Here is a 118,376-nt window from a genome sequence, read left to right as displayed (position 1 = left end):
TTAAAGAAATAACTTAAAGATGAAATAAAGTAATCTATCTATTGACATTATGTTCCCTCAGCTTCAAGTTTTTATTTGTTGATTCCTGATCAGTCTGGCAACATTTGCACCCAGTAACCTTGTTAATCAACGATTTATTACAGGACTTTGTGAATAAGAAAAGAAAAAAGATTTTACAAATTCTTTGTTTATAGAGATTTACAAGCTTTCCGATTGGCCTGTTTTAGCTGTTTTTGGCTCCGCAGGATTTTTTTGTTATTTTTTCTCAGCTTTTAGTCATCAGTCATGTAATTAATGAGATGGTTTACTACTGCCATTTGCCCGGATTACTTTTTGTTTCGTAATGGTGACGATTATTGATAATTTACACTTCTTTAGTCCCATGGTTGGTGTGGTTGGTGACGTGACAAACAATCCTATTCTAAAATTCAATTGAATTTCGGCTTGCTCGGGCCTTAAAGTTGAAGTCACAGAAAACGAACCGCAGCGCACTAGTTTCAACTGGTCGCTATGCGATATTAAACTAAAAAGTAAAAATCGCTGGAAGACCACTTTCACCCTGCATGCTTTGCGGCCGTTTCCTTCTTGTTTTGATTATATGTTCGGCATATAATCAGTGATCGCTTCGAATTCAGCAATCTTCTCCTAACACGAGAATGTGTCTTTGCGTCCTTGAGTCAAAATAATAATTCAGTAGTTCGAGTATCTGGAGTATTCAAGAAAGCGTCATTATCTGTGCCGGCTAAGAGTTCAATTTCATGTATGAAATATTCATCAGAGCGCAATACAAACAGGACGGATTTAAATGGTAGGATCCCTATTTTTTGCCAGCCTATATATCACATCATTTATTTCGAGAGATGTTCATCTTTGCATTCCATCAAAGTCTCCTGAAGTACTTCACGCCAGTAAGACACAGGAATATGGCTGCACGGGGGGACTCCCATATTATACTGAGCGGGGATGTAAGGACCAATCTGACCGTGGCTCAACGACAGGCACTGGTGGCGTGCTGACTACTGAGTTACAGATTTACGCTCGCAACTTTGCTGTCTATGTTATAAACCAAGTTTATTCCAATAAAAAACTTGTTTATTTTACTATTATTCTCTTATTTACTCAAACACAGATGAAATCATTTGAATGAGACGTTTGGTAAACATACCAATTGATCTTTATAGTGCCTTGTTTATAGTGCACAGAGTTTTTTGCTCAGTATACTTGACTGAGAGCAGATTTGTTCTTCTACATCGATCATCTATCTACAAACATTTGATCAAAACATGTACCGGCCTAACATGTTTCAGCAAGTTCAGCAGGATCAAGGTCATGCTTTGCTTTCATGAGCTTAAGAAGCTATAAAGGTCCGGTTATAAGCCTTATACAACTTCGTAAGGGGTTTTGTGTGGGCTTATAAGCAGAGGGTCTCATATCCGGGAGGACCGTTCCAGCGGAATAAAAAAAGGTGAAACGAGCCACGGGAGTGTTGATCGAAATACGTTTTTAAGTTAAAAACGCACAATAAAGCAACATGTAGCCCTGTTCAGTACTGTCATGCGGCAGAGGGGGGCTTATAATAGGGAAGTATTTTTTGTTTCCTGGTAGATGGGCCCATAACGGGGGGGGGGGGGGGGAATTAAATGGTATATCTCATCTTTGTAAATTTTCTATCCAATGTAAGCGTTCATGAGCACACAAAATTAGCAAAGTTCACGGATCACAAACTGAACGTCTGGTTCCTCAGTCATCAGCACCTGCAGTATTTGGACTGTTGAAATATTTCAGGAAATGATTGATCAAATTATCCATATCATCAGCATGCGGACTTCTGAAAGTGTAAGTACTGGAACGACTTGTGTTTACCACTAAAACAGCGTCCAAATACATTCCTTTCCTAAAAAACAAACAAAGTAAGAACGTAATGTGAGCTACCCCAGCAATAAGCAGATTATATAACTTTTTGACAAGGTACAAATCTTTAACAAATGATGAATCATTCTCTTGCCTGTGTAATTCTATTTACTCATTTTTTAATATTACTGTTAATATTATTATAATTATTTTATTTCATTTGTATTCCTTAAAAGTAAGTTACTTGTTGTGTTATTAAAACTGAAATCTTCAGGTGGAAGATAAAGTTAATAAAGTTATCAGTTAATGAACCAGAATAAATAGACTAGCTCGCTACAAGTTTCCCTGTAGCTAAGTGGTTAGAGCATCCGTCCGATGTGCGGATGTTACATGGGTTCAATTCCCGCCTGGGACTCAAATTTCTTCATCCTCTCTTGCTATGTCTCATCATACTAGGGTCCCATGCGTGTTACAACAAAAAATTACATCTTTCCAGCTTTCCTAGCTTAGTTTATGGTAACCAGCATGACAGACACCCTAGAGAGCATAGGCGTACGGGCAATTTTTTGCCAGGGGGGGCGGTGAGACATTTGCCCAAAAAAATCGCAAGTTGCCCAAATTTTTACGAAGCAGTCAAGAAGAAATAAGGGTCATACGATGAACTAACATAGGCTTTCAAATGAAGTGAAAAATTGTTACATAATAATCTATCGTATGAGCTCATAAAATACGTTAAAATAAATAGCTGTCTGACTCTCTACCATTTCGACGGCCGAAGATGTCAGCAATACGATCCATGCCACTGTTGACTACAAATTTGGAATATGCCTTTTTAATGCTAATAAGTGCGATGACAAGTAATAATTTAGGCCAAGTAAAAAAACAAATGTTTCTCTTTCGGATTTCTATAAAAGAGAGAACAAGCGGGCTCATTTTTTGTTATTTTTTTATTATTATTATTATTTTGTTGCATTCCGTACCTGTGTTGTTCGAATATCGATGTTTCATCCTCCATTGTCAAATTCTTAGGCCAGAAAATAAATCCTGCAAGGTAATTGACCTATCCAGTACGGACCTAGCGTAACACGGGTTTAATGTTTTTTGTTATTTCCAACTTTTCCAAAAACAAATAATAAAAAAAGAGAGGCGGCCCCAAAAAATGAAGCGGGTGGGGACAAAAACAGTTGTTTTGTTTTTTTACTTGGCCATACTGAAACGTTGTCGTCCCATCAGGTGCTGCGGAGGTAAGTTTTCAATCTGCGCAACGCACTGAATGATCGTTCTGCAGAACACGATGTAGCAGGTTTCACTGCATGGATATGAACCACGTAAGGAAACTCTGAAAACTTATCAAATAGATCATTCCCTTGCATTGTCTCCAGCATTTCTGAAACAGTTATGTAGCCTAATCCACGTACACAACGAAAACTCGCGCACATTTTTTGCTCGGCTTCCAGAATCTCGCCGTCGATTTTGTAAAATTTAGCAACACGGAGAAGCTTTTTTTATTAGGTGTTTAACTGTGACAGATATTTGCAGTACAGTGCCCAACAGTAAAAAAAAAACTACAAATATGTATATCAACAAATGGTCCCTTTCACTACTAACCAGAAACTCATCAGGTGCTAAGCAACCAATGTCTCATGTGAATTTAGTTAACTGGCTTTAACACGCCGTCTTCAGGTTAAAATAGAAAATATCTATCTCTTCGAAAAAAACTTCTTAAAAAACGGCTTTGCCCAAATTTTCCCTTGCTGCCCAAAAAACCTGAGTCGCCCAAAATTTGGGGGGGCTGCAGCCCCCCCTGCCCCCCCGGCCCGTACGCCTATGCTAGAGAGCGTTAAAGGCAAAGAGACGAACAAAAGAACGAACGAACAAACGAACAAACAAGCAAAGAAGTCAAATAAACAAGCAAAGGGGTAAAATAAGTAATCTGGCCGTTTACGAGTTTGAATTTACTTTTGTCTGCCGTTCAAAACAACTCCTGGTACAAAATCGTTCACATGGAAATGAATTGGCTTTGCAGTAAGTTTGTTGGTCCATGTGAGCGGGGATCACATAACCTTCAAATGAAAAGTTTTGTGCCAGGCATCGTTTTGAAACAGAGTCAAATGGCAACTCGGGTTTGGCCTGCTGAAGGGGTGGGGGTGGGGGGGGGGACTAATAGAGAGGACAGCGTATTTTGATAACACTTAACCACAGGGATTAAAATGTAAAATTCTCATTACTATCATAAAAAGAGTTAAACTCGGGTGAAACGAGGATGAGAGTTAATGACAGCTGACTCTTATGAGAGTTTTCGTCAACTCTCATCGACTATCATCAACTGGGGCCAAACGAGAACGAGAGTCCATCAAACTCTTATCGACTCTCATGAAAAATTTGAGCACGTTCAAAGTCGATGAGAGCGCATGAGAGTCGATGAAAGTGCATGAGAGTTAGAGTTTGAACTCTCATAAACTCTCATCCACGTTTGGCCCGGGCTTTAAGGCCGTGGCAAACGATAACAAATTATGTCTGCAACAAATGTTGTGCGCACGGGCAAACATGGAAACATTTGTGCCCGCAACAATATGTCCTCGTTTGCTGCCACCTTTAGGGGTGTTATGCGGTTATAGAGAGAGAAAGAACATGGAGAGGCGATTAATGGCGTTTAGATTTGCAAATGAGGAACACAAAAGAAGTAAACAAACCTTAAGCTGGAAGCTTTCTTTATTTGAGAATATGCCAGACCGAGCAAAGGAGGAGCGTCAAGATTTCCAGATGAAAAAACCATCAGTCCTTGTGAATTGAAGGCCAGTCTGACAGCAGCCTTAGGAAGCTTTGGCCCTGAGGAAACATATCCGTCGAAAATCCTTGAGAATTCTTTTAACCAGTTAGTTGCTGCATAGCGCACAATGTCTTGTTTCACCACTTGACTATGAGATCTTTCCTGAACACGGGAGCTCTGCAGACAAAGGAAAACTTGTCAGATTGTTTAGCTTTTTTGTGGCAGCGTAATTAAATGCTACAGATGCCTTTCTCTGGCCATCGTCTGAAAATAAATTGCCGCCAAACTCTCAAAAACTCACTTAAACATACAAACAAACATTACTTTCTACTTTGAGGCAGGTATCTTAATATTTCGTTTGGTACACGAGCAGGAAAAGATGGAGGTAAGGTAGAGTAGTTCAGGCTTTCCGTTTTTTGTGTTCTTTGCTTTCTTTTTCTATCACTATTTTGTGTTTTTGGCCTTTCTAGTCACGCGTTTGAAATTTTACCGCTTCAACGTTGAGAAAAGTGGACAAAACTGGTAGGGAAGGTCAAATTTTTCTTCTATTTTGAAAGTACATCTCTGGTCCAATTCATCCCAACGTGCTCATTTGGGGAAACTTTTTAAGACGTTTTCGTTCTTTATTAGCTGATTATGAAAATAAACTTCTGTTGTGAAACTTAAAAGTGATGATTTCACCGCTTTTCACGGGTTAGCAGACAGTGAATTAAAAAATCAGCTGTTTAAGAACTAGGGCAGCTCAGCATGATATATAACAACTGCAGTTTTTAGAATCAGCTTTTGTAGTTGTCATAAAGTTACCGGAATATTCGTGGCATCTTATACTACCTTTTTTAAACAAGTTTTTAATATCCTCCAGACTAAAAAAAACTAAAACGAAACTTACCGCATTAAAAGAAGCCTTGACGTTTTTTACCAGTTCGTCCTCTGCAATGGAAGTTAGCACAAATGGCGGAAAAGAATCTTGAATAACTCTGCGGAGCATGTTTTCTTTTATCTCCTGGCCATACTCAATGTAGTACCGTTTGGCTACGATATTAATCATCTCCTGATGCTGTATACAAAAAAGGCGATCGAACAAAAACAAAAAAATAAAACAAAAACAAAATAAATAAATAAATAAATGTAACAAAACAAAACAAAAGTATGTTTTATTGTACCTACATTTCTTACATTTTGCCGATAAAATATATTTTAAAAAATGAGGTTAAAAATACGGTGGTTTCAAAGGGACATAGATTTCCCCTCTCCTTTTTTTTCACTTGCGACTTAGCTGCTACTTACTTGCGACTTAGCTGCGAGTTACTTGCGAATTACTTCGACTTACTTGCGACTTAGCTGCCCGGTTACCAAGCTAAGCCATGTGAGTCTAAGGCCAGGCTTTCACTCTTAAAGCAAACGTACGAGCGGAAAAAATAAACCATACGCGCAGTAAATCAGAGAAATAACTAGTTAATAAAGTAATTTTCTCTATCTAGACATTTTGAAGACCAATTTATGTTTAAAAAGATCACCAGACTTGTTAAATTGATCGCAAACCAAACTTAAAGACAGCAATAAAAATAGTACTGAGCTTTTTTTACGATTAATAATGCGATCTCTGGTACAGTAAGCTCAAGATTAAAGTAATATTTGATTATTTCATCGCGTATTCGTGCATTGTCTCCTATTGCAGGGGAGTAAGTCGGAATCACTGCTGCCAACGTAGAGCACATTAAAATGAAAGTAAAAATAGTGAGAAACTATACATTTTAATATTTTAAAGTTCTTCCTCCTGAGAGTCCATGTTGTTTCTCGGCAATGTAGCCTGGACCTGTCGAATCAGATGGCTTAGCTGGGTAACCGGGCAGCTAACTCGCAAGTAAGTCGCAAGTAACTCGCAAGTAACTCGCAAGTAAGTCGCAAGTAAGTCGCAAGTAAGTCGCAAGTCGCAGCTAAGTCGCAAGTAAGTAGCAGCTAAGTCGCAAGTGAAAAAAAAAAAAAGGAGAAGGAAAATCGATGTCCCTTTGAAACCACCGTAGAAACCACCGTATAAAAAGCTGTTAAAATGCCACTAAACGTTTTCTGTCTATTTGATCATCCAAAATAACTGATTTCTTAAACTTGTTGATTTCTCAGAACACAATATTTTTGCGGTAAGCGCTTGATCGGATGATTTGCAAAAAACACTAGGAATCCTCACTTTCAGTAGGAAGAGTGAAATAAATATCAAGACTGTCAGGGGAGGTGTAAGCAAATCTCTGGCTCGCCTCGTACCTCACAGATATATTCCTCGACGCGGATTCCTCCCAAAATCTGATGGTAGATTAAGTCAATGGCCACATTATCACTGCTGAGATTGTCTGTGGGCGCAAACAAATCTTTACGGAAGAACAAGTGCCAGTCGTTAGGATCGCTTAGCTTTTTCGAGCATGCGTACTGCTCAGCTAAAGAGACAGCATCCAAGACACTTTCCTTTCCACAACCCCAGTTGGAAACCTACAGGAAAAACAAACATTCAACATACGGTGATAATCTGGCCACATAACAGTGGTTGAAACATACAGAAAATCAACACACATGTCCCGATTGCCTTGTGGACTACCATCAGGAGGCAATCTTCGTAGAATTTTCGCGGGAAGTTCGAAGGCAACTGTGGGGTTGAACATTACTTTTATTGCTTAGATTTAATTGTATTAAAATGGAAGTGAGCTCAGAATCAAATTCTTCTTTTTACTTCAGGAGAAACGTAATTGAGCTTATGGCTGCTATGGGTTGTATTGATCATTAGAGAGATCGCGAAAGAGCGGTGAAAATCGTGTTCATAGACTAAATAATAAACTTTAACATCTGTCATAGATATTGAAGTGATTAACGTTTTATGCACATTAACAACCTCTACCAATTAAATAAAAAACCTTGGCTATATTTAATTTTAAATATTAATCTACCTGATTAAGAGCTTCGATGAAAATGGAAAATCCAAAGATATCCCTTAGTCCCAGTTTGTTTTTAATTAACTGGCACAGTTCAGCACAGGTTACTGCGGGATCCACTTCAAATGTCTTGGTTGTACCGTCCATGAATATGACTGGCAGGTTGAGCGATGATTGCGTTTTGACGGCCTGTCAATCAAATAATCAGAGAAAAAGTAACTGATGTATGTAATCAATAATCAATCGATAAGCTGGAACAGCAAAAAGAAATTCAATAGTCAAAATACATGATAATAATGACTGAAAAGAAAAAATGTGGTATAAAACGTTACTTGAAAAGTTTAATTCTTTTTCAACTCGTTTTGAAATGGGGGAACTGAAGTGGAAGGCGCGGAATTGGGATAAGTGTTGAATTTAAACTATAAATTTGTGGACGTACATCAAAATACACGTAGTGGAAGCTTATTCGAAAAACATTTTTTTTTGTACAATATTAAACATTTTCGCTTGTAGAATTTTGAAATGTTAAGCTAAAAAAACAATTGAAACTTAGAAAACGCCGAACGTTTCTCACTTCAACTCATCTCCAGGGTGAGGCCTGAAGATCATATTTGCAATCGTAAAGAACCGTATGAATGAATGACGGTATTTATATAGCGCATTTCCATATGCTCAATGCGCTTTACAACACTTTGCGGGGGACTTATGACAGACTGCAATTAAGCAGTTTACAACGAATGAGGATTTATTTTTACAGATGCCCCCAATGTAATTTCGGAACAAGACCAGGCCACAACACCGGGAACTCCCTGCCCTACTCTTTGCGATAAGTGTGTGGGTTCTTTAACGTCCCCTGCTGTCTATAACCGTGAAGATGCAAGAGACGGGACCTACGGTTTATCGTCCTTATCCGAGAAGTATCTTACCGTTTAGCACTAAACTGGTTGTACACTAAATACGTGATTAAAATCGCGATAAACAAAATTTGACCAAGGAAAAGTAAATGCGAAGAACTTTTCTTGACCAAATAACTACGCCCTGGATGGAAGTATTAAGGCGAATTATTGTAGCACCGACATATACAAAAAAATTGAACTTGCTTGCCTCTATCTCAATAGTTGTAGGAGGCTGTCTTCTGCAACCCACTTGAAGAGTTCTTTGAAGAATCTTGCTGCAATAATCTCCGAATTCACCAGGACCCACCTTTAGAAAATTCCTGACGTAATTCAGTAGCTGAAAAAGGCAAACACATGGACTGGGATCAGTGTTAGCTTGCAACACACACAAAACAAATTGTTATCATGAAGAAAATAAACGAAATATAATACACAGTAATGTATTACCTGATCTGATGGTGGGAAAACACCAACACAGAGAGCCAATAGGATCCAACCACGCGCGTAACTTGTTTGAGAACTGTTGTTAACAAGTTGACGGCAAATTTGGCAATATATTTCATCCCTGTTTTTTCATAAAAATGAAGAAAATGATTTTTAGTAGAGATTAGCCATAAATGACATAATTTAAAGATCAGTGACCCAGCTGAAGTGGTAGAGAATTTTTTCTTTTTAAAAATACGCTTATTCAATCGAATGAACAATACACGTCAGTGATGATAATTATAAAATGATTAAAAGATACCCTGAATAGTTACAATTCGAGACAAACGTCATTGGGACACTGGAAAAGCGCCCAGTGACAAATCCTTTCGAGTCCAGTGAGAAGCAATTGTTCAGTACTCCTAACCCCTCCCCCCCCCCCAAAAAAAAAAAATTATGTTGGTATATTGTTGCACAATGGGGGAATTAAGACTATCCTCATTTTTCGTCAAAACTGACGTCCCAAGACTTTTGTCGCGGAATGTAGCTTTCGTTTGATCGAATATTAAAGGATTCCATCTGTGAGTCAAGGATTACTCGACTAGCTAAGGAGAGGGTTAATCTATGCAGGCAAGGTTTAACCGAAACAAACATACAAAAAAATAAATAAACAAACAAGCAGTAACAATAACAAGAAAACGACCATTAAGCGGTCTTAAAAATGTGAGATATATTTATACAATAAAATATCCTCGCCTTAGTGCCGGTCTACGTATCCCAAAAGAGGTGATAAACTGCACTTTCTCGACGTTTGTTGTGGGACGATTCATAATGACCAGCGGTGGAACATCGTGTGACGTCAGAGATATATCCTGGGCCTGATAAAACATCAATACTTATCAGTATTAATAAACTATGTCACAACAACAACAACATAAGCCGAGAAATAAAAAATGACGCTCACTGTAAAACAAAACAAAACGACTATATACAGAGTAAGATAAATTGCTGCTTGGCTTTTACTGATTCTAAATTGATTCTAAAAGGTGTTTTTCGAACCGTTGGTTTGGAAGGGCAGTGGCCATAAGGTCAGCGCAATAGACTCCGGATCGACCGGCCATGGTTCGTCCTCTGGCAGTATAGGGTTAATGTGTTGCGTTCTCTGGGAAAACGCTTTTATCTCACAATGTCTTACTCCTTTTAAGAAGGTACAGGCGATCTGCAAGGGAACCTGACCTGACGAAATGTTGCTGGCTAGCATGTGATGGACTAACATCCCATCCAGGCGTAGTGGTTATACTCCAAGTCGCCCACTGGTATGGAAACTGAGATAAACTCTGGCAGCAGTGTGGCGCCTGTAGCCCGAGTGCAAGTTTAGCTTGAGCTTATCAGTTGCTCATTTTGTTTGGTACACACATGCCGTAGAAGCTTTTTTTCTCTTGCCCGGAGGCCATCTTTTCGTGCTCTAGACGTTTTGAGCGAATGGGTTTCTATTAGAGAGGGGGTCTTGTTTCAAGCAATAAATCGATAAGCTGGGGGAACTATTCAAGGGGAGAGAGAGAGCTTTTACGGTATGTAAGATTCTTTTTAAGAAACCAGTTAAGAGCTACAGATGCACTTTATACTTCACTTCTTACCTTTTCAGTGACAACTTTTCTCTTGAACGTAGTGCCTGATGTATAAGCTTTGTTGCTCGGCCTTGTAATCTCTGTTATTTCTGAAATCTTTTAACATGAGTGCAAAATGATTTCTTGTGTAGAGGCATTATATCATTAGTTGTTTAACCACTGGGGTGTGACTTTTCGACAAAACTTTTTGAAAACAAACATTCATTCCGATGACAATTTTTAAGTTCCCCAAACTTTCCATGGTGTCCTGGAACAAACGCTGCTTGCCATAGCAAAACTGACGATATCTTAATTAACTATTTTGCGCAAAGTTGATTTTCTCAAAACCTTTCCAGAACTTTTAACCTATTTTCTTATTGTTATTATGTCGAACAGTGGGTAAAGATGATATTCGATAAAACGAGCAAGGCTAATCCAGGTGGAATTGTGCGTGGACCACAATTTGTGAAATATCTTCATTTAACAGATGCTGTAACTGTCACTTTACTCTCACGATTGAAGCCAGAGAGGTCTAAAAGTACAGTAAATCTCGTTTATAAAGCTATTCTCTTTAAGCAAATGAAAGACCATCACAGTAATGTACTCAACTTAGGCAGTTGAGAAAAGCAAGCCTGTAAAAAAAATTCAGGCTTGAACGGGAATCGAACCCATGATCTCTGCGATACTAGTGCAGCGCTCTTACCAACTTAACTAACTGAGCTATCAAGCCAACTGGGAGGTGGTCACTTGTGAGTTCGTAATATACCCGTGGATGGAGAAGTAGTACAAATAGTGCAAATAGTACAAATATATGAATTTCATATATTCATTTCAAAGCTATTTTCGTTCCCAGATATCTCATTTCTCAGGACTTGCTTTGCCTGTCACTTTTCTGACCAGCAAACACGTGACCTGATGACTTCGCCGACAAGAGATCTAGAAACAAATATTTATAAAGCATGTAATCTTAAATACCTCATTATCTTCCTCGTCGAGTTTTGGCTCTGGCATGTCCCTCATGAACCGCAGTATAGCGACAGAAATTGCACAGGCCGCCTTAAGAGAAAAACGGAACAAATCAGTAGAGCATGGAATGTTATTCGAAAATACTAAAATTGCAGCCAGGTTTCGCGAGAAAAATATTTTAACCAGGTTTAAAACTGGTTTCAGAAAAAGTAAACAAACAAAATGCATTTCGTTCGAGAAGCTTCGTTCTTCATCGATCGATGTGTGATAAAGTGAAGAATATAACGGAATACGAAAACGTTAATCTGTAGACCTACAGTTTCTAAGACCGAAAGAGGGAAATACAATGCAAAAATCATGACATAGACAGGTCAACGCCAGCGCCTTACTTTCATTGATCAGATGTAAGTGGTGAGTGGGCATGCTGGGAAGCGCCCGGCGTTTTTATAAATTTGGATGAACAGACAGTTAAAATGTCGACACCGCTAACCATGATTTTATCCAACAGGGCCCAGTTGTTCAAAGGGTGGATAACGCTATCCAACGGATAAATCGCTATCCAGTGGATGTGGGTAGGGGCCCCCCCCGGGGGCGGGGGGAGGTAGTGGAACCGCGATGTTTATTCGTTTTATAGGCGCGAACGGCACCCATGATGTAGGTACATAGAGTCAGTTCACAGATATGGAGAATGTGCCTCTGGTTCGTGCCTGCCTACGTGATTGTCTTTATGTCAGCCTAAAATGCAACAGAACATTTCTGCCCGTGTACGTCTACCGCGGCATTTCCGGTTGAACTGGTTGGAGAAACTGATTATTTTTTGGTGGACAGAAGTAAAACTAGTATTTTACATGGACAGGAAAAAACCCAACAACAACTTCAGGCAGTCTACCACAATCAACCACTACTTTTTTCACTTTCCTTTATTAAACAGCTGTTTAAAAAAGCTTAAAGGATATTTTCGCAATTTTTGGCTAAAACAGAAGGTGACATCAGGCTACAAGAGCTATATTCCCGCTTTTTTCATTCTCGACGCAAGACTGACTTGTAAAATAAACAAAGCGGAGGTCTGGGGAAGAGAATGCGCTATTTTTACCTTCCACGCATGCTCAACAGTACACACACAGCTGTACTAAGTATTACAGACTCATAATAAGCGTTGGTTGGTTTCCCGAATACATGGTGTGAAAATATTTGATCTGTCGATCGTGTATTCAGATAATTATTAATTAACTGAATTGTAATTTTTATTCTTCTTGTGTAAATATGACATTGGACTAATCTTTGAAACTTCCCACTTGACTTGTTTGAAAATAATCCCGGTTATTTTATTTAGTTGAGCTAAATCGAAGTTTTGAAGAAAAATTTTCTGGAATGAACCATTAAAACGAAAGAATTCCAAACGCTTTACAGAACAATGATCAAGTTAGAGATGCTAAATTTATTCAGGAATTAACGTTTCTGACTACAATGACAAGATTTGCTTCAATGATCATGTTGACGTGAGCAAGGTCAGGGTTTTCAACTTTTTTAGTTTATAAGATTGTATGGTGCAAGTAAGTGGTTTAATTTTACTGCCAGGAGTATGAACCATGATTAAAGAAACTATAAAAAACTCATCCCTACTTTACCTTTCGATCTTCAACTTTGTCGCTACTCAGTAGTGAAGACATCAGTGGCACCCTTGTGAACTGGAAATGTTCTCCATTTTGAAAATTACTTTTAGCAAAACTGGAGAAGTCAAAGCTGGACAAATTATCAGGCTCTTGGATGTTCTGCTTAATACAAAAAAATAAAGCGAGAAAAATGAAGACAATTTTAAAATTGACGTCATTTGCATTAGCTTCTTAACAGCAATTTACAAAATCGTTCATTCATAGCAAATTAAGTCGATTGTAAACATTACGATACGAAATATACGTTCCACATTAAAACTAACTGTTTTATATATTCGTACCTTTCCGTTAAGTTCCATTCTGCTTGTAAACGGATCTGTTGTTACTGTTTTAGACAAAGGGAAGTGACAACGTTTCAAGTAGTAAATGCTATACGAAAAACGTAATTTAATTAAATGTTCGACCCTTTTAAATAAGTTTAAAGCACACCAAATAGGTATTGATCCAGATATCGTTTTCGCTAGCAGCTGACATGTTGTTTCAGTGTGAAATGACAACATTCGTTTGAAAACATTTTTTTTGTATAAAGAACAGTTATTATGCCACATGATTTAGCAACAGAATTTGTACCGTGGTTTCTTCCGTTTGAGTTTCTGGAATCGATCAAAGACCACTTAGTCCACTGTAGTAGTTGAACAGTTCTCAACAAAATCCATTGGTCTTTTTTAAATCAATAAAACGGTTTAGGAAAATGCCAAGTCGATTTAAATTTACACACAGTCAGTGCCATTGTGAGTGGCAACTGTGATGATGAATACTAAAAGTTCCGTAATGTCTGTATATTAACACGATTGCTTACCTGTACGGGATGAAGTTATTACATGAACCACAGCCACAGTTTGGACTGGGTAAGCTTTAACTGATCACTGCGTACAGCAGTGACCTAGACGTGCCAGTACAAGCTATCTGTATACTTAGAGCTTGTTTGTAGTTCACGAAAGCTGACCACGATATGTTTGCTTCAGTGCTTCAGCAATCATGCAGAACAGAAAATTCCAGAATTTCAATGTTAATTAGCTCTATGAAAGATGCTTAATACACCACGTCATTTGAAGGAATAAAAAAGAATGACGCACTGAATGTGTGCTTTCAAGAATTAATAACTAAGAAAATCTGGTATTGTGAGTTCATAACACGGAAATTTCATAGGTAGGATTAAAAGGGAAGAACACAGAATTTAATGTCCCCCTTACAACAAGTGAACACCCCAGCAGACAAGCTCCCACCCCACCCCCTGTCAAAGTGAAAGAATCTAAAATACTTGCCGTTCCGGCACAACGCTTCCATGGTATGAGTGCATTTTGAATTATTCCCTTCATATTCAAGTATCTTACGAATTACCTCCATCATTCACGTAGCCTGACTGATAAATATTACGTCTCTTCCAAGATCGGTGAGGAAAGGCATTTCTACATTGAGCTTTAACGCAGAAAATCGTCGCAAATTCTATCTAATACAAAGTGTGTAACTTTGTTGTAAACCACAGAATTTAACAATCCCTGGGGTATTGTCATGTAAGACTCTTTATCCGGTCCAATACGAGGAAAATATTGGACTGGTATCATATGACTCTGACTGGCTAAGTTTAGTTACTGGCCAAAAAAAATCTCAAAACTGACACCTCAGTCCTGTACTGAATAAAATGAAACGTGTGATATTTCTGAAATAAAAGATCTCATCAAGACTAATTTGAAGTGGAATTCGTATATTTTTGGCCTATTCTTCAATCAATAATGCCAATTTTTAAGTTCGATTGGAGGATTTTTTATAATTAGTTTCGGAGGAATTTCCTATATTTGTTTTATGTCAATATTGTGTCAACATTGTCACTGTTTGGATTTATTGATACCGGCGGCATGTGTTGAGACTGCGACTAGAAATGTTTAGGAAATAATAGATTTTCTTTTTTTATACAAAGACTTGTAACATTCACAAACTCAATTATACTCCTCAGTTTTCAAAGAAGCACAAAGTACATCCCGGCAGGAAAATGGACTGTCAGCCTCCTTTTTCGCGAAAGCCAGAACATTGTTGGAAATAATGAAACGTTGCGTGATGGTTATATTATTCAAATTGCAATTAAAGTGTTTATTACCTTGCTACATGTGTAAAGATATTACAAAACAGGTATGTTTACCTTTCAGCCTCTACTAACCAATAACGGAGAGACTAATGCAATTTAAATGGTGTTATGTGTTTAATTTACTCTTAATCGTTAACCAACTTATCGGCTTCCTTAGTTGTGAAAGTGATTTAAACTTGATTTAAACGTTTTCGATGGCAGTCTTAAAACTGTGGCAGTTGTGTCTGTTATTGGTTTTTACAAGCAGTCAACATCTATCAATTCAGGACTCAGGTAAGTGACGTTAAGTGCCTTTTGACAGCACTCAAGAGGTTTATTTATGTAGTTTAATTCATCCATTCAGTTGAGTTGCCTTTATCCTAGATGTCTAAGCGCACACTGCTCTCCACTGTCCTAAATCAAAGTTATTTATTTTTGTTACTTTAATCTCAGTGATAATAAAGAACAAGTACAACCGAGGTAGAAAGGCACTTTTTACTTAGCGCTTTCTTAAAAGTCGAGTATATAAAAACAAATCTTACACTGTTTTACTATCCGAAGACCATGGTAAATACAATTCTTAACCAAAGAGGCGTTTCCTTGTGTTGAACCGTTAGCTATATATATATACATGGCGACATTTTGCTGTGATTAAATAGACGTCGGTATAAAACACTTAGTAGGTTGCGTCTAAGTTTAGTGTTTACTAGTGCATCTTACATTACCTGCTCAAACCTGCCGTCAAAACAAATAAGATCAAGAACAAAACCATTTTCACATTTATCTCTGGTTTTAAGCTGTTTTTAGAAGTTTCGTTTTTATATTAATGTTAATTTTTTTTTACGTCTATATTTTAAAGGGGATATGTCTCTATGATATAAGCTATTAGGTTTGGTAATGTATAAAACTTATTTCAAATTGAATGAAACCGCCAAAGTAATAGTTTATATCAAGGTAGAAAAAAAGCAAAACAGGTAAAAGTAAACTAAAAATATAATTATCATTCGAATGAGGTCCTTGTTCGTTGGTTATTTTGGGGCCGGTATTGCAAGAGTTTATTCGGGTGGGCGGAGAGGGCAATTCACTAGTTTGGTGGGAAGTTTTATAAAAAAAGGGGAAGAAATTAAAATTAAATCGCTTATCATTCATAACCAATCTCGAATCACTTATTTCATGTTTTTTCTGTTCGAGAAACAAATCATGTCTTTCAAAATCATACTGTAAGAAGTTTTAAATTTCCCTTGTTTGATTACTTCAGTTCCTGAGGAGGTAGTGGAAATGTCTGCTGAGCCAGCGGCACCAGCTATAAAAGGTAACTATCCAATCATTTCCCAAATTGGACAGCACAATTGTGCATGTTGTTTCCTACCTGGCATACAGAATCTTTCAGTTTGCTTGATCTTCTCGTACAATATGTGATTAATACTTACGTACTCTTGATGTTTTGAAAGGGTTTTAGAATTACATAGACTGTCCACAGCCCTCTATTTTTTCGTGTTTTTTCGATCGATGAGCGCGCGGTGAGAACGGCGAGAGAACTGGACGCCAGCACAAAACGGAAGAAGCAAGGGGGTGGGGGGCGAGGAGCGAAAAAAATTGAGGGGCTGTAGACATCTTTGGAAATATTGAATTTCCCGTTTCTCCAGAAACGGAAAATTCCCATTGGTTTAGAGGCGGCAAAAGTGTCATCGCCATAACAACGGCCGATCATGATTGCTTTTAGGCGGCGTCTTGCGGTTTGCTCGAGTTGTCATCATTGTTGACATGCTGTGATTTGTGATGAATCGATAATTGGAACGCTCGTTAGAGAAATTTCCAAACGTTTCGTCGCGCAAAGACGAGCAGAAAGAGGCTGTTCGCCACCTTTGTTCGAAGGACGTAGTTGGAATTTTACCGACTGGCTTCGGAAAAGCCTTATCTACCAGCTGTACTGATGCTACGGGAAACAACTGCAAGAAGATGGGAATGTTAGCTAATGTTGTTGTTCTTGTTGTTTCGCCGCTAAAAAGCATAGGCATAGCTTTTGCGGCATAACTTTTGGCGAATCACTTGGCCGGCATAACGTTTGCCTCGCCGAGGACGTGTGAGGCGAACGTGACATTCTTTTGAATCGCTCGTCACGATCAACTTGCCTTGTTGTTGGAGATTCTACGCGCTAGAGATTTCTTTATAAATTCGACATTGCTTGCTGCAAGTCTAGCTTAGCTTTATATGCACAAGATGAACAACGCAGTACTTGAACAAAATTCGTCTTCTTGTACTTCAATTCCCAAGTTTTGCCGTAAAACACCTTTGCGTTTTGGCTCGACAAATAAATTATCCGTAGAGATGTACGATGTCTTGCCGAAGTTCCCCGAGTGAATCGCGAATGAGCACCCGCGTATTCAGCAAAAATCGGAGGGACCGTTGATTTCGGCTTTCTGCCTCTTTTTGCAGGTTTTTGGGGGGTTTAGAAGTCATCTCAGACGACATCCTCAAACCGAAATAAAAACTCACGCGTTGTTAGTTTTGTAAACTGTTGCTTAGTCAATTAAAAGACTTAACCGCTCAAATTAATTGGTCCGATTTAATTGAAAGGTCAAGAGGCGAAGTTGTAAATTACAAGGCGATGACAAGGGGAGGAGTCTAATACTTCCACTTTTATTCAAAGATGTCTACAGCCTCTCTATTTTTCTTTTGCTCGCTTCGCTCGCTTGCAGGTTTTTGGGGGGTTTAGAAGTCATCTCAGACGACATCCTCAACACCGAAATAAAAACTCACGCGTTGTTAGTTTTGTAAACTGTTGCTTAGTCAATTAAACAAGCACTTAACCGCTCAAATTTAATTGGTCCGATTTAATTGAAAGGTCAAGAGGCGAAGTTGTAAATTACAAGGCGATGACAAGGGGAGGAGTCTAATACTTCCACTTTTATTCAAAGATGTCTACAGCCTCTCTATTTTTCTTTTGCTCGCTTCGCTCGCTTCCCACCCCCTCCCTCCGCACGCTCGCGCTTCGCGCTCGCTTCCTTTTGCTTCTTTGCGTTGAAAAATCGAGAGGCTGTAGACAGTCTAAGAATTACACGATCCTTTTCACTCGTACCTATTAATCACGAAGTGTAGTCGAGGTCGTGACAGCCTAATACGAATCTGTGGTAAAAAATTGCCGAAAACTTAAAGAAAGTTTTTTCTGAGGCCTTATGCTCTTGTCTTGCAGGATGCCCCACCCCACTTGACGTTATCACGGCGTTGGATGCATCAGGCAGTGTGCTTAAAGAAAACTGGGAAAAAAGTGTGGATTTTGCTGCACAGTTGGCTAATCAATTAATTGCCTTGAACACAGACAGTCGAATGGGAGTTATTGACTTCAGTGCAGTTGCTAACGAGGCTATTCCACCATCAAATGATCAAACGTTTCTAAAACAAGAGTTGGGAAACCTCAAAAATAGTTATCAGAATGGAATTACAAGAACAGAGCTTGCCCTGAAAAAAGCCTCGGAAATATTCCTCCGAATCAATCGAGCTTCGGCGAAGAAACTGCTTATAATAGTAACTGATGGTCGAACAACACCACTGAACAACATGCAAGGCGTGGAATTGTTACAAGAACCCGTGGAAAACCTGAAAAAAGAAGGAGTGCATGTTATGGCTGTTGGGGTGGGCGATTTGATCAACAACGACGAGTTGAATTTCATGGCCACAGATCCCAATAACGAGAACGTTTTTCACATTGATGATTATGATAAACTCGTAAATATAGTTGATACAATAAGCAAGGCTGTTTGTACTACCAAAGGTACATAATATATAAAACATGTCCTCAAAACTGGGATTGAGGTGATCCTGCTACTCCTAAATTGACTAAATGGCCGTTTACAGACGGTCGTTTAGAGACGGACAAATCGACTTAGACGTACAAATCGTCTTAGTGTGAAAACGGGACGGACACCGTCGATTTGGGACGTACAAGTCGTCTAAATTTGGCCGTCTGGGAAGACCGTCAGACAACTTGTCCGTCTAGATGATTTGTCCCTCCTCTAGTGTCAAAACGGCAAATAATGATTTAGAACTACAGGAATCAAAACCAATAGTAGAAAGCAAAAAACAACGATTAAACGGGGCTCAGAAATAATCTTTAAACACAATAGAAATGAAACTAAGATTTCTTTATTTTATGAATATTTTGTCGTCATTTTGAAGTTTGCAGCCTGACCTAAAAGACAAATCCGTGGCGTGACCTAAATAGATAAGATCGCATAAAGTAGCGTGACTAAACATGAAAAAATTATCTAAAATGGCGCGACTGCTTCACCTAGAATAGTGTGACTATGAAGTGATATCTCCCACATGGGATGATCAATCAAGACACTTCACTTCACTTCTGATTGACGTTGTTTTTCGTTTCAGCACCTCAGTCTCCAACGCTTTCAATTGCTCCTCCTCCAGAACCTGATAACCCAAGTAAGTTAACTGACGCTATATAACGTGAGTATGCATATCTATAAAAGAAACTCTACAGTAATTGGTCGGTATCTAGTTATTGACATGGGGAGCCTGAACGTAACCTTTCCAAGAAACAACGGATGACTTGGAACGAACCTATTGGGGAAACTTACATATTTTACTTTAATATAACAGAAGGTCAAGCTACTATTAGTTCCTTGTCGCGTAGAAAGTGGCCTTACCGCATGTACTTATCATTGGTTTGACTGAAACAAGTGAAATATAGAATGGAATATTAAGGCAGCCGCAGACCGTCTGAATGGTCGCAAGTGGACAGAATTGAAACAGATTTCAAAAAGTACTGACGAATCTGCTTACCTTTATAGTTTTCTGCTGGCGTACAAGTTATCTTTGTCAGGAGCCCTGACTATATGACTTACTTGACTTATGGCCATAACCCTAGGTGGGTATAGGGCCGGTGACTTTATATGACTTAAGAACTATTGCTATCAACACTGAAATGCCGCAAAGATATTTCCTTCCCCCCTCCTCCCCCCCAAAAAAATGACATCAAGAGAGACTGTCGTTTTTTTTGTTGACCTTTCTGTAATATTCACAACAGCTTGTGCGGCGGTGTACACCAAAGTTGGATGTTTAAAGGATGACTTGCGTTCTCCACGCCCTCTCCCTGAGTTACTCTTCACTGATAGAGATCCATCAGTAAAGAAGTACAGTAACATCTCAATCGGCTGGCAAAACTGGAATTCTTACATGAGTGACCTCGTCTGCCGCTGTGCCAAGGAAGCAAAAGTTCGCAATTTTGCCTATTTCAGCATTCAGTTCTACGGTAAGTAAGTGACAAGTATCATACGTCATATCATTTGCCACTGCACGGAACTTATAGTCAATCCCGAAAAATAAAGATGGAATTCATTCAATTACTTTAAATCGTACCAACGCTTTCTAACTTTAAACTACACTGTATTGCAACAGGGCCACTAAACAGGCAGAAATTGTTCACAACCGCCACTTGCCTCTTTTAGAAGCTCCCTATAATTTGTCGAACAACGAGGTAGTTTTAAATGCTCTCGCGCATGTAATACGTGCCCGCACGACACTGTCAATATTTTAGATCCAGACCCTTCAATAATTTCAATCAAACTTTACCGATCGTTTCCACGACGAGCGCATCTACCAATCGACAATCGCTAAGAAGAATCAAAGATCGCTTTCTGTTAATAATAGGACAAGGACACCCTAAACCTGTCTTTAAATATTTTAATTTTCGCGCGGCCATTCTTCAGAAAACACGGTTGTTTGCGGTCTTAATATAAAACAAGGCAAAATTGAGAGTCGCAAAATTTCAGAGGAGAAATTTATCTTTCAAATCGGGCCCCACAGCTGTTCGCTTTTTATTTACTGTTTCAGTTAACTACTCATGAATATTCTGTCGATTCTTCTTGCAATAAAGGTACTCCCTAATCAGTCAGAAAAAACACACATGACTCACAGCACTCTACTGTAAAATACTACACTGAAGGGCTAACACTGCAAACGTCAGTTTCAAATTCAACACCGCGTCTAATTCACCTTAATCGACTTCTAGTTGTTAAAACATCAACCATTTAAATCATGGAGTGTAAAAGTCCTATCACTACTCTACTATTTTAAGCAAATGGATAACAGTCATAACAGTCTAAGAATGCGTAGTGAAACGTTTGCGGTATTTTCTTTTACTCTCAAGGCGAGTGTTGGTCTGGACCGAAAGCGGGAGAGACGTACAACAGAGCTGGACATGTAAACACGTGCGTAACACGTGATTATCAGGAGTGTGACGCTTCAGATTCCAGGGAATGTGTTGGCGAGAAGGCAACTAACTTTGTGTATGAAGTCGACTTGGCAGGTAGTTTATAATATCGTGCCATCAGTTAGTTTTGAGACAACCCACTGGTATCGGCCAGACTGGTCAAATCTCTCATTCCAAACAAGTAAAGGTGTCATGAAACCATTTCAGATGATAGCGCTCTTAAGTGGTGGTGTCGCGGAAGGATGAGCCGCTCCAACTTATTTCTAGGGCTTAGTGCGACACTTTTCAAAACTGTGTACATTCCAGCTTGAAATACAATGAGGTAACTGATAATTTGGCTGGACAAATACATCTTTTTGGTAACATTAACTGGTGATATATTATGACAATTCCAGATAGTGGTACATTTTAGATGCATTTCAAACAGCACAATACTAAGACAGACACAGTTGTAGGAAGACACTCTCAAAATACACAATCAATCTTAGCCTGTCAATGCATTTTAATTAAAATTTCTTATTTTTTCCAGTGGCTGAGCCCACGTGTAATGTGAAGTATCAGAAACTCGGATGTTTTAAAGACACAGCGAAGAAACCTCGACTTTTAGAGAAACTCATCTTAACAGATCGGGATCCAAAATCCCGGGTATTCAGTAATGTCAGTGTCGACTGGGGGAACTGGGACTCGTATATGCCGAGCCTAGCATGCAGATGTGCAAAGAAGGCTGCGGAAAACAAATATACTTACTTTGGATTACAGCATTACGGTACGTATACATTCACACTAAGAAATATTGGGTTCGTGTAAGTTCGTCCGAGCGTTCTATTCATTTAATTTAACGAATAAATTATACTCACTCGTGTGTTTTGTTCCTATATAGAGTTTGTTTTTTTAATTTTCTAAGTTGATTTGCAGATTTTGAAATTGCACAAAATATAGTTTATGGAGACAGACTTTCTCTCGATCGCCTCGGTGGCCATTTTGTTGACCAAAGTGGCGTGTATGCTTTGGAGTCAAATTAAATATTACAGGAGAGACGTAATTTCAGTTTGTAGAAACGACGTTGATCAAAAAGCTGTTATATATTTTAGATCGTATGGACGATGGATTATTTTTTTAATAGCTTTTTTTGAATTCACTAATTTTATAGGCGAATGTTGGTCAGGCCCAGATGCTGGCGAAACATACGACAAACTTGGACCTGCTGCAGAAAGGCGCTGTGTGACCAGCGGTTATCGGCCGTGTCCAAAAGATCCAAAAGCTACAGAAAAAGAGTGTGTCGGCAAAAACAATGTGAACTATGTATATGCCATAGAAAAGAATAAGGGTAATAACTGCAGATAATCGATCCTGTTCAGTACCCTGCCCCCGGGGCCGCCGGAGGTCCGGCGGCGGCGCGCCGGCGGCGTCGCTCCTCGCGTGTGCCCTGGTTTTCGCGCGTGCCCCACTGCCTGCTCGCAGGCTACTGTTTAGTAGGCATTCTACATGGATTACTTGACGTTATAAAGTACAAAAATGTTATAAGACGCAAAGATCCACCTCCAGTTGGAAGACCCCCAAATATAGATTATCAACTTTTTGAGCCCGAATAGCTATTTATTTCGTAATGGTATTATTAGGAGTGTTTCATATCGATACTCAGGGACTCCATTTCATCCACTAACCGTATAGACGTATCCATTATCTGTTCTTATTTTTTAAAGTGTTTAAGATAAAAAGTTCCTTTCAAATGTACAACCTTACCCTTTGAGTATGCAAAGATCCCTCCAATAAAATGTCCTTGCATGTGTATATTTGAGCGTTAGCCGGGCCTTTGTCGAAGGAAGTGTATTAGGCTGGAAATGGTGGGTTGATCAAGTTGAGGTACTTTGTCAGAGATCTTCAAACAAGGACCAAAGAAAATAAAGTATTATATCACATTCTCTCGGTAGGACTAAATATTAAAGGAGCTGTGTCCCGATATTTTAATTCATTTTTCTGATTAGTTATAAATTGATGGAAACCTCCAAATAACAGTTTTCTAACAGTACTAAAACCCTGAAAAAAACAAGGATGGTTTCAAGTGACAACGATTAAGACAGAATACGAATGACAAACTTGAAAAAAGTTGCCATTTTTTTCAAGTTGTGCTAACCGTGACATAGCTCCTTTAAATAAATAGCTTGTGGAATAGGCTCACCAATGTGTAACTTGATTAGTGACTTCAAGCATAGCTACTAACTATGCTTGAAGTTATGCGAATGTCAACAAATGAAACTCAATATAATGACAGGTGTTGTATTGGATTATTTTGTAGATGCTAGTTGCTCCGTCCCGTTCACACCTGTTGGTTGCTTCAATGATAATCAACAAAAGCATGGCCGTCCACTTCCTGAGCTGCTTATCACGGACCGTGATATGAACAGCGTCAAGTACAGCGGGATTAAAGTCAATTGGGGAGAATGGGACACGTACATGAATGACATAATCTGCCGCTGCGCTAAGAAAGCTAAGGAAATGAAATACTCGCACTTCGGTATTCAGAATTATGGTAAGTGTATTGACGCAGTGGACTAATATTTCCTCGCCCATCTTATGTTTACTCAAAATATAACCTAATTGACACTTTAACCGACCTTGTATAAGTAAACCTTTAGGTATTACAAGCCTGTGAGCGCTTGCCACGCAAGCTACTATATTACGGATAGTTCACTTGCGCCCAGCGAAAACAGAACCGTGATATAATCTTAACCTCTATTAACTCTTATTTTTACTTGTTCCGTATTTCTTCTGCAGGTGAATGTTGGTCAGGACCCGAGGCAGGTGGTACTTTCAGCAGCGACGGGCCGTCAAAGCCAGAAGAATGCGCGGGACGCGGGTTCAAAACGTGTGATATACTGTCACACGAGATTTGTACTGGAAAAGAAAAGACTAATTTCGTTTACTCTGTATAATAATATCGGCTACCTGAATGGTAAAAATGAATGATATAAAATGTTAAAATAAAATGTTAAGTCTAATCTAAACTTCCCTAGCTTCTTGAGTAGCAAAAACTTGACGGAAGGACAAGACAATTCTGGCGAACAAACTAGCTTAGGTATTAATTTACAAAATTGTAGATCTGCTGTTTGACGAGAAAGTGGAATAATACAAAGGCTTTTCTGTCAAGTCAAGAGGCAACATGAGCAGAGCCGTTTTGACGTTGGCTTGGTAAGACTCAGTCTCCAGGGGTCTTCTCTGTCTCCTCGTTTCCCCTGACAATTTTTTTCAGTCTCGCCGTTTCCACTTTCCATTGCCCCTACGCACTATTCCTGGCCTGGTCTCCGAGAATGAATTTCACTTTGTCACCTCATTACTGATTTGAACGTAAAAGAAAATAAAACTCATTTGAAACTTTATCCCCCCCCGTCCCCCCCTCCAGCCCCTCCCCCCCCCCCGAAAAGGCCGTCTTCAGAAGTGTCGAGTCCGCTGGTTTTAGCAAGCCCGAAACCCGCCCCCGGTAAGAAGTAAAATTCTGTTGTGAATTTGTTTGTTTCAGCAATTAAGTATAATTCTTAGAAGAAATTTCTTTTATGAGCGTTATTATTCATCTTTTGAGAAGTAAGATTCAAATGACGTAGGAAATTTGAATTCTTTCTTAAATGTTGGCGCATACCGAGGCCTGCGAGGCACTTCCCTGGTAGGGACTAGTGTGAAATATGGTTAGAGTTTGGATCACGCCTGAAGTAGAGAAGGGAAATATGGTGCAACACACCACCACCTAAAGTTTTAACACATCACCACCTAAAGTTTTAAAAGATAGCTAACAGACCATGTCAACCCAAGAACACATTAAACATCTTCTGCTCTGTACATGATAATGTTATTAAATGGTATAACATGATTCATTATTATTAGAAATCAAGAGAATAGAAAAGATACTACAGGAAGAAACTGAAAAATCGTAAAAATCACACGGATAGAAAATAGTTTGGTGTCTATGTGACAAGTTGCATCAGATAATTTTACATTCTTGTCAGCAGAATATTGCATTACCACAAGACATTGTGTGAGAGTTTTTCTTATTCTTTGACCAGCGACATAGTTAAAACAAAATTAATATGAAACCTCATGCAATCTGTAACTTACGACATCTATACTTCATAACATTATTACTTTCTTCGTTGTCAGAGGAGTTGTCTCAGTTCCACAAAGTCAACCGCCACTTGGTCACATGCAGGTGTTGAGATTGTTGATGTCCAAACTTGCCAAGAAACCTTTTAAATCATGTTAGCGTAAAATCGAGACAATGGTTATTTATCAGCGACGCTAAATGGAAAGAAAATCACGCATTTAACTATCCGTTAACCTTCATTACTACTGGACACCCTAAAATTCCCTTTACTAGGGAGAAGGAAGTTAACCACGTCCCGTCCTTTCTTGATGCTCTCATAGACAACGGAACTCCACCCTTTCCCGTTACCTCCACTTACCGGAAAAACCCCTTCACAGGTGTACTCATCAATTATTTGACAATGGAAAACGCTGATTAACTCGCAAATGGAACTCGCTCAAAGGTTTATCCCAATGTCGTGAATGGACTCGCTAATGAAACTCGGATCCCTTATGAGACTCGCTAGTGGAAACTAATGGAACACACCTTATGGCCTGCATCCAGTGGCGTCAAAATTAAGTTGACACATAGCCGTCATTGAAACGTAATGGGCTGACATTCCCTAATACGTTGCTTTAACTCCATGCCAATGCTAGTGATGTCTTCCACTTAAGCGAAAGTTAATGTTCCATTAGAAGTGCTAATTATTTTTTTTCTGCAACTTGTCTCGCAAAAATAAGTGTTTTCACGAACAACTTAATTAAAGCTCACCTTCCCTTAGAGAAAATGTTTTTTTTTTTTTTTTTTTTTTTCGCTTTCAGTTTTCAGTCACTTTTAGTTTACTTCAGTTTTACCTTATATAAGAAGGTATGAAGAATGAAATGAGTTCCCCCAATGCAGCAATTCTTGCATTTTTAGCACAAGCAATAGAACCTCAATAACTACAACTGTGGAGAAATCTGTTGATATAAAAACAGTGGGCATATCCCGTGATCATAGAGAATTTCTTTTCCTGACCCTAACGTAAGCTACCCTAGCTTTAACCCTAATCTCGAATCTGAACAGAACTCAGACGGAATTCACAGATCGTGCAGTTTTTAACATGTTTACGCGAAAATTACTGGAAATTACTGTCTTTGTGGCCTTTTAAATCTAAAATCTAAGCTACCGGTATACGTAACAGTACTTTAAGGTCCTTTAAATAAGATTTGAACAACATTCGCCGTTTGTTTTGAAGCAAACCAAAATTCCTTAAAACACCATAGGATGGTTATGCCCAATGATTTAAATTTTTCATCAAAGCGAAAACAAACAAAACATTTATAATTTTGTTCCACATTTTGAGCGATTTTCTGACTCGATTAGTTCTTGTGAACGGATCTGTTTCTATAGTGGTTCAGTAATATATATACTTTGTCGTTTGCTAGAGAGTGATCAAAGATAATTCTACCGATAATATAAAGTGTACAAAAATGCTTCTGACCTATTGTGGAAAGGGCGCACACATCAACTATGTTTTTTTTTATTTTCTTTCAATGAAGTTCGAGTTTTTTATTTTAGGAAACCATCTGGCCTTATTTGTTAGCAAAGACAGGACTGAAAATAGTAACATACTAAATTGAATTGGCTTATCAGAAGGGCCGTTGTTTGATATCTATGATGTCTAGCTTCCGTGACTGTGAGCAACCAATGTTTACCTAATATGAAAGTTATTTACCAGTTAGCCAACTGTTACATGACATTTTTCGGCTTGTCTTTCAGATTCACTTTTCACTAGATGAAACTAGTTCATCGCGAATATGAATGCTTACTTTTATCTGGCGTCAATGATTGTATTTTCGTCAATATCAGGAAGAAGTGGCAATGAATTCTTCAAAGGTATGTTTGGAAGGTAGCAAGCAGACAGTTCAATAGCAAGCACATGTAGACTGAACCCGTTGCCCTGTGAGAAATTGCTGTAGTTGATGGTGCTTATAATAAAATAGACTCTCTATCTAAAGAAAATAGGCAGTTGCCACAAGCGATGCTATTTAGCTTGCTTACATTAATTCAGGCTATCCGATTTTACGCGGCGCTAAGGTAGTTTTTATATGTAAGTTAATATTGCAGTATTATAGTGGCATGAATATACGCTTATAAAAATATTTGATAATGTGGCATATTGAGAAACAAATGAGGCCCTGCCAGTATTCCGCGCCCTTTCGCGACACGCCCCTTTGACTTCCTCGGCAGGCATTCCTTCATTGTCCGCGCGACATGGGCGCGCGGGGACATTCCGCGCGACAGGCCCCCGGCAGGGCCTCACAAAGTATAGGAGAGACTATAAGAGGAACTCAAGAATTACTCGAAAAACAGTTCTTGAAGATAGTTGAATATGCATGGTCCATGGTCTTGTCAGCAGAATGTCTCACTAGAAACCAGTAGACGAGAAAGTTAATTCCTTTATTCTACGAGGTAAAAATACGAAAAAAGCAGAAGAATTCTTAACCACCGTTATATCTTCATAGATAGCAGGGAGCATTTCTACACTTCTAAAACTCCTTTATTTCTTCGTTGTCAGAGCAGTTACCTTAGTTCAACAAAGTCAACAGCCAATTACTCTCATGCAGGTGCTGAGATTGTTGATGTTCAAACTTGCCAAGAAACCTTTCAAATCAATTAGCGTAAAATCGAGACAATGATAATTTATCAGACTTATCAGCGACGCTTAATGAAAAGAAAATTTCGTATTCAACTATCTCTTAAACAAAAGCTTCATTTTGCCAGAAGACCACAGATATGACAATAGACCAGATAATGGATATGCCCGCATTTCGAGAAGGACCTAAAAGGGGCCTGGTAAATACGACGTTTAGTAATGTTGAATGTTGTAAACAAAGCAAACAGAAGACATATCTAGATCATGTATTTCTGATTTCAGTGATATTCGTGCTCATAATCGGCAAACCCACACGATTTCTGGTAGAAGATTCACCGGGACCATCATATTAGACAAACTTGTAATACTCCTGTGTTTAAGCCATTTTCTACATATCCATGCTAAGTTAAATAACACACTAACAGAAATCATAACAAACATTTTTAATTGTAGACAATGAGTTAAATCGCACAAAGTTACTAATCTGATATGTTTCACATTTCCCTTTCTGTTGATGTGGATTTCAGTGAACTCGATATGGAACTTGAGGGAACTCGGCTGAAGACCATCTAATGGAGTTCTTTACTGAGACTTGCTAATGAAGCAAGCTTGCTAATGGACCCACTTATGACTCAAGTTCCCTAACGGGCCTTACTAATTAATTTAATTATCACGGGTAATGATCTCATATTGACCTGCTCCAGTGGGGCCATTCTTCCATTGGTAAAACATATTCTAAGTTTTTGTGGACTTTCTCCCATTAAAAAATAGTCAATAATGTTTCGTGCAATTACAAATTGCACACAAATTGCACGAACAATTTGAACGTTTTTAAAAGTTCTCGTTGCGCCACTGATATGCAAGGAGTAAACTTGATTTCGACTTCTTTGTGTTCAGCTATCGATTGAAAATTGATCCGTAGCCAGGATAAGACATATTAAAAGATGTTTTAAAAACGTTCTTTGGCTAAAAAGTTATAAAGAATCGAGCTTTCAGCTGTCGGGCTAAAACTATTTTATCTTTTCAGCTATCGAGTTACAAGTTCTAAAAGAAACAAAATTGCACGGTTGAGACCTTATGGTGCTTGTAACGCTTGAGATATCAATTTTCAGACCGCGAATGTGGAGCTTGACATCTCCGCCGCTCGTACGGTTCTTGTAATTCCATTCCCTATTTCAAACAAAAGTCTTCAAAAAGGTTGTCAAATGCTAATAAAAACCTTTGGCTAGTGGCAACGGTACGGCGATCTTTAATGTAAGATTGCCCGCAAAGCATGTTGGGCAAATACTTGTATACCTACTAGCTGGAAATGTTTAAGGCGGTTGAACACAGTTTTTAATACCTGTGATTCATTTAACGTTTTTCTTAACTGTTTATCCCTGGGTCCCAAAAATTGGCAAGACGTAAGTAGTTTGATAGTTTAGTTGACGTGTGTGTCGTTGTCATGGTAACATAACTGGATATAAACATGCCTGTAAAATTGGTTATTTATTTGCCTAAAACTTAGTCGTGAGATTTCCTTCATCATTTGCCTGGAAGCCTGAACAAACTTGTAACCATGATCGCTTGTTAGTACTATTTCAAAAAATATTTTATTTTTGGGATTTATAGCTATCTTTTGCTGGAGGATAACTGGATTATTTACAATCTGTTTATTCTGAGATGTTTAGCAATAATCCACTTACCTGTTCCCAGAAGTATCTTTCTGCCAAATTTCATGAATTTCTAATGCGTGGTTCTTGAGAAATATGCGCATTTTCGAAGAAGCCACTGAAGCATTCAATCTTTTGACCAACTAAGCATGCTGTGCATTTAACTGGGTTCTCGCGGTAACGACAAAAAAACACCAAAAATTGCTGGATACTTTGCATCTTGACTTTTTCTGACATACCATTCTAACAAAAGAATAAAACACTCGACACAGTGCAATTTTCAACCGTTTAAGATACCGTATTTACTCGAATAAGCGCCGCAGCGCTTATTAAATTTTTCGCTTCAGTGCGGCGCTTTTCGGGGCGGCGCTATTTAAAACTGGACGCCACAAAAGATATAATCTTTTACACTATTTGAAAATAGCATATTTTGATTATCAGTCTTCGTCTCTTGATGTTGATAGAAGTAGCCTAGCTGTCCGGCAAAGTCGCGGCCTTCACAACAGTTTTAAAGCAATGTATTGTAAGAAAGTTGGATAGAAAAACGAGAGTAATAGACGAGTGGTAAACAATCACCTTGAACGTAAAACATCGCTTTTGATAAAAAGAAATGTCCAAGTTTGTTTTAAAGTTGCTTTGTAGTGCTGTTTTTAATTTAACGACTTCCTAATCACCACGCATCGGGACTGCGGCGCTTATTACTTTTTTGTCCCAAATGCGGCGCTTATTCGAGGGCGGCGCTTATTCGGGGGCGGCGCTTATCCGAGTAAATACGGTAGGCAGGAAGTTTCTCCCGGTAGAGAAAGGTTCTTAGACGTGACGTTCACCAAGTAAACCACCAGCTAGAGATGTAAAAGGAACCAAAGAAATTTCTTTTGGTTTGGGTATATTCCTGTTCATTAGAATAGTTTTGACGTGATACTAACTGTCAGCTGACAAAACGCTATCCATTTGTGGGTTTTATGCAAAATCAGTCCTGAAGTTATCGGTATGTTCTTTTTGCCCAAGTACAGGAGAAAGCCCATAAAGGATGGTTACGTAATCATATTCATGTACTTGTGGAGATCAGAAAACAGTAGATTCCGCCCATAAATAATACGAGGAAAAACCAGAAGCTTCCAAACTGCGGTCCCAAGTGTTTATCACTGAGTGACATTTGGGAGTTTTATTTATTTTCCACATGTCGTTACAATTGACACGAATACAAAAAGTTTTCAATACAAAATTCTCAATCGGATACTGTACACCAACAAATCTCTATACAAAATGAAAATAGTCAGCTCTCCTCTTTGTACTTTCTGTCACACGTCTGAGGAATCTCTCGAGCTTCCTTTTTGTTATTGCAAACATAGCATAGCCTTTTGGAAGTCCGTTGTTTTTTTCTACAATCCATAGACATAAATATTGATTTTTTAAATGATTACGATATCATTTTCGGCCTAGCTCAAAAGAATCTCAATTGGACCCTTCTAAATCATATTATTGTTATTGGTAAACAGGTCATTTACTCTAACCGGCTCAAGAATATTCTACCCCTTTTGCCTCAAGTTATCATGAAAATAACATACATTGAATCAATTGAGCGATCCATTGCCCTAAAAAATAACAAACAAAAAACTCACGTTAAAAAGTGGAAGCCAATTATCAACTCTCTGTAATATAATGTATAAGATTATTAAGTTTTTTGGAGATTAGGTGTTTAACATGTACCGTAACTACTTTTGTAACGTATAACGTAAGTAATGTAGTATGTTTGTGTAATATAATATAATGTACTGTGTAATGTAATGTATGTAGGGTTATAAAAATGTAATGTACTGTAAAAGTCTTCAACCATTTTTTTGGGGTTTTTTCCCTTTCGTTTTTTTTTTTGAGATCAATTTTTAAAAAGTGTGTGGGAAAAATTTTTCCCCCCCCCCGGGAAAAAAAAATTATAAAAATAAAAAAAACAAAGAGAAAACAAAAAACGCGCCCTAGTGTTTACCCAGCACGCTTCAAAGTGCAGATCAACATCGACCAATCAGCTAAACGGAAACAAATTTTTTTTCCTGAAGCGTGCCATTTTTTTTAGATGAAACTCAATCATTGAACACAGAGCATTCCCAAACATCTATTAAAACCTGAGGAATTAATTTTCTAAGAACATGTTAACAATTATTACGGAATTGTTAAAGTTTCGTTAATATTTTAACCTCAATTTTTCTTTCACAGAAACATTTTTACCTGAAGAAGGTTATAGTAAATTCCAAAACGTCCTGGATCATTGTTTTAAATGCCAGCGTAGTCTTCAAAGCCCATTTTGTATTTTATATTTTCATAGAAAGGACATCAATTAATCCTGCACAACCCATGGCGACTTTTCCATGGCCACAATCAGCGTGGACCTCACTGCCGAAATCTGTTCCTGTAGCCGCTCCTCAACCCGCACCAGGACAAGCACAAGTAGCCGCATCCCAACCCGGACCAGAATCCGCATCCCAACCCGCACCAGTAGCTGCACCTCAACCCGCACCAGTAGCCCCAAACACAAACCCACAGGACAAGCACCAGTAGCGCATCCCAACCCACACCAGAATCCGGACATCAAACCGCACCAGGACAAGCACCAGTACCCGCACCTCGACCTGCTGCTCAATGCCCGATTCCTGGATGCAGATTTCCTTCTGTTTGTATCCAAGCCGCAGTATACGCAACTTGCGTTGCACCTACGTCATCATCCCCAAGCAATACGTGCTCTACTCCAGGCTCTTGTCTTACAACATTGACCAAGACAGCAACTGATACATCAACTTTGATGTTAACTAGGACTAAGACAGAAACAAGTACAGCGGTTGCGACTCTTACAAATACTGAAACAACAACAAAAACCAACACAGCACTGACCACCCAAACACAAACAGAGACAGATGTAATTACCACCACATCCACTCTAACCACCACAAATACTAAAGTTGCCACCAGCACTCATCATACCACAAAAACAAGCACGGCTGTCTTGACAAGTCACGTGCCAGTAACCAGCACTACTACCTTAACTACTACAAGTACTGGGGTAGTGAATACAACGAATACTCATACTTTAACTAGTACTCAGTTTGCCACAGAAACGTTAACTAAAACACTAACTACTATAGCTACAGATACACTGACGCAGACACACAATGCTACGAATGTTATCACTGCTACAACAACCTCTACAGCTACAGCCACAAGTACCGCTACTTTGACGGCAACAAGTACAGCAAGAACAACAGAAACCATGACAGCCACCAGCACAGCGGTTTTGACACAAACCTTAACTAACACTCACAATCAAACAATAACCCAAACTAAAACACTCACAGCAACGTCGACCAGTGTGGTAACCACGTGTAGCGCTAACTGCCCGACAGTGTGTAAGTTTGTGTACTAAATGCTCTTGAATTTTTATTGGAGTTTGAGTAAAGTCCCTACTGATCTTTCTGCATGTAGATTAATATCAAATTATCTCTTCTTTAACTCAATTAAAAAGCTGCTTGATCAGTCCGTTACTATAGATTTTGTCGGCATTACTGAAAATAGGTCTTGCCTCTCGTGTAGAGAGTATAAACTGCTTCTGCAATCAAGTCAAATGTTCCCATGTTTGTAAAGCAACATGTACACAACTCCATAATGCCTACACCATTAGACAATGTTAAGTTTTTGATATCCATCCAAGTTTTACATTAATCTGTAAAAAGCAGGTTTACCTTCAAGTCGAAATCTACCATCTTGAAAACTTCTCAGGCGCCATGCATATGCATGAAAAGAAAGGCTATGGAGGCTGCTGAGGCGAGAAGACGAAAAACAATCGCCGTCTGAAACTGATTGTTAACACGGCAATGTTGCTGTAGTGTACAGGGGTTCAAATACGTGTCCGAGCAATTGCAAAAACAGACGCAGAACCGGAGCGAAATGAGCACATTGAATTCAACGTGGCGAATCTTGACAATTTCTCACCTACTGCGTATGCGTAACATACAGTCGAAGCTCTCGTAAGCGGACACCCTCGGACGCGGTGTCCGTACTGGAGCTGGCCGCTTCGAGATGGTTCTCATAGCGGCCACTAGAGGTGTAGGGATTGGCCGCTTCAGGGCTGCCGTGTGTGGTGTTTCAGTAGGGACGTGGGACGCCCACTGATTGTCTGTCTGTTCAGTGCGTGGCGATGTGAGGTGCGTCAGAGGTTGTTTGGATCTGTGTCCGCTTCGGGGCTCCGGTCTCTCGTTTCTCGTCCGCCGCTTCGGGGTCGCCGGGTGGTGTTGGGGTTGGGGTTTCCCGGCGCCGTGTGGCTGTCCGCCGGGTGTCCGTTGGGCCGACATGAATATTAGGTAGGTAAGTAGGTAGGTAGGTAGGTAGGTAGGTAGGTAGGTAGGTAGGAAGGTAGGTAGAGGGTAAGTAGGTAGGTAAGTAGGTAGGTAGGAAGGTAGGTAGGTAGGTAGGTAGGTAGGAAGGTAGGTAGGTAAGTAGGTAGGTAGGTAGGTAGGTAGGTAGGTAGGTGGGTGGGTAGGTAGGTAGGTAGGTAGGTAGGTAGGTAGGTAGGTAATAAGTAATTAGGCAGGAGGTAGGTAGGTAAGTAGGCATGTGTGGCAAGCTGAAAACTTTGTCTGGGTTGTTCAGGTACGGACACAACATTCCAGCTGGCCGAGTATTCTGTTATACTTACTATTCATTTTATTTTGCAGCCGTCACTCCAACACCGAAACCGCCTACAAAACCACCACCCCACGTAAGATAAAAACTCTATTTATACTGAACATACCTTTAACATTTAACACCTTATTCATAAATGGCGGATCGCGTGGAAAAGTTTAGACCGAGTACATGAAAGCGAGGCGAGTGCAGCTCCGCTTCGACGAAAACAAAAAAACAAAGCAAAGTATGGGGAATGGAAGCAATGCTTTCGGATTCTTCCATACTTACTGTTAACGAAAAAAGGCCTAAGAAACTTGTCAACGATGTTTTGCATATTTTTCTGTACATTATCACCCTAAGGAAATACTGTACATCTCAACTACGTGCCCTCTATGTTAGAGCTCGAACTATGCATGGGCTAGAAATGCACTCGATCTTTTGTTACAATGTATTTCGGATTTATCTTCATATATGTTCACTTTTTAAAAGCAATTTGCTATATAGAGTCAATAAAATTATGTTTACTGCAATTCCTAACCAATTTATATTGTACCTCTATTAAGCGGCCACTTTTCGAAGTCCCGAGGATGGCCGCTTAATAGAGGTCAGACTGTAGTTTTATCATTGCCACATCCCCTTTTAAGTCAGGGTTTAAAATGTCAAGAAGATCGTTCCACTCGGTAACGTAACTTACTCACGATCATTTGCACAATAATCGAGTTCATTTTTTTTTATCCCTCTTTTCTTCTTTACAGTGTGTAAACAAGGCTTGGATATTGCTGTAATCATTGACGCATCGGAGAGCGTAGAAAAAGAAAATTTTATAATTTGCAAAAAGTTTGTAGCCAGCTTGACCAAGGAGTTTGACGTATCAAAGACGGGCACTCATTTTGGTGTAATAGTATTTAGCGACGATGCAAAACTTCCAATCAGCTTTAAAAACGCCCAGTATTACGACGCCGGAAAGCTTAGAAAAAAAATTATGAGCCTTAATTACATCAACAAACATACAAGAACAGACAAGGCTCTGGAGAAGGCTAGCAGTGAGCTGTTCTCTGATGAAGGAGGGGACCGGACTGACAAACCTAATGTTCTTATTGTTATAACTGATGGTAACACTCACCAAGACAGCAAGCCATACCCAACAGTTTTAGCGCCATTTACGGCAAGTATCTCTTTTTAATTAAACAATTTTTTTTTGTTTAGTCATTCAATTTTATCTTTTTTCTTTGCTTGTCTACATGTATAATTGTTATATAAGTAATGTAACGATTGCAAACCCTTAAGTGATATTTTTAAGTGCTACTGGTTAATTAGTAGAAATGTGGTTATATCAGGGGGGGGGGGGGACTTCCTTTGTTACACGACTCAAAAAGTAATCAAAGCGGTGCCGGGCAACCGAGACTGCGCAGTAGCTATCGAATGAACGTACACAAAGCACAATAGCTATTTGCATTTTGATTGTTCCTTTGAAGTCTTCCGGACATCATCAAAACAACAAACAGTGATAACGGTGACCAGTTTGGCAAAAGTAAGGCTTGTTAATTATACTAATTAAAAATAACTCAAATGGTTCTGAAATTATTTCCCACGTTTTGTTGTTAAATTTAACCCCAGGGGGTTACTCAGGCTTGTTAATGACGGGGATGATCGAAGGATTTTTTGGGGTTTGAAATTTTCGATTCCGGGATTTTTTTGGGTTGGAAAATTTGGCAAGTATTTTTTGGGGTGACTTGATTTAGATAGGGGATTTTTTAAGGTATTAAAAACGAACTAAAGTGCCTTGGTGCAGCCTTGGCGTTTTTATGATATGATGAATAAACAAAACGAGCGTTATTTGTGTTATGTTATTGCCCCTTCTGGCAATTTAGGGGAAATTTGACAAGGGATTTTTTGGGGGTTATTTTTGGTCCAGGGATTTTTTTGGGTAATGTTGGAAGACTTAGGGATTTTTTTGGGTCCTGAGTTTTGCCTCCATTCGATCACCCCCGTCATTTACAAGCCCGAGTACCCCCCCTGGGAATTTAATCATGACAAATTGTTTCGCTTGTTATTCCACGCCGCCAAAACATTCTCAGTGACGTGAGACATTAGGTGAGAAATCTGGCTGAGAATGCCAAAAACATCTCAGCGGCGTAAAACATCAGACGCAAACACCGCGACAATTCGCATTTCACAAGTACGCAGTCATTGATATTTAAATCTTCTGAGAAAACAAAACTTTGGTTTGACGTCTTTCTTAGCAACGGCTTGATTGACATAGACTCGCACCGTTTCCAGGCACTGCTATGTATTCAAAGAAAAGTACCGACTTTCTTCCCCCCCCCCCCCGGGTTATATAGATAACGATTCTACAAAAGAATCCAGTTAATGATTAAAAACGTAAATCTTGGCACTGCATTCAACTCTCGCCTTAGTTGAAACGATGCCGCATTTATTTCCATGCAATTAATGTTAGCAAATATGGTCTTTCTAAGGGATCCTTTTTTTTTCAACAGAACAAAGTTCAGATATTGGCTGTCGGTGTTGGAAAGCACATCAATCTACCAGCTCTAAGAACCATTGCCATGAATAACAGTCACGTCTTCAACGTTACAAAATACAGCGATCTTATGTCCATTCTTGATCGTCTGATCAGTCAATCTTGCTTTCGAGGTAAGTGTACAATAAAAAATATATATACAATAAATAAATAGGAATTAATAGTGGCTAGTCATCTACTGTTTCCAGATCGAATTTGAATATAGGAAATCAGTGTTGGTTTTCGTGTTATCATTTATTTATGGCAAAATTAAAAACAACGATCAAGCAATAGTGCCAACAGACAAAGTTATCTATTTAGTTTGCCCCAAATTAAAACATGGAAGGGACGAAGATGCTCGTTTTGGGGTATAATTAAACTGCAGTAGATTTTATTATCACTTTCGGTGTTTAGAACAGAGCACAAATGTATTCTGATTTTTCACATTCAGCCTTCTTTAAAAAAAGGAAAAAAGTATAAGCGCAACAAGAACAAATAATATTGTTTTTTTTGTGTGTGTTTATGTTTATGCTCATCATGCTTATGACATAAGCATACTGTATAAAAATATGAGTGTATTCGTACTTCCTATATGGGCTGATGCTTATGCTTGTGCTTGAAATTATATCCAGTAAAAACGAGTCTTGAGGGATCAAATAAAGTTCTAGCCACGCTCAGATTGATCTCCTTCAGGCCAATTTTAAAAAAGTACACTGTAACTATAAGTATGTATAAATAGTAATTTTGATAAAAAGTATAAAAAGGAACAGGAAAAAAAAAAGAAAGAAAAAGAACAGTTCCAGTTAGTTATTAAACCAAAATTAATTAATTCCTTTAAAACATTTCCTTTCTAACATTTGGAATGACAGCTGAATTTTACATTCGTTGATTCATTTTATCGTCGTCGTTTCGTTTCTTTTTGTATGAAGGTCTTATTTCAACTAAGAAAACAACGAAAATACAAAACGATCTTCATATAGACGCAGTCACAGTATATATGACTTTCTGTCACCTCACTCTCAACAGGGTATCAAGTAAAAACATCCTCACTTAGAACCAAAACAGCCCAGCTGACACAGAAAGAGGTTGGCGGTAAGCGTAAACCTGGATATAGTTTCTATTAAATCTACCTAGCTGCCATTATCGGCTGTCCAAGTGTTAGACATTATTAATATTGGACGAGGTTCAGTAAGACAAAGAGGCAAGCGTGGCCGAGTGGTTTAGGCGCTGGTGTTGTAATCCGGTGGTCGCCGGTTCAAGACCTGCCCTGGCCACTAGCTGGATTTGTTTCTCGGTTGTCCCGAGTTCAAATCCTCGACCACGCTTTGTATATAGCCAGCTGGTCTGCCTCCTGCCAGTTGGGATTTTTAACATTGTTAAATTTATTTAAAATTATTTGTTTCCTCTGTTTCAGTGGCATGCCTATAAACTAGCTATCTCGTTGAGATATGAAGCTAAGTGCATGACCACTATAAACATACGTATTTTTTTTTTCGTCAGTGGGCGAGGCACAAAATTGATCTGCGAGACAATGACAAACACGATATTTTGTGATACAATAAAAACCCGCGAGTAAGAACCTGACATCAGAAGAACCTGTTAGGCTAAAGATTGCAAAAAGATACCATTTTATAAGAACCTATTTAGTCTCAAATTTGGAAACAGGTTCTTATTTTCTAAAATTGATAAAAAAAAGGTTTACTTTTGGAAGATAACCTTGAACAAAGTATTACTGTGCATGTATATCATGTCATATTCTTAATGATTAGTGCTTCATTTTTACATAAGAACCAAATGTGGTATGCAAATTTTATACAAGGAATAGGCCGAATACCACTAAAATCTCTATAACAATATTGAATTTTTTCATCAGAAATTAAGAAACGATAAAGAACCTAATTAGCCTAAATTTGTGTTAATAACCCTTCATGTAAGAACCTGTTTAGGCTAACCTGAAAAATAATAGGTTCTTACTGGCGGGTTTTTACTGTAAACGAGTTCAATTATTGCTTTACCATTCGATCACTGAGCCTCAAATCGCTCTGCGACAACCCTGAAAACGAACTGTCAACTTTAGCAGAGGTGGACACAGCCATGCATGAGCAAAATATTATTTGTAGTAGAATCATTGTCAACTTCGTACCCTGAGTCTTTGTTCCCCTTGACCGGCGGTCTGGAAGCGAGCGAACCTGGAAAAGTTCTGAATATCGCATTCCCAGTTTTCAAAAACACGATTCAACGAACTTCTTGGTGTTTTATTTCCAACCATTTATATTGTTTTCAAAACCAATCAAAATCGATTCTACAACGGAACTTTCTTTCAAACGCTCGAGTCGCTCGTTTCGTGGGCCATTCTAAAAAAAAAAAAACAACAGAATGGCAACAATTAATAAAACAAAACTGTATAATATTGTTTACGCCAATTATTATAAGAAGTCGAAAAACGTATGAAAATAGTTAACTGGTTTTGATTAGTTGTTTGCGTTCAACAACAACAACAACAACAAGCTTTATTTGCATGACTGTAAATTTGTTACAATATTGCAAAAGCGTAAACTTATTTAGTAATAATAATAATAAAAATAATAAAAAAATAATATATAGTAAAAAACAAAAATGATTCATATAAAATTAATTACATTGATAGTATTTTGTTACGTAAATCAAAACAAGATGATATAAATTTAATCAATTGCATGGTCACAAAACGATCGGGAGAATTCAAGTCAGGCACTGGTAGTTGGCTGACATTTAAGATGATAGGCTGTATTGTCTTGTAAAAGTTATCTCTTATTGTTGCATATTTGGAACAATAAAAGAGAAAATGAATTTCATCTTCGGTTTTATTACAATCACAGACCGGGTAGAGCCTAATATGTCTGGGCGTATTGTTATATCTGCCTAGTTCGATCATTAACTTATGATTGCTAATTCGAATTTAGCTAATGTTCTCCTACCAGAAACTCTCCTAGTTAACTCTAGATAATTGGAGGTAGCATATTCGTTCTTAAAAATCTTAAATTCTAGTTTTTGAGATGCTGTAGAGTATGCTGCAAACGAAATATATTTCTGTTTCATTAACTGCAGAAAATTGTCACTTTTCGGTGTCTACTAATCAGGATTAAATTACCAAATAAAATATTCGGATATCTTCACAATTAAGTAAAAACTATTTTTACCACGGTGTGAAGTTCTAATGAAATTAAAAAAGACTGTCTAACAAAAGAATCCGGTTGCTTTTCTTGGAGATATATCAAATATTGAGGATTCTTTGATTAATGGTGATAAGGAGAGAAATCCTCAGCTCTAATGCAACATTAGAAGCCTTATTACTACTTCAAGATACGTTTACAAAACTGTAGTGTGTTCTTTCAATTTTACCCCCAGGCTAATAATTTTACATAACCACCCCAAATTTCACTATTATAGAGCAGAATTGGAGATATCATTGCATCAAAGATTTTACAGGCAAGAGAAGGTTTCAATCTACTAAAATTTGTGTGTCGTCTCAAACTAAAAAGTGCATGAAGTCCTTTCTCTTTAAGTTGATCAAGTGAGATTTTAAAATTTCCTGTAGAAGATATTTTGGTTCCTAAATAAGTGTAATCTTGTACAAATCAATTTTTGATTTCCTATGTAAAATACATGTTCAGTACATTTTTTCGCACGTTTTTGAAAAACCATTATCTTGGTTTTTTTGGGATTTACGCTCAACATCCACGTGTTGCAGTATGTGTCTAATGTGTTAAGACAGTTTTGCAAACCTGTTTTGGAACGTGATAAAATAATTAAATCGTCGGCATATAGTAGAGCGTTTAATTTTGTACCGTTTGGTAGGACAAAAGGATCAGAAGAATATTTTCAAATGAGAACGGTTTTTTCTGTCTATCCTGCGAGACACACATTACCTTTTCTATAATCTTTACCCCAATCGAAAGAGAAGATTTCTGTCTAGTTAAGTTATCAGCTGTGATTCTTTCGTTTTGATGATCTCAATTCAGTGATTTTTTTTTGCAGAGAGCTGTCCCGTCCATTTTATCAAGAAAGGTTGTTTTAATGATTTACAAAGTCCAAGACCCTTACCGAAATTGATTTTCAGCGATCTCGATAAAAACAGTGCTAAGTTCAGCGGAGTTCCCGTGGACTGGGGAAGATGGAATACTTACTTGGATGATGTGGTTTGTCGATGTGCTCAGGTTTCAAAGGCAAAAGGATTTAAATACTTTGGAATAGAAAACTTTGGTGAGTATACATCTCCAAGTACCGCTCAAAATAGGAAAATAGAAAGGAGTGTACTGGGGGTCCTGTGGTTCGTGGATGGAAGAGTTCAATATTTGTAGGGAGTAATACATAAGTGTGAATTGTATCTCCATAGTATTTGCTAGACATTCTGAATAAGTTATTTCGGACCTCACAACTACAAAAACTAACAAACCTTGACTTATTAGCAATGAGAGTAAATTTTGACTTTGAAACAATTTTTTTTTTTAATTTTAGCTCTTTTTCCCCATTTTTGAGGTCTTGGTGTGACTTTGTATAATAATAACGTCACCTTACAGCCCATTTTCAGTGATCGGATGAGTTAATACGGTCAAAGTTTTTGGCCGACTTGTGGCTGGATTAATGTGGCCAAACTGCATCATTTTTTTTTGGTTCACAGCGGAATGTTGGTCGGGACAAAACGCAGATAAAACATACAGCAAAGACGGCTCGTCTGAATTCTGTATCACTAAAGAATTCTCTCAGTGTGATTCAGAAGATAGAAATGTTTGTTGTGGAAACAAAACAACTACGTTTATCTATAGTATCCAAGAGACCTCTGAGGCCAAGCAAGGTGATTATTACTTTTTATAGTCTGAGAAATAATCGACAACAACTGCCATGCTGGCATCCAAGGAAGTACAACAACAAGGTAACCGGGCCTGCGGAATCCCAGCATGCAATAGGCATAGTGCCCAGTCCTAACTGTACGATTCTATATTATTTCAACTTACTTTTAAATTATTTCTCTTCCCCAATACACTTAACAAAACGCCATTTATTAGATGGGATTTACGCGGAAACTGATGGTATATGTTTTCAGGAAGCTCAAAATGATTGAAAGTCATTGTGCGTTGATTGGTTGACACTATCACCCTGTGACAGTTCAAATGAATGCCTAGGTTGATAAACATGATGCTATCATCGTTAATACATAAATAATAAATAAAAAAGTATTGATGCGAAATATACTTTAATACCAGCGGAGGCTTGCTACACACAGTTTAAGGAAGTGGGATGTTTTGCGGACAAGCAAATCTCTCCCCGCCCGGTACCAGAACTCATCTTTACTGACATGAACACGAGTTCACCCAAATACAGCGGCAGACAGGCGCACTTAGGGGAACTGGACACCTACCTTAGTGATGTACTTTGCAGATGTGCCGAACATGTTCAGGAACTTGATTACGATTATTTTGGACTACAAAATCACGGTAGGACTTTTACAATGCGCACTCAAATCTTCAGCAACTAAAAGAAAAATTTGAAAAATCTTTGACCAAGCAGGACCACGTGAACAAACAAAAGGAAATTAAACCAGGATCTTTGAGAAAAACACGATAACCTGCGAACACATGCTTTTGGAACTTCAAGCACTTCATTTTTGACAGATTTTGAGTCTCATTACACCAGCATAATGTTAAACAGTTTGAACTGATATAGGAGTGCATTTAATTGTCATTCTCCAACACTGAAAGGGGAACGAGGGGAAGGAAGTTGTTATTTTAAGAACTTGTATATGTTTAAACTAAATTTGATGAGGGTTGTAGCTTTGCGCCTCAAAATTTACAGCATGAAACTCATCCACACGAGTGTTGTTTGCGTCTTCAATTGAATAAATAGAAGAAAAGTGTCTTTAGACTTTCTTGTTCGTCGTTTATGAACGGCGTGTCAAATCTTTAAGGTGAGTGCTACTCGGGTTCAGATGTGGGGCAGACCTACAGCAAAGATGGATCATCTGAACAGTGCATCACCAGAGACTTCCAAAAGTGCCCTGCAGTAAAGCCTGGCAGTAAAGAAGCTCAGCAAGACTGTGTTGGAATTGAAGGCTCAAACTATGTTTACCGTGTTACTGGATAAATGTAAGCACTAAGGCACTTCTGTAGTTCTCGTTCATTAATTACTCTTGAGATTTAAATCTCTTTCTTAGTGTGACCCTGAATGTCTAATTTTTAACAAAATTCTGCACGTCTTTTGGTCATGTAGATATTTATAAACGTGAAAGGTGATTAACTAAAAGAGGCATTATTTGTGCACATTGTTTCCCGCCCATTTATTGTGAACACATCGAGAACATTGTTGTGCTTGTCAGAGATAACTTGTTTTTCAATATTATTCAGTGACAATTTCCATGTCGATAAATTGAATTATCATTTTAAACCAATGACGATTGTTTCCGAAAAAAACTGTATTTTTTGGGGGCCCCGAAAGAAAATTTGATGGAAAAAAAAAAAAAAAAAAAAAAAAAAAAAAAAAAAAAAAAAAAAACAAAAAAAAAAACCAAGAAAAAGAACTGTACGCTTTTCGCATAACTGAATGCGAAAGCAGCGTGGCCGAGTAGGGTGCTGGTGTTGGCCGGAGGTCTCGCGTTCAACCCCTCCACACTGCCACTAGCTGAATTTGCTCTCGGGCGTCCCGAGTTCAAATCTTTGGTCGCGCTTTGTATATAGCCAACTGGTCTGCCTCCTGTTAAATGTTTGTATCCTCTGTTTCAGTGGCATGTCTGTAAACTAGCTATCTCGAAGCTAAGTGCATGATGACAATAAAACAATATTTCAGTACATTTTTTCAATTTATTCTTTCCTGTCTATGTTGTGCTGTACAAATATTGATAAGGAATCGGAGAAAAAAAAAAAAAATTTTTAATACTTTTTTCTTTACATATCATAATTTTGGTGTCAGCCGACTCCTCTGATAAATGCCAACAAAGAAACAGAGCTAAGACTTGTCATGTCGCTTATAGTCTGACAGTCACTGGAACTCGTACCGGCATTCGTTTAAGTCCTATAGACAGAGCGGTTGTCTCCGGTTTACAGTTTATAGTTTATAGTTTATAGTTTATTTTTTGTTTTTGTTTTTTCGTTTGCAGATAACTCTGTCTACGGGATTCAGAAGCAAGTGATTATATAAAATCGCATCAGTGTTTATCCACGACAGGCCGTCAACGCTGGAAACTGTGAAGCGTAAAAGAATTGTTAATTCCCTGTGTAGTTTCACACTTTGATGTGTTACCTAGAAACAACTTAGCTAGAAAATACAAAGTGGAGCAGTATTTTACCGCATGTTTCAGATTCCAGCTAAAACACCTAACTACTCGCAAGTAACTATCATTTGTCAGAAAATCGAAATAAAATAATTTTACTTTGCCTGGCGATAATCTTTCTCCGCGTTCATCCAAGTATGCATGACTGAGTTGAGCCCACCGCTATTTTCTCGAATAATAATTTCTCGGGTGATTTACTGCCGTGTTATGTGAGCAACACGATTTTGAAACTGATGAAATCGGGGAGAAGTTGATTCAAGCAGCTGATAGCATGTACTGAGCAGAGACTAACTAAACAACAGTCTCTATAGCAGAGACTAACTATCGAGGGAAAAAGTCAAACGCATGGATTTTCAGTGAAAACCTGTAACAAAAATAAAACATGCGTTTTAGTAAGCTTCTTATCTAGAATAAAATGTTATTTTATTTTATTTATCTTATTTTGTTTATTAGCTTTATTTAACTGAAGTATAAGAGCGGTTATTAGAAGATTTGCCTTTAGAAGGAGTGATCGTTGGAGCGAGAACGTACCGGTAAAGCTGAGTAACTAATAAACTAGATTTAACTGCCTGTCGGCTAAACAATCTTGAGGACTGAAACACGTTAATACTATCAACAACTCTCTATTCCTACCAAAAAAAAAACAGTGAAAAATAGAGCGTTAATCTGACAATTAAAACCAGGGAAACAATTAAGAGCGATTCTATGTTAAGGTAACACCTCTATAGTGCTATGACAATAAGCAAGGCGATGAATAAGGGACCGGCTACGACCTGTTTTCTGGTAGTACATTATCTTGGCTCATTGAACAAAACACCTCAATACCATCGTTAATACTGCTTTATTCAACCTTCATTCTAAAATGAAAAATAAAATTATCTATAAATTTTGCTTCGAAACTGTATGGAAATTTCTCTTTCAGAGATAGGATGAATTTCTCTTACTGTTCAGAGCTCTAACTGTAATTTTTTGGAAGATCTTTCCACCATATTCCAATTAGCCTCTTCTTTAATTTTAAAAACCATTCAAAACGTTCTGATCCTAAAAAGTAAACATAAACATCGCAAACAATTAATTGCATGAGCTTTTCAGAAAGTCCGTGGAAATCCTGGCTGTCTTTGATTACCTCCCGCGTGCAAACAATGTTTACGTCATATGACAGTTATTTATCAGCGAGTTTTTTAATGAAAAAACATTTGTCAATATCCACCTTTTTGTACATATTTACGTTTCTCTAGACTAAACTTTAGCACATGGTGGAAATGCATGTTTACTTGTATTTGGTAGCGATAGTTATATTTTCTCCGCGGATATCAGGAGAGAGTGAAAAGGCTTTCGCTGAAGGTAAGTTTAAAGGCTTGGAAGCAGAACTTTCAGTACCGGGTACAAGTAGACAACTCCTTGACCTGTTGATTCAATATGATAAAGATACAAATTCTGTTACACGATATGAAATTTGGCAGCAAATTTGCAACCTAGTTATCTTTCGCTAGTAGTGTCTACCGTATTGGGTTAAGGCAAGTAAACTGTCACTGATATACACTGCATGGAAATTTTTAAATTGTGCAATTCGATTATTTCGAGTCCTGTGTTTGTAACAATGTGGTATATAAGCTATCCACAATTATCATATCCTGGGAATTAAAGCAATCGGAGAGGAAACGTGTACCAGTGTTACAAGAAATTCGCGAATCCGTTTAGCATCACTTTGCTAGAAGTTAGTTGAATAATCTGGGGTAACTTGTAATAAAATGTTTGACAAGCCAGGTTGTTCCTTGGTGTATAACCGAGTGGGAACGTATCACTACAAATACTAGGGTCAAACTATTTCTCTTCAGATTACAGTATGGATAAAAAAACAGAGAAATTTACCAGAGACTACCTTTATGTAGATTACGCTGAATGTCGATTTATTTTCAAATGACTTTACTTTCTTCGCCCAAAGACAGATTGTTTTTCCGTAAAAATAACGGCTGATTGAATTATTTTATTGTTATCATTCGCATGAATTGATATCGACACCTGCTGAAATCGAGATAAAAACAAACATCTTACTGCAGTCAACTCCACATTTGCGGACACCCCGTTATAAAGGACCGGGAAGTCCCGGCGAATACGGAATTTCTAAAAAATAACTTCCACTATTACGAACTTTCACTATTGCGGTCACCAAATTGTGGACCAGAAGGTGTCTGTTCTAGTGAGAGTTAACTGTACCTCTTAATAAGCTACAGCGAAGACCACACATTAGATACCAGTTGACGGTGAAATTAATTTACTAACATTGCTCTTGTTGTGCCGGGAAGCGTGCAATCGAGCTTTCAGTTATCAATAACATTTCCCCGTAAGACCGAGACATGGTGAGGGCAAGGTCTACAACAGAGGAGATTCGCAAGTAGATGTAACTGTTCTAGCATGCGTCCCTCAAATTTGATACAAATAATGTTTGAAACGAACAGTCAGCTAAAAAATCTAATAAAATTCGACTCAGCTGTATCCAGGGATTTTTTATCTTGAGGGGATGGCGGGGAAAAATGAGCAGTTTATACTTGTATTCAGTAAACAGTGTTGAAGATGTTTTGGTGCTTAAATCCTCTAACCGCCTCCCCCTCCCACCCGCGGTCACATATTATGTACTATTGCTATTCGGCTTCAACCCAGGAAAAAGAGATGACGATGTAGGTAAGTCCATGTTTACAATACTGCAGCTTTTGGTGCTAAATGTGCTTCACCTCGCCAGTTAGAACCACAACAAATATCAGTGAATAGTCATATGCGATCACTCTGTGGTTAGAAATTTCTTTGTGCTCTAAACCATTAATTTAACTTTAAGCGGAGGAGGATCCGTAGATTCAACATTGTCGTTTCGAATGCATTTATCTCGTCACAGAGCCCCAAACAGAAATAGAATATCAGCCAATCGGAGAAGTCAAACCGAATGAGTCCAATGAGTCGTCAGTGGTAGAGGTATCCACACAACCACTCCCGGCCGAGCCACAACATCCTCAAGTTGTCAATCCGGAACAAGCTGTAATACGTCCATCACAAAGTACTGCACCTGCATCAGTCACTGCTCAACTTCCTCAAGTACAGCCGGTCAGCGGCAAGGTAACAGGAAATGAGACTGAGCCTCTTCCACCTCCGCTTGTTGAGCCAGGTTAGTCTTGTTTTAAGTAAAACACATCTGCAGCAAGGGGGGGGGGGGGGTGAGGTGTCTCTAAGATAAATGTTGGTTCAATCATCACTGCCAGTATGACGTCACGCTTAGTAATATTGAAGATGGCGGGCAAAGAGTCAATCGAGAAACGAGTTAAGAATGTGGTATTTTCCTCCGTTATCTTCCTTCGTTTACTCGAGTCGATGATGCAGAGTTGTTTGCAAATGCAACCGTCTCTATTCTGGTATTTTTTTGGTGGATCAGACGTTATATTCATTTTTTTTAAATCAACTAAAACACGCTTTAAAAGGGTAGAATGTTCGAGGAAATATGTCACTAGGTCGAGCTTTCGAGGGTCACTGCACAGCGAATTTAAATTTTATTGTAACAGAAATAGCAGGTTTGGCACATGATATACGGTTCTACATTTACGTGGAGTATCAGACTTTTCAGCATTCCCTAAAGGTGAAAATCGGAGCAATCAAGAAGAAAAAGGCGCTGCACGGGTAATTTCTAGTTGGTCAACCATCCAAGTATCAATCCAAGTAATAATCCCGCCCTGCCTGGCGGGATTGATACTTGGATGGAGGTCAGATGGAGTCGCGCTTTCATTGGGTGTTATAGAAAAACAACACAAAATAGCTTTATTTTAGTAGCATTTTAAGGTCCGGTATAATCGGTAATCTTTTCCACTTGTCTTCAGTTGCAATATTGTTTACATTGAAAGATGTCAACTATTGCGGTTACCAATTTGAACTCATGTCTATTTCGCACAACACTTTCTTTTCTCGCTCATACCACTATGAAAGCGCTTCTTCAATTCAAACTGGCCGAAGTTAAGGCCTGACGGGCGGGTTAACACTTGGATGGGTGACCGATTCGGAAAACCCTGTATTGTAGTATAAACAATGTATTAAAGAGCCAACACGGCAAGGAAAGCCTCAAAATACAACAGAACTGCACAGATACCAACAAGAGTACATTATAATAAGCCAATGAAAACAAATAAAAAAGATATGATAAAATAATTTCTACATATTTGAAGTTTGGCTTACTCAAGCAACAAGAACGACACAGAGATTAAATGTTAATAATCAAGAAGTAAAACCTCATATAATAAAGCCGATTTGAGAAAAATGTTTTGGTGAAAATGTGGATGTTTTTTATGGACTTCGCTTGTCCCGAAAGCAAAATGGCGGTCCCGCCTTCTGTCCCGTTCAAAAAAAAAAATTAACCAAATTACAGGATTACGGGGGCAAAAAACAAGAAACATATCATACACACAGATAGTAAAGACATCAAACCGTAAACACTGGGATGGAATTAGCGAACAATAGCGATATAAGCACTAAACACAAGCCTCTTATGGACCTCTGTTGTGGCGTATTCACGATTAATCCCGCTCATCTGACCAAGCCGAGGGAAACGCTCCCTCGCTGCCATGTGAGGTGATGATAAGTATGAGTAGTCACGAATAAACAACTGGAAACAATACAGTCACCCCCCCCCCCCCCCCGTATCTTACCGAAAACATGTGCCAGTCTCACCCGACGACCGCCCGTCTGTAACTGGTAGATAGTCAGGTCAGGATAGTACACTAAGAATCAATCTCAAGTTGTTCTCAATAAGCAACATTTCTCACTGAATTTGTGGAACGTTTTTAGCTAATTTAACTTTGCTATCGTTAAGAATTGACAAATAGAAAAGCTTCTTGATAGAATTGATGAAGTAATTTAAGGCAAACAATGTTAGCAGACGTGTAATTAACGCAAGGCTAGGACGGTGGGAAAGGTTGCACTGGGCAACTCAGGTTAGCTCATTTGGTTAGGCCTCCGCCTTCAACGCGGAAGGTCGGGGGCGGCGCACGGTAGCTCGAGTTCCAACAAAACCAACAACTAGGTTTTACAAAACCTTTCAGTTAAGATCGTACTGAGTGTGAATTAAGAAATTTTCAACGTAAAAAGGGCGAGGAACCCACGACATTCTTTGGAAAGAGTAGGACAAGTCATGGAGTCCCCGGTGTCGTGGTCTGGTTTCCACGGATTGGGTGGTTGTGGGGAATTTTTACAAGCTCAGGCTGATCTCACTCTCATAAATGTATGTTAATTAAGTGCTCTTCGACCTAGCCTGTGTACCTGGCGTTCCAGCCACACAAGCTGTCCTGCTCGACCTAATGGGTTCGTAAAGAACTTAAAAGACCAAAACAAATCAAACACATTTATGACAAGTATTTCATGTTATATCCCACAGAGCCACCTGTTATACAACCAGCACCAGCCCCAGTCCCTTCGACGTCAGGTTCATCAACGTCCGGAGCCTCCGGTAAGATAGACAAGATAGTTACTTCAGACCACACTACAATCGAAGAAAAAATTAAAAGGGCCGAAAGGTGCATCCAGTGTTTTTTTTTAACATTTCTCGAGTTTTCTGAAATAACCCGAGCAATTTCAACATTTCCGGTCACCCTTCGGCAAACACACGTCCACGTCTTATCCCCGTTTATTTGTTTCGCAGACAACTTGTTAACCAAACGCAAGGGAGAATATCTGCCCGAGCTCTCGACAGTACGGACTGAGCGGCACGAAGGCCGTACGAGCTCTTCAACAGTACAGACCGAGCGCCACGAGGTCCGTACGAGCTCTCGACAGTACGGACCGAGCGCCACGAGGTCCGTACGAGCTCTCGACAGTACGGTCCAAGCGCCACGAAGCCCGTACGAGCTCTCGACAGTACGGACCGAGCGCCACGAGGTCCGTACGAGCTCTCGACAGTACGGTCCAAGCGCCACGAAGCCCGTACGAGCTCTCGACAGTACGGACCGAGCGCCACGAGGTCCGTACGAGCTCTCGACAGTAGGTCCGAGCGCCACGAGGTCCGTACGAGCTCTCGACAGTACGGACCGAGCGCCACGAGGTCCGTACGAGCTCTTCAACAGTACAGACCGAGCGCCACGAGGTCCGTACGAGCTCTCGACAGTACGGACCGAGCGCCACGAGGTCCGTACGAGCTCTCGACAGTACGGACCGAGCGCCACGAGGCCCGTAAAAAAGACCGAGGGCCGATATTCTCCCAGTATGATCCCGAGCAACGTTGGTTAATAGAAGATTTATTACACAAGAGGAAATGACAGCCCGTAGTTTTATATTGTAATTTTTTTTGATTTTTCAACGTATTTCAATATTGTACTTTTAGATTTTTAAGTGAGGGTCACAAGTTTATAAGTGAATGTTGTGTTAAATAAAGACTTTCTTTTCTTCTTGGACCGGCCACGGGATCATTTGGGACGGATATTTTCTTATTTGTGTTTATGTCCAAAATCGCAATAAAATAAGACGGGGCTATTTTGGAATGTCCAGGCATATTTATCGAACGCTTGGGCAACAAAGGATATCTAACGATGAAACGATGTAGCATAATTATACTAAATAGGAAATATGGTTCAACGGCGAGGAATCGAGGCGCAGTTTCCCTCTCACAGGGCAGACATGATAACCTCTACACTGCAAAAGAACCTACAGTGATAGCGGGTGAAACAGACAGACGTTTTATTTATTACATCACTGAAAATACGAAGTCAGTCGATGATAAGTAAAATCCCCCCCGTGCAAATTACCTCGTGATCTTAGCCATGTCTTAAGTAAATAGATTGTTGATTTTACATAGTTCCTATGTGAAAATATGCTGATTAACTTAGATTACTAAGTATCATAGGCGGGATATTTTATATGGTATAAAGAACTGTCACTCGTTTTAATCATATCTGTATTTCAAAGAAAAGCGCGATAATAAGCCGCAGTATTGCAGATTAGATTGGTCAGATTAGCGGGATTGTACTGTCATAATAGATTGGAGAACTTCCAAAAATATGCCTTTAGTGAAGTTAAATGAAGACAGCAGTCCATTTATCTTTATTTTGTCTATCTTGAAACAGAGTGTCACAAAGTAATGGATGTAGGTATACTTATGGACTCCTCATATGGCATCTCACCGTCGCTTTGGGAAGAAGAGAAATCAATAGTGGTGACGCTAATGGATAAGTTAGACATAAACTCACTCGGAACACACATGAGTGTGATGACATTTAATACTGCAGTAGACTTGCCAATTCCATTCAATGGGTACAAGGACAATGTGGAGTTGAAAAGGAAAATAGCAGGATTGCCTTATCACTCTGGGTGGTCTCGGATAGACCTCGGACTGACTGCAGTCAAAAACCAGATGTTTGTACCACAGGCTGGCGTCAGGAACCTTAAGGAGGTGCCAAGGGTTCTTGTCATACTCACTAACGGCAAAACAGACGGTATGATATGCTATATAAAAAAGAACAGCCATCTTGTTACAATAACTGTAAGAATACTTGTGCATTCGGTGGAGAACTACTCATTTATTCATATATGTCGTTTGGAAACCGCACATCTCAGTCTTCGATCCCTAACTTAAGAGGAACTTAAGACAAAAATGCGGTAACATCGTACATGTTCGATGAGCCAAAGTGTTTGTCGGTTTGACAAAAATCGCGTCGTTAAATCAATACGTTTAAAAATCGGCCTTTTTTCGAAGAATTTGCAGCAGCGTTCACATAATAGCACATACTTTTGCCAAGTCAAGTTTTGCATAAAAAGGTAAGTGTAAATCAGTTTTTAATGAATTTATTTCAGGACCACCTAACCAAAATTCTTACTGGAAGCAGTGGATTTTACAAGCTGCCAATGATCTCAAGCGTGCCCAAGTGAAAATCATGTGTGTCCAAATCGGAAGTGCGTCGAATCAAAATCTCCACGAAATAGCAAGCAGCAGTTCCTTGGTTTTCACGGAGTCTGACATGGAGGGATTATCAGGAGCGTTGTTAGATACAAGTGCAGAGATATGCAGTGGTGGTAAGTCGGGCGACTCCTAGATTTATAACGATATATTTTGTTTCGTTTTGGTTAAAAAAAAAACTTGTCTAAAATGGTCTCCAAACGGGATTCGTTCATTGTTGATATTGAATATACTGATGTAAGTTTGAACAGCATGATTTACCTTTTTTGCCATTTGGTTGAAGGTCTTATTGATTGTCAAGGTATGGCGACGTATTCATACAGCGTTTTAAAAATTGTTTGCACCTTTCCATGTTACACTACTTGCATTAAAGATGTTTATTTCTTTAATGTCGTAAAAATGTATCTACAAAATAAAGTCATACTTAGGCAGTGCAAAAATGAAGTATTCTTACAGTGCTTTACGAGCCCAAGACCAGTACAATACCCATAAAACGAAGAACATACCATTTTGTTTATTATTAAGTGAATCATTCTTGAGAATTGCGAGTGTAAGAATTATTACTCCCTTGCCTTCACAGCATCGACCCCACAGCCTGCACCTGTTCCTTCTCCTCAACCTGCACCTCGTCCTGTACCTGTAGCCGCACCGGTTCCCGTACCTCAGCCTGCTGCTCAATGCCCGATTCCTGAATGCAGTCATCCATCTGTTTGCATCCAAGCTGCAGTGTACGCAACTTGCGTTGCACCTTCGTCATCATCCGCTAACAATACGTGCTCTACACCAGGCTCATGTCTTACAACATTGACCAAGACAGCAACTGATACATCAACTTTAATGTTAACTAGGACTAAGACTGAAACAAGTACAGCGGTTGCGACTCTTACAAATACTGAAACAACAACAAAAACCAACACAGCACTGACCACACAGACACACACACAGACAGATGTAATTACCACCACATCCACTCTGACCACCACAAATACTGAAGTTGCCACCAGCACCCATCATGCCACAAAAACAAGCACGGCTGTCTTGACAAGTCACGTGCCAGTAACCAGCACTACTACCTTAACTACTACAAGTACTGGGGTAGTGAATACAACGAATACTCATACTTTAACTAGTACAGCTCTTGTGAAAACTACAGCAACAAGCACAGCAGTTGTGACAAGCACTGCAAACAAAACCAACACACACACCTTAACAACAACAAATACAGATACGGTAACTAGCACAAAGCTAGCGACTTCTACCACTATATTAACAAAAACGAGCACAGGAATAACAACAAGCACTTTACTAACAACCGCTACAAAAACAAACACTGTTAATAGCACTCAGCTTGCCACAGAAACGTTAACTAAAACACTAACTACTATAGCTACAGATACACTGACGCAGACGCATAATGCTACGAATGTTATCACTGCTACAACAACCTCTACAGCTACAGCCACAAGTACCGCTACTTTGACGGCAACAAGTACAGCAAGAACAACAGAAACCATGACAGCCACCAGCACAGCGGTTTTGACACAAACCTTAACTAATACTCACAATCAAACAATAACCCAAACTAAAACACTTACAGCAACGTCGACCAGTGTGGTAACCACGTGTAGCGCCAATTGCACTAAAATAGGTGAGTCCATATTACGTAATTGAAAGCTTCTGGACTTTCATTAGTTCCCTATCTCACTGCATGCACTGAGATAGTGGATCTGGTTGAAGATATCTGGTACAGGCTCTCGTCAATTTTATTCTTAAGCACTAAATGTGAAGGGGAAGCAAATGGTTAATTGGTTTTTGCTCACTCTTATTGAGACACAGTAACTTTTATTGGCGTGAAACTCATTTCTATGACAACGGTTACCTTCTTGAGTTCATTGACTAAATTTTCACATCTAATGAAAATGCAGACGTAGATGGCGTCAATACTGATCAGTAGCAGTATCCCGGTTCCAGATCTCGAAAAATTTAATCAACTGAAACCCTTTGGACTAGTTCTCAGAATAACGTACAAATATACATCAAACATAAATTTTTCAGGGGCAGAAAAGATGATGTTTCTCAATCAGTCTAAGACCCTCAAGACCAATAGTGAAGCTGACGGGGAAATCAGCGAAGGCCGAATTAGGCGCCATGGACGTCGGAGTGGATTGAAATTAAACTGCGAGAACAGATATTGCGGAAATTTACGAGAAAGCTATTGTCCGAATTATTCCATTTAACTTTTACCTCAAACGTTCCGTATTTTCAAATTGAAATCCAAGACGAATTTCATTTGATCTTGTTCTGTAAAGTAACTTAACCTTGGCAATATTCTAACAAAGTTTTTTTCACATTAAAATTTTACTTCAATTAATTTGACTAAATTAGAAAGCGTTGTTCAAATTACACATTGGAAAACGCAAGTTTTATTTCGGAAAAATATGTTCCCCTCGTTGATAAAGTGTGAATAATATCCTTCCCCAACTGAACAGTTGTTTTCCTGTCCATAAATCAAGGCTTCTGCGACTATTTGACTTCAACCGACCAATGATTGTGTTTCGTTTTCTACAAGAAAAAATTTAAGTGTCTGACTGTGCCTGATAAGATTTGGCAATACCTGTTTTGGGAGTATCTCTTCCATGCAAGCAAGCATTAATACGATCCTCACCGTAAGCCTCTAGGCAATTCAGGGCTTTGACTAGATTAGGACCCGTGACCTCCGCCAAAACCGGTGTGATCTCTACCGAGCTATAAAGCCACATCATTTCTGTGGCTTATATCTTTCCCCTCCAGGAATAGATGACAGAATAAGTAAAACAGTTTGAACGGTGGCGAGGAACAAGCAATGAGACGATCCTCGACCTTAGCCTACCAATTTAGTCAACTGGCGAACTGAAGCCTAAGAAAAAAATGAGGGCTAAAAAAAAAATTCGAAACCATGCCACTTGCTTGCCGCTGACATGGCCGCTCTATTTAAATGTAAACTTGCCGGACGGATCGTTAGTAATGTTCCATTTATCTAGTTTAACAATGTATTTTTTTATTTTTAGAGCCTACGCCAAGTCGTTCTACCAGCACAAGCATTGTGCCATCCACGGTGACACCGACCCCAGGACAAGTTGGTAATTTAAATTCAAATTTTTGACAAAATTAAATTAGAGTGGTATGGCCCAACAATATAATTTTCTAGAGATGTGTAAGACTTAGCTGGTCAAGTTTAGGTCAGAAAAATAAATTGGTTTTACGTTAGCTGAGCGTGTCCTTTCCCCGCTGCATTACCAGCTGCGTGCGACAACTTATAATTAGACGGTAGTTTTTTGTAATTACTCCTGTTGGTACTGGGTTAATATGTTATTTATTTGTTAAAAAAGTTAAGCTTTTTTATGCTTAGATAAATGCTGCTATACTGTTCTTTTTTTGCCCTTGAAATTCAGGCTGTACTGTAAACTACACCAAGCTTGGTTGTTTCAAAGATGACAGAAACAAACCACGCCCATTACCCGAGTTGCTTTTCACTGATCGTGATTCACGTAGCAAGGTTTCTAGCGGCAAGTCAATAGATTGGAATAACTGGGACACATACATGAAAGACTTGGTTTGCCGATGTGCTAAAGCAGCCAAAGCAAAGAATTACGCCTACTTTAGCCTTCAGTACTTTGGTGAGTAAAATATTTAATTGTGTTACGTGTAGGCAACTGAATTGATTTTCTTCGTTTAAAAACATTCATTTTACTGGTCATCATAAAACCTTTTTCCTGCATTAATATATTTGTTCAACAATCTCCCCGTTTCTGTAGCATTAAGCGACTAGGAGTATTTCAACTCCCCCTGGCTGGAATGCTAGTCCATACCCCTTCCCCCCAGCATTAACGCCATGTTACACCAGGATTTTTTTTAGTTGCAACTTTAAGCGCAACAAACGTTGCACTTGGCAAAACATTCCACGTATAACACCCTACTTTAGCAACCTGCAAAGCAACAAAATTTTGTGTTGCAAGTTGCAAGAAAAGTAGAACTACATCCTCTACGTTTCGCAACATTGCGAGACAAGTTGCTACGTGTGACATGTCAATGAGCCAGCCATTCAGAGTGCTTACTTCGCTCGAGGGAGATTTCAAGATGACAATTTCTAGCGGGCGCGTTTCAAGATGCGAACAAAAATTGCGATCATGTGACACAACGCACACATCGACACAGTTTTTATGGTCGTCATGTTTGCGTCATGTTTGCGTTGCAAGTTGCAAAGAAAATGGTGTCGTGTAACATAGTCTTCAGTTCGCCAGCCTTCGCCAGTACCCATTTATACATGTTAGTTGAAAAAGGGCATAATGAGGGTATAGTGGCTGCCTAAGATCACAACGCAACGACCCCGGCCAGGGCTCGTTTCTGGACCGCTCGATCCGCGGCGCGCCTCCCAGTGTAAGCATAAAACATGTACTAATACATATTACTTCAGTGGGCACACTTTAGATAACAATAGCAAAGGTAGGAAATATATTTACTTTACCACAGCCGCTTCTTTTTTAAAAAACAACAAACTTAAACATAAGATCTTTTCATCGAGCTCGGACATCTGGTATGCAAGAAAACTTGAAATAGAAGTAAAGGTATCAGAAAATAAAATCAATAGAATAAGTAAAATCAGTGGGATAAAAAAGAGCCACTATGTGGAAGATGCCACTGTAAAATCCCATTTATTTATTTATTTTTAAAAGACATACTAATTATAGCCGTCATTTTCAAATTCAACTAGGCGAGTGTTGGTCTGGTCAGGATGCTGGGGAGACATATAACAGGGCCGGAAGTTCTGATAAGTGTGTTACGAAAGGTTACGACAAATGTAATCCCAGTGATAAACAGGAGTGTGTTGGTGATAAAAACGTCAACTTTGTTTATGGAATTGATTTTGAAGGTAACTACACATTGCTTTTTGTTTACATACATCTGTCTATGTTTTATCAGACGGCTCTAAATAGTCCATCAGCAACCAACAAAGCAGTTAAAACTTTCCAATATTCCATATTACTGGGGTTTTTTTCCGTCTGTTGCGAGATCTTTTCATACAATTGAATGCAACCTATTCCCCTATGCGGCGATTTAAAACTAAACTCTCTCATGGTATCAAATACACCACTGCACAATTTATGCCATAACCTGACTGTAATACAATGGTTAAAACAAGATTTTAGTACATTATTCGGCAAACCACTAGATCCTTATAGCAGCAAGCAGAAAACAAATATACTTTAATGCCGTATTGATTCTATTTGATAAATTAACTGTGCTAATCATTCACTTCCATTTATAGAACCAGTTGTCAGTCCGACTCCGCCCACTCTTCCACCTACCCAACCACCCTCTCCCACACAACCAGTTACACCATGTAAGAAAAGAAAACAAAAAAAACTCCTTTCTCTAATTAATAAGCATGTTAATATTTTGACTGAGCATGTAGCTCGTCATATTTACAGGATCACATTAAACTAATTCAATGTATAATGGCTTCAAAAATACAATATTTCAGTTAAGCAACACATGAAAGCACACCTGAACAATCTGGACGCAAAATTGTTTTATCTGATTTCTTTAATGTATTTTGAATTAGGTGTAGTACTTGCCCGGATGGATTTACCGTATTTTCTCAATCAAACGTGGCTCCGTGGATCCGGCGTTTATTCGAATGGTGCAGTTTATTCGAGCAAAATGTTTATTAAGCAAGGGTTATAATCATTATTTGTGACATGAATGTAGCTTGCCATCATACCTAAAGCATATTACACCTCGAATAAATGTCTAAAAGGCTTACTTACCATTTTACCTTGGAGACCCGGCGTTTATTCGGCGCCCGGCGTTTAATCGAGAAAATACGGTATCTGCTTTTAAAGTTGTGATGAAAGCATGTTATTGTAAAGGTCGCTCAATCTTTGCAGAATGTGTTACTCGTGAGATAGACTACTAAATACCAGAAATCTTAAACGAAAGTGACGACTGGTCAAAGTTGGTCAAAATTCAGTGTAAAGGGGTTGCAATAAGCTCACTCGAGCCAAGAGAAGTTTTAGATCAGTTAAAAATGATCAAAATCATCTTAAGTATTTTTAGACAGCTGCGAATTAAGGAACTGATATTGAAACAAGTACGCATGAGATTTATACCATATATAGCAGGACCCAGCACTGTCCAGCCAGACAGGTGACGTAGCTTTCTTATTTATTACCTGCGATCATTTTCTCTTGTTTGCAGCATGTGATCAAGCCCTGGATATTGGTGTACTAATTGACTCATCCGATAGTATCACACTAGATGATTACAACTTGTGCTTGGATTTTGTGGCTAACCTGGTGAAGCACTTCAAAGTATCTGAGCAGGGCACACATTTCGGTGCTATAGTCTTCAGTACAACTCCTGAACTGCAGTTCAGCTTTGCGGACACACAGTTTTACAAGACTAAACGTCTGAGGAAAAAGATTAAGAGCTTCTCTTATTTGGGAGAAGGAACTAGAACAGACCTAGCTCTAACGCTTGCTAACATGGAGCTGTTTTCTGAACAAGGAGGGGACAGGGCCGACAAACCTAATGTTCTTATTGTTATTACTGATGGTAAAACACACCCTGTGTTGAGCCAGCCCTACTCAGAAGTTTTACAACCCCTTCAGGCAAGTATGCTAATAATTAATAGTAAATAATAAAGATGGTAAATTTCAAGCTCGATGATAAATGGTGAAGAAATTATTCAACATGACACGATCGTGGGACAAAGAAAAAAATCTGAGTCCCCGACGTACGGGAATCGAACCCATGGCCTCCCAGATACCGGTTGGGCGCTCTAACCAACTGAGCTACGAGAGACTCGTTGTGAGCTGGGCCATTTACTACTTTCGAACCCATGGGTTCGATTCCGGTCGGGGACTCAGATTTTTCTTTGTCCCACGCTCGTGTCATGTTGAATAATTTCTTCACTATTTATCACCGAGCTTGAAATTTACCGTCTTTGTTATTTACTACACATTTGATGATTTCGACATTGCTGATGCTAGCAGTATGCAGGACGCGTGTCACATATCAACCTAGTAAATGGCCCAGCTCACAACGAGTCTCTCATAGCTCAGATGGTTAGAGCGCCCAACCGGTATCTGGGAGGCCAAGGGTTCGATTCCCGTGGGGGACTCAGATTTTTTCTTTGTCCCATGCTCGTGTCATGTTGAATAATTTCTTCACTATGCTGATAGTTATTTTAACCAAGAACACCCTATTAACATTTATTTTTTTCTTCGTCTTCGTCTTTTCTTTCTCGGAGAAATTAGCTGTACAGCTACCCTTGTAATCCGAGGTGAAATAAAGGTGATGTAATGTGATGATGTGACACATTAGGCGCATCGCATAATAAAGCTTTCCAGGTCTACGTGCAATAACGCGCAGGTCAGTAGCTGAAGCTCTGCCAAGACGCAACCACATTGGTCTTAACTGGAAGATGTACAATTTTAAAGAACATAAAAAGAGTTAGACTTTACAAGAGCTTACAAAGTTCTTAACAACAACGGTAAAGAGTTGCAGCTTAGGCGAATTGAAAGTGCACTACGCTGAAAGTCAGTATACTTGTTATTTTGATGCGCAACTGAATACAATTTGGATTCGGGTTTTGCCTTGGTTTATGTTATCCGCGTTATCTCACGTTCTCGAAGCGCAGTTCACGTTTAAAGAGTTCTAAGTTTAACTAGGTTATAAATATATGACCATAAATCGAATGAAATACGAAAGCTATATTTATATAGAGGAAAAGGCTACGGGTATTTCCGTTTTTTTTAATGTCTTTATTTTTCTCTTGACAGGCAAAAAATGTTCGGGTCGTGGCTGTTGGCGTTGGAAATGATGTGGACAAAAACGAGCTAACGACTATAGCTATGAATGACAAAGATCACGTGTTTATGGTTACAAAGTACAAAGATCTTGTTAAAATTCTTGATGCACTTCTTAAGGAATCTTGTCATCAAGGTACGTTTCTCTCTTTTGGTCTCCCACTTTTCATTGAAAACAAGGATTTTTAAGCTGTTGTTAATTGTCAATTGCACAGTACGGAGCTATTTCTCATGATTTCTGACTGCAGCTTTCCGTTACAAGCATAACAGTTACTATGATGTGAGCAGAGAAAAGTCCGCTTTTTTATAATACTAGTCAAGAGGGATTACCTTTGGAATAAGGCCTATATGGGGGATTCACTCTCTTACCCTTCATCCTCTCTTCTACTAGTACTATGTAAATTAAACTTCAAGGTCATACAATTAATGAGATAAGTAAAAACTGACACGTTTTTCTCATTCCTGTTGTCAAATCGTCTAAAATTTCAAGACAAAATAATTCATCGCAGTTTTCTTTTCAGTACCAACAGCTGTACCTCCTACAGTTATTGGAACATCGCCTCCATCTTCAGCTGCGAACACACGTAAGTTGATGTCTGACGAAAAGGCAGTTAGAAAAACAGCTAGAGACGTTGGATGTAGCACAAGTGTAAATGTGTCTCAAGATATATTAATTTGCTATATCCATTGTATGAATTGTCTATATAAGTGGTCTGTTTAACTCTTTTTCCAGCGAAGTGTAACATTGAATACCAGAAGCTTGGTTGCTTTGTCCATAAAAAGGCCGGCAATCCTACACTTGCACTTTCCGAAAAGATGATAAGCGAAAGCGACAAAATCGCTTGGGATAAATGGAGTGTTTGGCTTCCAGACTTTGTCTGCAGGTGTGCTAACCTGGTTTATGAAAAGAATTACAACGTCTTTGGAATTCACTCTTATGGTATGTACCGTACGTTACTCAAGTAACATTTCCTACATTGCAATGATTTATTTGCCGTATTGTTTCTCAGCGCGTTGTTATATTTTATGTGTTATTTCGTGTCAGATTTATTTATTCGTGGGTATTTTTTTAAATCATTCCCTTAAAGTAAGCATAAGGCCAATCTGTTGTTCAATGGAGTAAATATATATTGGACGAAGGAACTCGGGATAAATGGCGGAGAACAATTTGGGACTACCAGACACAAATCCATTTAGTGGTGGAGAGAAGGATTTGAACCCGGCGGACCTCCAAATTACAAACCCAGCGCCCTGACCAATAGGCCATGCTGAATCCTAGATAGTGTAAAAGTGGGAGACTTCACGTTTTTTTAAAGAACAGCTAAACGTTTAGAGGCTTTTACGTTTCATTCTCTTGCGAGGCATACTTATTTAGCCAATCAAAGCGTATTACTCCATTCACATGCCATGTACCTGACGTGACTTATTCAAACCTTTTCTGATGTGTAGGAGAGTGCTGGTCCGGAATGAAGGCTGCTGATACATACAGTGTGTACGGTGCGGCAGAACAGTGCATCGATACACATCAACAGCCATGTGATATCAACAGCGTTGGAGAGTGTGCAGGAGACCAAAATTCCAATTACGTCTATCGCATTATTTTTTCTCAAGGTTTGTTTAAGTAAATAAGTGTTTCTTGTAGCTTCGGAATGCTTTTTTTAAAATGACTGAAAAAAATTGCTTGACGAGCTGAATTTTACTTTATGTTTAGAAAAATTCCCCTCGTAGATCTTTGAAATTTCTGAAGACCTTTAATTTTTATCTCCCCAACCCACTGCATTGGCGATATACTTGAAATGCTTTAACCGACGTTGTCTATTGCATGGTGTTTGTTTCAGGTGCTCCTGAGTTTACTAGCTTCTACAGGAATTTTTAGGTTCATTCAAGACTATAATTTCCTTGGATGATTATACCTCAGTACAGTACACTTAAGAAAACTACTGAACCAAATGATTATACTATATCCTGTAAATTCAACAGAGTTAGTGTCGTAACTTAAATTACATCGCCAGGACTGTCTAGCTTCCATGACAGTTTAGATAACATGGTTCATGCTTGAAAGAAGGGCACTTTCGAAATATACAGTTATCTTGCCAACATTGACGTACGTTACCAGCGAGGAGACTCCCATATAAACTGACAGGGTCGAATCATCGTATCTAGGAGTTACAATTCCTGGCTTGATGCTGCTTTGGGTGTTTTGAATCTAAAATGAGCTCTAGAAAGGCTACCCGGTTAGAGTTATTCCGGTACATTTTAAAAATACGGCGAGAACTTCTTTTCCTGCTTTAAAATTGGTACCTCTTTAAGGTACGATCGGCTTTCCATAGCTTTTTAAGCCAGACGCTGATAAGTGGTTCTGTATCAAATGTTAAAGCACACTTCAGCTCCATGGTATATTTTTTTTTGCTCATGAAAATGCTGCTGGTTACCTATGCATAATTTCAGCCATCCATCGATAAAGGAGTTGTTTTTTTAGGCTCATGCCAATCTTCGCAGTGTCTGATTCTTGAATGAAGGGTACCTAGCTAAATACCGAGTCAGGACTCAAGCCAGGACTCGAGCTCGGACTCGAGCTCGGACTCGAGCTCGGACTCGAGCTCAGGATTCAAGCCAGGACTCGAGCTAAGGATTCGAGCCGGGATTCTAACAGAGCTTCGGTTAGTCTCTATGAGTTCAGTTTGCTTGCGGTTAGCTTTCACTTCGGTTTGCTTGCGTTTAGTTTCACTCCTGTCTGCTTGCCGTTTGCATTAATTAGGTGGTTGGTGAAAATACTATAGAGTGTAAAAATTACATGAACGTTACAGCAACAAAGACTTTTACAGTTTCACACTGTTTTTAAAACTAAGAATAGTTCTGACTTGAGTCCTGAGCTCGAGTCCTAGCTGGAGTCCTGGCATTGACTCATGTTTATCTCTCTTGAATGCAATAAACGTTTTGTATTGTCATTGGATTTTAAGAGGTGCGTCTTTTGAAGTGCTTGTCTTTTCTGTCATTAAACACTGATTTTACACTGCTTTTGTAACAAGGTGCCAGGGCATGAGATATCGGCCCATATATGATATGAACAATGCGATCGCGCGCAGTGAGGCCGAAGTAAAGTACGGCCCTAGAAAGCTTGGTTTTCTGAATCTATTGGACGAATTGTGATCAAAGCAATTAAACAACTCAGGCCTTAAGAGAAGAGAAGGAAGAAGAAGTAAAAGTTATCTAATTTAGATACTGTGTAAAGTTCAGAAAACAAAAACCCTCGTTAATTTCGAATTACAATTGCTATATTCAGAGGGTCGGAATTTTCGGGTTTATTTTTGATACGTTTATTCTCTGTTACCGTACCCAAGCTCGGAAATAGCCAATCAGAAGCCTTATATACAGGCCTAGTTTCATTCACCTTATTTGGCGGGATGTTTGGTCGAGTTTGGGTACGGTAATTTTTTTTTTGGTACACTAACGGCAAATCGGGCTCATTTAATCAGGGGCGGATCTAGGGAGAGGGTGCAGGGGGGTGCGTACCCTTCCCAGGGATGGCCTGCGGCTTAGAATTCGCTTTTAATTTTTTTTACGTCACCAGTCAGTTACGCCATTCCTTAGTGGTGAACCCACTCCTAAGTGGGTTCACAAAAATCCTGGATGTGCACCTTCTCTTAAGAAAAAAATCCTGGATCCGCTTCTGTAATCTCACCATAGCTATTTAAGCTCCATTGCGTCTCGACAGAATACGGACCACGATCAGTCGATCAAACTCAATTGATATGCCGCTGAAGCGACCCATAATTATCCTACCGATTAATGCATTACGTATTCACTGAACATATTGCCAAGAAACACCATGTATCAGGTTGTTTGAAGCCATATTTCAGACAGTCTGTTGAGCTCATCTCTTGTCTGCCTTTCTTCTTCCTCGAGTCTGGGTGACTTGTGTTTTCTACAAAGAGCAATTAAATTATTTTTTTAAAAGTTGGTAAATTTATCCTTGAAATACATTTTGTGATCTTTTCAATTCACTTAAAAAATCAATAAATTGAGCAAAGCTTAAATATTTGTGAATGCTTTTCATTTAAACATCTTTAAGTTATGGCGTTTCCTTCTTTATTTATAAATGTCTATCTTTTTCGTGTATATATTGTTCCCTGTGCGTTTAGACGCAAAAAGTACTGTATATCAATTTTTATCACTTGACTTACAACAGGGGCACAGATACAACCCTCACCAGTACCTACAACAACGGCACAAAGTAAAGTCAAATTACCGGGAGAGGTTTATGGTAAGCATTAGATAGACGTCTTAATTTTAAAAACACTTTTCTCTTCTTGCCTACTTGCCGGCTTGTCGAATTTTCTAACGGTTTCCTATTAAATGATAAAACTAACCAATAACGACCACAAATCGTGACTTTTGTCAAGTGCATTTTTTCGCACTTGGCACCTGTTCCTTGTTTTTGTTTTGAGATCTGATTGGTTCATTGAATTGTGTTTGTTGTGTTTGGTCAGACGTTGATTACACCGACTTTGACCTTACAATAGACCATTTTACAGTTGTCTGCTCAGTGACCTGGCCTTTGAATGGAAGTGAGGCTGGAAGTGACCTTGTTTTGATACACACCTGGCTGCTTTTGTTGTGTAAATCATGTTGTTCTGATGATAACTAGTTTGCATTTACATGATAAAGCAAAGAGGTTTGTATCAATACAAGGTCAACTCCAGCCTCGCTAGCATCCAAAGGCCAGGTTACTTATACTTAGCAGGCAACTGTAAAATGGACTATTGGGCGATCTTTGCTGACGTTATTGTTTACAGACCTTTACATTTTTCCGCATTAGCATACAAAGAAAGAGCTCGTGAAACTTAATTATCGGCGAAATGTTCAGCTCTTTGTGAGAAATATTCAAGGCGATACAAGAGTTCAAAAACTGCCAAATTTCGAGTTAGCAAAAGCGCTTATGAGCCCATACATTCTTTGTAAAATATCAAGTTTTCAAACCTGCGTCACAGAAAAAGTATTTAATTCATCGGGATCAAATTTATAGCAAAAGTCAATCGTACCATGTATTTTCAGTATTCAATATTCAGTTTTTCAATATTTTTGTAGCTCGATCAGAAAGTGAAGCGCTTCTGCTAACGAGGCAAATATTGTAAACAATGATTCCCCGATAGTCTTGAAAAGAAACTGCTGCAGTATCGTAAGTTTTAGCCAGGTACGATTGCTTTCTTTTTTTTTTTTGCAGAGGACTGTCCTATTGACTTCATTAAGAAAGGTTGTTTTAACGATTTACAAAATCCAAGACCTTTACCTCAATTGATGTTCACTGATCTTGACAACAGTACTGCTAAGTACAGCGGTTTCCCTGTGGACTGGGGAAGCTGGGATAGTTACTTGGATGATGTGATTTGTCGATGCGCTCAGGTGTCAAAAGCAAAAGGATTTAAATACTTTGGAATTGAGAACTTTGGTGAGTAAAAATGTTCTCGTCATTTGCTTAGAGGGGAACAATAATAAAAGTGCTGCATGATCGCTTTGTTCGGGGTGTTCTGTCGTTTGCAGTAAGGGTCATTTTGTAATAGGCTGCAATAATCTGCAGGCTGCAATAGATCCAGCAAATCTCATCGATTTTTCGTTGTGTTAGTGCTAACCCAAAGCCTTTAAAATTCTAATTCATTTTAATTCACAGGTGAATGTTGGTCAGGTAAAAGTACTAAAAAAAGATACAGCAAAGGCGGCTCGTCTGAATTCTGCATCACTAAAGAATTCTCTCAGTGTGATTCAGAAGATAGAAATGTTTGTTGTGGAAACAAAACAACAACGTTTATCTACAATATCCAAGAGGATCACGAGACTGAGCAAGGTGAATTTCAAATATCATTATTTATACCATGCCATAGAAAATACAGCCAATCAGAATACAGGATAGCCGTTGTATATTCGACGGTATTCAACCCAACCTTCCCATCGTGCGCTGCGATTGTATTCTCGCCGAAATTTAGTAAGCGTATTTTCTATGGCATGGTATAAAATAGTAACACAACAATTTCTCGTGGTATACTATGAAATATCCCACTTGTCACTTGTATTTTCTCGGTATACACACGAGCCTAAAGGCTCGTGTGTATACCGAGAAAATACAAGTGACTCGTGGGATATTTCATAGTATACCACTCGAAAGCGTTGCATAACTAGTATATACCAGACACAATGAGTTGGGATACGCAAGTGTACCACTCTTCATTTTTCACTCACTGTACTGTTGGTGCAATCTGTTGTATTACTTACCTTCCCGTATTTTTTTCATCTGCATTTTTTTCCATTTCGTGATTTGTCTTAATTTGTTTTTAAGTAGAAATCCGATCCGAATCCACTAAGCTTAAAGGGTTTTGTGTAAATTAATAACTAGTATGCACGATAAATTGACACTCTTTTGGAGAACAATAAGTCAATCAGAATTCGTCAAAACATGTGTTAAATTTAAAATATTTTCCTAATTAACCCTGACTGGTCTGCTATGTTTTAACAGCGGAGGCTTGCTTCACACAGTTCGAGAATGTCGGATGCTTTGCAGACAAAAGCATTTCTCCCCGCCCGATACCAGAACTGATTTTCACTGACATGAACAAGACTTCACCCAAATACAGCGGTAACGAGGCGCAGCTAGGGGAACTGGACACCTACCTTGGTGATGTACTCTGCAGATGTGCCGAACAAGCTCAAGAGCTTGGGTACCAGTACTTTGCAGTGCAAAATCACGGTAAGACTTCTAAATTATTCAGTATACAGTTATTTCAATCAGATTCGACAAAGCTTAAAGCTTACGCGACAAGACCGAATGGTGGTCTGGGTATTCACTGGAATTTTACATATTGGCCTAGAATTTAGTGTGGCTGAACGGTACCTTGTTTTCTAAAAATGTCGTTATATTCCATTAGTGTTCAACACCTTCAGTAGCTCTTTCTTGTAGCCATACTTGTCGCGTAAGCTTTATTAAGCTTTGATCTGACAACGTTAATTGAAATAGCTTTATGAAGTTACACTTGTGGAGTGTGGACGTCTGACAACTGACAACATTTACCTATGGTGAAGAGATGGAAACTAATTCGTCCCTAAATTATCAATTCTCCTACTAATAGCTATATTTCCCAGAATGCCATGTATTGAAGAAAAACTTAAACGCCCTAAACGCCTTTAGTAACTTGAAGTCACTGATAGCCCATAAAATACATCAACTTGAAGAAACGTTGACCCTGTGAAAAGCATAAACCATGAACAATAAGACCGAATAGGATTCTGGGTAGACAGCATTGGTAAGCTTAGTACTAACTTACCTACTTTCATATTGATTCAGGTCTTTTTTGTTTGGCAAATGACCTTATCGCTGCAATGTTGATGAATTTCTATTTAGCTTCTCTTGTTTGTTTTACCAATAAATCTTATACTACTTGCCTCATATTGATATAATTGATGGGGTCATAATTAAACCACTCCGTTCTGCAAACTTTACGTGAGATAGATCCTGTGAAAGTAAACGTGTTAAGAATGTACATCAGGGTACATGAAGACAAAAAAAACATTTTACATTTCTATGCTCTCCTATAAAGTTAAAAGGAATCTTTTGTAATCGATTATGTTAACAGAATGTCGAATACTGTATTTTTAAGGCGAGTGCTACTCGGGTTCAGATGTGGGGCAGACCTACAGCAAAGATGGATCATCCGAACAGTGCATCACCAGAGACTTCCAAAAGTGCCCTGCAGTAAAGCCTGGTAGTAAAGATGATCAGGAGGACTGCGTGGGCGTACAAGGCTCTAACTATGTTTACCGTATTATAAGTATTGAGGAAGAGAGTAAAAAAGATGCTGGAAAATCGCATCTAAGAAAGCACTCAATAACAAATAAACGTGGTGGTTAAATATTAGCGGACTTACAATGACTGACCCATGCACGATTGGTTCTCAAGCTTTTTTTTAAAGGTTGAGGTCTAATTCTTTGAGTTTGAACATCTTTCTTGCAGAAAATTAAGGTAACTCCTTTGCATTACACTTTGCAAACTTAATATGCATATTTTCTAGCGAAACCATATAGAGCAAGCTTGCAGAATTTGGCTACACTCTTTAGAACTGAATGATAAATGTCGGAAGTTTTAGTTGTAACGATGAGTATGGTGTACGTGTGCGAAGAGTAACGACTAATTATTACTAAAACCATACCTTTTTAACACCACTCAAAGTAAAATTTAACATTATAATATTATTTTTTGTAGCTGTGAAATCCGGTCATGAAACAAGGTTTAATATTTTTTGTAGTTGTTAAAGAATATCAATCAAAATAAAAAACGGTTACACGTTTTTGTTTCCATAATTTGGAGTAAAAGATGAAAACAGTTTAAATGCTTAATTTCTCTTGCCTCTACGTCTTAAAAAGATGATTAGTGACAAGATTATAATGAAATGACAATCTTAAAGCTAAAGATGACAATATTTTGTGTAAATAAAACTGTCCATCCAAACTGTGTTCAGTAGTTGATTATCCATTTCAACGCCCCGCTGTAACAGAATTGCTGAAACTAGTTCTTGTGCATTTTTTAGCACTAGTATATTTTAAAACTTCCCTAGTGGAGTGTGCAGCCCACAAAAACTAATTACTTAACAATTATTCTATGAGCCCACGTTGGATACGAGGTGGTAAATAGCCAACGAGGCGCGAAGCGCCGAGTTGGAAGACTAAAGCGAAGGAAAAAAATTAAGTGCCTCACAATTAGAGGAAATTTTAAGGCGTTTTGACAGTACATTGCCTTAACCTACGAACAGGCTTTCTGCAGGAAAAGGCTAACTTTGTCGAGTAAGTCAACTTTAATGGTTACAGCCTTGCTTCTTGTTATTTTTACCATCAGGTCACGTTTGTAAGCAGTTTGCATGCTTAGTACGCATTTTATACCGTACTCCGTGTTTTAAACCTAGTCCGCGTTTTGAGTCCGCATTTTATACCTCAGTCCGTAGTCCGTGTTTTATACTGACCGCATATCCAAACCACTCGCGATTTTCGTGTAATTCCCGCATCAACACAAAATAGACTAGTAGTTTTTAGAAATAATGGAGACGTTTTCAAAGAGTTGTTGTTTTCATTGTGGGAAAGGGGAGAGGGCGATTTGTCTATTTTTTCAAGTAAGTTGTTACTGAATATTTATTCATTAATTTTGATCGCCCAGTTGTCTTTGTAAGCTGTTGACTTTGGAATTGCTCTGTTCAGGAGAAGTTGTCATTTTTACAAGCACATGGAAGCACACTTGCACCCAAATAAGAATTTCACTGAAGCAAGACCTATGATTTGCATTATTCACATTCCAGAAAAATGCGGTATTGTCTGGCAAGACATATTAAAAACTCGTGCTTCGTGTTTCATCATAGGTTCCAAACACCTCGTACTTTCAGTAGTTTTTCGGTGTTTGGGGTCTATGATGTAATACTTGCACTCGTTTTTGAGATATTTCTGTTCATTTTTGTTTGCTTTGGTGAGGTTATTATAGAATCCCTGGCGAGCATAAGCATTTCACCGGGTCTGATGCAGAGGAGCGTGTTAGAGACAATGACTCAGTACAGGACAATCAATTAGGATCATGTATCCCTTTTTTTCTCTAGCATTTAGACTTTTCTATTGCTTCGTCCTTAAAATTGAATTTGAAACAAAATTTGTGCAAACTAGTCGATATGAGATTGTCTTCATGTTTCGAAAGAAGTAGAGTTGTTACACTCTCGCCCTGTCGACCTGTCATCACCTTGTCTTAAGATGTCTCGATACAGTTTTTTTTGGGACCATACCTAACACTTTTAATTTGCCGTGTAGCAGTCTTCCAAGAGTCGAATCGATATTAAAATCACCCCAGATATTGGTCTTAGATAAAACTGTATTTTTACACGAATATAATTCTTTATAACGTAAATATTTTGAAACCAAAGCTTTATAAATATTAATACATGCAAATGAACTTTGAGAAAAAGAAGAGAGTGTCACCATCTTTGAAAAAAAAATTGAATGCGCTCTTTCTCTAGCATTGCGAAAATTACTATTCGCTGAAAGACGACAGAATTGTGGTTAACATAGACATATAATTGCACATCTTGATACATCACGTGACAACGTATTGTCGTTATTGGTAAATTGATACTTTTATAGTAAATTAAACAAGCAATTGATCTCTCCAATTATATTGGAATTAATTTATATAATGGGTCGAGAATCAGTGTTACTTAAGGTGCCCGATATAAGTTTTTCCGGACCGTATCTAACACTTTCAATTGGCCGTGAAGAGAAAAAAACAATAGCCTCCATTTGCGCGAAAATATGCAATAAAAATATTTGTTCGCGGACATTATCTGTTACGAGAAGTGAACAGTTTTCCGAGAACAATGCTCGAGGAAAATCGTGATCTTCGAGGAACAGATAATGTCCGCGGACAAATATCAGTGCATATTTTTTAAGCCAAATGGAGGCTATTCTGTTATTATCCTTTATTTTTACGCAAGGCCGCTCATTTTAGGAAACCTTTTCTCGTTTTAAACGTCAAAGTAATTCTGTTGGCGTTCAATATATTGTTAGTCTGTTCAAAATGTTCAGTTATATTCTATTTAACAGTTTACTTGGGATGAAACCTAAACGTGCAGACGTAAAATCGCAAAGTTTAAAAGTGGAGAATATTCTCCAGTTTTGGCTACATCACGTGATGTGTTCACGCTAGCGCGAACGATATTTGAAAGATTATAATTGACATTAGTAAAAACTCAGCTGTGTTCTATTGGAAATCCGCGAATCTGATTGGTTCTCCCACTGTTTTCTATTCGCTGTTAGCATAATCACACTGACCTACTATTGGTAATCGCGCAATCTGATCGGGCTACACAGGTGCCTACTATCGATCCGTAGAAGGCTCTCGGAGCGCGCGCGTTGTCTTCGCTGAATTTTATCAATCAAAACCTTCAATAAATCAATTCTAGCGATATTCTGAGGTTAATAGATCGGTCAGTGGGTTATGCTAACACAATTAGACGGCTCGCTCTCGGTTTCTACCGGCTTTTGATAGTTAGCTCGGGGCTTCGCCCCTCGCCAACTATCAGCCTGTAGAAACCTCGAGCTTGCCGTGTAATTGTTAAATAGAAAACAGTCGCGCGCGCGAGTAGCATTTTAAGTGGTAAATTTTCTTGATTTTTGTCTTCAAAGTGCACAATATTGTAGGTTTTGTTCTACAATCCTTTAGAGTTTCTACTAAAACAATTAGGCTACTCGGCCTCGTTTTCTATGAGCGATAGTCAACTCGGCTGCGCCTCGTTGACTATTTGCTCATAGAAAACTCGGGCTCGTAGTCTAATTGTTAAATAGCATTTAAAAATGGAAATATTTTTTAAGCAAAAAATGGAAGCCTGAAGACAGGGTCAGTTGTACATTCCTGGCTATCCAGTGAGGAACTTGCTGTTCAGCAAAAACTACGTAATCTACGGTTACAGAGCTTCTTCCTTTTCATCTCAAGAAAAAAAATATGCTCCCACTTTCGTCTAAATTGAATGTTTAATAAGCCTCTCTAACTTGGGCAGAGTGCAAAACACTACTTACAGAGAATAGTTGGTTTTGGTTGAGTCGCCTTCTTGTTGGAATGACGAGTTAAACTCAGAGAGGTCAAATTCAGTCGTTAATTAACCGTTTTGCTGTAGATCTTCTGACTCTTCATTGTTTGCCTTCTAAACACTTTAGAATGACAAGGCTTGTTATAAATTTTCATTCGCCGACTTACAGTTATTGTAAAACTCTTTACTGAGGAGTAAAACAATCGTTACACCCAAGAGATCTTAGTTTGGTTCTTAACGCCAACACCGACGCATTAATCAAAAGAAAAATAAATTGTCCAAATTTTTACCATAAATCTTGTCCTCACCGTGCACTGCTTTATCTCAGTATTCTGGTGTCATTCCTAGCTCTTGTTGTTTCGAGATTTAAAAAAGTGTTGAAGGCTAAAGAATAGGCAGCCAAAATATTTACCAGTAATTCGTAATTTTCTACAACTTGTTTTCACTATGCACCGCCACCCACACCTGAGGATGTTTTGCATATAAAAATTTTGACATTTTAGTAATTAGTTATTTTCGTAGACTTACTTTTATAATTATTGAACACAAACCATGCACGTCTGCCCACAGCTCAGGGTGTTTATCGCTTAAAATGTCACTGCATGGCATCTTTCTCTCTTACGCTTCTTACAGTGAAACAGTTACTTCATGAAAGTATCGTGGCTTGGATAAAAGATACTCCAAACAAATCATTAAAAGATTTAGCTGTGAATAAACTCCGTTAACATGTTCTGCAAGACTAACTGACGTCAGCCTTTGTAAAATGTGAATGATAACAACGATGATTACAATCTTACCATTTCCGCTCATCTCAAATTTGGCCAAAGAGACCATTCCGCAGATCCAGAAGCAAAACCACTGTTAAGGAATTTCTGGTTCTTGATAAACTCGATATAAAAGAGGCGAAGGTAAAGAACTATTACTTATGCAAATGCTCTAATAGTAACATAAAATTATTATTTGTCTAGAAATTCAAGACATGAAGTTCAAAGGATCAAAAAACCTTTTTAACTGCTTATCAGTTATGATCTTTTATCATCTTTCCTGCGTTACAATTAGTTAAGATCATCTGAAAGCTAAAACCACTTACTCCAGATAGAGTGCTCTGTCTTAGCTCTGCAATATGATTGGTTCTTGTGCTCTAAGTGTCCCTGGTTTCAGTAGTGACACATAAAGTGGGTGGATCGAAGCATGTGGTACAATCATTTGAAGTTGTGTAGGCGGAACCGGTTATGCCTTCAATGTAGCCTATGGCTTCTATGTCGCCTGACACCTGCTGAAAATCAAAATGTAAATAGAAAAATTTTATAGATAAACATCAACAAGTGTGGGAAATGAATTAAAACAACCAGTTTTTTCGGAACTATTTATTGCATTAGCCTTGAAGTTTCACGTTATTAGACAAGTTTAAATGAACCGTGCAGAGATTAAGTATCCATCCCCAAAGTATGATGTAATAAGCAAATGCATGCAATCAGCGTAAAAGTGTTAGGCTGTCCCTCGGTGAATTAACCTGTAACGCGTAACCTGCACGGCACTGTTTTCCCAACGTTTTGATCCTTACGAGGTATGGAAGGATTTTACCACTTTGTCTGCCTCGCTTGCCTTCTTTCGTCTGTCTTGTGGACCGTAAAGGGAACATATTATGTGAAACCAACAGGTAAGGGTTAATTACATGTGTCTGAGTTAACAGGAACTAAACACCAGAAAATGTGATCGACCTAGCGTGAACCAGGGATGGAAACCTGTCGAAGGAGGGTTGAACAGTTTTCACTTGCTATGATTTTGATTTGGCGTAGACCAATAAGCAGTTTAACAGAAATAAAATAGTATTTTGTTCTTTACAGCTTGTAAGAAAACAATTTCAAGTGGGTATGTTTTCAAAGAAATCAGTGAGAAGCTGCCTTAAAAGACCATTTGACTGGCTGTATTTGTTTGCCGTCCCACAGAGCTACCTTGTGTGTTTTACAATTAATGCTTCTTGTTTACTTGTCCAACTTTACGCTTGAACTACATTCACTTACTTTAAATAAACCTTTTCTTTTTTCCTTTGAGGGAAGAAATAGAACTAGGAAGACCGTGGTTTTTTTTTTTCAAAAAAAAGTTAAACCAAACAAATGACATTTGATGTTCTTTTAAACTCTCGCGCGCTAACATATAAGTAGTAATATAAAGTAAATTAGCGACACCTCTTAAAGACGAACAATCAATTAAGCCTACGAATAAGTAAGATATGCTAAAACATAACAATAATAAGTTTTAAATCTTTTTTAGGGAAACATATACATTTTCAAAAAGCAGCCACAGACATTTCTCTAGTATCAAAACTGAAATTCAGTTGAGAGTCAAACAGGTACCTGTCCACTTCAAGTACTTGTACTCCTGGTAATTGAAATGTTCCGTCCTGTCGTCCGACGTCCAACTCCTCAACTCGATAAGATTCCAGATTAGAGTTATATTTACATATATGGAGAACAAGGTTTGCGTATCAACAGGAAAGGGATAGAATTTACAGAAAAAACACTGGTATGTGTTTGTGTGAATGTGGGACGGCAAAGGATTACTTGGCACAAGTATAGCTGCTTTTCTTGAGTGTTACAGTGTTCGTATCTGGTGAATTTTTTTATTTTTAGGTCGATATGAGATTACGGAAATACCGCTACCTTCATCAGTTATTGAACAAATCAACAAGAATAATGTGCAAGTGACTCCCACGGGTGTTTCTATTCAAACAGTAGCCATTGAACAGCTACCTCAGGCTCCACAGCCAGCAGGTAAATAAAACAAAAAAGTGTTTATAAAAAGTTCCCACGGCTCAATATAATTGCTGGTGATCGCCCGATTGTGAGGCATTTTCAGAAAATCAGTGGCCAAAATTCTGTCCCATAGAGTATATTATTTAGCGCACGAGCTACTTGTTTTTTAATTATTTGTTTAACATGATAAATTTGGAGTTTCTGGAATATTGCCATCATGGAAACGAGCTTTTAACATTGACAATACGCTTCTTGCTAACTAAGAGATGCACAATCAGCTTGGTGTACAAGCCTGCGCTCATCGAGAGTTGACGTGAAAAATAAAATAAGGTATCACCTATTGATTGTTCAAAATATTTATGGCGTTTTTAACCCTTTACCAGCTCCTCCACAGCCATGCCCACCTCCTTCTACATGTCCGTGTCCATGTCCACAGCCTTCTTCAAGTGGTAATCCGTTGTATCTACGACCACTCCCCAAGACAAATAATGAAACCAACGCTCATTGCGCATCCCTGTGCATTTGTCTTTGTATCGGCGGTAGTTTTCCGCCAGGCGTTAGTCCTCCCATCCCTGTCCAGCCTCCAAAAAGTAACGCGACTGGCCCTAACCCAGTGGTCACCAGTCCTCTGCTGAACCGATCAGCAACAACACCTCTTTCCAGTGCTTCGTCAGCTACTAAGTCAACTCCAAGTATCTTGACAACATCAAGTTCTATCTCTCATCAGACTGCTAACACGGTGACCTGCCCAGGGATTGCAGGTACTCATACACCAAAGCTCTATAGGCTTTAATAGTCAGGATTAGAGATCATGAAAATTACAGTTTTTCGCAAATTAATTGTTGTTTTTTCCATTTGATGTAACTAATGAATAGTATTTTTTGCACCCGTTTGAACTCAGGTTGCTCCTCTTCTAGAAGCCCCGAGGTCTCTTTTTCTAGAACAAGTAAGAGTGTTCAACTTGTTTTAATGTAAGGCAAACATGTCAGTATATATATTACCCAGGGTTACGTTATAAGCAATACATTTCTGAATTGATTGACTGTTTTTTCTGGATTTTTTAATAGACATAAAAACGCGAGGTTTTTGTCTTACATGCTAATATATGCAAATTGTTAGCATGTAAAACAGGAGCCGAGGCGGTGGTGGGAGGCGCGGTGGCCTAATGGTTGGCGCGCTCGACTCCGAGTCGAACGGCCCTGGTTCGAGGCCTGGCCGGGGCGCTGCGTTGTGTTCTTGGGTAAGACACTTTACTCTCATAGTGCCTCGCTCCACCCAGGTGTATAAATGGGTACCGGCGATTTTACTGCTAGGGGGTAACCCTGCGATGAACTAGCATCCCATCCAGGGGGGAGTAGCAATTCTCCTAGTCGCTTAATGATACGGAAACCGGGTTAAGCTCCGGCTGTATGGGCCACTTGTCTCGGACACAGACCTCGTATGCAAATTGCGGTTTCAGGCTAGATCAACCGAAATTGTAAACTTAAAAGCGTAGCAAGCATTTTATAATTTTAAAAAACCATAAGAGCGAAAAAACGTCAGTGAAAAATTGATTCTGCACGGCTGTATTAAATACTTTTTTTACGGCTAAAGGTATGCTTGAGCACATTTTGTAAGCCGCTGTTTGATTCATTAATACCGTTTGACGCCCTACAACTTGTTCGCATAAATAATGGTAATCTAGCGAAAGTGTATGCTGTGCAGTACATTATTGCCACCAGAAACAAAACAGAGAAATACTAGAGATACAGCTTGAACAGCTTTTGTTTTGCAGCTCAAACCGGATCCAGTGCAACACCTGCTCCGACCCTGATACCACCAATGCTTCCTGTCGCACAAGGTAAAAAAACCACAACGTCATAAAGTCTTATCGTATTCGCACCTTCCAGTATTGTATTGGACTGGGTTTGGTTTCTACAGGTCTATTTTATACAATTTTTGCAATGTCATGTTAAAATACCTGTTATACTTGAGACACTGCTGGCCGATTATCAGCCCACTGTCTTTTTTGTACAGAACTCGCTTCACTCTATCCCTAGCTATCCCTACTGCCCTCATGCTAAGCTAATAGTCGATAATAGCACATTTTATACATATTTCTAGAGGAACTACGTCATCGAGAAAAAAACTATGGCGAAGAACATTTCCAAATCATTACGCGCGTGTTGCTCGTTGAAAAACAATTTTTATAATTTAATCATGTTTATGGATTTTTGTTTCGTTTTCGGCGTTCCCGTGAGGTTGCAGTTTAAAATGAGGGGAGGCATATGGAGAAGATCAAAGCTAAAATATTTGCAATACTAGGACCAGTTCTAGTGATTATATATATGACAAGGTCAAGTTGTTAAACCAGCGACAATGACTTCAAACAAAACGAATGAGTTACAACATCTTCACTCTAAAGCAATATTTCTTCGTGGTATGTTACAACGTACATATATTTTTCTTTTTTGCAGGACCGAAGCAAAAGAGTAGTAATGTACTACACTCTGAGGCAAAAAATTTTTTGCCTTAGAGATTTAGTACATAACTACTATCAGCACTGGATTCCAAAAACTGAAGCCAAATCTGAAACCAAAACTGAGGCCAAATCTGAAAAACTAAATCTGAAGCCAAAGTGAAAAACCTAAACTGAAATCAAATCTCAGAATCGACCCTAGGTCAACCCAAGGTCAAAAAATGGAAACCAAACCTTGAAGCCAAATCTATAAACTAAACCTTGATTAAATGATAAAAATAATCTTTGATTATTTTTGACAATATTTAAAAAAAACTTCTTATACTCTTTTTTAAAAATCTTGCATCTTAGTGCGTTTAATTATTCCTTTTATCAAGTTGGATTCTAGTGCGTTTAAAATGAACGTCTTATATTACATTTTCAATATAATATTTTTGTATTTTTATCAGATTTTTGAACATGTTTTTATGTAGGATCATATTTGATATAATACCGAGATCAGTACAAATGTTAACTAATCTATTTGATTGTTCCTTTTCACTTAATTGTAAGAAAAGTGTATTGTCTTTAATGCAATGTTTTTCTATGATATTCATCATCTCAACGAATTTTTCTTTGATGTAATTTGATGTCATTATAATATTTATTATACATTATTTTTTATATCTCTTTTATAGTGCGTTTAAAACAAACCTCGTTGACATAATGAAAATCAAAACCTAAGATAAACAGATGAGTTTGTCTTTAATATCCATAAGGATATGTTTCTATACAGCTATCCGATATGTATTTTATTGTGCGCTTGTCATATCCAAAGCTGTATACTTTTTCCTCATATTTGTTTACAATTTGTTTATTCTGTCTGGTTATTTTATTTTCATTTACTAATGTGAGTTCTTTGATTTCGTTCTTTACAATTTTAATCATATTTGCGTGATTCAGTATCTGGGAATTTTCATGGTTTAACCTGAAACCTTTAATAACACATTTCTGTTTATTATTTCCATATGTGAAACTGTAATTCTTTGGACCTCAGAAACAATAATTATTTATAGCTTCACCCTCTAATTCATCTGTTAAATCACCTAACATATCACCTGTTTCTATCACCTTACTATTTTGGGATTCGATATACACAATACTATCTGTATCAAAATATAATACCTGTTTATCCAAATAGTCAAGTTTTTCATACAACATTAACCGTGCACTGCTAGTCGTGAAACAGGCTACATAGATATTTGTATTATAGGAATTATCAACAAACTGATCCTTATAAGTGTAACTCATCTGTACCATCTCATCAGTTATGAAATTCATGTTTAAATTACCTAAAGTATCGTCGAGAACTACTTGATAAAATTCATTTATATCAGTTACGTATTTACATTGATTCATGTTATTTCGTTGTCCAAATTTACCCCAAAGTGAGTTCAAGCACATTTTTGCAATAGCTCGTAGACCTGAATTTTCATGTAATTCACCTAATTCAATGTCTAATTTATTTTTGACTTTATTTCTGAACATCATTTCTTCTTTGTCATTTTTAAAATTATATTTTGTTGATTCGAGTTTTAACTTCAGGAATTTTTTTATATAACCTTTGAATAGATCATCGGATGACTTCTCAAAATGCCAAACCTCATATATTTTTATAATTTTATAGCCTTTTTCAATGGCCTTATTGACCTCATCTGTTGTCCATGTGCCTACAAATGCTCGTTCATTTTCACTATGTTGGCATCTTTCTTGTTGTTTTGATTTAGCACATGATATACACAGAGGGAACATTAGCTTTTCAGCCTTTTCACATTTGATTCTCTGAGGTAAAACAGGATGGTATAATTCTCTTGGGGGTAAAATTTTGCATTTTATGAATCCATACCATTTCTTATCGTATTTTTCTGGCGATATAATTTTTTCAGGATGACCTATGGGATATTTTTTGTAGAACTGAACTGATGGATACAGGGAACAAAAATCAACATATTTACCACATTCACCTTCTTTGAATTTATACAGCAGTTTTACAGCATTTGTTCGTCCACCATAGAAAGCATCTCTCGGGTTTAGTGGGGCAATCACTTCTCTATTCCAATCATTTTTATAATATTTTTGGAAACATTTATCATTTTTTAATTTACATTCCCACATTTCAATAAGATTGTAACCAGCAGATGTTATTTTGTTATTTTTAGCTTGTGTTTTATTATACAATGCCCATATCGCATTGATTCTTATTATTGATAACATCAGGTTTGTAACAATCTGACAACCATCCAGAAACAACCTTGAAATTCATAAAAGTATTTGTTTCCTTACAAAAACCATCAACTTTTAATTTGTTATTGTTTTTTCACCTCCTGCCAAAGCATGCTGGATCTTAATATTATTTTTCTTGCTTATGTAATCAAGCCATGCAATACTACTGCACTATGGTTTTCTGTTTGAACAACATTATCAACCACAGCTATAGTATCTTTTGGCATATATACCTCTGTAAATAGCCATGCACACCCCAGAATGTGATTAATGGATCGATTTCTTGCATAAATCGTGCCTAATTTAACATAATCTTCTTAATATATCAAATCTGACCTACAGTATTCAATTATTTCTTTTTTGAAACGAAAAATAATTTTCATTAACACGCTCATTATACCTTGTAAATTTCTCTCTATCTTGTGTTTTCATTTTTAACATATTTTTTTTGCAGGCAAACCAATATATTTTATTTAAATTGGAACCTTTTTACTGGCTTAAACAAATAGACGATTAAGGGTTGCTGAAAAATTTAAGCTGCATTATTATTCTTATTTTCATCATTATTTCACTTAAATAGTTTAAAACATTATCATACATTTAATAAAAATGACCCTTTGGAGGAGCCAGAACCTTTATTCTAAAAAAATTATTCTTGTTTCATACCTTATCATAGTAGCTAATTACTTCGTGTTTTCAGTGTTTTGTGTACTTCGAAATCAATTTTCATTATACGTTTTAATGAGTAGCAATAATCTTTTTGGGAATGTTTTATTTAATTGGCATGGTTTGCTATTTTATCACCCTACTTTTATCTTTCATAACATTCTTTGCTTTCACTTATTAAAAATTACCGATTATGATTTTAATATAGTTTTAGTTAAAAATCTAATCTACTACTAACTATTCGACTACTAGTTTTTAGCACTAACGTTATCTTTACTTATTTTCATCTAATTTTTGGGGCTTTTCTCTTTTACAGATCTCTTTCACATATTCTTCTCTTCATTTTTTTTTCTTTGGCTTTCCTCTTTATTCATCTTCAACTGGTTTCTCAGGGTGATACCTACACTCTCTAAATATTTTATCTTCTATTCCCCTGCGATAATCTTATTCAACATCTTTAAAATTTATTTATTTCCTTTCTTTCAATATTTCATTGTTCTATCTTTTTTTATTTTTTCTTCTATCTTATTTATTATCTCATGGAACAGGCTTTTTACTTCTTGGCAATGGCACAGGGTTGTAATCGTCTCTAAATTCAAGAGGTGGTAATATTATATTGTCTTCGTAATCATCAATCATCTGTTTAACACTCTTACGAGTACGAGGAGTTGGGATTGGTTGCCCTGATTCGTATTTCCTAGGCTGGTTGGCTTTTAGTGATAAAATGAGTTTTATAAGGTCGGTTTTAGATAGCTTGTTGAGATCAGATTCGTTCATTTTACTATTAGTTGAGATATTTTTTTGTGTCATTTTTGTGTACTATATAAAATCACCAAACCTTTAAGTCCTTTATAGTAAAAATTATTTTTGAGATTTTTGGTGCGTTTAAAGATAACCAGAAATAATATATTTTTGGTCACCTCAGGCAACAGAAAACAGAATTTATATATACTGTGCTATACAATATATAATTATATAATTTTTCTTTATATGTTATTCATCAGGTATAATATTGAACCGATTATCTTCTTGAATACCTTTAATGACAGCATTTTTAATGTGTTTTTTAGTTCTCATGTGACTCCATTTTCCTGCAAGGCAAGTGTGATATTCACAAATATCACAATACCAAGGCTTATTAAGCATGTATTTCGTTTTTGATCTAGTAATAGCTTCTAATCGGTCTTTTTCGGTTGTATAAATTTTGTTCCTTCCCATTTATTATATACTATATATATATAATTCTTTATATGTTTTTTATAATGCGTTTAAGTGATAGATATAAACAGATAATTATTTTCTTTATTAATATATATAGAATGACTGATATAACATTAAATATCAAACACCTACTAGAAGCTGATCAAAGCTCGAATGATATAGCCTTCATTAATAAAATGTATTGTATTCAGAGCATCCTTAAAAAAATATTTGTATTATTAAAATGCTATCTTCAGACCTGAATAGCAGATCTGAAATATCAAATGAAGAAAAAATCATGTACGTTTAAAGTGTATACCTGAAGACCAGAAAAGACGACGTGGAAGACCTCGTAAAAATCAACATTAAATAAATAATTATTCAGTTTACGGTTATAAATGATTAATGACTAAACCATTGACCGAAAAAACCTGCTGACGCGTCAGCAGGTATTTTAATCTGGTGTGATTTCTATTGACCAATCATATTTCAACAAATTTTACTCAAAAAGTTTACACAAAAGTTTACACAAAAGTTTACACAAAAGTTTACTCAAAAGTTTACTCAAAAAGTTTATTCTGAAATTTACTGCCAAACACAGCTGTGCCGTGAAGTTATGTGTGTTATATATATAATGGTTTGTAATTCTGAAATCCACGATGAATTAAAAAATTTAAAAGAACCTATATGCCCTTTCTGTGATCAACTATTGATAGAAGGTAACAAGGATGCTGAGCTATGCTGTAGTAAGCAGGATATGTCAAATCAAAACGGTATAAATGTTTGTATTAATTGCGGTTTGGTTCATGGTTCTATTTATTACAATGAGTTCATTGATTTTTATGCAAATATGGATAAAATACGCCGAAAATCGGTATATCATCGGAAGTATCACGTTGAGAATGTTTTAAACGATTTATGTATTAAAAATAGGGTACAATTGACTAGTGATCAAAGGAATCGAATTTATAAAGTGTTTGATATTATCGAATCCGGCGCTATTCCTGTTGTAAACAAAGGTAGAAAAAGACTTATATCAACCAAATTCATAATTAAACAGCTTTTTTTTGATGATGAATCTACCTTGTGAATTTATCAAAATTAGCAAAAGCAAGAAAACGTTAGCCTATTATCGATTGTATTGGAATGAGATTTTGTCATTAAATTTTGGCAAAATAAATCGGATCATCCAATAAATTTCTTATCATATTTTCGTAGGTACTTGTCGATTATCGGACAGGTATCCGTCACATAATCGTCAATGTTTTTCATTGAAATTATGACGCTAGACGGATTGTAATCACCGCATCTCATCGTGTTTTTAATTGAGTTGAGTAAATGCTGGTAGCTCTGATATGCATATGTACTATTTTGAATTTTTAAATCGAGATTTTGATGATGCATCCAGCCTTGTATTAAAAGCGCTATTGTACTAATTGCAACCAAACTAATACCACCTGTAGCAATACTTGATGCAAGGGAGCCGGATGCAAAGAGAATAGACAAAGAGTTACCCAGTAATTTCAGTCTTTTCAAGCGCTTTACGGCCTGCTTGTAAGCCCAGCATTTTCTGTGATAGGTGCTGTAATAGGCTTTTAATTCTGTGACTTGGTCCTCATTTAACTTGGCTGAAATATGATTCCAGTCAAATATTTTGCGATTGTCTGTCATATATTATATGATTAGACTATGTTTTTTCTTTCGATTTTCTTTTTTTTCATTGAGTTGATTAATTTCCTGATATTTTGAATCAATCGATCAATACTTTTCAGTATCTCAGTTATCAATTCAGCAGTCTTCATATATATTGTTTAGACAATTAAGCGATTTTTATTCGAAGAAAACATTTTTTGTTTTATCTAAAAATTGACATTTATGATACTCATTACCATTTATCGAATATGGAATTTTACTAAAACCTATTCTTTGTACATAGTAATCTGAAGAAATTTGAAGGCTAGATGCATTCAGCGTATACCCCGAGAAAATTTTATCGAGACAAATGCTGTTGTTAGAAAGGCAAATTCGAAATTGATCCTGTATTTTTGTATACCAGAGATTCATATATTTACCTATATAACCAGCTCTAATTTGCTCACTCGATATATCTAAATCATAATCGAGTGATAACTGATTAGACTCTACTTTCACCCATGGAAAATCAAAACTACTACCATTGTCGAAGTTAATTTTAAATCTTTTATTATCACCGGCTTTATAGTCATATTTAAATGCCATATATATAGTCCATTCATCGGATTCAGTGACATTTTCATTTAAATTAATTTCGAAACCACTCATAAAGCCGTTTTTTGGATTAAAATCTTCTAACAATTTTGTGGGATTAAAGACAAAACCATTATTTAATCCCTGAATTACCGCTCCGTTTGCATCTGACATGATGAATTCAGATGGATCCGTTAGATCATAAAAATACTCGAAAATTTTATGGTAATAGCTGATGTTTCTTTTTTTATCTATTTTTAATTCAAGATCAGACTTCAAATTGTCCCGAAAATGTTTTAACTGTTCATAATTAACAGCTTGGTCATTAGTAGTAGCTGGTTTAATACCATAAATAGCCTTTGTTTTCATATCAATTGATGCGTTGAAAGCTATTCTATCATTTTCAACATAATATAGCTGATCGTATATCCTAGGATCAACGTTACTCTGATAACCTTTTATTCCATAAATCACGATATATGTTTGTAATTTTGGGACATATGCGTTCCCTGATTTCATCTTTAAAACGATATCAACATAGAGATAATTATTAGGATGTTGTTGATATTTATTAATTTGTGCTATTGTTCGACTATATCCATCATAAACTCGCGTAGTTGATTTGTCGATGTTGTCGATTGATGAAACAATATCGATATCTAGACTATCATGATCTATTTCAGCTGGAAAAAATAGCTCGAAAACCATTGTGTATCGATTGATTGGTAAACTATATACATTGATACCTAATCTGCTTGAGTAGTAGCCTTTATTTCTGTCAAGTACCAGCTTACTGTCTACAACTTTCGTATTGATCTTATGGTATGAATTCGGATGATCGATTAAACTGCCTAACTCGATATCATCTTCCTCACTTAATTGATTGATACTATCGGTCATTATATGGGCAAACGTGTTTTCTTGACCAACGGAAGTTATATGACTGCTATCAACATGATCAAGCATGTATTTTTTGTTTACAGCGTCTGTATCATTGGTTGGGTTTTTTAGATGGGTTATATTATACCCACCCATATGGAGATTTGCCTGCATCATGTTACTACCTTGAATATCAAGTTTGCTTAGAATTTTTTGAGTCAAAACGCGTCCTACGACCTTCTTTAAAAAACTGTTATCAACGTACGATTTGTCTGCTTTGTTTTTAAGGTTTTGAGCTAAAACCTCCTGATTTCTTCGTTAAATATTATTATCAGCGTACGATTTGTCAGCCTTAGTAGCAAGTTTGGTATCAATTTCAGTCCTTACTTTGTTATCCTCAACACTAACATAGCCTACGTTTGGTACAGATCGATCGTTATATAAACTTGGATAATAACTTCGGTATTTTGCAATGAAAGGCCGGCACAATCAAACACTGTTTCATTTCTGTTCTTTTTAAGGAAGAATTGGTTAAGATATCGTTTATTTACGGCCGTCTCGAGATCCCTTGAATAATTTTCAATTGAATCATCGATCGCAACGTCATCAGGCGTTTTTAGCCCTATTACTCTCTTTTTGTTCAAATTAATACCTTCAGGCGTAACATCAGCCGACTCCTGGGTCACCCTTTTCACCTCGAGGGCCTTTAATTGGTGTAATATTAGTGTTATTTGATTGTAATAAACGTTTGAGTAACTCATATTATATCAATCAGTTATATTATATTATATTTTTTCATTGAAATTCTTAGTTACGAATTTTCGTGGCTTATCAATATATAAAAAGCTAAATAGGTCTGCAGTTGCTTTATCGTATAGCTCTTTTGGAATACTGTTTTCACGGCATATTAGACTACTCTCATTAGCACTTGGGAATTCGTATATAGAGAAATGTGAACAGTTTAATCTTATGTCTTTTGGTGTCTTATAGTAGCTTTGACTCAGATATATCACGCTACAGTTCTTATGCCTTCCTCGTATAAAATAGTCGACTAATGGTTTTTGGTTTTTATCACATACAAAATCGTCAAAAATGACTATTTTCTGAGAGTCACCATCAAGGTCTCCAACGGGAATAATCTCATCATTGCGTGCTTCAATAACATCATAACCAGCTTCATTACTTATTTGCTGGAACATATCCATAAGATCCACAAACTTGGACTGCTCTAAGTTTTTTGCGTATAAATAAATTTTATCAAAATATAATAGATTGTATATCATATGCATTAGTGTGTTTGTTTTCCCCGAACCGCTTGGACCGCAAACCAGCATCCGAAAACATTGATTTGGCATGAAATCGTATAGTTGTCTAAAGTTTGAGGCCATATCGTCTTCAGTGTCATAATTCGGTATTCTCATTATATTATATGGGTATATTATTTTCAGTTCAACAAGGTGTTCAACACGGTGTACATCAAGGTGTTAAACGCTATGTTAAATGTTGATAATAATATTTTTATGACGAAAAATGGTTTACTTAGATGGAAAGAGCTTGCAAAGAGTAAATCTGATTTGGGCGATAAAATAATTATTAAAAATAATACAAAAATATACGGTCAGCGACGCAGTCATTCGAGGTATAAAATAAATAAAAGAGAAAGACCAAATCGGTAAAAAGGGATGAGAGGTGATGGAAGCTCCAGATACTATCCTGAAGTTGATCCTTTTGAGGATATGACGTAGATAATTATTTGATGAGCCTGTATGCCACAAAATGAAAAAAGATTGTACCGAAACAAAATATGAAGAATCTTTAAAAATCTTTTAGAAGGAAATAAGGAGATTTATGTTGATCCCAATATTTTCCTGAATATGAAGATGAATTACCTCCTGAATACGATGAGGATGAAATTGATTATGCTTTAGATGCTGATGATGAAGTAAGTGAAATACTAGATGACGTTGGTATCGACGATTATGATGTAGTGCAAATGAAATTAGATCAGCCTGAAATAACAAAAAAAAAAACTATCTTAATAAGATTTTAGAGAAAGCAAATATAAACGGAGAAATTGAAAGGTTTCAAGGCGAATGTTACTAAAGAATATAATAGGGGAACTATATCTGAAGCGGAAAGACAGATTAAAAATAAGAGAATAAAAATGCAAGAGTTGCATTAAATGACTACATAAAAATTACGAAAGTAAAGAAAACGATAAAAGGTTCTGGTATTCGAAAAAAAAGAAAGGTGGAAATGTTATATTTTTTAACGATGTAAAAAGCTTCTCAAAAAATTGGAATTGATCATCGGTGAAACAATGGCTGGAAATACGTCAGTTGAAATGCGGAATACGGGAGTAATATATTGGACACATTATTAAAATTCGAAATCAATAACGATAAATAAATTTATAATGATTAAGTCTAATTTATAACTGTATTATATATATGATCGCGAGTTAGTATTATCATCATATAGTTAAAAATCAAGGAATAACACTCTCAAAATTTTACAATAAATTCAACAGGCCTATAACATTGGATAGCAAACAATATATGATAGGTCTCAATCGTATTATTAACATGTCATTTACATGGTTTATGTAATCCTATATGGTAATAGCTGATTAAATATAGTTCTGATGGGAATAAATTTGAAGAATAACTTTCCCTGCAGGTGTTTGGAATATTCTGAATTTGATAAAATAAAGAGATTACTAAGACGGGAGATGATGATAACCCTATATATCCCATCTCTATTGATTTTGATTCAACAAATTCCGAGTCACAATCACTTTATCTAAAATATCAACTTGATTTGACGATAGAATTTCAACGACCTTATAGGGTTTGATAAAAAGGTATTAAAGGATGCGGTTAATATGGTCAAGAGTACAAATTAAGCAAGATACCGATATATTAAATTAATTGCGATCTAGTAATACTTCTTTAGTCGATGGCGAAGAGTCGGATATCATTTATACTTTTTCGACCAGCGTACTACAGCCGAGTTATTCGTTTACAATCGAGCCTCGTAGGGTCACATTTAATCCGGTTAATAAGCAACAGATAAGTAGCATTCGAATATACATCACAGATGGGAAGAGACGGTTAATTAACCTGAATGGAGCGGATACGTCTTTTTCATTAATTTTGAAAAGGATAGAATAATATAACATAATAGTATATAATGAAACCATATGAATTCAAGAGGTTTTACCATCCAAAATTTGGTAAATTTGTATATAAGCACAAAGGGTCAGGGATTATCGTTGATAACATTTTCAAACCGATGAAGAGTGTTATGTCGTCTGTTGTTAAAAAAATTGTCAAGCCCTTAGGTAAGAAGGCAATAAAATCAGGTATTTCTCATGCAGGTGATAAACTGGGTAAAAAGGCATCAGAAAAAGCCGGAGACCTTATAATGGAAAGGCTTAGGAATATGAGGAAGGGAAATGCAGGGCAAAAGGCACTATCCCCAATCTTACAGAAAGTAAATACCTCACCTGTCAGACACCAACAAAAAAATGAAAGTACTGATATGATCATCAATAGATTAATATCAGGATCAGGTGTAAAAAGAAGGCGTTGAGTAAAATGAATAAAATGATTAAAAAAATTGGTACATAATTGCAAAATTATATAACATAATAATATAATGTCTTTCAGAACAAGTGAATACTTACAGAGATATGAGTTGGTTCGATTTCAACTCGATGATGTTATTCGAGTCCCAGCTAACGGTCAGCACCAACTTAAAAACGGCTATAAGTTCACGATTAATGATAGAAGTTCATTCTATGATTGGTATAATGCGTATTTCGAGGTGCAATTTCAGGTGCAAATGTTAGCTGATGGAGCAACCACGGGGGCGAATCGTATCACAGTTATTAATGGAGCACATTCATTGATTGCCCACATGATGATTAAATCAGCAGGAAAAATCGTTTATGATACCGATAATCTCCATAAAGTTACTTTCGTTAAGAACCTCCTCGAATATAGTGACGATTTTAGTCGCTCAGTAGCAAAAAATAGTCTTTGGTATCTAGATACCGACCATAGGATAGCAAATGCTAATCAGAATGCAGGGTTTGAGGCTAGGCGACTTTTGACGACAGGTCTCAATGATGTCAATGTTGTTATACCTCTAAATCGTTACAGTTTCTTTGAAGAGCTGGAAGGTCGAATGTTACTCCCAATGCAACTCCAGTTCAATATACAGTTACAGAATGACGCCGAATTACTTAAAAAGGCCGATGATGTAGCTGATGGACGAGTAGTCCTTAATAGATTCCTTCTATGGGTTCCAAAATTGACTCCAAAAGACAGCCTATATGATAAGTTTGTTAGTTCCTTCTTGGTAAAGAACACTTGGACGTATATGCGCGAAATGTATGAGGTTTCCGCACCAACGAATAGCAGTGGATTCTTCCAGATCTCATCCAGTATTGATAATGTTAAGGCTATCTTTGTATATCTACAACGAGCTAAATCAAACAATGCAGATGAAAATCCCTATGAATTTGATACCTACAATATCAATCTTGACCGTGGGAATGGTAGTTATTTGACAACATGCCGATTGGAATACGGCAACGGAGTGTTTTATCCTGAGACCGAATATGATAGTGAGTCCAAAGTTAGGATCTTCAATGATTTGATGTCTTATGGTATGAGAAAGAATGATTACAACAGCGGTACACAACTCAACTTGGCAAATTACAACTCTCTCTATTCTATTATCTTTTTTGATTTATCATATCAAGCAGAGCGAGTAACTAGAGACCCAAAGCAGTTGATCTTCAGATATAAACTAAACGCTAATAGTGCGGGAGATAGTCCTTTCAACGTCCATGCCATCGTTCTTTATGATGAGACAATCGTCATTGACAAGGTGGGGAATGAGCTGGTTATTGTATAAATCAATCAATTAATATTATGTATAAACCATTCTATTTTGTATACGTTTTATAAAAAAAATTATATAACATATAATATATATACAAGTAATGACAACTTATCACTCTCATAAAGTGAATCTGTCAGAAGGACAGCGAAGGAAGCTTTTGACTGCTTATAGAAATAAAAGTGAGATCACTATTCGCTTAAGCAATTCAGATATGACTGGCAATGACAGTTTAATGCTAACTCAACGACAAATCAAAAAATTGAATAAGGCTAAGAAGTTAGGTGTTGGATCTGATTTAAACATCTCGAAGACACAAATTCGAAAGGTCATTAGGGTCGGTCATGGGGCACCGCGAATTGGTTTTCCAATGATTGGAATTAGTGCTCCGAAAACGAAAACAAGATCAAGAAGGTCAACAACTAACAAATCAACAACTGATAACACAACAAAGAAGGATGGGGGTAAAATTAAACTACCAAGTAAGAAAGAGATATTATCTTATAGGAGTCATCCAATAATTGGATCGTGGGCTGAATATAATCAATTTCTCAAAACAGGTGGATTGTTGCTTCCAAAAAAAAAGATCTTAAAACCGAAAAGAAAGTAAGAAAGCCAACATTCCATAAGAATATACCAATGAGTAATTTTGATTTAATAAACTGGTGTTTATATTTGAATATACCGATAAAAGATGTACTAATGAGAGACGAGACTGTGCCACATAATCACAAATTAGGAATATTCATTTACAATCTCCAACCGTCATATCTGAGTGGTAGTCATTGGGTTGCTACGTATGTCAAAGATAAGGCAATCAATTATTTTGATAGTTTTGGTATGCCCCCATTTCAAGCCATAGTAGATCACGCAAAAAAGAAGAATTTAACATTGTTACATCAAAACAATCAGATCCAGAGCATAAAGACTACCACCTGCGGATACTTTTGTCTATACTTTCTCAACGAAATGAATAAGGGGAATTCGTATTATAATTTATTGGAAGTGTTTGACATATATGACACAATGAAGAATGAGAAATTCATTCAACATTATTTCAAAATATATAACTCATATATATACAATGACTAAATCGTTTTGTGTACGCGAAAAAATACAAACTAATTCAGTTCCTAGTTCTGAAAAATATGTGAGAACAAAAAACAATCGTTTAATGCTCAAATCGAAATGCGCTTCTTGTGGTATCACTAAAACTCGTTTTGTGAGTGAGAAAAAGGGGCGAGGAGTTGGTGAAACGATTAACAAAAAGGTCGGTCAAAAGGTTCCCGGTTTCCAACAGGCTCAAGACTTAGCATCGGCTATCATGGCAGTTACCGGAGGTGATAAAGATCTATTTAAAAAATATTGGCGCGGTGACTTTGCTAAAGGTATATTTAATAAAAAAAGCGGGATTCAGACATCTAATTTTTGGAAGCCCGCTGGAGCATATACAAATGAAAAATTTAATCCATCATGTAATTACACAGAATATAAAAACGGCAAATGGGTTAATCATTATTGTGATTAATATCTAACATATAATATATATGTGCCTGTCATACTGCGTTTCATGTAATAAAAAAACAAATTCAATCAATACTAAAAAAGTAAAAGCAAAGAATGGCCGACTTATGGAAAAATCAATTTGCTCAATCTGTAAAAACAAAAAGAGTAAATTCATCAAAGGTGAAGGTATCGATATCCATAAAGCTATTTTAAAAGTAGCACCCAAAAAGGGTTTTGTTATGCCAGGACATAAATTTACCGGACCCGGTAATCCTCTTGAAAAACAGGTAAAATGGGATCCAAAAACAGGTAAAATACTAAAAATATATGAGCAACCAACTGGCAAAACAGACGCTGTTAGCATGCAACATGATGTAGATTATTCTGTATGTGCTGACAAACCATCAAAAAATCAGGTTAAATGCAAAAACGAAGCTGATAAAAAGATGGTAAAAGCCCTTGATGCTATCCCATGGAAGGACAGACAATGGGGTCATGCTATTGCTCGTAATACCATTGCAACCAAGGCTAAAATAGGTATGGGTGTTAAAAAGCCAAAAAACGGAAAACGGCGTTGAGTAAAAATGATTGGTCTCAACAATTAGCCGATGAGTTACATAAACCAATCAGACGAAAATTTAAAACTAGAAGAGTAATATCAAATGGAATTGACGAGATATGGTCTGCTGATTTAGTTTTTATGGATAAACTTTCAAAATGGAATAAAGGTTATAAATATCTATTGACTATAATTGACGTATTCAGTAAATTCGCTTGGGCTATACAATTGAAAGATAAGAAAGGTGCATCAATAACTAGCGCTTTCAACAATATTATCATTAATGACAAGCGTAAACCTGAATATCTCTGGGTTGATAAGGGATCTGAATTTTATAACAAAACATTCAAGGAATGGCTAAAGCAGAATGATATCAAGATGTATTCCACTTTTAATGAAGGTAAAGCTGTTGTTATTGAGAGATTTAATAGAACTTTGAAAAATAAAATGTACAAACAGTTTACTATTCAAGGTAACACACAGTATCTTGAAATGCTACCCATACTGGTAAAAGAATACAATAATACAAAACACAGTTCAATAAAGATGACACCAACAGAAGCTTCAAAGGAAAAGAATCAAGGAATTGTATATCTTAACCTATACGGTGATATGGAGCCATTATCAGCAAAACCCAAATTTAAGGTTGGTGATAAGGTCCGAATATCTAAATATAAACGAAAGGTGTTCGACAAAGGCTATACTCCTAATTGGTCAGAAGAAATGTTCGTAATTACTAAGATCCAACATACTAATCCCATTACATACAAAATAAAAGATTTGAATGATGAAGAAATAAAAGGTAGCTTTTATGAACCTGAACTGTTGAAAGCAAAGCAGGATGTTTTCAGAATTGATAAAGTCATTCGGAGGGATTATAAGAAGAAACAAGCTTTAGTCAAATGGAAGGGTTATAGTGATGATTTCAATAGTTGGATTCCATTCAAGGATTTACAACATATTTAAACGCACTACAGCTGTTCAAGCAATGATAGCTGGTAAAAGAAAAGTTGGCCTTAGGACAAAAAACCGTCAAGTAAAGAAAACTAATAAAAAGAAATAGCTAATGAATTTAACAACTGGATTTCTATGAAGGATTTAATATATAAATATATATTAAATATATTTATATATCAATCAAAATATAAAAAAAGAATTTAGTTTGCAGTAATATCAATATATTTTTGCCTAATATAAACCATATATCAGACCAGTATCTTTGATTAAATTCTCGTGTTTTTTGTTGTTTACTATCTTCAATGTAATCACTTGGTATATCTAATGTTGAAATATCCTCTTTAAAAATAACGAATATTATAAGCCTATGTCTTTCTTTTTCCATATTTTTATCTTTTTTTATAAATTTATTTATAGCACTAAGATTTAAAAAAATAATTTAAATATTTCATTTATTTTTTCCCTTTGATTATCACTAATTAAAATTTTATTCTCAGTGCTTAATTTATCAATTATTTTATTGATATGGTAAAGCTTATTATTTATTTTTTTTTTATATGTTTTATTCATTTCACATTCTAATTCATTCCATTTTTCAACGCTCATACGATTTGTTGCCATCAGATTCCATATTTCAGTATAATTAAATTTATATACCATAACTTTTCTATATAATAATAAAACATTATAATTTTATATAACTTTTAATAGTGCGTTTTAATCAGCATTTTTATTAGACCTATTTTTATTTTTATGAAAAGCAAATGAGATTAAAACACGGGTATCGAATTATTACCATTTACATGCCATATAACATCATCCGCATTTATAAACCTTAAACGCACTATAAAACATAAAAAAAAAATTATTATTAAAAAATCTATTTAAAATAAATTATATTAAAGGTTGGTAGGGTTTAAGCACTAGGTAAAAGAAATAATTATTAAATTTATTTTGACCTTGGGTTGACCTAGGGTTGATTCTGAGATTTGATTTCATTTAGGTTTTTCACTTGGCTTCAGATTTAGTTTTTCAGATTTAGTTTTAGATTGGCTTATTTGAGATGGCTTCATTTGGTTTCAGATTTGGCTTCAGTTTTTGGAATCCAGTGCTGATAGTAGTTTTACTAAATTCTAAGGCAAAAAATTTTTGCCTCAGAGTGTAGTAATACTACTAAAATGAGCAGAAAGAAATATCTTTCAATTTGTTGCCCCACTAGTTCAATTTCAGAAATACTTGGTTTAGCTTACATAAGTAAGAATGAACTCGAGGATAAAATTTTTAAAAAAAAAGTAAATTTAACTTAAAAAAAAATATGATGAAGGGGGTAGGACCAAACAATACTCTGCTTGCACGTGGTCAGCTGAAAAGTCCAGCATGGATAAATCTGGAGATTGCTTATAAAATATTTTGATGTGGCCCTTTATAGAGTTTATTTTTGCAAAGCTCCTTTATAATCATATTATGAGTCAATTGCAACATAATTCGTGCTCACATGTAGTGCAATTCCGATTTAACGAACTCGAATATGAATTCGAATATAATGAACAATTCACGTAACCCCGGCTATTTTTTAAAGGCTTTGGCTGTTTTTTACCAAGTGATTTAACTCAGAGATTGCTCTCCTACTTTAATGATTGTCGTTACCCTACAAAGATAACATCTGGTTTGTGAAGATAAACGACTGCACTGACAGAAAAGAGGTTTGGGACGTGCACTTTGCAATGATTAAGTCATCCTATATGGATAAGATCACGAGCTAACACATTCTGAGGAGGGCCTAGATCTAAAATATTAAAACGGGATTGCACTCTATGAACTGTAGGTAGTTCAGCTGTATTTTAGACAATAACTGAGACGATTCTCGCGCGCCCATTGGTCGAACATTATGGTCGAGTATAGACTTGCTCCAAGTCGCTCGTTTGACTCGCAGTAGACCGCTCGATACGGAAACGGAGGGCGCGCGCGAGCATGAAAAAACAAAATGGCGGACGATCCTGGCAGAACGAGCCGAGCCATTCTTTGACGCACGGACAAATGAATTCCGCGCGTTCACTCGCGCGCGATTTCAAAGCGAACTTACTCAAGTACCGGTACTCTATCGTCACGAAACGAGCGACTTGGAGCAAGTCTAGGTCGAGTATAGCGGACCATGAAAATGGCGTAGCCTGTAACGCACTGTAAGACAAATTTCTAAAAACTTGAGAAATTGTCGTGACTTCTCCAAAAAACAGAGTCCGGAGAGTTGTGAAACTCCGTTGGAACATTTAGGACGAAATTTTCTTTACATTCGTCGGCTTCAAGTAGAAAAATGCGATCTTACGAGCTGCTTCGTGCACGCATGATCTCGCACTGATTTTTCCATCTAATTTGCCTATAAATTATTCGTGTTACTGTATAAAACAAATCGACCACATTAATTTTTTCCACGATGTACACTCTTATAGTCCATTAAAACGACGTCATAAAATGTCCAAAACTTTTTAGTGAAACCACTCGCCTTACGGCTCGTGGTTCCACTTGAGTTTTAAAAATTATGAAGTATTTTTTTTGGTCTATAAGAGTGTAGACCATGGAAAAATATAGTCGATTTGTTAAATAGATAGTGTGGTTCTACTGTGTAATAGATAATATGATTCAACTCTATTGTAGATTATGTGGTTCAGTTTTGTTAATCCGAGATTTTTTTGCCACCGTCATTCAATAAGTGAGGGTTTGGACTACAGTAAACACCCGCGTATATGAACCTACATGTTCACAAGTCAGCCTATATAGGTTCTTATATATCTAGTGTTTGGTGAAAACATGCTGTTCAGGTTCTTAATTAATCAGGTTCTTATTTTATTTAGGAATTCGAACTGTTTCAGAAAGTTTTTTTTTACATGTACAGTAAGTGTATCGTACTAATTTGTACAGTACTACAATTAATGGTGGACTTCTGTGAACCTGGCTTGAATTTCTGAAACTTCACTAAACAGAACACTTTACCATGCTAGAACTATATGGAAGTTAAATATTTAAATAACTTAGATCAGATAAGTAAAGTACTGTAGCTGTAAAAAATTAAGTATATTTTGTTTGTTTTCGGTTCATTTCAATTTATTCTGCATGGGCCCTGTCAGGCGTGTCAGTGTTTTTATTTCAGTTTTATATCATTCCAGCAAGGTTTCTCTTCTCCAGGCTTGGCGTCACCCTACCGCAAACTTCATAAAAACTTTTAAAGCAATATAAACAATTCCACAGGAGATTCACTGAAACCTCGGCCAACTTTTAATCCTGGATTAGTGTTATTTACAACAGTAAATGACCCGGCCGAGAGGAACGTGATACCAGATCGTCAGGCTCTTTGATGTTCACTGACGTTATTACGTTTCTTGTAAATGAGTAATTAGGTTCCCGGGGAAGAGAGAGGTGCGGCCCTATTTTAGCGGCACCACGAACCGTTTTTTAATTGAGTGACAATGACCATATAATATTAAAAAACAATTATTGATAGAATTAGGAAAAATAACCAGTTAAAGCCTGGTTCAAACGCGCGACGCAAACGCAGACCTGGCAATGTTCACGCAAGAAGCAAAAAAAAATTTTTCTTATTCAAAATGGTTGAAAACTTATACACTATCATGCATTTCAAGGCTGCTTGATAAAATACCCATAATGCATTTTAATCCTAGTTGTTGACTGAACCATGTGAGTCATGTGCAGCCATCTCGAAACGTCCTCAATTAAAGCTTGATAAACTTTATACATGCTTTATTTTTGTGGCTTATTAATTGGTGTCAATTCCTTTGCTTGCGCTTGCCTTTGCGTTCGCAATGTTCACACTTGAAGCAAGCGCAAGTTATCCTGCGTGCGACGTGCGTTATCAATCTTTGTAAATTTTTGGCCGTAAACAACGTAAAATGACCAATAGTTTACGGATTTCGAAAACGAAGGCCAGGACGGTAATTTTTTTATGTTTTAAAATGGTTGGAACTGACTAGTGCTTGTACATGTTCATCTGGAGGGTTGTTTTTGTCCCTGGTGCAATGCGACATTTCCGTTGGCGTCGCAATTGTGATTGTTAAGCGCCTTTTTTGCGAGGATTAAGAATGTTGTACGTTCAAGTCTCTCTCGCATGAGCTTCATTTGACAACGAGCGAGTTTTTCGCGAGTCTCGTATTTACCTAGACGCACTTCATGTTAGCCGTATTATAACTCTTTCAATTCTAGGTAAAATTTATTTGGCCAATGACGGTAGCTCTCAAAGTTCACGTTTTTCGAGTGTAGTCAGCCATAGTCCCGCTACCCCAGGACTGATTTTATCTGGCAAGAGATTCATAACGAAAATTCCCTTCAGTATAAATCATAACGGGCCTCTGATTTGCAGACATCAACTGGAGTAACTCGCTTTTCTTCAGCTTATTTTTCCTTTTATTTTCATTCTACGAACCGCCCCTATTTAGAATAAAAACAAAACCTATTCGCGCCTAGGAGGCACATAACTGCAAATATTGTCTAGCCACGCAAGATTCGCCGCGGAGGAGAGCTAAGACCAGCTGAACGAGCAGGTCGGTTGCTCGGGTCACTAACTTCGGCTTCGCTCGCACAATGGTCGATTATCTTACGAGGTGCCATCATCGTCATGTAAAATAATATTTAAGTCCATCATAGAAAGATATCAGCCTTTATGAAGGATACTGTTACGAGTGGATGCTTGTCAGTCAGTCAGACATCACATGTATAACTCTCCATGTAGAGTGCTTCGCTAGAAATCGTCGTTGGCATCAGTAACATGTATGATATTGTAGACTAAGACTGGGGCTAGTTTCTCGAAGTCCCGAAAAGTTTTCGCACCAGGAAAGCCATAGCAAAATCTCAAACGCTTTGATTACACAGAGCTGTTGTATTCACTTATTTTTAATATGTACAGAGGTTCCCTTCATACAAAGTTTCAGGCCTATACACTTCTCTGTTTTTTTTTAACACATATAACTAAAAATGGCTTTGCAGGCCCGAACTCAACGCCAAACTGGCGACTAACTGGCATTTTTGTTTGATTTTTAAATATATTTTTTTCACAGTTTATATTTCAGCATTAGTTACTAAATCGTCTCGAGACTAAACCAGCAAAGAAATTGTTACAGTATCATGAAGGGAAAAGAATCGAAGTGGTTGAACGGATAGCCTTAACAGTAGCGATTTTATTTATCTTCCGTGTTTGTTTCCTTTAAACATGACATCATTTTTGAAGAATTGATGTGAATCCTGACTTTGGCTCCGCGGGAAGAAAACTCTATGTCAAAAAGTTTAGTTTATGTTGATAATAAATTGGACTGTATTGCGTTCAGCGTGTGTATTTTAAATATTAGCTCTTTTCATTAAAAAAGCAAACAAAAGAACAGTGACTTCTTTGCTCAATGGCCGTGATGTTTAGTGGACATGACTTCTTCAAGCATGTCAATTGTCCTACGGTGAAAGCAAAATAAACTCTTAGATCATTCACATATTTACAACGAGAATCCTACGGGATATCAACAGCTCTCGATAAAACAGTCAATTGCCATATCCCTTCACCAACTAAATTTTGAAGACACTTTCGTAAATGTAAATGAAGGGACTTGGATATTGGAGAGGAAGACTTGAGATGTTCAAATCCGTTCCAAACGACTTAGCTTTAATTTGACAACATGTACAGGTGGTTCCTGTGTTCACAGCCATTAGTCGTTGTTTTGGTGTCCACAGGCGAGAAAAGAGCGATTAGAGACTGCTTAATAATGAATGGACTATGTCATTGTTTACTGAAACAGATGAGTCAAGGGGTTAATACTTCGCGTTAAGCACTTTGCCGTTGTAGAAAAAGGAATAAATGGCGATGGAGAGGGCCAATTTAACTTGGTTGGTTTTTGTGGCATTGAGCCTCACCTCATGTCAACTGACTAATGTCGCCGGTAAGTTACCAATAGTAAATTACGTTAACATAACTGGATAAGTTCACAAACTATTCCTACACGAAATCCACAAGAAAGTAAGAACTGTCGGAATATAGTTCATCTCCACTTTACGTTAATAATTATCCTTTACCTGAATCTACTGATAAAGAATCATCGACACTTGACATGCACGAAAGGGATCGTCTAAACTAAATTTATCGTGTTAGTAAAGCCACTGAAGCATCAATTTTGTTAGATTTTCTTTTTTCAACTGGTGGTTAGAAGCTGTTTAAATACTCAGCTTTCCGTGAACTAGAAACCTGGGCAGTTTACATTACAAGCTAAATCTAACTGAACGATTTGTAATATTAGTAGCAATTGCCATTAGAACGCAAGCAGTATTATCAATTCGAATAATACTGATACATAAAATCGTTCAAATCATAATCAGGTATTTTAAAGAACCAATATATTGCCCAGAACAGGATAACTGCAATCTGTTTCACTGCAAGTGCAACGTTGTTCAAGTAGAAAGAAAGGCACGGGCAAACATTTTTAATGATTATATTGTATGAAAAAAGTTGCAGTCACTTAATCACTTTGAAAGTCCTTTGGAGAAAAGTGGTACCATGGTACTTATGCAAATATCATTATAGAAAATCCCCCGCGAAAGCTGACAACGAAAAGACAAAGCTAAGGGTAACCGGGCTGTTGGCCTGTTAAGACCATTTGTAGCCTTCTGTGTGAGTGTTTATGTTGACGTTGGAGTTGGAGTCCTAAGTAAACACAAATATTTTAACCTTTTGATCGTTTACCAGAGAAACTGTTTAAGCGTTAAGGACTTATCACGGGAGAAATTACCTACCGCAACACCGACCAACGTTTTCAGTCAAAAAACAAAATAGTTCTTTTAGCGGCGCTTTAGGCGTCAGATAAAAAATAATTGTGATATTCGTTGTCAGACACGAATAAAGATTATCTGGCTACGACATCACGACGGATAAGTGTATTTTTATGGATAGCAGGTGTTTGTTTTGGGGAGGGGAGGGGGGCATTTGCGCTGTTCAATACATTAACAATAACTTACCCCTCCCTCACTGATCAGATCAGCTGCCCAAATAAACAAAATTAAAATATACTGCTGATGTTATCACATAAACTACAATATTCCTGGCCAGTTTCACTCACCGAAACATTACCATTACCAGAGAATGGATAGGATGTACATGTATATGAATCGTGTAATTATCCCTGGCCTGTAGTAAAATTTTCTTAACTAGGCCGATTGAATATTCATGAAACAATTGCCTTGTTTTAAACGAGACCCGGACTATTACTCCAGCTTTAGCCCAAAGTCGCAGTGTTCGATGCTGCTTTTGGCGATTCACAAAACATTAAGAAATTAAGAAACATTAATTTGAAACAAAGTTAGCTTTGTGTGACTCAAGCAAAAAATACCCTTAATACCTTATCCCTCCAGGTCGAACAGGTAATTTTTCTAACTTTAAAGTTGACTGTTAAACGGTCCGCTACGACATTATTGAGGAATATATCAGTCTATGTTATCTTTTTTTAGACTATAGATACATCCAAAGTTTTAATGGGTATTTTTTTAAAAAAATAGAAGATACTTAAAATTAACGTTCGCTCGTACTTTACCTATATTTGGTAAGAAGACCTCATGGCAAGTATTATTTGTACCTCGAGCAAAAGAGCGCGTAATCAATCGAAACTCATAAACAATAAACAGGTCAAACAGGGTATAAAATGCAGGGCTTTTTTACCATTATCATAATGGCTGCCCCAAACAATATTGCTTTTAACCCACAGTTTCCTAATTAACAAGAAAATTGACTTTTATACAAGGCTAAATGCTTTTGAAACTTATAATAAAAGCAGAACGTTTTCGACTTCTGTAATCTTCAGGATTCGCGAACATTTCATTAAACAGGTAAATCTGTTTCTACACAATGTTTTATTTGTGTGGCGAGGAATCGAATCGTAACTTATTTTTTTTGAAGCTGGAAAAGATTGTTGAAAGCTAATGTTTCTTGTTATTCTGTAACTTCGTATTTAAATGCGAACCTTAGTGAGCATTGCTTCAATAAGTTTATGTGTTTTTTCTACTTGAATAATCTATTTTAGACATTATTACCGTAATTATTCGACTAAGCGCCCAGCCTCGAATAAGCGCCCACCTCCAATAAGTGCCCACCCTATAGATAGGAAAAGTTAATAAGTGCCCAGCCTCGAATAGGCGCCCACCCCCACCCCCTAGAAAGAGGGCACAAGAGAAGTATAGACTATTATTGGCTGATTAAGATTGAAATTGACTAAGTACTACTAAGGGACTATCCAGAAGACCGCGTTTTCTTAATATTTTACTGAAACTTTCACGGAACAGTTAAAATTCAGCTTTGGTACATCTTCGCGTTTTGTTATTATATATTGTTTTCTTGCAAAATAAACGTACTTTTTGCTAAAAATGGTGAAAACTTAATAAGCGCCTAGCCTCGAATAAGCGCCCACTCGAATAAGCGCCCACTCTCAAGGTATTATGAAATCCGTTAACAACAACATGCCAGCACGTGATTAAGTTTCAGTATATTCTCTTAAAATTCTAATGTAGCTAGTTAAATGCGAAGCAAAGTAGTGTAAGGTTTCTAAGCAGCAGTAGTACATTTTCTTCAAATAACACTTGCATATAGATTAATCATAATACGTTTGTTTTGTTGGTTCAGGCTTCGGACTACCGCGGATCTTTAAAAGATATGCTGCAGCAGCCCCGGCGCCAGCCCCGGCCCCTGCACCAGCACCAGCAGGAGCACCAGCAGCCGCAGCAGGTATGATGGACCGCGCAGACCACACATACTGACAGATAGTCAGGCGGTCGGAGGATATTTTAGGGAGGGAATGGGATTTCATTAATTTAGAGATGGGTGAAAAAGGGGATCACTCATTTGTGCTTAGACAGAGAAAAAAACAAAAATGGCATTTTATCTGGATCTTTTCGGTGTGATTTTAAATTCCATGCCAAAACTTTATACCAGCCATAACTTCCTTGAATGCTTGAAATGCAAAATCAATGCCTGTTAATTGAGAAAATCCAAAATGGGTTGACATGTTACACGCATTTTCCAGCAAATTTCCCATAAGAACATGTCCCCAGACCCCTCTTGCCACTATGGCAGCTTACAAACTACAAACACCCCCCCCCCCCCCCCCCCCCCCAAAAAACCCCTCGCTTAGGTCTTTGCCAAAGCGTATGCGGCTTTTCTTCGACATGTAGCATCAGGCTTTGGCTGTTGGTGTCCAAACCTAACTATGCAATTCACTGGGTAGTGGTGAGTGGACGAGCGAAAAACGCAATTCACCTTCCTACGGCTGGGCCCAGCTGCAGATGCAAAAAGGACGCAAAATGCGTTTATTTATCACATGCTTTATAATAGCACGTCAAGAATATTATTAAAAGCAATTTTAAATAGTTTCTATAAATTTCTAGAATGCCTAGTCACGCAATATGCATACCAGATAGAACAACCGGAATTCATGAGAATATTGTTGCATCGTTGATGCACTGTCGAAATTCCAATAAGAAAAGAGAAAATCTACTCAAAATAAAAGTTTCAACCAATTTAAGCGATTTCCTTCACTGGCTTGTTTTATTTCATATTATAGCTGACGATTTAACGATTTACTTTTAGATAAAAAATGTGAAAAACCCCTGGACATAGTGTTCGTCCTCGACAGTTCTGAGAAGATTGGTAAAGACAATTGGGACAAGATTATTAATGCCACTTCCACCATTGCGTCCAAATTCAACCTGCAGTTTGCTCGATTTGGTGTGATTCAATTCCAGTCATATCCAGAAAACGTCATCAAACTCATGAAATTCAATGACGATAAAAGTCTGTCAGACACCTTAGCGAAAATCTTTTACAAAGGCGGCGACAAAAGGGCGGATCTTGCTCTCAACTCCACCATGAATGTGTTCAAAGGAGCATCAGTGCGCAGTGGCAGTAAGGTGGTTATTCTGATCACTGGAGGACCCTCGGCTGATGTATTTTATGCTCCTGGAAAATCCATCACTGGAGAAGACCTGCTAGTCATGCCAACAGATGCTATACACAAGGAGGAGGTTGCTGTGTATGCTGTTGGAGTTCAGGAAGGTCTTTCTGACACTGAAAAGAAGTCCTTGACCACACAGTTGGGGCTCATAGCCAGCAAGCCCACTGCAGATCACGTGTTTGAAGTAGCTGACTTTGCTACACTGCTGACCGAGGCTCCTAAAATAGCCAACAAATCGTGCATAGGTTGGTAATCTTTAAGTATCAATTGTTTTGCCCCTATTGGTGGTGCTGAGTTTTTACTTGTTTCATTAGAATGTTGCATTTTTTAACTTGCTTAGTGAATGGTGGTTGGAGTGCATGGTCCGCCTGGTCTGAGTGCAGGCATCCCTGTATGGTGAAGATGCGAACAAGAGAATGCAACAACCCCATCCCTGAGACTGGAGGCCTTAACTGCACCGGACCAAAGGTCGAACAGTTTCCATGTGGATCAGCGGTAGAATGTCAATGTAAGGATAATTAACATGTAATAGCATGATTATTTTTCCCAGTTGAAGCCACAAATAGAAAACAAAAATCAAAAATTGATCCCTTCGATACCTCAAAGATAATTTTTTTTAATATAACAATTTAAAGTGGGAATAATTTTGTTTAGGAATATTGTTCATTATGCGAAAACGAGCTTGCTGTTGTTTTCTTATTTCCGCCACCGGACTACCGTGATATTCTTGCTGGCTTGCACAATTTTTTTGTCATAACCCCGATTTTCTATTCAAATTTGGACAACTGTGAAGTCAATATGTATGTATACAGTATGTATTTTTTTGGGTCAAGTCACAGTATGCTGATTTGTGCGCTCAGAAGAGTCAATCTTCCAACAAGTGACACTCATTTAAACAACCCACACAGGGTGCTCGCGCTTTTGAACGATCGCCAGCAACACTTAATTCTTGCATGGTCTGATGTTGTTAAAAAAAACAGGGCCCGGTTGTTCAAAGCACGATTAAGCTAATCCAGGATTAGCGTGAAATTTGATTTCAATTTTACAACATTTCGTTGATGTTTTCTGTTAATATTTTCTGTCCCCCAGTTTTGACGTGGACCAATCTCAAACTTCACAAAACATTAGCTATGGAAAACCTTTTAAAACAAGAGATATTAAAACCTCGATCATCTTTTAATCCTGGGTTAGCATTAATCGCCTTTCGAACAACCCGGCCCTGGGAAATAACAATTAAGATGAATGTCTGCTCATCTGACAATGTCCACAATATAGTTCTTATTTACAGAGCTTGTACTATTCAGAATTCTAATGTGCTTTTCTTTTGTTCTTGTTCCTCTTCTTACAACTAAACAACAACAGCCACTCCACAGCCTGGTAAGCGTACTATTCAAAGAGATCATGTTACAAAAGTCCATCTTATACATTGATGTCATTCAACTTGCCGTTTTTCCTCGATTAAACGCCCCAGGTGTATATTTCAAATTTAGCCTGATGTACTTATTTGACTCCGGTGTTTTTAGTTGAGCGCGCTGCATATCAAGCAATGATTTTTATTCATTAGTTTTGACAGACCTTTAACGGACCAATATATTAAGCTTATTATATCTCGAATAAATGCTTTAGGGGCTTATTTACAACTCTCAATAGAATACCGGAAGGTGTTCAAACCGGCGTTTAATCGAGAAAATACGGTAAAATGTCAAAATTTATTTCATTATACTTTAATATAAATGTAAGGCTTGAATTTTATTTTTTACAAGAGCACAAGTAACATAACAACAAAACAAATGGATCAAGATTTTACGATGACATGAATGACGTCACAACATAAACCACCCATACAGAGCGTTTTCATGGTCGCTTTATTGCGTTCTTAAATAATAGGAAGCCTTTACATGTGAGAAAAACTCATCTCCCAGATGAGAAATCGGCTTATTTGGTAACATCAATATGGCCGCCGTTAAGCATGGAAATATTGTATTTCAGTTACTTTTGACTCGTAGAGTCAGCTGTAACCGATTAAAATAAAATAGTAATTAAGGGAAAGAGCCTAGTTCCCGTTTCCTCTTCTACAAAATTCTGCACTTCAGGGTGAGAATCTAAGCTAATCAATTTAACAAAATAAAAAAATAAGAATTAACTACGTAAATGCTTTTAAATAACCTGACTAACATCTAACAAACTAACCAACTGTTTTTTCCTTCCTCTGCAACCTGCCTTCTTCTAACGGTAAGTTAAGAAATGGTTAATTGAACACTAACTGTGACGAGGCTTATGCTTGCAACTAATTGTAGCTATAAAGCATGACTAATTCTTTCTAGTTAATAGCTTGCTAATAACGCGTATGGAGTGTCTTCAAGTTAGAAAGAAAAAAACAGCTAATGAAACGCTAAAGAATACACTTATGACTTCTAACCTATATCTTTCAAACTGAAATTTTGTAGTAAGCTGTAATCAACTGATATATTTTTCACTCCACGTAAAGTTAAACCAAGTTTTAAACATAGGAAATAGTCTTAAACTAGAAGCCTTATTTTTCACACAGTGCACGTGTTAAAATTAGCTCTCACTTGTTATTTCAAGTCATGTAAACTTAACATAGGTTGTCTTTGTCTTACTTCATCCGTGGTGTGAAGGGCGCAATAAATACAACGGTTAAACATAACGACTTCACTGTACAGTGTACGTCTATAGCTACCTATGAAAACGAAAACTTTTTCTTTCGAAACTAACGTTAGGACTTAGTGACCTAGATATAACGGACATTGAACAATATTTTGTTCTTGATATACCACCTGATTTCGCATCAAGAGCAATGAAAACTAGTTTAGTATTACATATGATAATAAAGAGAGTGAAGAGTATATATAGGATAAAGGTTGATGACCTTAAATATACACGTCAATATCGCCTTTGTGTTAACGTGTAATTACTGCTTATTAACACCTTCTGTAGCATTCAACATATATTAATTAATTTAGACCACTGTTACCACACAATTACTTGTACCCGAGTTTTATATCTAAGTAACAATTTACTTGAATAAACCTCCATCCTTTATGTGCAATGAAGAGTGCGCGAATTTGTTATCAAGTCGGAATTCGTTTTGTATATGTAAGTAAAAGAAGTCGTTTCTTGGACACAAGGACACCAATGTTGTTATTACAGTTAGATGTTGTTCATGATTACTAAGTTTAACTATTCATCCGTTAGGTCACGACGTCGTGTTAACATTCAACCTTAAAACGACAGGCAACTGGAAAAGTATTCAGAATAATAAGAACTGCAAAAGAGCAGCACACAACATGATGTAACGAAAAAAAACAAAAAGTCAAAGTTTCACTTAGAAGCTCCCCCCCCCCCCCCCCAGGGGGGGAGGGGGTTCCAAAACTAAATTGACCAGATATATTGCTATCAAAGTGAGCTGTCTCTATTTCTCATAAGAGACGTTTACCTTCAGTTGCCAATCGTTTGACGGGTGTGCACGGGTCACAACAAAATTAAAATCCCCTTTGAATGTCACTTGAACATATTTTTCATTTGTATGTTCTCCTGTTTCCCAAACAATATTGCAAAAATAAAAATGTTATTTCGAGGCTGACATTTTGAATAGCTCTTTTGAGTGTCACAGGATTCTTTCGACATCATGTTGTGGGTTTGGACATTTCAGGTTTGCATCAAACTTGTTGATCTACTGCATTCTATAAAGGAATAGCAAAATATATTAATAATATAAAATGTCTTATAACCGACTTAACCATCAACCAACGGCCTTCCTCCTCCTTTAGGTCTTATGAATTTGAGTCATCTTTATAGGCCGCTCTGTTTTTTTTTTTCATTGTCGCAAAGCCAACTTGGTGATCAACATAATCGAAGAACCAAACTGTCAATTCACCCTTGACCTCAGTTTTCGACCTCGTACTTATGAGAACCTTTAATTTTCCTGCAGGTATAACTCGACCCACATCTCCTCCTAAACAACAAACTCTGCCACAACAACAAACAACCCCACCATCCGCCAAACCACAACCCCAACCACAACCACAACCACAACCTCAACCTCAACCTCAACCTCAACCTCAACCGCAACCGCAACCGCAACCGCAACCGCAACCGCAACCGCAACCTGGTAAACCACAAGTTCCTCCTCAACAAAGCGGTCTTGTCGTATATGGATCCCCCGATCCAAAAAGTAAGCAGGTTTTAAATGCTTTAAATAGAGATAGATTCCTTGATAATGACTAGTACGTTAGACAAGTGTATATTATAATTTACCAGCGAACAGCGAACGAAAGATTCGGGAACGGTTACAAAAAAATATTGAGAAATTTAAACTGATTATGAGCAAGCTACGATTTTAATATTCCTTCCAAGGAATAAAACGTCAGCTCTAAGGTTCAGGTTACATACAAATCATTAAGTACCTGTTCCCAGGGTGGATTAGTCATAGAAAAAGCAAATAAAGTGCAATTATTTAAAAATTCTCAACGTTTGCCATACAAGGGAAATGCAGTAAGAGATTTTAAACATTACTATTTGCCCTTATACCGTAACTTGCCAATATGCAACCAGTTGCATGAAGAAACTGGATTTTTCTCATTTTTCTCATTGTTGATTCAACCAATACTGTGGAAATTCGACTGGGAAAATTGTTTTGAAATGACGGTTCATTCGTATAAAGCTACAAAATAACACCTGAGATAGGGTTGGCAGTTTCATTGATCGATTTTGATAAAAATTCTACTCAAGACGAAGCCAGAAATGACGTAATGCAAAAAAATGAATTAATGTCAGTCATACTTGTCGTGATAACTTATGTTAAGTGAAAAAAGTGCTCGAAGTTGTGTTTTGAATTCAACTAATTGCTAAGAAAACTGAAAAAAATTGAATGCGTCATCCGTACCTGAACTCGTGACCTTACGTTGTCGATGCACACACATAAGGGGCAAGGTCAATTGTGGTAGCCCGATATTCCGCCGACATTTTAGCGTTTAAGAATAAAAATCAGCGATGTGAAAATCGAACGATGTTTCGAAACCAAAACTAAACCATCAATCAGATTCCATCCGTGCCAAACTCTTCACATAGCAGTTGAATACTGTATTATTCATTCATATATTTCTCATTTGTCAAGATACCAACTTTTAAAAGTCATGTTAATATGATACATTGATTCTGTTTTCAACTATTTCTCTCTTCTGGGCAGACTGTGGTAACGGATATGAGATCGTGACACTAACAGATGCTCAGTTCGACGCCTCATCATCGTACGCAGAAGGACCAACTGAGGCAGATAAAACACAGTCTAGGATAGACCACATGCCTTCTATGGGCCAAGTTAATAACACAAATGGAAGAGGTATGGGATTTTAACTCTGATGAAGGTAACAGAGAGTTACCGAATTCAGCGTACACTCCGATGATCAGATACAAATCAATACATGGAAGAGGAAGTTAATGAATTTTTTATCTTAAATCCGTCTCTTTTAACCAAGTAAGATATCAGAATAAACACTGTAAAATTAAAGTTTTTCCATATAATATAAACAAAAATGGATAAGGATTATTAAACACTAACTTGAAGTTTACTATCATCTATCGTGGCATTTTAAAATAATTTTGGAGAAAACCTGCTTCTGATGCGATAAAATCCATTCTTCATTTTAAGGATGGAAAGAAACAACAAAACTTAATATGATCGGAAGTCAATTTCTTGGGCTATATACTGCTTTTAGGATGATAAAAATTTTTCTTTAAATAAACTCAAATAATTAGAGATGGAATCATTTTTCGACTGTTTTATTATCAGGTGCCTGGTGTGCTGATCATGCCAAAGCTGTAGCTAAAGATAAGAACCAGTACCTTCAGATTGATCTTGGACAAGTCAACACTATTGGAATGGTTGAAACTCAAGGGCAATTTTATTTCGCCAATTACATTAAAAAGTTCAGCATCAATTGCAGCGTGGATGGAATAACCTGGTTCAGCTATGGCAAGGTAAGCCACAGCTGTTACTTGGAAAAATTAGAAAAAGTTCCAAATATCATTTAGTAGTAGTAGCAGTAGCAGTAGCAGTAGCAGTAGCAGTAGCAGTAGCAGTAGTGGTAGTGGTAGTGGTAGTGGAAGTGGTAGTGTAGTGGTAGTGGTAGTGGCAGTGGTAGTGTAGTGGTAGTGGTAGTGGCAGTGGTGGCGGTAGTGGTAGTGGTAGTGGTAGCGGTAGCGGTAGTGGCAGTGGCAGTAGCAGTAGCAGTAGTGGTAGTGGTAGTGGTAGTGGTAGTGGTAGTGGTAGTGGTAGTGGTAGTGGTAGTGGTAGTGGTAGTGGTAGTGGTAGTGGTAGCGGTAGCAGTAGTGGCAGTGGCAGTAGCAGTAGCAGTAGTGGTAGTGGTAGTGGTAGTGGTAGTGGTAGTGGTAGTGGTAGTGGTAGTGGTAGTGGTAGTGGTAGCAGTAGCAGTAGCAGTAGCGGTAGTGGCAGTAACAGAAGCAGTAGCGGTAGTGGTAGTGGTAGTGTAGTTGTAAAGGTAGCGGTGGTGGTAGCAGTAGTGGTAGTTGTAGTGGTAGTGGTAGCAGTAATGGTAGTGGTAGTGGTAGTGGTTGCGGTAGTATTAGTGGTAGTGGTCGCGGTAGCGGCAGTGGTAGTGGTAGCGTAGTGGTAGAGGTAGTGGTAGAGGTAGTGGTAGTGGTAGTGACAGTGACAGTGACAGTGGCAGTAGCAGTAGCAGTAGCAGTAGCAGTAGCAGTAGCAGTAGCAGTAGTGGTAGTGGTAGCGGTAGCGGTAGTGGTAGTGGTAGTGGTAGTGGTAATGGTAGTGGTAGCAGTAGTGGTAGTGGTAGTGGTAGTGGTAGTGGTAGCAGTAGTAGTAGTGGTAGTGGTAGTGGTAGTGGTAGTGGTAGCGGTAGCAGTAGTGATAGCGGTAGCAGTAATGGCAGTGGCAGTAGCAGTAGCAGTAGTGGTAGTGGTAGTGGTAGTGGTAGTGGTAGTGGTAGTGGTAGTGGTAGTGGTAGTGGTAGTGGTAGTGGTAGTGGTAGTGGTAGCAGTAGCAATAGCAGTAGCGGTAGTGGCAGTAACAGAAGCAGTAGCGGTAGTGGTAGTGGTAGTGTAGTTGTAAAGGTAGCGGTGGTGGTAGTAGTAGTGGTAGTTGTAGTGGTAGTGGTAGCAGTAATGGTAGTGGTAGTGGTAGTGGTTGCGGTAGTATTAGTGGTAGTGGTAGCGGTAGCGGTAGTGGTAGTGGTAGTAGTGGTAGAGGTAGTGGTAGAGGTAGTGGTAGTGGAAGTGGTAGTGACAGTGACAGTGACAGTGGCAGTAGCAGTAGCAGTAGCAGTAGCAGTAGCAGTAGCAGTAGCAGTAGTGGTAGTGGTAGCGGTAGTGGTAGTGGTAGTGGTAGTGGTAGTAGTAGTGGTAGTGGTAGTGGTAGTGGTAGCGGTAGCAGTAGTGATAGCGGTAGCAGTAATGGTAGCGGTAGTGGATGTAGTAGTGGTGGCGGTAGCGGTAGTGGTAGTGGTTGTTGTAGTTGTAAGACGTTTGTCTTAGATCATTGATATTCATGAATTGTCTCAAAATGAACTTCTCCTGCAGGTCCTGGATGGTAACAGTGACCAAAACACTCGAGTGGACAATAACCTTAATCCTGCCATCAGTGTACGCTTCATTCGATTTATCCCGGTAGAGTCCGCAACAGATGATATGTGCATGAGAGTGGCAGTCTACAAATGTAGAGGTAACTAGACTTGTCTAATTTAAACAGGAAGCGAAAAAACAATCAGCCACGTCATCATCATCAACAGCATCGTCATCGTCATCGTCATCGTCCCCATCGTCATCGTCATCATCATCATCATCATCAAACAAACACGAATAATCAAGAATGGCTATATTTTAAATCTAACTTATTTTTTAACGAAACAATATCAACAATGCATAGCCAATCTTGAGGTCTGAAAGGATGTTATTTGAAGATGAATTCTACGTAGACTAGCTGTTTAACGTCGCACAAAACTAATAGGTATAGAGCAATTTTCGATTGCGTGTCGTAAAGTCATACCCAAAGCAATCACGCTGGCCAGTCATAAAAGGCTAAAAACAATCGAGTGAACCAGTCAATATTGGTTTTGGATTCACTTCTTAATGGTTGAGAAAGTTACACGCGGTTTTTTTTAACCCCCGCTCGCGTAGTTAAACAAAACCAAAGTAAGTTATGCGATACCATCTCGGGTAAGGTTCAAAAACATTCACTGAATCCTCTTTGTGCCTTTTGGCGCCGTTCACTCCGTTTACTTCACTCTTATTCTTCGGATTCTGAAAGCGAATATGTTGTTTTAAAGGTATTTGCCCGGTGTCAAGAAAAGATGAAGGTAAGAGAACTATTCGCCATGTACCTCAGCCTGTTCCAAATTTGAACATTTCTTTAGGCTCGGGACACAAGCTGGGAATTGCAAGAATTAAAAACGGAGTACGGGCAATCGTTCTCTTACCCTTTCATCTCTTTAAGTGAAGGGTTCAAAGTCACAAACATTGTTCTTGAACGAATGTTACTGTTTAAATTACAAGAAACATGAGACTGCTTAAATTCTGAGGTACAAGACAGGTTAGCTGATTTTGAATTTAAAAATGGAATTTAAAAATTTGCTTGAATGACCATTAAATTCGCAAGGAATTACTTAAGGGTCCACATATATTTTCACTTAACCACGATGTGCCAGAAACCGTGGAAGAGTCCATTTGTTTGTTAAGTAAACAAGCACACTGAGGCCAAAAAAGGCAGAAGAAAAGATTGGAATCTAAAGAAAAGTATCAGAGTGTTTTGTTTTATGGCGCTACAATGTCCTAGAGCGCAGTAAAACCTTGGAAATCACGTCGGAGCTCCTTGGTAACATACGACATGCCTGCGTTTCACACAAATTGTAGCAGTATTCAGGGACTAAATTGAACAATTAGTCTAGTAAATTAGGTTCATTTCTTTTTAACATCTTTTTAGCGGGAGTGGGAAAGCTCATTACGTTATCATTGTTTATTAAAGTAAAATATAAAAATTAAATTTGATGGGCGGAAAATTCGCGGCAAAAACTATAGTGTCATAAAGAGACCCAATGCTAGCATCGTTCTGGTGTTTCTGACAAATAATTAACCAAAAAAATCTATCCTTTTTGTTTTGCAGCCGCTAATCTCGTCCCACCAGTGAAAGACCAACCAGAAGATGGTAAATATATTATAACTGTTTACTTAGAGACATCAATAATGAGCCATCCAATTGACATCCTGGGCTCTAATTACACTCTACAAGGGTTGCTGTGAAACCAAGCCCTGATTTTACCCACTTAGGTTAACATGATGAATAGCCAAGTTAAACGTATGCTATTTTGCCAAGCTTAGTGTTTACAATTTACTCTTACCAATCAACACGACATTCAACAACTCGCCATCATTTTTTAAAAAAAAATTATCCTTTAAAAACTGTGCTTTATCGAAATTAGAATTTAACAACTATACGTTAAATCACAAAGCAATTTCATGTAATAGCTCATGGGATAAGACATTTTAGCGTATTATTAGCCGTTTGGTATCGCGCGAGCGAATCGAATCTTACTCCTCGTTCCAGACACTTGTAAACTTACACCCAATACACAGCAGTTTTAGCTATTCTCATTTCTTTTCGTACTTTTTTATTTTTTCGTAGCTTGGGCGGACAAGTGGGCAAACGCTACACGCAAGTCAAAAATAGAGAAATCAAAGAAATCCAAAAGTCACACGAAAGGTAAACAGTCTTATATAATGAGTCAATATTTGTTTTCTTGCCTTTTTGGTCTAATTTCTCCCTTTGATATCAATACATTAAACAACGGACAAGTGATAATATACTAAATAAAAACAGAGTTGTCAGTAGCAAGAAGAATGGAGATTGGCAAAGGCAATAACAAAACGTGGTAACTGCAAACCTCTCACTGCCCCTTTTCACTTAAACACTCATCATTGTCGCCATTTCTTTTTGCCTGCCCCAGTCTCTGCATATAGTACATCTTAATAACCACCTATAAATGGTAGTAGGCCACTGTAGCACGCGACCCAATAAATGGGGTAACGGCGCGCCATACCCTGACATACACCTGGATATCATAGTGTATTTCATATGTTATACGTTCCGTTCTTATTTATATGTTATAAACACTGTATTGACGAGGGTGAGTTAAATATTGTGATTTGTCAGTTGCAACTGAACAGATCAATTATTTGCCGAATTCTTAGGCAAATATAACTTATCTGCACACTGATCAGCATTGACAAATTGCGATATTTTGCTATCATCGAGTTCAATAGTTGTTTTAACATTCGCTTGTTTATTCAGCTTGTTTATAGCCTAGCAGACACTAATGCGCATGGGCAGACCATTATTTGTAGGCAGTAGATCACGCGGTTGGATCTTGGCCAATGAAAAGGAAGATAAAAATGCATCGAAAAATCATGAATAGCTTTTATTAATGCCTTTTTGTTTCTGATTTCAGGGCTTCTAAAAAAGAAACATTAAGAAGTAGAGAGATGTTTTGATAAACACCTCCCGAGTCACGTTAATCTGCAACTGTTTACCAATACATGTGTACCGTTTTTTCAAACCTATTTGACGTTCCAGTGTGGAACAGGCGGCAAGAAGTACTTAACCAGCCACAGAGATCCTTTGTCGCTTTCCTGTAATACAAGGAACTGACTTGGCTTGTTTTTGACTGCATGGTAATACTTAGTTCGTTCTTTTGGCCTGTCACGCGATCTTCCCAAGGAAAAGATCGCGCGTCAGTCAGATGGACTTCAGCAAAGGAAGCTGTAAAGTTACAAGTTTGTTTATTCGTTTTCATCTTACGACAGAAAAAAACGAACTAAACAAAGCTAATGTGATTAATTAAAATAGCTATGTCTTTCGTAGCCTAAACAACCTGCAACAAAAACGTTAATCCTTAGCTGATCGTAATGTTTTTCATTTCAGTGATACTGTACTCTGTCATGTGAAATAAAAAAAAACTATTTTTCTGACATTATTTCAGAGTTATAAAAGTATTCATTCTATTTTATAGTTTAACGAATTAAGTCGATAAAGGGAAAACTTGAAATAAAATTATGTTTCGCAAAGCTTTCAAGCTGGAAGCTTTCTTTGTTGCGTGTTATTGTCTTCCTTTCCAGCTCTAGCACGTGTCTATCAGTATTCTGTGGTTTCATTCTTTAACTCAATCATTTCGCTTTCCAAAATTGAAACTAAAAAATAAAAATGTGGGGTTTTTAACAGTTCCTGAAGACCAATTGCTGAATATCTAGCTCCCTCTTTCTCTGTTTGCTGAAAACGATCCCGGCTTTCAGGTGCAATATTTTTTATTTGTAAAGATGCATTAAAGCTTTGTTTCTGATGGACGTATTCTGAATAATATCCAGCCCTTGAGCTCTTCAACTGGCATTACTTGTTATAAAAACATGTGGCAGAGACAGTGGGAAACACCACCAAATATCACAACACTTTTCAAAGCAAAAAAATGTTTAATTATCTCTATGGTGTTCTACATCTACATCTACATTTATTAAGTTGATAACATCGTTTAAGACATCACATCAACTATAAGAGTACAAAATAAAAAAACAAAATGTACATGTATAAATAAGATAAAAAATACTTAGTTACAATTACTTGTTTACATGCTTCCCTAAATTTAATTTAAAATCGATAGACTTGCATTCACTAAGTCAGCGGGCAGCAAGTCCCATTCTGTTATTGATCTAGGAAAAAAAAAACAAACGTCCTTAGAAACTTTGGCATCCTATACTTAAAAGCATGGCTATTGCGTGTTGAATCTCCCTCAGCCCCATTTCCCGTCTTTCCCTAGCTTTTTCTCATGTTTGGCTGTGTAACTTACGTTTTCCTCGTTGCGCTAACCTTAGGCTGATACACTTGTTGCGCTTTCCGCTCGAGAATAAGGTATTAAATTTTGAACAACAATGTCTTTTTCTCATTTGTTGCTGTGTTTTCAAAACAAACATTAAGCATTAGTTATGTTGCTTCGAACACCGATTATCAATGGAAACTCTATGGTGTGTTTTCAGCGACAAACCTTTCTCCTTGGCTAACCAAATATGAGGCCTTTTATTAGGAAAGGTATATTGAACCCCATTCACAGAAAATGAAAGTCAGAGCGCTGTTCTACGGAAAGGTATTAAAAGCTCTTCCTTTTTACAATTAGACTTTGTATCCGACCGCTTTATTGCTGTACATACTATAGCCGCTAAATAATACCGTCCCTCAAGGCCTTGTACAGAAAGTTCCTCAGGTTTAAGAATTTTGATGAGGTCAAGTAATAACCCTTAAAATTCTCTCATGTGAAAGCTCATAAACAATGAAGCCTGTCAAGCCGGCCCAAGAAAATAATAGTCAAATTATACCACCAGAATTTCTAGATTTTCTGTATTTGTTGTAAATATAGATATAGATGACTACGTAGGGCCTGCTATAACACAAATTTTGATTCTGAAATTTTGAAATGTAGATTTTCCTTTAGAGCGACAAACGTTTAGGAACAAATACGCAGATATTTTTATTTGGAACTTGATCCAACTTGGCTTTCAGTCAAACCAGCTGTTTCGTTTTCTGCAGTTGAAGGTTTCTATCCTTTCAATCATAAGAAGAATATGACAAGACATTCCTGAATAAATTTCATGTTTGTTCCGGTCTAAAGAAGTCTTTCAGCGCAGTCTTTCTGCTGCGTAGTCTTCTGTGTGGTCAGCTCCAGGAAGGTGCTAAATGTAGTTTTTAAATGGCTAAATTCTCATCATAGGAAGTAAGTCAAACGCAAGAAGCCACTGACACATCCTTAACACAAGTCCAGAGAGGATTATTTTTACCTTTCATCTTCACCAGCTAAAGATGATTGTCATCCGTCATATGTTCAGCATTTTACTTTTGATTGCTTGTAAGTATACTTGAACTTTTGTTGTCAGTGAGAAATGTTTATCGAATGTAAGAAGGCTAGTGGAATCGCTATGTTAAAATACAACAAGACAGTATCAAAAATATTTTATCTAAAACGATTGGCTGCCTTCTTCTAGTCCACCTCTGGGTTTTGATAACAATTACCCTTCCATAGAAGGTTTTCAGCCTGCGATGTTTAAAGAACGTAACTAGGGTTTCTGTACAATTTTTTTAACACTCAGGAGTAGGCCGGGGTTTTTGCCATAGGAAAGCCAAGCCATCTATGTTAAAACACCTGATTTAAAATTAATCGGGTAGCAGTAAGCATGGTAAAAAACAAACGCACGAAAGTAAAGTGGCATGGGTATTTAACCAAAACACTAGAATACTTGATATGCCACATATCAGAGGAATCCATCAACGTGTTTACCTTTGTTATTTATTTATTTATTTGATGTTTTTATATCCTTAAAACAAACATGCCGGAGCTCAGATAATGTGCTGAAGCACAAGTAAAAGAGAACGTACATCAGTGTTTCTTAATGAAGAAAGGGCTTGGATTAGCTATGCTCCTACCTCCGCCCTTCCCCAGATGATAACATTTTGCAGAAAACGTAACAGTCTACTCTTAGCGCAAACAGTAAGAATAACAGTTTATATACGGTTTTACACAAAATTATTGCGTGTTCTAATTTTTGCAATCCACAAATAAATATTTACCGCAATGTTTTCCTCTACAAAGTTTATTTTGCTCTGAGGACGAAGAATATAGGTACGAAAAGAAAAACGAAAGTAGTAACTTGGAATATACCCATGGGCAATAAATGGCAAGTAGACATTGCTGAATATTTATCGTCTTCCAGTTTTAATCAAATTACAAGTTTCAACAATCAAATAAGGTTATCAAAATGTCATGTTGTATTACGAACATGCTGTAACTGCAACTGAACGTGATTAGATGAAAATCGCAAAAAAATCTCTGCACAAAAACACCAGTTTCTCCCAATTGCAAAAACTAGATCCCACAAAACACAGAAAGTCTTCCAACAGTAGAATCAAATTCCTCAGCTGAAATATTTGGAAACGCTTCTATCAGTCAATTGGCGCTCGTCATCCTTTAACTGAAACGCTTTTCACTTGAATTCATTGCTGCTTTTGATTTATTTATTTTTTTCTCAGTTCTTTACTTACCTGTCCATTCTTATCCTTTTTCTTTTGCCTTTTCCTTTTTTCTTTGCCTTTCCTCTCTTTTTTTGTTTTGTTCCTTTGCATTTCTTTTCTGTTTATTTTCTCCTCAACAATCGTCCTCAACATAAAAAGGGTTTTCTTCTTTGCAATGTCCTCATTTAACTCACACTATTTTCATAATTATTTTCAGTGTTTGATCAAGGATATAGCTTGAGTTTTGTTACTAAGGAGAACAAAACAACCGTGGCAGTAACTGGATCCAACCAAACATTCACTTGGAAGTTGTCTCTCACTAAACAAGAGAAAACGAAGCAATTGAAAGTTCAGTTTGGACCTTGGGATAAAGAGCTTAACGCTGCCAAACATTACTTGATTGCATTCGTCCACGAACCGTCAGGAAACCAAACAGTATTGAGGGGAAATAACTCGATAACGAAACGCTTATATTGGGCAGGAGATTTAGCACATGACTACTCCGTAGCCTTTAAACTTTTCAGTGCCAAACCCAATGATTCTGGGGAATATGGGGTCAGGGTTAGAGTGCCGGGGTTGATCCTCCGGGAATTATACAGAGCTGGTTTACACTTTCTGTACAGGTAAGAAATGGTTTATATAAAATACTTGTGAGTAACGACTAGGATCTCATTCCAATGTACAGGGCTCACGTGACAGGGAGAATGCGTTCAAACAAAGTTCAGCCGTTATTGATTTTTTTTCCGTTTAAGACGTTTAGTTTAAAAGCTAACCTATGAAACACCTTACCATTATTACAACAAAATAACAGAGGACTGTTTGCCTTTCTAGGATCCACCTCCGTTACCACCCACACCGCCAGGTGAGGCATTCTCGATGTTTGTTTATTTCTGGATAACGGTATCAAGTGGGCTTTTGCGGGCTTTCGATAAATCTGATAAAACGATTTTTAAACGAGTTTAAATGCAGATATTTGCAACATTTCAAAAGTTGTAATAATGAAGGAGAAACAGACTGACCGTGAACACGCACGAGAATTTTGGCAATCCTAAACGTTATCTATTAGAGACTATACATAAAATGCTTCCCAACAAGTAAGAGAAATTTCACTTTGAAATATTTAGTTCCTGTGAAGCATTTCCGAGGATGGATAACTTCTTCTAAAATTTTCATTTAGGTTAATTAACCAAAAGAAAATATCTACGTACTGTTCTAGATAAAATTAATTGCTTTTTAATAAAGATAGAGATTGGAGAGATATCAGTGTTATTTATCATTTAGAACCTCAAAACAATACCCTGGATGTAGAAGAAGGTGATGAACTGAACATCACATGTCGCAGCAGGATGGAAACGAATTCACCCGTGATATGGATCAAGGACAGCCTTCGTGTACAGACGGGAAAAAGCAGATTTCTCTACATAAGAAAAGTTACCAGATCACAGGCTGGGAACTACATCTGTGTATCACTGACTCCTAATGGCAATTTTAGTTCACCCATCACTACTGTTGATGTCCTGTGTGAGTTTCTTTTGTCTGTGTTGAGAGCAACCAAGTGGTTGCTTAATAAGATTCTATATAATCTCTTGTTGATGTTAACCGAGCAATGGAACAAAAATGTTAAGAAATTCCCTCAAGTATGTTAACTCAATTAAGACACGGGAAGAACTGGGATTTCCCCTCCCGGATCCTACTAATTATAGTTTGAAAGATAGTTTTTTTTTTTCTCACTACCCGACTATTAAAGACATTTGGACCGCAAACTGCAAGTTTTTCGTGACGAAAATAATAATAACAGTAGTAGAAATAATAATAGTAAAGATAAAAATAAAATATAATAATACCTTTTCCCTTGTTTTTACAATTACATTACAGTACGTCAAAGATCATTTGTTGATTTTAGCCGCCTTTTAATGTTCTCAGCAATTCATTAGTAGTATTGTTAAGATTGGCAAAATAGACTTCCGTCTTTCAGCTGTAGCAGCAGCATTTACATTAATCAGTTTAGTATTTTCTCTTATTTATTTTTGTTTCAAAAATACAATATAAGGATTTAGAAGGATAAAAACTGTAACAATAGACATTTTCTTTATCAATTTCTGATTAACGTTTAGTGCTATATTCGCTGAAGCTATGAAAAGGCTTTATTTAGATCATCTCTACTGTGCACTTGAATAGTTTTGACTAAATGTATTTTGATGAATTTGTTTTCAGATGCACCAAGCATACATTTCCCCAGTCTAAAGCAAGTGTCAGTGGAGTTGCTGAGAGGGAACTCTACGACGCTGAAGTGCATAGCAGCTGCAAATCCTTCACCGACGTTTA

At 37.6% G+C, this 118,376-nt stretch overlaps 7 protein-coding genes and 1 pseudogene across 14 annotated transcripts in view; 7 read left to right on the top strand and 1 right to left on the bottom strand.

Annotated features, from left to right (window-relative positions):
* Window positions 1–1,070: 1,070 nt before the first annotated feature.
* Window positions 1,071–13,429, bottom strand: LOC144662283 (myosin-VIIa-like). 2 transcript variants are annotated; one of them, XM_078523064.1, is made up of 12 exons: window positions 13,386–13,429; window positions 13,060–13,206; window positions 11,441–11,521; window positions 10,496–10,582; window positions 9,615–9,736; window positions 8,883–9,000; window positions 8,644–8,772; window positions 7,555–7,728; window positions 6,881–7,102; window positions 5,511–5,678; window positions 4,545–4,798; window positions 1,071–1,894 (listed from the first exon to the last, which is right to left on the bottom strand). In XM_078523064.1, the coding sequence occupies exons 1-12, from the start codon at window positions 13,401–13,403 to the stop codon at window positions 1,741–1,743; spliced, it is 1,674 nt and encodes a 557-aa protein (XP_078379190.1). In that variant the 5' UTR covers window positions 13,404–13,429; the 3' UTR covers window positions 1,071–1,740. The 2 variants fall into 2 exon arrangements, with proteins under 2 accessions (XP_078379190.1, XP_078379191.1); XM_078523065.1 differs by having other exon boundaries at window positions 13,060–13,203.
* Window positions 13,430–14,305: 876 nt separating this feature from the next.
* On the top strand, window positions 14,306–24,533 carry LOC144662280 (uncharacterized). 3 transcript variants are annotated; one of them, XM_078523058.1, is made up of 10 exons: window positions 14,306–14,392; window positions 16,425–16,478; window positions 18,360–18,938; window positions 19,550–19,603; window positions 20,208–20,432; window positions 21,330–21,488; window positions 21,922–22,158; window positions 22,543–22,719; window positions 23,689–23,922; window positions 24,168–24,533. In XM_078523058.1, the coding sequence occupies exons 2-10, from the start codon at window positions 16,445–16,447 to the stop codon at window positions 24,323–24,325; spliced, it is 1,857 nt and encodes a 618-aa protein (XP_078379184.1). In that variant the 5' UTR covers window positions 14,306–14,392; window positions 16,425–16,444; the 3' UTR covers window positions 24,326–24,533. The 3 variants fall into 3 exon arrangements, with proteins under 3 accessions (XP_078379184.1, XP_078379185.1, XP_078379183.1); XM_078523059.1 differs by lacking the exon at window positions 14,306–14,392 and adding an exon at window positions 15,171–15,231 and having other exon boundaries at window positions 24,168–24,532; XM_078523057.1 differs by lacking the exon at window positions 14,306–14,392 and adding an exon at window positions 15,179–15,460.
* A 2,690-nt stretch (window positions 24,534–27,223) lies between these two features.
* On the top strand, window positions 27,224–34,507 carry LOC144664198 (uncharacterized). The gene is made up of 4 exons (XM_078525310.1): window positions 27,224–27,342; window positions 32,075–32,226; window positions 32,273–33,149; window positions 34,455–34,507. The coding sequence occupies exons 1-4, from the start codon at window positions 27,264–27,266 to the stop codon at window positions 34,505–34,507; spliced, it is 1,161 nt and encodes a 386-aa protein (XP_078381436.1). The 5' UTR covers window positions 27,224–27,263.
* A 2,399-nt stretch (window positions 34,508–36,906) lies between these two features.
* Window positions 36,907–44,554, top strand: LOC144662284 (uncharacterized). Its single transcript, XM_078523067.1, has 7 exons — window positions 36,907–37,059; window positions 37,952–38,017; window positions 40,943–41,167; window positions 41,586–41,759; window positions 42,169–42,399; window positions 42,870–43,047; window positions 44,055–44,554. Exons 1-6 carry the CDS (start codon window positions 36,972–36,974, stop codon window positions 43,043–43,045), a joined length of 960 nt encoding a protein of 319 aa, XP_078379193.1. The 5' UTR covers window positions 36,907–36,971; the 3' UTR covers window positions 43,046–43,047; window positions 44,055–44,554.
* A 545-nt stretch (window positions 44,555–45,099) lies between these two features.
* On the top strand, window positions 45,100–68,481 carry LOC144662286 (uncharacterized). Its single transcript, XM_078523069.1, has 20 exons — window positions 45,100–45,572; window positions 47,119–47,385; window positions 49,636–49,707; window positions 51,317–51,685; window positions 52,044–52,262; window positions 52,727–53,794; window positions 55,194–55,265; window positions 55,578–55,802; window positions 56,897–57,055; window positions 57,452–57,526; window positions 58,384–58,796; window positions 59,970–60,132; window positions 60,518–60,580; window positions 60,730–60,936; window positions 61,446–61,607; window positions 64,186–64,260; window positions 65,221–65,445; window positions 65,665–65,838; window positions 66,505–66,735; window positions 67,643–68,481. Exons 1-20 carry the CDS (start codon window positions 45,482–45,484, stop codon window positions 67,891–67,893), a joined length of 4,581 nt encoding a protein of 1,526 aa, XP_078379195.1. The 5' UTR covers window positions 45,100–45,481; the 3' UTR covers window positions 67,894–68,481.
* A 4,532-nt stretch (window positions 68,482–73,013) lies between these two features.
* LOC144664197 (uncharacterized) lies at window positions 73,014–76,867 on the top strand. The gene is made up of 6 exons (XM_078525309.1): window positions 73,014–73,256; window positions 74,230–74,370; window positions 74,736–75,113; window positions 75,254–75,298; window positions 76,127–76,192; window positions 76,809–76,867. The coding sequence occupies exons 1-6, from the start codon at window positions 73,166–73,168 to the stop codon at window positions 76,865–76,867; spliced, it is 780 nt and encodes a 259-aa protein (XP_078381435.1). The 5' UTR covers window positions 73,014–73,165.
* Window positions 76,868–97,745: 20,878 nt separating this feature from the next.
* LOC144662281 (coadhesin-like) lies at window positions 97,746–113,071 on the top strand. Of its 4 annotated transcripts, XM_078523062.1 has the most exons (14): window positions 97,746–97,906; window positions 100,630–100,731; window positions 101,593–102,201; window positions 102,297–102,464; window positions 103,319–103,333; window positions 105,909–106,031; window positions 106,068–106,151; window positions 107,166–107,318; window positions 107,769–107,956; window positions 109,532–109,673; window positions 110,278–110,307; window positions 111,111–111,152; window positions 111,630–111,707; window positions 112,453–113,071. In XM_078523062.1, the coding sequence occupies exons 1-14, from the start codon at window positions 97,825–97,827 to the stop codon at window positions 112,473–112,475; spliced, it is 1,839 nt and encodes a 612-aa protein (XP_078379188.1). In that variant the 5' UTR covers window positions 97,746–97,824; the 3' UTR covers window positions 112,476–113,071. The 4 variants fall into 4 exon arrangements, with proteins under 4 accessions (XP_078379188.1, XP_078379189.1, XP_078379186.1 ...); XM_078523063.1 differs by lacking the exon at window positions 105,909–106,031 and having other exon boundaries at window positions 106,101–106,151; XM_078523060.1 differs by having other exon boundaries at window positions 105,909–106,151.
* A 1,603-nt stretch (window positions 113,072–114,674) lies between these two features.
* The window catches only part of LOC144662279 (fibroblast growth factor receptor 1-like), a 10,277-nt pseudogene continuing 6,575 nt past the window's right edge, over window positions 114,675–118,376 (top strand). Inside the window, exons 1-5 of the transcript XR_013572421.1 lie at window positions 114,675–114,891; window positions 116,269–116,674; window positions 116,883–116,913; window positions 117,333–117,572; window positions 118,266–118,376. The exon at window positions 118,266–118,376 is cut by the window's right edge and continues 187 nt beyond it. The product of XR_013572421.1 is annotated as a fibroblast growth factor receptor 1-like (transcript). The remainder of the gene's footprint in view (window positions 114,892–116,268; window positions 116,675–116,882; window positions 116,914–117,332; window positions 117,573–118,265) is intronic.

Source organism: Oculina patagonica, chromosome 8 (assembly GCF_052425735.1).
Source record: "Oculina patagonica isolate OP01 chromosome 8, crgOcupat, whole genome shotgun sequence".
NCBI classification, from domain to species: Eukaryota; Metazoa; Cnidaria; class Anthozoa; order Scleractinia; family Oculinidae; genus Oculina; species Oculina patagonica.
This window is presented reverse-complemented; position numbering and strand designations above follow the sequence as displayed.

Bases quoted from the DNA above. Each gene is read 5' to 3' on its own strand.
- LOC144662283 (XM_078523064.1), bottom strand. The intron at 9,737-10,495 runs GTAAGAAGTGAA...ATGTTTTATCAG, and splicing joins GAAAAGTTGTCACTGAAAAG to GCCCAGGATATATCTCTGAC. The intron at 5,679-6,880 runs GTACGAGGCGAG...TTTTGTATACAG, and splicing joins TCGAGGAATATATCTGTGAG to CATCAGGAGATGATTAATAT.
- LOC144662284 (XM_078523067.1), top strand. From the start codon at position 36,972: ATGAATAACAGTCACGTCTTCAACGTTACAAAATACAGCGATCTTATG. The intron at 37,060-37,951 runs GTAAGTGTACAA...CACTCTCAACAG, and splicing joins CAGTCAATCTTGCTTTCGAG to GGTATCAAGTAAAAACATCC. The intron at 41,760-42,168 runs GTGATTATTACT...CTTTAATACCAG, and splicing joins GACCTCTGAGGCCAAGCAAG to CGGAGGCTTGCTACACACAG.
- LOC144664198 (XM_078525310.1), top strand. From the start codon at position 27,264: ATGAATGCTTACTTTTATCTGGCGTCAATGATTGTATTTTCGTCAATA. The intron at 27,343-32,074 runs GTATGTTTGGAA...ATATTTTCATAG, and splicing joins TGGCAATGAATTCTTCAAAG to AAAGGACATCAATTAATCCT. The intron at 32,227-32,272 runs GCATCCCAACCC...CCGCACCAGTAG, and splicing joins CCCAACCCGGACCAGAATCC to CCCCAAACACAAACCCACAG.
- LOC144664197 (XM_078525309.1), top strand. From the start codon at position 73,166: ATGGAAGGATTTTACCACTTTGTCTGCCTCGCTTGCCTTCTTTCGTCT. The intron at 74,371-74,735 runs GTAAATAAAACA...ACCCTTTACCAG, and splicing joins TCAGGCTCCACAGCCAGCAG to CTCCTCCACAGCCATGCCCA. The intron at 75,114-75,253 runs GTACTCATACAC...GTTTGAACTCAG, and splicing joins GACCTGCCCAGGGATTGCAG to GTTGCTCCTCTTCTAGAAGC.
- LOC144662286 (XM_078523069.1), top strand. From the start codon at position 45,482: ATGGTGGAAATGCATGTTTACTTGTATTTGGTAGCGATAGTTATATTT. The intron at 60,937-61,445 runs GTATGTACCGTA...TCTGATGTGTAG, and splicing joins CTTTGGAATTCACTCTTATG to GAGAGTGCTGGTCCGGAATG. The intron at 61,608-64,185 runs GTTTGTTTAAGT...GACTTACAACAG, and splicing joins TCGCATTATTTTTTCTCAAG to GGGCACAGATACAACCCTCA.
- LOC144662280 (XM_078523057.1), top strand. From the start codon at position 15,382: ATGGCAGTCTTAAAACTGTGGCAGTTGTGTCTGTTATTGGTTTTTACA. The intron at 22,159-22,542 runs GTACGTATACAT...CTAATTTTATAG, and splicing joins CTTTGGATTACAGCATTACG to GCGAATGTTGGTCAGGCCCA. The intron at 23,923-24,167 runs GTAAGTGTATTG...TTTCTTCTGCAG, and splicing joins CTTCGGTATTCAGAATTATG to GTGAATGTTGGTCAGGACCC.
- LOC144662281 (XM_078523060.1), top strand. From the start codon at position 97,825: ATGGCGATGGAGAGGGCCAATTTAACTTGGTTGGTTTTTGTGGCATTG. The intron at 97,907-100,629 runs GTAAGTTACCAA...TTGTTGGTTCAG, and splicing joins TCAACTGACTAATGTCGCCG to GCTTCGGACTACCGCGGATC. The intron at 102,202-102,296 runs GTTGGTAATCTT...TAACTTGCTTAG, and splicing joins AGCCAACAAATCGTGCATAG to TGAATGGTGGTTGGAGTGCA.